General features: G+C 38.8%; 3 protein-coding genes across 5 annotated transcripts; 1 reads left to right on the forward strand and 2 right to left on the reverse strand.

Annotated features, from left to right (window-relative positions):
• The first annotated feature begins 10,635 nt into the window (after positions 1-10,635).
• On the forward strand, positions 10,636-77,111 carry METAP1 (methionyl aminopeptidase 1). Its single transcript, XM_080797830.1, has 11 exons — positions 10,636-10,855; positions 43,760-43,811; positions 51,581-51,693; positions 52,846-52,906; positions 57,482-57,573; positions 58,710-58,793; positions 61,587-61,725; positions 63,440-63,571; positions 66,909-67,052; positions 70,965-71,030; positions 75,423-77,111. Exons 1-11 carry the CDS (start codon positions 10,742-10,744, stop codon positions 75,584-75,586), a joined length of 1,161 nt encoding a protein of 386 aa, XP_080653956.1. The 5' UTR covers positions 10,636-10,741; the 3' UTR covers positions 75,587-77,111.
• An 8,809-nt stretch (positions 77,112-85,920) lies between these two features.
• ADH5 (alcohol dehydrogenase 5 (class III), chi polypeptide) lies at positions 85,921-100,477 on the reverse strand. 3 transcript variants are annotated; one of them, XM_080796256.1, is made up of 9 exons: positions 100,425-100,477; positions 96,947-97,048; positions 94,980-95,121; positions 94,367-94,454; positions 90,459-90,678; positions 90,047-90,307; positions 89,012-89,147; positions 86,399-86,537; positions 85,921-86,262 (listed from the first exon to the last, which is right to left on the reverse strand). In XM_080796256.1, the coding sequence occupies exons 1-9, from the start codon at positions 100,434-100,436 to the stop codon at positions 86,238-86,240; spliced, it is 1,125 nt and encodes a 374-aa protein (XP_080652382.1). In that variant the 5' UTR covers positions 100,437-100,477; the 3' UTR covers positions 85,921-86,237. The 3 variants fall into 3 exon arrangements, with proteins under 3 accessions (XP_080652382.1, XP_080652384.1, XP_080652383.1); XM_080796258.1 differs by having other exon boundaries at positions 100,286-100,437; XM_080796257.1 differs by having other exon boundaries at positions 100,218-100,431.
• Positions 100,478-117,517: 17,040 nt separating this feature from the next.
• Positions 117,518-136,061, reverse strand: ADH4 (alcohol dehydrogenase 4 (class II), pi polypeptide). Its single transcript, XM_080797778.1, has 9 exons — positions 135,939-136,061; positions 134,976-135,077; positions 133,764-133,905; positions 132,290-132,377; positions 129,665-129,896; positions 125,405-125,665; positions 121,365-121,500; positions 120,793-120,931; positions 117,518-118,255 (listed from the first exon to the last, which is right to left on the reverse strand). Exons 1-9 carry the CDS (start codon positions 135,954-135,956, stop codon positions 118,231-118,233), a joined length of 1,143 nt encoding a protein of 380 aa, XP_080653904.1. The 5' UTR covers positions 135,957-136,061; the 3' UTR covers positions 117,518-118,230.
• Positions 136,062-144,179: the final 8,118 nt, after the last annotated feature.

The following is a 144,179-nucleotide window of genomic DNA, read 5'->3' on the forward strand; positions in this document are numbered from 1 at the left end:
TACCGATTGAGACCTGATTTATGACCCAGGATGTGGTCTATTCTGGAGAATGTTCCATGTGCACTAGAGAAGAATGTATATTCTGTTGCTTTGGGATGGAATGTTCTGAAGATATCTGTGATGTCCATCTGGTCCAGTGTGTCATTTAAGGCCTTTATTTCCTTGTTGATCTTTTGCTTAGATGATCTGTCCATTTCAGTGAGGGGAGTGTTAAAGTCCCCTGCTATTATTGTATTACTGTTGATGTATTTCTTTGATTTTGTTATTAATTGGTTTATATAATTGGCTGCTCCCATGTTAGGGGCATAGATATTTAAGATTGTTAGATCTTCTTGTTGGACAGACCCTTTGAGTATGATATAGTGTCCTTCCTCATCTCTTATTATAGTCTTTGGCTTAAAATCTAATTGATCTGATATAAGGATTGCCACCCCAGCTTTCTTCTGATGTCCATTAGCATGGTACATTGTTTTCCACCCCCTCACTTTAAATCTGGAGGTGTCTACGGGTCTAAAATGAGTTTCTTGTAGGAAGCATATGGATGGGTTTTGTTTTTTTATCCATTCTGATACCCTGTGTCTTTTGATTGGGGCATTTCGCCCATTAACATTCAGGGTAACTATTGAGAGATATGAATTTAGTGCCATTGTATTGCCTGTAAGGTGACTGTTACTGTATATTGTCTCTGTTCCTTTCTGATCTACTACTTTTAGGGTCTCTCTTTGCTTAGAGGACCCCTTTCAATATTTCCTGTAGAGCTGGTTTGGTGTTTGCAAATTCTTTCAGTTTTTGTTTATCCTGGAAGCTCTTTATCTCTCCTTCTATTTTCAATGATAGCCTAGCTGGATATAGTATTCTTGGCTGCATGTTTTTCTCGTTCAGTGCTCTGAATATATCATGCCAGTTCTTTCTGGCCTGCCAGGTCTCTGTGGATAGGTCCACTGCCAATCTAATGTTTTTACCCTTGTATGTTACAGACTTCTTTTCCCGGGCTGCTTTCAGGATTTTCTCTTTGTCACTCAGACTTGTAAATTTTACTATCAGGTGACGAGGTGTGGACCTATTTTTATTGATTTTGAGGGGCGTTCTTAGCATCTCCTGGATTTTGATGTTTGTTCCCTTTGCCATATTAGGGAAATTCTCTCCAGTAATTGTCTCCAATATACCTTCTGCTCCCCTCTCTCTTTCTTCTTCTTCTGGAATCCCAATTATTCTAATGTTGTGTCGTCTTATGGTGTCGTTTATCTCTCAAATTCTCTCCTCGTGGTCCAGTATTTGTTTGTCTCTCTTTTGCTCAGCTTCTTTATTCTCTGTCATTTGGTCTTCTATGTCACTAATTCTTTCTTCTGCCTCATTTATCCTAGCAGTGAGAGCTTCCATTTTTGATTGCACCTCATTAATAGCATTTTTTATTTCAACTTGGTTAGATTTTGGTTCTTTTATTTCTCCAGAAAGGGCTTTTATCTCTCCGGAGAGGGTTTCTCTAATATCTTCTATGCCTTTTTCGAGCCTGGCTAGAACCTTGAGAATTGTCATTCTGAACTCTAGATCTGTCATGTTACCAGTGTCCGTATTGATTAGGTTTCCAGCCTTGTGTACGGCCTCTTGTTCTTTTTTTTGAGGTGAGTTTTCCCGCCTTGTCATTTTGTCCAGATAAGACTTGCTTTCTCCTGCTATGGAATTCCTCTGTTCTTGGTGAGTGAAGTTGGTTTTGGATGAGTTTCTTGTTGATCTTCTGGGGGAGGGGCCTGTTGTAGTGATTCTCAAGTGTCTTTGCCGCAGGCGGAATTGCACCGCCCTTGCCAGGGGCCAGGCTAAGTAATCCTCTCGGGTTTGCTTTCGGGAGCTTTTGTTCCCTGAGCGCTTTCTGTAGAGTTCCGGAGGACGGGAATGAAGATGGCGGCCTCCCAATCTCTGGCCCGGAGGAGCCGAGAGCTCGGGGTTCCGCTCCTCAGTGCGCCCTTAGAGAAAAGCGCCCAACCACCCCGCCTCCCTGGCCTGCGGTCGCGCCTTGAGGAAAGCAGTCAATTGCTGGAACCTGGAGAAAAGCGCCCGGTCGCTTCCGTCTCCATGGCCTCCGGCTGCGCTCCCAGCCCACCCAGCCTGCGACTGGCACAAAGTAACCCCGGGCTGAGAGCTCACTCCTCGGCTTTGTCACTGTAGCCAGCTTCCCTGCTCTAATACCTGCGAGCTCTGCGGCCCTCAGACACCCCCGGTCCTTCTGTGACCCCACGGGACCTGGGGTTATGCTGACCCCGCCTGGGTTTCCCCCCGTTTAGCCTCTGGAGCGATGTCTCCCAGTGGAGCAGACTTTTAAAAGTCCCGATTTTGTGCTCCATTGCTCCGCCGTTTGCCGGGAACCCGCCCCTCCCCCTGGGGTCTATCTTCCCGTCGCTTTGGATTCACTTCTCCGCAGGTCCTACCTTTCAGAAAGTGATTGATTTTCTGTTTCTAGAATTGTTGCTCTTCTTCTCTTTGATTTCCCGTTGGATTTGTAGGTGTTCACAATGGTTAGATAAGCTATCTAGCCGATCTCCTGCTACCTGCTGTCGTCTCAGCCTGCTACTTCTCCGCCATCTTGACTCCTCCCCTTGTTTTTCTTACCATAATATTTCTAAGACCATTTATGTTGTTTCAAATGGCACAATCTCATTCTTTTTCATGGCTGAGTAATATTCCTTTTTATATACCTATACTATCTCTTCTTTATCCATTCATCTACCAAAGGACACTTGGGTTGCTTCTGTATTTTGTCTATTGTTAAGTAATGCTGCAATAAATATAGAGTGGATATATCTTTTCCAATTACTGTTTTGTTTTCTTTGTGTAAATACCCAGTTGTGGAATTCCTGGTGTTTGTGGTATTTTTATTTTTAATTTTTGCAGGAAGCTCCACACAGTTTTCCACAGTGGCTGTGCCAATCTGCACCCCCACCACCAGTGTATGAGGGTTCTTCTTCTCCATATCCATGCCAACACCTGTTTTTTCTTGTCTTTTTTATTTCAGCCATTCTGACGGGTGTTAGGTGATATCTCGTTGTGGTTTTGGTTTGCATTCCCTTCATTAGTGATGTTGAGCTTCTTTTCATATGTCTGTTGGCCATCTGTATGTCTTTTTGGGAAAATGTCTATTCAGATTCTCTGCCTATTTTTAAGTTCTTAAAGAAATTTTTATTTTATTTTATTTTTTAAAGATTTTATTTATTTGATAGAGATCACAAATAGGCAGAGAGAGGGGGGTGGGAAGCAGGCTCCCAGCCAAGCAGAGAGCCTGATGCAGGGCTCGATCCCAGGACCCTGGGATCATGACCTGAGCCAAAGGCAGAGGATTAACCTACTGAGCCACCCAGGCACCCCTAAAGAAATTTTTAAAAAAGATTTTATTTATTTATTTGAGAGAGAAAACGAGAGAGAGAGAGAGAGAGAGGAAACAAGCACATGAGGATGAGCAGGCAGAGAGGGAAGGAGAAGCAGGTTCTCTGCTGAGCAGGGACCCCAATGCAGGGCTCAATCTCAGGACCCTGAGATCATGACCTGAGCCAAAGGCAGCCACTCATCCAACTGAGCCATTCAGTGACCCCTGCCCATTTTTTTAATTGGATTTTTTTTTTTTTGGTGTTGAGTTGTATAAATTCTTTATATTTTATTTTATTTTTTTTTTAAGATTTTATTTATTTATTTGACAGACAGAGATCACAAGTAGGCAGAGAGGCAGGCAGAGAGAGAGAGGAGAAAGCAGGGTCTCCGTGGAGCAGAGAGCCCGCTGCGGGGCTCGATCCCAGGACCCTGGGATCATGACCTGAGCCGAAGGCAGAGGCTTTAACCCACTGAGCCACCCAGGCGCCCCAATTCTTTATATTTTAAGTATTTACCCCTTATCAGGTGTATCTCTTGCCAGTATCTTCTCTCATTCAGTAAGCTGCCTTTCTGTTTTGTTGATAATTCCTTTGGTGTGCAAAAGCTTTTTATTTTGGCTTTGTCCTAATAGTTTATTTTTGCTTTTGTTTCCCTTGCCTGAGGAGATATATCCATAAATATTTTGCAAAGGCTGATGTCCAAAAGATTGCTGCCTATGTTTTCTTTTATATTCCGGTCTCATATTTTTGTCTTCAGTCCATATTGTGTTTATTTTTGTGTATGGTGACAGAAAGTGGTCCAGGTTCATTCTTTTGCATGTGGTTGTCCAGTTTTCCCAACACCATTTGTTGAAGAGACTGTTTTATCCCCATTGTATATTCTTACCTCCTTTGTCATAGATTAATTAACCATATTGGTATGGATTTATTTCTGGACTTTCTATCATGTTCCCAATGATCTATTTTTGTGCCAGTACCATATATCAGTTTGATTACTATAGCTTTGTAATGTACCTTGAAATCCAGGATTGTGATATCTCCAGTTCTTTTTCAAGATTGCATTGACTATTCAAGGTCTTTTGTGGTTCTATACAAATTTTAAGATTATTTCAGTTCTGTGAAAAATGCTACTGGTATTTTGATAGGAATTGCCTTGAATTCATAGATTGCTTTGGGTAGTATGAACATTTCAATGATGTTAATTTTTCCAATTCATGAGCACAGAATATCTTTCATTTGTTTGTGTTGTCTTCAATTTCTTTCACCAATGTCTTACAGTTTTCAGAGTATAGGTCTTTCACCTTCCTGGTTAAGTTTATTCCTAGGTATCTTTTTCTTTTTGGTGCAATTGTTAATGAGATTGTTTTCTTAATTTCTCTTTCTGCTGCTTTGTTATTAGCGTATAGAAATGCTGCAGATTTCTGTAATTAATTTTGTAGCTTGCAATTTTATTGAATTAATCAGTACTAATAGTTTTTTGGTGGTCTTTGGGGTCTCCTGTATATAGTAACATGTCATCTGCAAATAGTGAAAGTTTTACTTCTTCCTTACCAATTTAGATGCCTTTTATGTCTTTTTCTTGTCTGATTGCTACAGCTAGGACTTATAGTACTATGTCAAATAAAAGTGGTAAGCATGGACATCCTTGTTTTGTTCCTGATCTTAGAATAAAGCTCTCAATTTTCTTTCAATTTCTTAGTTGACAATCTATTGTAAAGAAGGGCTTACTTTTGTCCCCCATTTGCTAGTTTATTTATGTATATTTATCAGTATGGCCTCGTGGAATACTATTTTTCTTCAGTGTGTTATCATCTGATACTATCATTATTTATTCTAGTGCTCAAATTGTATTCAGTTTGGCCAGTGGGAGATGCTTCAAACTGTCTACTGTGTCCTTTCTACAGTCTCCATAATTTTTGTGCTCTATCTCATGTGCTGGTACAATGAGACTTTCCAGACTTGTACTTTCTGTGCTCTGGTCCTGGAATGAGCCAGATTTCCAAGGAGATCTGATTCCTTTTAGTGGAGATTAGTATTTAGAAACCAAGATCTGAAAATTAAGTGTGCTCATTGCCTATGGGTCCCCTTAGTGGTCAGAATCTCATATACATAAATACACACACATCTATACTACCTATCTATTAATCAAAACCTTGAGTTCATATCAATATTTCTAATTCCAATACAACACCACATGATTCATCCTAGCTTTCATTGTTTTCCTATTTGTAACTCCCTCCTCAGACAGTGATAAACTTGGCTCTCATTATCCTTAATTTAGTTACTTATTTGCTATTTTCCCTTTTATGTTCCAAGCCCCTGATCTCCTTGACTGTCTCCTTACCTTTGGTCTTCATGGTCCATAGATCTCCTTAGTACTGTTTCCTTGCCACAAACTCTGCAGGTTCTGGCCACCTTTGACGCGCTGGCTCCAACTCTCCAAGCCCCAGATTAGTGAAGGATTTTAAGCAGGGAAAGGCACGATCAGATTTATATCTGAGAACAATCAGCCTGATGGCAGGGTAGATTCAACGCATTAAAGGCAGTTAAGAAGTCACTGTAATAGTCTGAGCAAAGGCTTAAAATGGCCTAAATTAAAGCTGCAGCCATAAGAATAGAGAGCACACATTAAAAAAATATTTAGAGGATAAAATCTACAGGACTGAGCAATTCATTTAATGGGGGGATAAGCAAGAGAAGGGGCCTAATTTTTAACTTGTGAGGCAAGTGGGTAGAGGATGTCACTAAGCAAGACAGGGGAGTAAGGAGAAAAAGCGGATGTAAAGGGCAAAAGAGGGTAAATAGAAGATAATTGTTTCTTTTTGGCCATGCTGGATTTGAGATGTCCATGGACACTAGAAATATAGTAGCTAGTTGGACGGATGGCTTTTGGGCATGTGCTTAGACATGATCTCAAAAGTGCTCTCTGCCCAGAAGTCCCAGGAAACAAGTGCCTTCCAAGGCCAAAGGACTCTTTATCATTTATCAATGCCAAATTCTGAGATTCTGAAGTCCACTCTTTGTGGGTTGGCTGAACTTTGCACACAGGAATTAAAACAAAAACAGGATGTCCAATGGGGACTTTGAGTTAACATCTCAGAAAGAAGAGGGGAATAAAACCGGGACTCTGACATAATTTTGTAAAAATCTCCCATTTTGTCACTTTTTTATGCTTAAACAAGAGGGGTCTGCATGATTATCTTAAGAATAGTCAGAAAGATGGTCTTAGGAAGTTTATCTCACTGAACAGCTGGTTTTGTGGAAGGTGAGGAGGACCATGGAAGGAGGAGTTAATGGCAAGGCTAAGTAAGTATCACTTATGGGTTCCTAAGCACTTCACAAAATCTGTTCAATGCAATTATCATGAAACTCTACAGGTAGTTACACTAGCCGGTATTTTTCAGATATGGAAAATAAAGTTAAACAAGTTTCTCATGGAAACGGGACTAAGGAGGGAGAGTTGGAGGTAGAGGTTTCAACCCAGGTCTGCCTATCTTAATGCAACATCTATGTTCTTAATTGCCCCATAGCATCGTTTTCCTGAAGGTGTGAGGACACAGCATCCTCCAGAACAGACAGCCAGCAAAATCAGAGACTTCCCATGCTCTCCCTGGTTGAGAAGAACCCTGAGGGCCTTTTGGACTAGAATTATCAATAATTCCTGTTCCTCTATTTGATTAGCTTAATCTGAACACAACCCATCAGGGGACAACAAACTGGAATTCCTCCAGATTTGATGGAGAAAGATTACAAGAGATCTAAACATACTACAAGATATTAGGGGATGCTGTAAGACTCGCAACCCATAATACATGATGGTCTCAAGATCTAAACATACTACAAGATATTAGGAGATGCTGTAAGACTCACAACCCATAATACATGATGGTCTCAAACACAGAAAGAGCTCTCATGTAGAAAAGGAATAGAAATTAGCGTTTTTCCTAAATCTAAGATTAATCCATGGCATAATACTATGTGAAAATGTAGAATAAAAATTTTTATCAATAACTGCAAATATGTAAACACTGAATATGCATGTGGATAAGGACCGAAGGTGATGTAGGAAAGACGGTGTCAGGGTTCGAAGCTGACGGCCAAGAAAGAATTCTCAAGACGTCTTTAGTGCAAAAAGCTGATTTTATTAAAATACGGGGACAGGACCCGTGGGTGGAAAGAGATACACCAGGGTCATGAGGAGTGGTGCATTATATACTTTCCAGTGGGGAGTGGGTTAGGGATAGAAAAAGTCTCTAAGGAATTTTGGAAGCAAGGTTTCCAGGACCTTGAGAGGGCTAGCTATTGTTGGGACAAGGTCATTTATTACTGTCTAATGAAACTTAAGTCATGAGACCTTTCAGATGTATATCAGTGGGCCATGTACTTACGGATGATTGCTAACACGTATCTTGGGGGGTTTAGCGATATAGGAAGTTTCCAAAGGAATTTTTATATGTTAAAGTAGAGTTATAGGATCCTGGTTGGGGGGGTTGTTCAGGCTCGGATTGCCTTTTGCCCTTAGCAAAGTATTAACATTGAGGCAGTTGAGTCCCTAGAAGAATGTCACTGCCTGTTTCAGGGACTTGTCAGTGAGCTCTGGGTAGTAAGGAGATTAGTAGTTTTTCTTCTGCCTTTGTTTCCCACATCAAAGGTAACAAGGACAAATGAAGCATTGATGTGTTTAGGCAATGGCAGTGTGGCCAATTTGTCTTGGCTTTTTTTTTTTTTTAAGTATTGTTCTGCAAAAAAGAAAATTTGACAAAAGCAAACACATACAGGAAAATATACAAATGCTGATAATCAGAGAAAAATGTTCAGCCTCATTATAATATAAAATAAAAAAATGATACAATTTCTCATTTATCAAAATGATAAACATTAAAATAAATAATAACCAGCACCAGTAAAGTCTCAGGAAATAATATGTCAGAATAGTTATGATAGATTGTAAAATTTATATACTTTTTTTAAAAAAAGATTTTATCTATTTATTTGAGAGAGAGTGAGAGAAAGTGTGCACAAGCAGGGTGAGTGGCAGGCAGAGGGAGAGGGAGAAGCTGGCTCCCGCTGAGCAGAGAGCCATGTGCGGCTCATCCCAGGACCCTGGGATCATGACCTAAGCCAAAGGTAGACGCTTAACCGACTGTGCCACCCAGGCATCTCTTATATACACTTTTTAAAGGAAAACTTGACAAATCATATTATAAAAAATAAATAGTGACAACCCTTTGATGTAGTAGTTCCACTTTTAAGAATATATCTTTCAGACACCTGGGTGGCTCACTCAGTTAAGCATCCCTCTCTTGGTCTCAGCTTGGGCTATGGTCTGGGGTTGTGAGTTTGAGCCCCATGTTGGGCTCCATGTAGGTGTAGAGCCTACTCAAAAAAAAAAAAAAAAAAAGCATATATCCTAAGTAAATAAGGATGTACACAAAGTTTTAGCTAAAAGGGTATTCACTGAGGGGTGCCTGGGTGGCTCAGTGGGTTAAGGCCTCTGCCTTCAGCTCAGGTCATGATCCCAAGGTCCTGGGATCGAGCCCCGAGTCGAGCCAGGCTCTCTGCTCTGAAAGGAGCCTGCTTCCTCCTCTCTCTGTGCCTGCCTCTCTGCCTACTTGTGATCTCTGTCAAATAAATAAATAAAATCTTAAAAAAAAAAGGTATTCACTGAAGCCTTGCTTATAATATATAATAATTAAAAATAACTTACATGCTTATTACTAGTGAACGTGGTTCAGTAAACTATCCATACAATAGAATATCATGCAGATGTTAAAATTATGTGGTAAATTTTATTTATTAAGTCAATAATTTAATGGTTTAATGATAATTAAGTCAATAATAAATCATACTATATTTAATGACAATAAAGGAAGTTCACAATGTAATAACTGAAGAAAGCAATTAACTAAAGATTCTGCATGGTTTTAAATTTCAAATTTTTTTAACAAAAAAAAATTTTGTTAAAAAATATCTTATATATACCTATACACATATGTAGCATATATATATATATATGCGTCTATACACACATATATTTAGTGGTTGATTTCTTTTTGCTCAGGTCTTACTTATTAAAGTGTATTTGGGGGCACCTGGGTGGCTCAGTCCATTAAGTGTCTGTCTTCCACTCAGGTCGTGATCCCAGGGTCCTGGGTTGAATCCTGCATCCAGCTCCCTGCTCCAGCAGAGAGCCTGCTTCTCTCCCTCTCCCTCTGCGCCCACCTCCCCACTCTCTCCTCTCAAATAAATAAAATCTTTTAAAAAATGTGTTTGATTTTATTATTATTTGTACTGTTTACACAGCAAAACTTATTAAAAATAAAAGTAACATGAGTTTTTCTCCTCTATTAAATATGTTAAATTAAAAAATATAGATTCGATAACACGAAGTTCACAATACTTAGTTGATGATCAATAAGTATTAGTCCCTCTTCCTTCCCTAATGACAGATATTCAAGCACAAGTTAGAAAAATGGCAGATCTGGGATGTAGTTGAAGAGATCTGGGCAACAAGTTGCATCAGAAGACTTCTAAAGCTCCTTTCAACCCTGATGATTCAAGATTAATACAATTCTTCCCTACTCACCTTTTAAATAATCGACTGGGATAACACGAAATTGCTTTATTGAATATCTAGTAGTTGTAGTGTTACTATTACTAGCACTGTACATTGTGAATGGGGGTGTGTGTGTGAAGAAAATCAGGCACGAAGGAGGGTTGATGCAAATCTCAGCCCATCTCCTCCTGACAGCTCTCTGGCTCCCTTTTTTGTGAATGACTGAATGGTGGTCCTTAGGCCTCAGAGCAGACACTATCCGTGAGAAACAGAACTTTAAAAAAGGAATTACTTTCCTCTTCCAGGAAGCTGCCGGGTGACCAACGCAGAGGAGCGGGGCGCCCTTTCCAACCTCCTGCGAGTGTGGGGGACATTCAAGACCCTGCGATCCAGTAAGGCAGGACCAGAGCGCTGTCTCTCTAGATACACACGGCGCAAGACATGAGGGCCCCTCCCCGCCGGCAGCACCTGGTCTTCTCTGACCAGGGCCAGGAGGTCGCTCTCGCCCGGGACAGACGTGAGACTACGCGGAGCCGGCGGAGGTCTCCGCCACGATCCCTCGCAGCCCCCACGTGCGCGCCTGGCGCCGGGAGGCGGGGGCCGCCGGCGGGGGCGGGGCGAACGCCGCGGGGCGGGGCGCCAGTTGCGCGCGCGGGGCAGGGGCGGGGCGCGCAGCGTGGTCTGGGCCGGCCCGGCGCTCCTCCTGCTTCCGCGCCCAGGCCCCGCGGGCCGAGCTCCTCCCCTGGCTCGGCCTCTGTCCCCTCCTCTGCCCTCTCTCCTCCTCCTCCTCCTCTTCCTCGGTGAGGCGCTCCTCGAGCAGCCAGGCAGCATGGCGGCCGTGGAGACGCGCGTGTGCGAGACGGACGGCTGCAGCAGCGAGGCCAAGCTCCAGTGTCCCACCTGCATCAAGCTGGGCATCCAGGGCTCGTACTTCTGCTCCCAGGTAGACGCCTGCTCCCCCGCGGCGCCTCTGTGGCCGGCGGACTTCCTCCGCTCTCCGTCTGCCCTCGCGGCGGGTCGGGACGGGCTCCTCCTCTTCCAACCCCCGGGCGCGCCGGCCGCGCTCCCTCCTCCCCCAGCCACTGTCGCCGCCGCCCCCTCCCGCCTCCGGGGATCCTGGGCCCCTCGGACGCTGGCGCGGTCTTCCAGCGGCCATGTGGGCTGGGGGCGGAAGCGGACTTGTCCCGGGCGGCCCGGCGGTTCTAGGGCGCCGCGTTGAGGGGCGGCTTCCCGCCGCGCATCCTTTGCCCTTGCTGGGACTGTCAGGTGTGCGGGCTACCCGAGACAGGTGGGGACGCCCCGAGGAGGGGGCAGCCTCAGCCGTGCGTATCCCCACAGCCGCAGCTCCCGGCAGCACTCTGGTCGTGGTCGCGGGGCGTCGCGGGGCGTCGCGGGGCCGGGTAGTCAGTCACTCTGGTCCCGGCGGGATTGGGGGTCGGAAGAGACCCGTTGGGGTTTTGAGGAGTGTGTTGCCCGGGGTCGCAGAAGAGGAGGAACGCTAGGTCCAGCCCCACCTCTCTCCTTGTGTTTTACTACTGCGCTTTGACACTTAAGCAACTTTGGGCTTGGGGATGGATGAGGGTCTGTAATTCATTCGTTTGCTTTGGCATCCAAAATTATTAATTTAGAAAACCGTAAGTTAGCGCTATGAGTCACCGTTCTCATTTACAGAATTTGCCACTGAGTGAAAAAGTCAGTTCCATTAAGGGTTATGCTTTAAGGCATGGTGTATTTTAATAAGTTTTGTGCAGTGGAGCAAACCCAGCACTGAATGGGGTCCTGACTGAAACGTGTGCTAGTGTTTATGTTTACTGAAAAGCACTCCTGTTCCGGTTGCGTTTGGACACTCAGAGTATCGGCAGGGCCGCAGTGGTATGGCTCTTAGTTCCTGTCCAGGTCTGTTGAAGAGGGAGACGCGTGAAAGTTCATGTATTAAATTAGTAGCGTCCTGTGGGAAGAAGAGCATGAACAAAGAGTCTGAAGGCCTGGTCAGGGCCCTGCCTTTGCCAAGTACTGTGCAATCTTGAACTAGCCAAGTTACCTAACCTTTCTGAGCTCCACTCCTACCACTGTGCAGAGGGGAAGATGATACTCTTACTTATATATTTCTCAAGGTTGTTCTGGAGCTCAAATTATCCAGTAAATGTGACATGCTGGTAAGACGTGAAGCATTATTTTCTTCTTTTAAAGGCTGTTTGAACACTGCCATATGAAAAATATGAATGACTGGAATGAAAACAAATTAAGAATGGTATATACAAGTAATATGAATATTTTAAATATAAAGTATGTAAATATAAAGACATGTAAAATACAAGTAAATCCTTCAGGCCACACGACTTGTACATAAGCCATTCTAAGAGATCCTGGCTATGTTGTATAGGTCTTGTTTTTAGATAGGATATGATCCTTGACCTTGTTAGTATCATTTGGAAAAAGTTGCACATGAGAAGTGTTGCTCTTTCTAAAAATAGCATTGGGACTACTCAGCATGCTAAATGTGGTATGAGTCTTTTTGTTTCTTTGAAATAATTTTCAAATTTTAATTTGTTGAAGGCTATGTGGGACCTGGATTTAAAACAAAAAACCCAGTAATTTGCTTTTGGAAATTGTGTACCATGAGTGGAATAATGTGGTTTACCTTGAGTTTAAAATTAGGTTGCATTTTGTAATGCTGAATGAGTTAATGCGTACAGACACCTACTTTTTGAGATTTTGACTGTGAAACCATATTCATCAGGCATAGGTGATACTCTCTTAGGTGTGGTATTATTCAGTAGAAAGAACATTTTCTCCTTAGGAATTGTGGAAAAATGCCAACATATTCGTGAAAACATGACATAAGGCTTCTCCTTGCCACTTCTTTGATCATCTTCAGTATTCTGTTTTCTGTCTGCCTGCTTCTCTGGTCCCCAGCCTGGCTGTCTGGCCAGCTTATGTGGGAACAATCTGAGAACATAACTGTAAGAGGCCATAACAGAGGTAAGCCTTTCCCAGTTACTTACTCACAACACCTTGATTTCCTTTAGGATATTTTATACAATCAGTAGTTATCTCATTTATTTTCTTATTTATCTGTTTTTTAATCACAAGGTGAGGTTTGTGAACAAGCTATCTTGTTCACTGCCTTCTCATTTCTCAACACAATGCTATCCATGCAGTAGGTGGGCATAGAATGTTTGCATCAATGATAAATGCATCACAAGGCTGAATAAAGAGGTATATGCTGCATTTGGATCATGACTCCATCATTTACTAGCTGTGTGATTTTGGGCAAATAACTTGACTTCTCTGTTTTATGTTACATCCAGTGGGCCCATGGATAGTACAGGATTTTGGTGTAAATACTAAGTGTATGTAAAACACTTCACACATTAGTAAATTTAATCAATGTTAGGTCTTCTTGTTTAAACATTTAAAAAAAACATTTATTAGAGAAAGTACACACTTGCAGGGGGAGGGGTGTTGGGGGACAGGGAGAGAATCTCAAGCAGACCCCTCCCCCCTCAACTGAGGGGGGAACCCATCACCCAGCCCAGTCTCAGGACCCTGAAATCATTACCAGAGCCAAAATCAAGAGTTGGATGCCCAACTGACTGAGCCACCCAGGCACCTGTCAGTGTTAAGGTCTTTGTAGTATTATGCTGTGTTTTAAGCTTAAGGTACAAAAATATTTTTATCTAAGATGCTTAATTTATTTTTTGAGGTTTTTTTTTGTTTGTTTGTTTGTTTGTTTTTGGTAATCTCTGCATCTAATGTGGGGCTCGAACTCACAACCCTGAGATCAGGAGTCGCATGCTTTTCTGACTTAGCCAGCTAGGGGGCCTTAAGATGTTTAATTTTAAGAAAAGTTTTGGCTCTTTATATGAATAAAATCCCTTTTACTTGAAAATTGAGCTTTTCTGATGTTTGATGGCATTTCCTTATAGAAGTGTTTATTCTTATTTAATAGTAGTTTACTAATTTTAATAGTAGTGTAATAGTTTATGCCTAGTTCCTAGGAGTCTGTAAAAATATTTAGAGGGTGGAGGCTGTGCTTTATGTATTTTCATTTTTTCTACCTTGTACACTGTAGGCATTCAGGGTTTTTTTTTTTTTAGGCATTCAGTTCTTAACGAAAAGAGGTCATTGGGCCTGACAAGGAAAGCAAAGAGCATTCAAGCCCTTAGAAAATAGCTCAGGGCAGATGCTACCTTGTCTGTAGTTAAAGGATCAGCTGAGGACCTGAGTGATTTGTAACCATTTATAAGATGTAAGAACTTTAAAGAGTATAGTATGAGTGGAAGGAGACTGGGTTTATAGTCTGACCTGGAGTTAAATCTTTACTACCAGGTCCTTGGCCAAGTTCTCTCTTAAATTTGTAGTAGAGAGCTAATGGTGTATCCTTTTCATGGAATTGAGGGGAAGGTGAATAAGAGAGCATGCAAAATACTTAGCACGGTATTCAGTGAGTGGTTTTATTATGCATGTAGTTTCATGTCTAATACTATTATACCTAGTTATAAGGAAGGTTTTTCGTTTTGTTTTGTTTTTTAAGATTTTTAAAAATTTATTTGCCAGAGAGGGGGAGAGAGTGTATGTGAGAGCGCACAAGCAGGGGGAGCAGCAGGCAGAGTGAGAAGCAGGCTCCCCTCAGAGCAAGGAGCTGGATGTAGGACTCAGTCCCAGGACCCTGGGATCGTGACCTTAGCTGAAGGCAGATGCTTAATCGACTGAGCCACCCAGGTGTCCCAATTATAAGGAAGGTTTAAAAATGTTCAAGGAGAAGTATCATTTGTTTATGAAAATTTTATTTTTTTAACTACAAAAACAATTTTTGTTTCTCCATAATAGCTTTTGAAAAATAAAATTATAAAAGATGTTATATTAGTAACACCCAAGGAAATCAAACAACTAGGAAAAATGTAATAAAAGCAATGAAAGATCTCTACACTAAAAACATACATATCATTGCTGAGAGAAATTAAAAGCTAGGAATGGAGGTACATATAGGTATACATATAGAGGTATATGCACACACACACATATATAGATACACCTATTTTATTTTTTTTTTAAAGATTTTTTATTTATTCATTTGACAGAGATCACAAGTAGGCAGAGAGGCAGGCAGAGAGGGAGAGGAGGAAGCAGGCTCCCTGCTGAGCAGAGAGCCTGAGAGAGAGCCAAAGGCAGAGGCTTTAACCCACTGAGCCACCCAGGCGCCCATATACACCTGTTTTATTGTGCTTACTTTATTGGGCTTTACACATACTGTGGTTTTTACAAATTGAAGGTTTGTGACAATCCTGTTGCAAGCAAGTCTCTTAGCCCCATTTTTCTTTCTTTCTTTCTTTTCCATTTTTCTAATTGTGTCTCTGTCACATTTTAGTAATTTTCACAGTATTTAGAACTTTTTCATTTTTTTTTTAAAAAGTTTTTTAGTTTGAGAATAGTTGACACACAATGTTACATTAGTTTCAGGTGTACAACATAGTGATTCAATATGTCTCTACCTCAGGCTGTGCTCGCCACAAGCGTGCTACCGTCTGTCACTATACAACACTATTATAATATCATTGACTGTATGTCCTATGCTGTGCCTTTTATTCCTGTGACTTACTTGTTCCAAAACTGGAAGCCTCTATCTCCCACTCCCCTTCACTCATTTTGCCTCTCCCCCCACACCCCCCCTACTCCTGCTTCCATCTGTTTATGAATGTTTTGAACACATTCTTAGAGTAGATTCTTTCAAACAAGCAGTAGCAAGGTAAGGTGCTTTGGGTCTCTAGGAGGAAAGTGCGTAGCTGGGCATCTTGGGAGTTGGATTTGGAAACTGAGGAAGGAATCGCCCTTCCAGCATGTAGCAACTTTGAAATGTCACTCTGAAACTCTTGTCCTTCCATAACAAAGTTCCTTCCTAATAATGCAGCATGTGTCTGGAACTCATCTTCATCACTGATGGAGATATTACCATATTATACTTTGTATTTTATAAGGATTATCTTTAATTTAATAATAATTTAAATCTTTAAATTATCATCATCTCATACCATCCCTAGGTACTGCTGTAAGTTAGATGGTTGGGTACAACTGTCATAGCTTCTTGTAAAGCTCATTGATCTTACAAAAGACCAATGTTTGAGGACATTGTGGTGGTCAGTGGAGATATCCTTTTAATGACATGCTTATATTATAAACAGTTATGCTGGGGTTTTGGCATGAGTTATATTTGTATTCCAGTAGAACTTTTAAAAAGCAAGCATCATTTGGTTGGTAGGTAATCAAAAGTTGAACAAGTCTTTATTTAACTCAGTTTTGGTTTTTTTTTTTTAAGAGATTGAAGGGCTGGCGGAAGTAGGTGTGATCTTATATTGTTCATACAGTTTGTAGATAGAAGTTTTAGTCATTTTTTGGGGGGTGAATCTTTTTCATAGAAAATTTTTATTTTCTCATTTTTGTTTTTTAAAAAGTTTTATTTATTTGTCAGAGAGGGAGAGAGAGAGAGAGAGAGAGCGAGCGAGCACAGGCAGGGGGAGTGGCAGGGAGAGGGAGAAGCAGGCTTCCTGCTTAGCAAGGAGGACCCTGGGATCATGACCTGAGCAGAAAGCGGATGCTTAACCGTGCCACCCTGGTATCCCAACATACAAAATTTTTAGTTTGGTATTAGTAAATTTGGTAGGGGTGATGTAATAGACACATATGCACATAGCTAGGCACATACTTAGTTCTAGATGTTAGAAGAGAGAAGCAATAGCATGATAACTCCTGTACTAATAAGGAATTGTCCTTGGTATTGATAGCAAACCCATTTAGTAGATGTACTGTAGGCAGGCATACTCCATAGAGCAACCATTATAAATCTCTGCATAGTAAAGTTTTAATGTAATGGAGTATAAATACAATTATTACCCTTCCTGGTTGATTGTGAGCCTCTCCCGATCTCCTGTTTTAACATGAGGCATTTGCTTATTCATGCTTGGGCAGGTAGTACTCCTAGCTCAACAGTTATGTGCTTTTATTTCGATTTCTTTGATTGGTATCAGTCTTGTGTCTGACTTTGAATAAAGAGCAATTCAACATACTCTGTAAGCTAGGTCTTTTTTGCTATGTGTTTGGCAGCTGTAGTTGAACCTGGTAGAAGGACCCTGTGATACTTCCCTCGAATTATACATTGCATATAAGTTCTCTTCTTGTAGCACTGTTCACAGTGGCTAAGTCGTGGAAACAACCAGAATGTCCATGGATGGGTGAATGGATAAACAATTTGTGGTATATACACACAGTGGCATACCACATAGCCTTAAAAAGAAGGAAATTCTGCAGTATGCCACATTGTGCTACCTAAAATAAGCCAGTTACAGAAAGACACTGGATGATTGCACTTACATGAGGTATCTAAAACACTTGAGTTCATGGAATCGAAGAATGTAATGGTGGCTGCCAGGGGCTGGGAGGAGGGAGAAATGGGGAGCACTCATCAGTGGGCTCAGAGTTTGAGTCACACAAGATGAATAGGCTCTAGACATCTGCTATTTGGCATTGTACCTACAACAAGGAAAATTATATTGACACTTAAATTTGTTAAGAGGGTAGATTTCATGTTAAAGTGTTCTTACATTAAAAAAAAGTTCTGTTTTATTGCAAGGTTCTGTAGGGACTTCTTCCTGATGACACTATTGCTGTGCCATGTCTGGTGGAAAGCATTCCTGAAATCCTGTCAGCTGGGGTCTGCTCGTGTGGCGTTATTTGGGTCATAGGCTCAGGCCTCTAGTGGTTAGGGTATAAAAGATAAATGAAATTGTGATGTTAGGACTTTCCTTAGGGTCATAAAGTAAGAGGAAACAGAGACTTCTCCATATTATGAACCTGTATTCAATGATTCTACCTTGATAAAAGGTCAAAAGGGCAAACTTTGTGTCAGATTCTGAAGGCTGCTTTGTCTTTTTCGTCAAGCTGTGAGCTTAAATCATTGAGTAAAATAGGTAACTGTAGGTGCCATTAGATAGGGCATGGCTTTTGTTTTTTTCCTCAAATGGGGCATGGCTTCTTGGGTTGGGGATTTATTTTATTCCTCATTATTTTCCTAATTGGCACTACTGATAGGTTTGACTATTTGAATACTGATAGCTTTGCATTGTTCACTACTAAATAAATGCAGAGAAATATAAGTGCAGTTATTATGTGAATAATTTAGTATTGTTTTTGAATTGAGGTTTTATGTACCTTACAGTCAGTTATTAATTTTTTTTTACTCAGTTATTATTAGATTTTGAGTAGAATAAAAAACTAATAGTGAATCATTAATAGAATCTAAAAAAAAAAAAGATACAGTAAATGCCTATATACTTAGCACCTAAGTTCTTAAAAAGAACATTAGTAGTAAAACCAGAAGGCTTCACTGTGTTCCTCACACAAGAGGAACTACTTATCTTGAATTTTGTGTTTATCATTCATTTGCTTTTCCACATGTTTGAGTCCTTAGATAATGCATTGTTTACTTTTGATGTTTTCGAAACTTTTATAAATGAAATCACTGCTAGTATTGTTATGCAACTTGTTTTCTTTAACATGTTTTTGAGATTCATTCATGTGTGTAGCTCTAGTTCATCCATTTTTCATTGTTCTGTGGTATTCCAGTGAATCCATATATCATAGTTCATTCATTTCTTTGTTAATGGAAATGTTGTTCCAGGTTTTTGTTCTTGTATAGTGCTGCTTTAAATATTCTTAAGCCTAACTCCTGGTGCCTGTGTGCAAGAGTTTCTCCTGGGTATACACCCATCAGAAACATTCTTGTATGTGTTCATGTTTGTTTTGGTGGTGCCAAATTGTTTTCCAACATGATTATACTTATACTTCTGTCATCAAAAGCTTTATATTGTTCCATATCCTAACTAAGACTTTAAATTAACAGACATTTTGATTTTTATCAAAGTGGTCTTTTATGTCACTTATGAATAACAACATCTGTTGGGCTATTTATATATTTGTAAACCTGTGAAAATTTAAGTGTCCTTGAGGGACTTAAGGTTACTTGTACAGACAGGAAGTACTTTAAAAAAAGATAAGTGATTGAATCAGGATGTTGTGCACCTGAAACTAATATTATATGTGAAGTTTGCTTTAATTAAGAAAAAAAATAAATCACGAGGTGGTACTAAGTGAAAGAGACAAGGAGTTATTTTTCCCCTTACTTATTTTACAACTTTATTAAGTTTCCCTAGCTTTCTATTGTGAAGAATTTCAAACATATAGAAAAGTTTAAAGAAGAATATTAATAACTAATTGCAGTATACTCATCACCTAAATTAACATTTTGCCCTGTTTGCTTTATTTGTTTCTGCTTGTGTGTGTATTGCATTTGTGTATTTGTTGAAACGTTTGAAAGTCACAGACAACATGACACCACACCTGTTAATTATTCAGCGTGCTTCTTTTAATGACAAGGACATTCTTCTTTCTTGTTTACAATGCCATGATTACATTTAAGAAAATGGACAGGAATTCCCTAACATCATCTAACAGTCAATTCTATTCAGATTTCCCAGTTATCCTCTAGGCATCTTTAATAGTTGTATTTTTTGCTTTTTATTATTTTTTGAAATTAAGATCTTAATCGGAGCTCACAAGTAGCATTTGCTTGTCATGTCTCTCAGTCTCTTTTAATTTAGAAGAGTCCTCTCATCTTTATTTCATGATGCTGACTTTTTAAAAGAGATTAGTCAGTTGTCTTGTAGTACGTCACATATTCTTGATTATCTCATTATTTCCTCAACGTCACATATTCTTGATTAACTCCTTATTTCCTCGTAGTGTCTTTAAGTTGTTCTTTTATCCCCTGTTTTCCTTCAGCCAAATATTAGGTCCAAAGGCCTAACTAGAATCTGTCGAGATTCACTTGAGAAGACTCCTAGGTGATCCTGCATGCCTTGTATTTTATCACATTAGGAGACACAGAATGCCTGGTTGTTCCACTCCAAAATTTGACATTTGGTTAGAGGTTGCTGCCAGATTGCCACTGTAAACATGTATTTTTCACTTTGCAGTGACTGTGTAATCTGTAGGGTGATACTCTGGCACGATGAGAATATGCTTTTCTTCATGATCTTTCTCCAGGTGGTTTTGGTATCCATGATGGTCGTTGCCTGATAACTATTTCGGTAAGGGTTTGCACATAGTGATTCCCCTTCCAACCCCATTCTGTCCTTTACTGTCTGATTTTTTTTCCCCCTCTAAGGAAGTTCTTCCTCATCAACTGGTTAATAAAAACTATGTTCTCCCTAAAAATGGTAAGATTCCTACTTAGAAGACATGTAATGGTAATATATTGGTTACTTCCAGGGATCACAAATGTTTGTTGTAGTTTCCCCATTTTTCAGTATAGGGACCTTTGGGTTTTTTCCCCCTTCATTTCCCTGCCCCGAGAGAGAGAGAGAGAGAGAGAGAGGCAGGCTTGCGAGTGCAGGGGGCAGGGGCAGAGAGAGAGGAAGAGAACCACAACCAGACTCCATGCTCAGTGGGAAGCTGGAAGTGGGGCTCAATCTCATGACCCTGAGATCACAACCCCAGCCAAAATCAAGAGTCAGGTACTTAACTGACTGAGCCACCCAAGTGCCCCTGCCTTCATTAAACATTAAAATAAGTTGTAATCCTTATTCTTTTGGATGTTCAGATTGTCTCAGTTTGTCAGTGATAACCACTTTTGGAGTGGTTTATATCCTTTTGACCCTCCTGCATTAGTCTCTGATTGCTTCCTGGCCTTCTGGCGCAAGACAAATCAGATTTACCTTGTAATTTCCCTATCCCAGATCTGGAATCAGTCCTATCTCTAAGGAGCTGCTGTTTCTGGTAGGAAAGTCTTTAAAACTCTAGATGTTGGTGCTAAGTATATTTTATGCCCCTGGAGTGCCCTTGCCTGTAGGAGAAGGAGTAGTAACATCTTCAAGGAACTTTGCTGATGGCTCTATGAGGGACACAAATAAAACCTCTGTAGGGCAGTTTTTTTCAAAGCAGCATACTAAATTGGTGAAAAATGGTATAGGTAAGGACCGGAAGGCCTCCTGAAGGAGGTGAGTTAAGAACTGGATTTTGATAAGTTACAAAAATAACTAAAGTGGAAGGGTAAATCAGAAAGTGGGCATTAGAGTGTAGGAGAGGATATTCCAGGGGAAGGATAGCTTATGGAAGTAGAGAAGCCAGCTGAAAAAGTATGTTATAGTAAATAGAGTAGCTTTACTGTAGTGGAGGGTCTGAGTCCAGAGATACATAAGTAAATAAAGTCATTGATAGTAGGTATAGAGACCTTGCTGTTACATTAAGTATACTTTTTGAAAATGTCAATATCTCCTTTTGCTTTTCATTTTAAAAAGCAGTACATAATCTTTTCATAAATTTAATAGAAGTGTATGAAATGAAAAGTCCATCATGATCAGAAAGAATCTAAGAGAATATTAATAATTTGGTTCATTATCTTCCCAGACTTTTCTGTAGGTATTGCATAGAGGTTAAGAGCATGAATAGTGTCTCAAGAGGGTCTGTATTTAGAACTTGGCTTTGTAGGGTGCTTGGGTGGCCCACTTGGTTAAGTGGCCATCTCTGAATTTTGGCTCAGGTCGTGATCCCAGGATCCTGGGATCGAGTCCCACATTGGGCTTTGCGCTCAATGGGGCGTCTGCTTGAGGATTCTCTTTCTCTCCCTCTTTCGCTGTCCACACCTTCCCCCCACCCCCGGCACGTGTGCATGTGCATGTGCACATGCTCCCTGTCTCTCAAATAAATAAATCTTTAGGGGCACCTGGGAGGGTCAGACAGTTAAGTGTTTGCCTTCTGTTCAGGTCATGAGCTGGGGATCCTGGGATTGAGCCCCACATTGGGCTCCCTGGAGTCTGCTCCCTCTCCCCCTGCTCTCTCCCTCCTCCAATTTGTGCTCTCTCTCTCAAATAAATAAATGAATAACTTAAAAAAAAAAAAAAACCCTGCAAACCAAAACAAAAAAACCCTGACTTTGTGTTTTTTGGACATGCTGAGTAACTTGTCTATGTCTCAGTTTTCTCATCTGTAAAATGGGATGGTAATAGCATTGACCTCTTATAGTTGTAGGATTAACAGCATTAATACATAGTAACTGCTTAAATCAGAGCTTGGCATATAGTATGCACTCAAATGTTAGCTGTTTTTATTTTTTCAAAACAAAAATTGGATCATTGCTCTTACATATATCTATACAGTTTTATAACTTAACTTTTTAAAAAAGTGTGTCTTTTTTATTGTGGTAAAAAAAGACTTTAGGACCTTAACCATTTTTAAGTGTACAGTTTCAGTATTAAGTATATTTACATTGTTGTGGAAGAGATCTCCTGAAATTTTTCATTTTGCACAATTGAAACCCATTAAACAAGAATTCTCTTTTGCTCCTTTCTCCCAGCCTGATAACCACCATTCTACTTTCTGTATCTATGAATTTGACTACTTTAGATACCTTATACTAGTGGAATCATATAATATTTGTCTTTTTGTGACTGGCTTCTTTCCTTTTCTTTCCTAAGATTTTATTTATTTATTTGACAGAGAGAGATAGAGAGCGCCCACTCAGGCTCACAAGCAGGGATGGGGAGTGGAACAGGGAGAAGAAGCAGGCTCCCAGCTGAGCAGAGAGGCCCAACTCTGGCTTGATTCCCAGGAGCCGGGGATCATGACCTGAGCCGAAGGCTCAACCGATTAACTGCAGGTACCCCTGCGACTGGCTTATTTCACTTATTTCACTTCACTATAATGTCCTCAAGGTTCATCTATGGTGTAGCATGTGACAGGATTTCCTTCCATTTTAAGGCTGCAGAGTATTCCATTGTATGTAGGTACCACATTTTGTTTATCTGTTCATCCTTTGATGGGCATTTGCGTTGCTTCCACCTCTTGGCTTTTGTGAACAGTGCTGCTTAGGAACATGGTGCAGTTGTCTCTTTGGCCCTGCTTTCTGTTCTTTTGGCTATATAACCTGAAGATGGATTGCTGGATCATTAACTAGTTTTATTTTAATTTTTTGAGGAACCATCATACTGTTCTCCATAGTATCTGTGTTATTCCACTATGGTTTTACACAGTAGTTTATGGTCCCACCAATAGTGCGCAAGGGTTCCAGCTTCTCTAGATCCCTGCCAATGCTTGTTTTTTCATTTTTATTTTTTTTAATAGCTATCCTTGTGGATATGAGGTGATCTCATTGGGTTTTGATTTATATTTCTCTGATGACTGGTGATATTTAGTATCTTTCAGATGCTTGTGGCTTTTTTTTTTTTTTAATCATTCTTGGTGAAATGTCTATTGACATTTCTTAATCTGGTTATTTGATTTTTTTCTAGTTGGGTTGTAGGATTCTTTGTATATTTTGGATATTAACTGACTAATATATTCTGGATATTAACCATAATATTATCAGATACATGATTTGCAGATCTCTTCTTCCATTCCATAGGTTACCTCTTCACTGTCAGTTGTGTCCTTTGATGAGCGAAAGTCCTAATGTTTGGGGTGCCTGGGTGATTAAGTGTCTGCCTTTGGCTTATGTCATGATCCCAGGGTGTTGGGATCAAGCCCCACGTTGGGCTCCCTGCTCAGTGAGGAGTCTGCTTCTTCCTCTCCCTCTGCCCCTCCTCCTGCTCATGCTCTGTCTCTCTCTCAAATAAATAAAAATCTTAAAAGTCTTTTTTTTTTTAAAGATTTTATTTATTTATTTGACAGATGGAGATCACAAGGAGGCAGAGAAGCAGGCAGACAGAGAGGAGGAAGCAGGCTCCCTGCTGAGCAGAGAGCCCGATGTGGGGCTCGATCCCAGGACCCTGGGATCACGACCCGAGCTGAGGCAGAGGCTTAACCCACTGAGCCATCCAGGCGTCCCAAAAATCTTAAAAGTCTTAATGGTTTGATGTACTCCCACTTTATTTTTGCTTTTGTTACCTGTTCTTTTTAGTGTCACACCCAAGAAATCATTGTATCTAATGTCATGAAATTTTCCCCCTGTGTCTTATGGTTTTGGGCCTTATATTTAGGTCTTTTAACTCATTTTGAATTTATTTTTGTATATAGTATAAGATAAATGTCTAACTTCAGTCTTGCTTGTGGATATCTAGTTTTCTTAACACCATTTATTGAAGGCACTGTACTCATTGAGTGGTCTTCGCACTCTACTAAGGTCATTTGACTATGTATATAAGGGTTTATTTCTGGACTTCACTCTATTCCAGTAGTATGTATATTTATCTTTATGGCAGTACCATAATGTTTTGCTTAGTGTGGCTTTGTAGTATGAGATCAAGTAGTTTGAGATCATAAGGTCTCAGTCTTCTAAGTGTGGTCATTTTAAAAGTAATTGTTTTGGCTATTTGGGGCCTTTTAGATTACATGTGGGTTTTAGGATGATTTGTTGAATTTCTGCAAAATAAGTCTTTGGGATTTTGAGAGCAATTATGTTGAATCTGTATGTTGCTTTGGGTAGTACTAACATTTTAACAATATTGTCTTTCAGTCCATACACATGGCACTGCTTTCCACTTGGAGGTGATTTTAATTTCCTTTGGCAATATTTTGTAGTTTTGGGGGTATAAGTTCCTCACCTTCCTCACTTAGAAACACTTGTTTCTAAATGTTCTTTTTGATGCTATTATAGGTGGAATTGTTTTCTTAATTTCCTTTTCAGATTGTTCATTGTTAGTGTATAGAAACACAGTTGTTGCATGTTGATTTTGTATCCTTCAACTGTACTGATTTTGTTTATTCTAATGGTTTTTCACTTTAGAATCTTTAAGACCTTTTCTACATATAAGGTCATGGCATTTGTGAACTAAGATAATTTTGCTTTTCCTTCCTAGTTGGATGCCTTTTATTATTCTTCTTAATTGCTCTGGCTAAGAATTCCAATACTTTGTTGAATAGAAATTGTGAGAGTGGGCATCCTTGTATTGTTCCTGGTCTTAGAGGAAAAGTTTTCACTCTTTCACTATTGAGTGATGTTAGCTTTTCAGCTTTTATTATGTTGAGGTAGTTTCTTCTGTTCCTAACAAGTGTTTTAATCTTGAAAAAGTGTAGAGTCTTGTCAGATGTTTCTCCTGCATTGATTGAGATGACTGTGATTTTTGTCCTTTGTTCTGTTCACGTAGTGGTGATTTTTAAATGCTGATTAAATTTTTTTGTATGTTGAACTATCCTTGAATTCTAGGAACCCATGTCATCATGGTGTATAATTTTTTTTTTTTTTGGTGTATAATTTTTTAAATGTGTTGTTGAATGTGGTTTGCTACTATTTTGTTGAAGATTTTGCATCAGCATTTATCAGGGATATTGGTCTGTAGTTTTGTTGTGGTGTCTTTTATCTGGCTTTGGTATCAGGGTAGCACTGTCTTCGTAGAATGAATGCAGTGGGAATTTACCCTCTTTTTTTGGTGAATTGAGTCCTCTCTTTTTTTCTTAGTTAATTTAGCTAAGGGTTCATCAATTTTGTTGATGTTTAAAAAAAATTAAACTCTTAGTTGGATTGATTTCCCCTCACTGCTCACCATCGTCCCCCCACCGTCATTGTTTTTCTGTATTATTAATCTCTTGTACTCTTTATCATTTCCTTTCTTCTGCTAGCTTTAGATTTAGTTTATTCTTTTATTTCCCTGAGGTATAAAGTTAGTGTTATTAATTTGAGATCTTTCTTCCTTTTTAATTTTTTATTTTTAAATTTATTTAATGTTTTTAAAATATTTATTTTATCATTTTTGAAGGGGAGGGGGGCAGAGGGAGAGGGAGAGCGAGAATCTCAAGCAGACTCTGCACTGAGCACAGAGTCCAATGCAGGGCTCAATCTCCTGACCCTGAGATCATGACCCTAGCCAAAACCAAGAGTCTGTAGCTTAACGACTGAGCCATCCAGATGCCCCCTTTCTTCCTTTTTAATATATGAATTTATAGCTATAAACTTCACTTTAACTGCATCCCATAAGCTTTTTTTTTAAAAAAAGATTCACTTCTGGGGCGCCTGGGTGGCTCAGCGGGTTAAAGCCTCTGCCTTCGGCTCAGGTCATGATCCCAGGGTCTTGGGATCGAGCCCCATGTCGGGCTCTCTGCTCAGCAGGGAGCCTGCTTCCTCCTCTCTCTCTCTCTGCCTGCTTCTCTGCCTACTTGTGATTTCTGACTGTCAAATAAATAAATAAAATCTTAAAAAAAAAAAAAAAAGATTCATTTCTTTCTTTCTTTCTTTCTTTCTTTCTTTCTTTCTTTCTTTCTTTCCCTTTCTTTCTTAACGTCTTATTTATTTACTTTACTTGTCAGAGAGCACAAGCAGGGGGAGCAGCAGGGAGAGGGAGAGGGAAAAGCAGGCTCCCTGTGGAGCAGGGGGCCTAATGTGGGACTTGATCCCAGGACCCTGGGATCATGACCTGAGCTGAAGGCAGATGCTCAATTGACTGAGCCACCCAAGCACCCTACTTCTTTATTTTAAAGAGAGAGCACAAGTGGGAAGGGCAGGGGGTAAGAGGAGAGAATCTGAAGCAGACTCTGAGCTGACCGAGGTGCCCAACATGAGGCTTGATCTCACTATCCTGAGATCATGATCTGAGCTGAAACCAAGAGATGGTCCAGGTAGGGAAACCAGTAGGAAGCTGTTTTGATAGTTTGTCAAATTAGTAGAGCCTAAAATAGGATGGGAGATGTTGGGATTAACTAGATAAGAAGAATAAAATAGGAAATGACTTATTCTAGCAGTGAAATGAAAACACAAGTATCTTACCCCTGTTGATACTTGTTTGCTGTCCGGTGATTCACAATCCTGGAAATAAGTAAGAATCACCAACATAGGGGCATCTGGGTGACTCGGACATTAGGTGTTTGCCTTCGGCTCGGGTCGTGGTCCCGGGGTCCTTGGATCGAGCCCCCCATCGGGCTCCTTGCTTGGCGGGGAGCCTGCTTCTTCCTCTCCCACTCCCCCTGCTTCTGTTTCCTCTCTTGCTGTGTCCCTCTCTGTCAAATAATAAAATCTTAAAAAAAAAAAAAAAAGAATCACCAACATAACCTGTCCTCAGAGATTCTGATTAAATTTGAGGTAGGAAACAGCATGAATATTTTTAAAGAAAATCTTTACAGATGATTCTAATATGTAGCTAGGACTGAGAACCACACTATCTCCTATCAGCTCCTAAACCTGGTAGACCTTTTCCTTGGTGCTAAAGAAAAATACCTTCTCTTGGGGTGAAAACTCAAGGTTCACAGCTAGTTATAATAGGTAATCAATAGACAGTGCTTTGGTGCTGTTCAGCAGGTAGAGAGTAAAGCGGTGGGACAAAGTGCTCTCACATAAGGACCAAATAAGCACATGTGACCTGTTAGGTTTGGGGGTGGGTTGGGGTGTGATGTGGGCACTATATGGAGAGGGTAGCATTTGAAATAGACCTGAAAGGGTAGATAAAGCTTCTGAGAACTGAGATGTAAAGGGGAGTATCAATAGCAGATAGACCAGGTTGTGGCAAGGAAAAGAAAGTGTGTTTGGGGAACTCTAAGTCCAATTTAGTTGGGTCATTGGTACATTTTGCAGAGATGAGGAGAGAAAGATTGCCCAGTTAAGCATTCACAAGTCTGAATGGGTAGTCAGTCACTCGTGGTTTTGGGCGGTCCTAGTCTGGTAATGAATGGGAGAAGAAAATTAGTGGGATTGTGGGTTAGGAAAAGAACGCTGTTCAGCCATCAAAAGTTGTTAGGAGATGTAGGGATATTCTTGACACCCTCTGTGATTTTGAAGACTATGACCAGGTTGTTTCATGGCCTCAGCAAGTAAGAGGAAGGTAGGTGTCCTTATACAGGTGAGAGGTGTTTTTTACGAATACTTTAGTTCCTTCATTTACTTGAACCCTCGTATATGTTGAAATACAAGTCTTTAGCTACTTAAGCTGTTCTGTGAGATAGCTCCCCGTTTATTTAATGAGAATAATCCTATTAGTCCTCTTACTAAAAAGTTGGAATTTGATGTAAGTTTTGTGAACCAAATGTAAAGCACTCTGAGGAATGTAGAAACCTAGTTGGATAGCTAATTTTCAATAAATGTGTGAAATTTCAAAATGTTAGTCAATGATGGCTATATTCAAAATACAGTTGGGAGAAAAATTAAGTGGGGGTAGAGTTGATCCCCAGTGCGTTGTAAGCTTCTTTATAATACCAAGTAGTCTGGGGCACCTGGGTGTCTTAGTCAGTGAAGCATCTGCCTTTGGCTCGGATCATGATCTCAGGGTCCTGGGATTGAGCTCAGCATTGGGCTCCCTGCTTAGCGGTGAGTCTGCTTCTCCCTCTCCCTCCGTGATTTCTCTCACTCTTGTTCCCTCTCAAATGAATAAATAAAATCTTAAAAAAAAAAAAAGAATAGCAAGTAGTCTGAAATATGTAAAGTGTGTTGTGTTTTTCCAGGGGTATGTTCATAATCTTGTTGAAAGTGTTCTTTGCTAAGTAGAATCAAGCATGATTATTTTTAAATCTTGGTAATTACTACATAGCTTATTACTTCTCAGAATAGATACGAAAAAATAATTTTCTATGAATACTTAAGAGGTATTTAAATGTTGGTCTTTATATATTATCTTGGGTTTATTCTGCCCACCATGAAGTGAGGATGGAGTAGAAGGGTTTTGAACTGTGGTTCCTTTAAAAATTTTTTACTGCTTTTAGTTTGTCCAAAGTTTACCTGAGAAGCAAAACAACAGCAGATATCACAATGGAATAGGTTAAGTGAATTGTAGAGGTAGTTATTGCTAAAGGGTTTAGAAGTGTCAGTTTCCACTGAGGGACAGATGGTATTTAAAATCAGTTATTATTATATTCTGTACTCTTGAAGAAAGGTGAGGTTCGAATGGAGGATAGGAGGGCATCTGATTATTTAAGCTTAATTGCTTTGAAAGATACCTATAGAGTTGGGCACAAGTGGGAATGGCACCAGCTCCCTGCTCCTGTCTCAGTCAGAGCCATTCTTTTTTCTGTTTTAAATACTGAAGACTACTCTAGATTTCTTTCTAACAAGAGTTCCTTGATCAAGAGGGGTAAAAAGAAAAACCTTTGGAACTTAACTGAACACTCCAGATGGCAAGTATTTGCGATTGGAAGCAAGAAGTCTTTGTTTATTTAAAATTCAGGAAAATTTGATGATTGGGTTCTGGATGTTGTCCTGTTGTAAATAACATGGCCTTCTGAGTATAATCTTGGAACAATCAAATGATGGTAAGTGTGTAGACATACCCCTGTAAGGGGGTAAGTCACTGAATACAACAGGTGTTAGGATGGAAGTAAGATCAATGTGAAAGAAAGGGGCAGTCAGTCTAGTTGTTTTAGTTCTTGATGCCAGTATGTCAGGCCTAGTTCATCAGAGGAGTGATGTCCCCCAAGGAAGAGGCTAAAAAAGGTGGGCTGTGTGTTTTGCCCCATGGGATATTCACTCGCAGGGTGGAGAGTAACTTGTTCGGTCACACTATTAGCAGAAAGTATAAATACATTGTCCTAATTCTGTATTAATTGGTATAATGTTTTAACTCAGGAAAAGAAAGCAACTAGTCTTTTAGATGGATTCTTCATGGAGCTAGAAAATGGCATTCAATTTAAAATACTGACTGTAGGAGATGAGCCTTAGTATATATGCACTGTGCATTATAGGGAATATGATTTTGATTCTTGGAAAGACATGCTTCGAGTTAAATATTCTGTATCCTTATACCATGTAATTTCTTTCAACATTTTTTTCCAGTTTTACTGAGAAGTAATTGACTTAACTTTGTATAAGTTTAAGGCATATCAAGTTAAATGATTTGATATATGTATATATTACAACATGATTACCACAGTAAATTTAGTTAATATCCATTACCTCACTAGTTACAAATATTTATTTCCTTATGATGAGAACTTTTGGATTTATGCTCCTAGCAACTTTCAGATACACAGTACAGTATCATCATGTTGTACATTACATCCTCAGAACTTACTTATCTTTATTTCAACGTTTTAAACAGATTATTTTGTCATTTAATTCCATATCTCTAAGTAATGTGATTATATTGCTATGTCCTGATGATTTGGCTTAGGCTTTCTCTCTAGGTTTCCTGGAGATGCAAGAAGAGTATTTAGTTGTTTTACCCCTTGCCTGCCATATGCTTATCTTCTGATTTATAAGTAGTAGACAGGTGACCTTGGGCAATTCCTTTATCATCTGTGTGTTTCAGTTTCTCACCTGTAAAATGAGTATATAAATAGTACCTACCTCATAGGGTTGTTAAGAGTTAACATCTGTAAAGTAATTAGAATAGTGACCCATAGTAGGCATTACATGTGTTACCCATTATTACTATATTGTGATTACTTTTCCTTTCCCATGCAGATCCTTTACTTAGCTCTTTGTGTACTTATTTTTAATTTACCCCAACCCTTTCTTTGGGTTTGTAAATCTCTTTTTAGTATATTTAAACATATTTGGTATTCTGTCAGTTTTCATGTTTCTGTAAGAAGTCTCTTTTGGGTCTTCTGATCTTTTAAACTTGGATTAGTATGTCTCTATCTCTGTTGTATAGTTTTTTTGGAGGGAAGGGGTTGGTGGGTATTTATTTCATATCATTCTGGGGTTTGCTTTTACTTTCTCTTGTGTAGTATTCCCTGTTTCCTGCATTTTGCTAAAATATTTGTAGGAGATTTCTTGAAAAACAGTTATTTTGAGAAAATAGTTTCTCTTCTAAGGTTATAAAACATTTGTTTCTAATTTAAAACCACATCTGGGTGACAATTTTTAAATGCCCCCTTTAGTTAGAAGTAATTTTGATATTACTTTATAGTTACAGAAATCAGTAATGGTGAAAGCTGTTGAATAGCAATTTTACATGGGATACCATAGTTTGGACCCAAAATAGTTATTTTCAAATGCAGTAGACTGTCACTCAGGAATGTTTTTTATATGTTGAACACTCACTTAATAGTAACTGATTGATTTTTGACAACTCTTAATCCTTCTATTTGACCAAAGTTTTATAGTAGAAACAGCCAGGTCTTACAGCTACAAAACCACAATATGATAATATAGTTGCTGGCTACAGTATTTCTGGAACTTACAAAACAGGCCTGTATCTTACAAGACAGGCCTGTATCTTCTTGAAGGGACATTTTCCTGAACTTTCTAATGTTACTGTGTTCCTTTGTTTTCCTTGAGTCTAGTAGGTCTTCTAGAGTAAGCATGCAGTTTTTTCGTTTTTTGTCCTCTTCATTTGAAAATGAAGAAGAAAGCACTTGCTTATAGCCTAACAGGAGGGTTTAAGAAACCATATTGTATAACATGCTGGCTATGTTTGCTCATTTTTATTATTTAGAAGTAGCGTTTTACCAACATGAAGGATTAATAATCTAGTGGAGTGACTTATTAGCATTTAGTAACTTTTCACTGGTACAACTTAGAAGTTCTTGAGTTCATTCTGTTCATGTGAAGTTCTTTCTGGGAGCTGCTGATTCATCAGGATGGTTAACTTCTATTCAGTGTTGTTTGGATGCTGAGTATTTTTCTGTGTGTATTTTTTTTTTTTTAAAGATTTTATTTATTTATTTGACAGACAGAGATCACAGGTAGGCAGAGAGGCAGCCAGAGAGAGAGGAAGGGAAGCAGGCTCCCTGCTGAGCAGAGAGCCCGATGCGGGCTCCATCCCAGGACCCCGGGATCATGACCTGAGCTGAAGGCAGAGGCTTTTTAACCCACTGAGCCACCCAGGCGCCCCTCTGTGTGTATGTTTTAATTCCATGAAAATCTCTGAGATATTTTATTACCATATCCTTTGTTGTTGTTGTTGTTAAAATAAAGGTAATATGTGTTAGTTGTAGAGAATTTGAAGTGAGGGCTGCCTTCCCCCAAATTTGTCTCTTACTCCTTTGGAGTAATCACTGTTATTCCAAGAAGTTCTCAAGGTATGTAATCCATCTCTTAATGAACATCTTTATTCAACAGAATTCAATAAGAAACACTCTGTTTTCCTGTCTGTACTTGATAACATGGGTTACTATAGTTTCTAATAAAGAAATAATTTTGGCAAGAGAATTAGCATACTTATAACAATATAAGCTCTGTGGATAAAAACATCTAACATTGTAAAATGTTTGTAAAATGGTAATGTGCTTCTGCTTGGGACCAGTCTCATATTTTTTCCTTTGATTTTGTCCTTTTGCCAATTCTTAGTATATACTGAGAAATTCTTCATATTCTTCATATTTATATTTTTAAAAATCTTAAGCTAAAATTTTTTATTTAGCCTTTTCTCTGAAATCTGTCCCCCTTTACCTTGATCTCATCTGCTTCTTCCTCTTTCTCCTCTAGATGGTTTTTGTTTCTCTTCACATTTACTGATTTACTATACAGAATACAACTCAGGGACAGCCAAATGGAAAATATGCACAGGGCACAGTGTTGCAGTTGGATGGCAGTGGTGCAGACCGATATCTTACCCCTTTTATCTCCTTTACCAAGCTGTTGCTTCCTCCTTGCCCTGCCCTGTGAGCCCTGTAGCTGTGCAGAGAGTGGACTTTGGAACCAGAAAACCCTATATTTATAGTCCAGCTTTACCACTCAATAGCTGTTTGAACTGGCTCAAATTATTTTGACTTTAGTTTGTAGGAAAGGTTTAACTTCCGTAAAATGGGAATATTAATACCTAGTTCCTAGGATTCACGTGACATGTGAATGAGATGATGCATCCAAGATGCCTGACACAAGAAAGGCTCTCAACACATGGTGGTTCCCATTAATTAATGTTGGACGGAGGCTCTGCGGGCTTTTATTCTTAATGGAAGGTGATGTCCTGCTAACCCACCTCGATGGGAACCTTCCTCTAAGATATTTGCCACCTGGTCCTTTTTGTTCATTAAGAAGATGGCAGGAGTATTTATATTTTTGAGACAAATTATCTGTAGGCCAGTGCTGATAAGGGTTGGCAGTAATAGTGAAATGGCATGTAGACAGGAATGGGAAGAAAGGACAGTAAGGAAAACCTGAATTAAAATATCCAGCAATACACAGTGAGAGATATAAAATGACTACAACTTTGCAAAACAAATATTACCAAGTTGTATTGCATGGTATAAAAAAGAATAACCCACCATAGTCAACTAGTTTGTTTCAGGGAGGTAGAAATCATGAAATAATAGGAAAAGCTATTAATATGATAATACATTAAGCCATTATATCAAATACAAAAAAATTTCCTTCTATAGATGCTAAAGATGCATTTGGTGATATTCACCATCAGTCCCTAATTAATTTTAGAGTAGAAATAGGAAAAATTATTTCCTTAACATAAGAAAAAGTGTAAGATTCCTCCAATTCTATTCTTCTTTTTCAAAATTGAGCAGTTCTAGTTTGTTTGCCTTTTTATATAAATTTTAGAATCATACTTTCTTGTATCTAAAAAAAAAAATCCCAGTTGAGATTGCTTAAAACTTATAAATGAATTTGGGGAGAACTGATATCTTTCTGACGTTTAGTTTTCCACTCCAGGCACACAAGATGTCTCTGTATTTATTTAGATCTTCTTTGATTTATCATTGTTTCTTAGTTTTCAGCATATAGTTGCTGTACATGTTTTGTTACATTTATGCTCTTTATTTAATTTGGGGAGGAGTAATTGTAAATGGTATTGCTTTTGTGTTATGTTCCAATTATATATTGTCGGTATATAGAAAAACAGTTGACTTTTGTGTGTTGACCTTGTATTTGTGACTCTGCTAACCTGATATTTTAGTTCTGGGAGTTTTTTCTTTTGTATTTTTATATATATACTTATGTCATCTTTGAATGGGGACAGTTTTCTTTCTTTTCTTTTTCTGTCTCTATGGCTTTTATATTTTTTTTCTTGCCTTGTTGAATTGTAAGACTTCCAGTGTAATGTTGTATTAGGAATGTTGAGAGTGGACATCCTTGTCTGGTTCCTGATCTTAGGGAGAAAGCGTTTTGTCTTTCACAATTAAATATGGCATCTGTAGACTTCTGGTAGATGATTTTTTTTTTTTTTTAAGATTTTTCATTTATTTGGAAGAGAGCAGAAAGAGTGAGAACATGAGTGCGAGGGGTGGAGAGGCAGAGGGAGAGGGAGAAGCAGGCTCCCCGCTGAGCAGGGAGCCCAATTTGGGGCTGGATCCCAAGCCCCTGGGATCATGACCTGAGCCGAAGGCAGATGCTTTACTGGCTGAGCCACCCAGGTGCTCCTGATAGATGACCTTTATCAAATTGAAATGCTCTCCTAATTTACTGGGAGTTTTTATTTAGAATGGATGTTAATTTTTCTTCCAACTGTATTGTGGATTTTTCTCTTTCACGTTCATCACTTTTGCTTCATGTACTTAGCTCTGTTGTTAGACATGTATGATTTAGACTGTGATATATCATCTTAGTTGACCGGTTTTTTTTTTTTATCATTATGTAATTTCCCTGTTTGCTGTCAGTAATTCGTTATTGTCACATTTGTCCTTGAGGCTCTGTTCGTTAAAAATAAACCTTTTCCATGTCCAAATGGGATAATTTCTTTAGATCTTTTAGTTCACTGACTCTTCCTCTGTCATCTCCATCATGTTCTTGGATCCACCCAGTTAGTTTTTTTATTTTGGCTGCTATATTTTTCACTTCTAAAATTTCAGTGTGGTTTTTCTTTATGTCAGTTTTTCATTGCAAAGATTTTCTCTTTTTCCACTGGTATTAAGAATGCCCTCATTGGTTGTTGGAGCATTTTAATAATACCTGCTTCTAGGTCTTTGTCAGTTAATGGCAACGTTCATGTCATCTTGGTATTGGTGTCTGTTAACTCACTTCCCTTGTGAGTTGAAATTTTTACGGTTCTTTATATGTCAAATTTTAGATTGTATCCTGGAGATTTTGAATATTATGAGATCTTGAGTTTTGTTTAAATCCTGTGGAGAATGTTGATATTTTTGTTTTAGCAGGCTCCTGATCTGGGTTAGATTCTGGCAGCTAGTTCTAACCTTTCTGACCCAGTGCTTGGTCTGAGACTTGGATGATAGACTTGTGATTAGTTCTGTTCTCACAAGCATCAGTGTATTGTATTATGAAGAACTCTGTGGGGTTCCTTTCTAGAACTCCTTCGCAGTACTTTCTGGTTTCTTGGGAATTCTCTTTGTTTGTTCTGTGGCCGGAAATCTTTGGTTTAGTTACCTGCTTTGCTGCACAGTTTATGACTGTGCTTGTGTCTGGGGCCAAATGGCAAGAAGGCAGAGAGCAGAAAGTGGGGTTTGGTCCACCCTCTGTGGACTACAGCTTCACTGATTAGAGAAGGAAAATGCCTCTTCCTCAGAATTTTGGCTCCTACAGGCTCATAGGTGGCTACCTTGGGATCACTTGGGGTCTGGGATGTGAGAGGATAAAGAGAGAGGAGAAGGTGGTATTTGTGTTCTTTGAGCACTGTTAATTCCTTGTTCTGGTTTTTGAGCCGGAATTAGAGCATTTTCTCTGGGAGCACTGTGTGTTTGTGCCAGGTGGTCACTTCTCTGGTGCCGCTGAAGATACGCGGGGTCGGCTGGGATGCTGAACTCATCACCAGCTCAGTGGGACTTCAAATTTTGGTCTTCCCTAATCTGCCTGCTACTGTTTGCTTTTCAGAGTTCTTAAATAACTGTTCCATGCATTCTGTTCAGGTTTTATGGTTGGACTAAATCTTCTGACTTTTGCCTCTGTACTGTGGCTACTGGTGTCACTGATCAATGTTTTATTTTTTTATATGTATTTTTAAAAAAGACCTGACTTTTTAAGGGTTGCTATTATGTCTGCGTAGCTTAGAATTCTGCCAGAGATTGGTTCCTGGTTGTACTCGGATGCCATGAGCCAGGAGGCTTGGTTCACTCTGATGGTCTGTGTGGTGGGAGCAGGTTCGAACTTCGGGTTATGTGCCCTGCCCAACAGTTCAGCTTCTGTGGGCAGTCATGATGCTCGAAAGATACAGAGCTCACAGTAATGACTAGTTGCTTCATTGCCCATCGGATTTCATAAGCCGAGACTTTGGGCCAGGATTGACACACATTAAAGATATTTAGGTGCTTCATCTTTTCAAGTTTAAAATTTAAATTGCTTCAAAAATTAACAAAATTGATGATCATTAGAATTGAGCACTGCACAGTTGTTTTCCCTACATAATAGTTGAGGAAACCAGAACTTGAGAGATACTAAGTGTTGTACAGCTAATAAGTGACCAAGCTAGGATACAAGTCTGTCTGACTTCAGAGTCCATGATTTTTAGCCACTAGCTATTTTTGAAAAGGAGTGTTTTAGGAAATCTTGTGGGTTTTGAGTTGTCCCTACTTATAAACCCTTTAGGAATTAATGAAGTATTCTTAGTAATAAGTAGTTAATGTTAAAGTATTTTTTTTTTGATTTTTGAAATTTATTTATTTGACAGAGAGAGATCACAAGTAGGCAGACAGGTAGGCAGAGAGAGGAGGAGGCAGGCTCCCTGCTGAGCAGAGAGCCCGATGCAGGACTCGATCCCAGGACCCTGAGATCATGACCTGAGCCGAAGGCAGAGGCTTAATCCACTGAGCCACCCAGGCTCCCCTAAAGTATTTTTTTTGTTTTGTTTTTTAGTATTAAAAAATTAGGTGAATATGCTAAATTTTTGGTAACATTTTAAATGCTTCTTTAAAGAAATGATGTCTTCCCCCTCCCTTTCTTGTTTAAATTAGTATGTATCCCCTGCCCCCCCATTTAAATTGGTATGTAAACTTCTGTATTCTCTAAATGAATCAGTTGGGATAGAGATTTTTTTTAACTTAAGGAAATGTGTGTCAGTTTCTGTGAGGGTAAAAAAAGATCCTGGGTGATACAGAAGTGTTTTGTTCATATAACCTATTTAGAAAAGTTTTATAAATAGGTTGTATCAGAGTGCCAACTATATAAAGGCAGATTTTTTTTTTTTTTTTAAAGTAAGCTCTACACCCAACTTGGGGCTTGAACTCATGACCCGAGATCAAGAGTTGCATGCTCTGCTGACTGAGCTAGATAGGTACCCACTAAAGGCAGATCTTATTTTGCAGTTTTGATATGCATGAATTTAGTGAGCATAGTTTAGTTAAGTGAAACCAATCTCCCAGCAACATGAAGTAATTAAATGAAGTACATACTTTACAGGGAGCTCTTTAGTCCTAGGATCATTGTGTAAATCACAGGTGTGCACCTTGATCAGTGACCAATCCCTCCTTTCTTTCAGAACCTATCAGTGACTGGCCATTGTGCAACTCTCACTTGTTTCTCTTCCAGACGGCCAAGTCTGTGGTTGTGTTGCTTTGTTTGCCAGTGAGGACTTCTGTGATATTTTACAAAAATGGATAATCGAAAGAGGGAATTTGCCAACAAAGATAGAAAGTGCAGCAAAGAAATGGTAAATGATCATGCCGGAAGTGAAATCTAAATCCAGAAAGGGGTTTGTAGAAGAAATAGCTGACCACAGGAATGTTGGCATTTCTCACCATTCTAGAAACTCTAGACGTGCAGCCAGAGCAACTCTGTGGGGCCAACTTGTTGGAATAAATGAAGAAAATGGTTGTGATGAAAAGAATAGCAGTGTTGCAGGGGAAATAATACCAACAAAAACTTTAATGGAACACTCAGAGGTATTGACAGTACAAATGATAAAATTTGGAAGCTGTTCCATACCTAGAAAGGAGTAGGACAATTTGCCAATCATAAAAAAGATGCTCACTCCGTTTCATAAGTTATACAATGGGAAGAAAGCAAACATTCAAACTGGTCTTGGTAAGTTTTTAAATAAAGAAAGAAAATGCTCTAATTCTCAGTGGTACTGTGTACTAATAAACAAACATAAGTTTTACTTTCTCCCCCAATACTCTGTGTATTTATAACTGACAGAGTTTTGGATGTTGTATCAAAAAATTTTAAAGGTCATGGAACGATTGTAATTTCCCATTGATTATGAAGATTACTTTGTACAGTTACAGCTTGTATGGCCGTTTTTATGGTTCTGTACTACTGTGCAAAGTAAGGACTGACTGCCTGTGTTAAAAACCAGTTGTTGGGGCATCTGGGTGGGTTGGTGGGTTAAGTGTCCAGCTCTTGGTTTCGGTTCAGGTTGTGATCTTGGGGACCTGGGATTGAGCCCTCCCCCCTTTCTCTGGAAGCCTATTGGATTTTCTCTTATCGCACTATTACAAAATTTCATATTGCATTCCTTGGGCAAGTTGAGTTTTATCTTTTGGGGGTCTTTTCAGTCTGGAAACTCCTGTCTTTCAGTTATGGGAAACTTTGAATTTATTTCTTTGATCTCCCCTCTCCCTTTTTTTTTTTTTTTAAGACTTTATTTATTTATTTGACAGACAGAGATCACAAGTAGGCAGAGAGGCAGGCAGAGAGAGAGGAGGAGGCAGGCTCTCCATGGAGCGCAGAGCCGGATGCGGGGCTCGATCCCAGGACCCTGGGATCATGACCTGAGCTGAAGGCAGAGGCTTTAACCCACTGAGCCACCCAGGCGTCCCTCCCCTCTCCCTTTTCTTTCTGAAACTTTTATTATTCAGGTATTAGACTTGTTGGTTTCTTCTTTTTTTTTTCCTATATATATATTTTTTTTTTTAAAAAAAAAGATTTAATTTACTTATTTATTTGACAGAGAAAGCAAGAGAGTACAAGCAGGCAGAGCAGCAGAGGGGCAGGGAGAAGCAGGCTCCCCACCCCGGGCAGGGAACCCGATGCGGGGCTCAATCCCAGGACCCTGGGATCATGACCCGAGCTGAAGGCAGATGCCTAATGACTGAGCCACCCAGGCACCCCCCCCTTTTTAATAAGTAATCTCTACACCCATTGTGGGGCTCGAACTTATAACCCTGAGATCAAGATTTCCATGCTCTACTGACTGACCCAGCCAGGTGCCCCAGACTTCATTGGTTTCAAATCCTTTTTTTCAAAAACACCATCTCTTTGTTTTCAACTTTTTGTCGTTTTGCTTTACTTTGGGGGGGAAGATTAACTTTGAGATAATCATTTCTACTGTCACAAGTTTTTAGGAACTTGTAGTCTCTTCCATAATTACTTAAAAGATGGAATCCTAGGCTAATGGAGCTGAAGAGTATCTGAAAGTCATCTTTTGATAACTCTGCTCTGTTCAGAAGTCTCTTCTCTATTCTTGACATATTTTCTTTTCATTTTTTGATGGTCTCCTGCCTTTTTTATATCCTGACTTTAGTGATAGCAGGAAAAGGGTTAGCCAGGTTGAGGATACAAACTGTGCTGGTGCTTACCTAACAAGTGGAGTACCTTCGGATTTTGGAAAGGAGGGTGTATGTGACAGGGCAAAAAATCTGACGTTGATTTTTCTCAGGGAAGACTGTTTCTTGCAGTGCTGCAGGGTTGGCTGTATCAGTACTTAGGAGACGTGTAAGCCACTTCAGCCATACATCGTTCTCATTGATAGACATTCAGTTGATTTATTGTAAGCTGTCCTACTGAACATGAATTCAGAATTGTACCCAGCGCACTTAGTATGCTGATGGTTTGCCTGGTATTAAGGGGACACTGGAGTCAAGGCCTGGAACTGAAGAACAGCACTGGTACACCAGGCATGCAGCCCTGGTGGCATTTTGCCTCTGGAACTGGCTGACTCTTAGACTGGAGTTCCAGGACGCACCCTGAATGCCTCTCTCCACTCTTTTCTTCCCCATCCCTGAACTTTTCCTTGTTGACAGCCTTACTGCCATGAATATCTCTGCTATCAGGTAGGCTGGACGAAGGAAAAACAAGTGAAACTCCAGTCTGTCTCATCACCTTTGCCAGTCTTACCCATGATGATGAGTAGTTTGGAAAGGGGAGGAAGAGTAGGGGTTGAAATGGCTGACTGAAGTTTCTTAAAATAAGTCATGTGCCTTTGTTGATCCCATTTAAAAATCACTGTGCGTAATTGGGAGTTGACCTCATGAATAAGTACATGTAAGCAGAAAAAGCTTCAAGAAAACTGTAATTAGTCCTTCACCTTCAGTGCCCTAATTGGAGTCATTCTTTAGGTGTATGCCCTGGTGTCTTGTTATTTACTGCCTTAGTTTCCTGTGGCTGCTGCAACAAACTGCCACTGACAGAGTGCCTGAAACAACAGCAATGTATTCTTTCACAGTTGGAGAGGTAGGAAGTCCAAAGTCAGTTTCACTGGACCAAAATCAAGGCGGTGGCAGGACGGTGCTCCCTCCAGAGGCTCTACCACATCACTCCAATCTCTACCCTTCTGGCCATATTACTACTTCCTTTTCTGTGTGTGTGAGCCTCCCGCTGCCTCCCTCTTCTAAGGACACTCATGATGATGGCATTTAGGGCCTACCAGGATAATCTCCCTATCACAAGACCCTTAATTGTCACATATGCAAAAATACCCTTTTTCAAAATAAGGTGACATTTACAGTTTCCAGGGATTAGAACCTGGTGTCTTTGGGTGGCCATTATTCAACCTGCTGTAGTTGTTACAGCCACCTTCATCCAGGACCCCTTTCCCCTACCCCCACCCCATCCCCTGCCTTTTAGTCTTATGAAATAGGTGAGTGATTGATTTGTTTATGTCACTGTTCTTCGAGCTTTTGTTCTCATAATCTAATGCAGTTTCTAACCAATACATCTTCCAAAACTAAAGGTGTGGAGTTTTTTTTTTTTTTAAATGATGAGGAGTCTGGAGGTGTGGATATTTTGAGACTGGAACAGCAGTTCCAGGGACCCTGGCTTCTTGGGGTGCACTCATTACTTTGTGGTTAGAAGACTGCTGCTTTACCTCAGCCAGCGTCGCTGGGTTTGAAGCAGGGAAAGGGCAAAGAGAAAATAGATGCCTGTTTTCTAAAAAGCTTGCCAGAGGCCTCACCTGGCAACTGGGCTCACATGTTGGCCAGACTAGGTCACGAGGCCACTTGTATCATCCAGGAGGCTGGGAATGTTTTTCCCAAGGTCCATTACAGTTATGCTGTTGCAGCGTTCTTTGGTGTACAGGAGAGGGGAGAAAGGCTGTGGAATAGGCAGCTTGTGGTCAGTCCTGGAAGGTGATGGAAGGTTTACATTTCCATCTACAACCAGAAGAAGGCTTTGTGTATATGATCATATTAATTTTTGTTCATTCTTTAACAAAAACCAAGAAAACCTGTTCAATGCCAGGCATAGTGATAAGCACTGGGATGTCAGGGGCTCCCATATTTTGATACTTGCTATGTGCTAGAAACTTTGTTAACTACTTTCCCATGAGTTATTTACAGGATCTCCTTTAATCTGCTATATTATCTTCCCTAGATGTATCAGCCCCACTTTATAGGTATGGCAGTTGAGGATCCATGAAAATGGTTAGTAGTTATCATTTCCTAGATTTAAAAATAAAATTTTGTTTTTTCAGATTTACTTATTTATTTTGAGAGGGAGCAAGAGAGTGAGCACAAGTGGGGAGAGAGGGAGAGAGAGAATCTTAAGCCAGCTCCACGCCCAGTGTGGAGTCTCTGATGCAGGGCTCAATCCCATGACCCTGAGATCATGACCAGAGCTGAAACGGGGAGTTAGAGGCTCAACTGACTGAGCCACCCAGGCGCCCCCTTAAAGATAAAATTCTAGAGCTTATAATGGTAGAGCTTAATTGTATACATGTTTTCTAGTTCTGAGTTTGGTACTAAATAGATGCTTTGAATTGAATATAAACTCTCCACACACACCCACACCTACTCATCCACACACAGAAGCAGTGAGAAAGCATGATCTTAGGTAATCCTGGGTTTGTGTTCTCATTCTGCCTGGTGTGATTCTATTATGTGACAGACAAGTTATTTAGCTGTTTGTGCTTCAGTTTTGTCATGTGTAAAATGGGGATAATGCTGTCTGCCTTGCAAGGTTTTTCTGAGGATGAAATGAGATACAGGTATATAGTGCACATAGTAAATGGTAACTTATTTATGATGGTTGTCTTCATATGATAGTTTAATACTGACTTTACCTTTCTTTTCTTAGTCTGAATAGATGTAGTACTGAAGAAGTCACTTATTCCTGTTTCAGTTCTTGGGACTTTTCAGTTAATTACAATACCTCTTTTGGCAGAATCATAGATAAATGTGTGTGTGTGTGTGTGTGTGTGTGTGTGTGTGTGTGTTTCAACCAGTTGCCTGTAACTCCAGGGTGGAGAAAAACTGACCTTTTTGCCGGTTGTGAGGGTTTTTGCAGTTTGACAGCAGATAGGGATAACTATTTTCCCTCCTGTATTAGTTTTCTATAGCTGCCATCCCAAATTACCACAAACTTGGTAGCTTAAGACAACACAAACTTATTTTCTCACAGTTCAGTAGGTCACAAGTCTGCATAGGTCTCAGGGCTAAAGTCAGGTGTTGGCAGGTTGGCAGCCTTTCTGGAGGCTTTGGGAACTGTTACTTGCACATTGTAGTTTCTGGAGGCTAGTGTCTTGGCTCATGGCCCCTTCCTCCATCTTCAATCCCAGCAATGTAACTTCTCTCCAACCCTGCCTCCATCATTCCTTCTCTGATGACTCATGCCTCCCCCTTCCTTAAGGTCAGTTTATTAGCAACTTTAATTCTCCTTTACCTTGTTGTAACCCAACACATTCACAGGTTCAGTGAATTAGGACATGGCCATTTCTGGGGGTGCCGTTATTCTGCCAACCACATCCCCCATCCTCCCCAAAAGACTGAGCTTAGTTTTAGCTTCAAAATTGAAAAAAATCCTTGAATGTTGTGGATACTTTTTTATACATTTGAAGTCTTGGGATTTAACGTGGCAATAGGAGGTAATAAGTATGACCTGGGTTTTCTTAACCTAACAGTTGGCCTGCTGTGGAGGATACAGGGAAAGAAAAGGGGAAGTCGTGAAGATTCTGGCCCTGGTGGAGGAAACTAACCCCTCAGCCTTTGGATGAACCTCGGGGGAGAGTAGCTTTAGCATCACTTGTGTAATGTGGTTTGATTACTATATAGTCCTAGGGGTGCTTTCTGTTTTTTTCTTAGCTTTTTAAAAAATCCATTACTTACTCTTTTATATTGCAAAGTCAAAACATTTATAGGATTTTGTGAATTTTCTTCATATTGATAATGATTTGTTTGAATAATTTTAAATCCTTTGAAGGAAATACCATAAAAATGAAGGCATGCTTAAGATCTGTGTCTGGTTGAATTCATTTTTTTCCTAATTTATTACTTGAGTTGATTATTTGAATTCAATTTATTACTTGAGTTCATTTTCCCAATACAGTACTTCCTACTAGCATCTGAAATATGTCACATGAACTTCTTTTCTTAAGTGAAACGTTGAGTCTTCCTGGTGATTGATCCATTCTGCTCAGAGTACTCACTGAAACTCCACTGTGTGCTAACTACTGTGATTGGCTGTGGGGATGTGGAGGTAATCTTGACATAGTTCTTTCCCTCACTGAGCTTACCATGTAGGGTTGTCAGCATGGAGAAAAGAAAGAGGAGGGTATAGCTAGCCAGGACTCAAACTGCTATAAATAATGGAAAAATCTGCAAAATTTTCCTTTTCCCTCCCCTAGTATACAATTGATTAATTGGGTTATGGTTCTTTTCAAATACTTCAAAATAATTTGATGACATAAAATTGAAATATAACTGTGACTGCTATTTATAATATAGGCTAATGTTTCTACTTATTTGAAGTACTGTAAGTTTAGGTTCCTTTTTGAAGTGAATTTTTAAATAGGTGTCATCATTTCTTAAGCCTTCCCAAATACTGGATGTAGTAAAGTCACAGATTTTGACTTGTGCAAACGAAGTGTCCGGTGTCTATTTTTTACATACAGTATTCCTTAAAATGTCTCTGAAGGCCTGACATTAATTTTCATGTTTGCTCTTTCAGGAATGTTTTAAAGGAAGTTGGGCAACTCACAAGTTACTGCATAAGAAAGCAAGTAAGTAAAATCTTATATCTCTGTACCATTTGTCTTAGAAATGACTTTTATGTAGACGACTAGAAATATTCCAGTTCTGAAAGTGTATATTTGTATTTTTATAATTTAAAAAATTTTTTAAATTAAATTTTATTTTTTTAAGTGTTCAAGATTCATTGTTTATGTACCTCACCCAGTGCTCCATGCAATTTGTGCTCTCCTTAATACCCACCACCAGGTTCAACCATCCCCCCACCCACCTCTCCTCCAAAACCCTCAGTTTGTTTCTAAGAGTCTACAGTCTCTCATGGTTTGTCTCCCTCTGATTTCCCCCAACTCACTTCTCCTCTCCATCTCCAGTGTCTTCCGTGTTTTTCCTTATGCTCCACAAATAAGCAAAACCATATGATAATTGACTTTCTCTGCTTGATTTGTTTCACTCAGCATAATCTCTTCCGGTCCCATCCATGTTGATAAAAAAGTTGGGTATTCATCCTTTCTGATGGAGGTGTAATATTCCATTGTATATGTGGACCATATCTTCTTTATCCATTTGTCTGTTGAAGGACGTCTTGGCTCTTTCCACACTTTGGGGATTGTGGCCATTGCTGCTATGAACATTGGGGTTACAGGTGGCCCTTCTTTCTACTACATCTTTATCTTTGGGGTAAATACCCAGTAGTGCAATTGCAGGGTCATAGGGTACCTCCTTTTTAATTTTTTGAGACATCTCCACACTGTTTTCCAAAGTGGCTACACCAACTTGCATTCCCACCAGTAGTGTAAAAGAGTTCCCCTTTCTCCACATCCTCTCCAACATTTGTCGTTTCCTGTCCTGTTAATCTTTGCCATTCTAACTGTTTTGATTTGAATCTCCCTGATGGCTAATGATGATGAACATTTTTTTCATGTGTCTGTTAGCCATTTGTATGTCTTCTTTGGAGAAGTGTCTGTTCATGTCTTCTGCCCATTTTTATATCAGTTTTTTGAGTGTTGAGTTTGAGGAATTCTTTATATATCTTGGATATCAGCCCTTTGTCTGTAGTGTCATTTGCAAATATTTTCTCCCATTCTGTAGGTTGCCTCTTTGTTTTGTTGACTGTTTCCTTTGCTGTGCGAAGCTTTTTTTCTTGAGGAAGTCCCAAAAGTTCATTTTTGCTTTTGTTTCCTTTGCCTCCACATGTCTTGAAAGAAGTCTTCCAGTTCTGACAGTGTATATTTGAATTTCTGAAAGTGTAATCCTGAGAGCGAGAATTAGGACATGTTTTAAAATTTTTTATTCTTCGTGGTTTGTAATCATGGAAATAAAATGTGGCTGAGCAATCTTTTTGTTAATCTTGTATGTAACACAAAAACATGAGATGGTTGTTAGGATAGATGGATCTTTCTTGAGCAGTACCTGAGAATGTCCTAATTTTCTGGCACCCGCTTTCCTTTGCTAGAAGTGTTTGAGTGTTGTAGGCAGTGGTACTTGAGCTGTCTGGCTTTTAAATTTAGCCAGATCTCTTTTTTTGGTTTGATTTTCAAGATTTATTACTTTGTTTTTTTGGTGTTTTAATACTCTTATTTGCAGCTGAATATTCGATTTTTCTTTTTTAAAGTTACTTTCTGAGACACCACAAAGTGAAACTCTTAGCTGTTGCTTTCAGCCACATGGATCTATTACCAATTCACATGACTTTTCCTGCTTTGGCTACTCACTCATCCTGTAAATTCATTTCGTCAGTGGACTGCCTTAAGGGCTTAAGACAATTCGTTGCAGTTACCTGAAAATTGACCAGGGCTTTCTGGTCTTAAAACATTGCCATCTTGACGGATGAAGGCTTGGCAGATAACTCATGGTTCTTGGTATAAAGTTTCTGTTTCGACCTACTGATCTTGTTCTTTTTAATTCATCAAATTATGTATTTTTTTTAAGGAATTTGCTGGTTTAATAAACATAGAGAGATTATTTTATATGTATCTTAAAATCTCATTGAGGTCAGTTTAACCACCATTTGAAGGAAAGGGAAATAAAAATGTAAAGGCAATTTCTGTGGTTCTGTAAAGTGAAGTCTACATTGAATGGAAATGCTAGGTTATTGTGGGAGGAAATGTGGTTAGAGATAAGGAAGAAGGATTGCGAATAAATGAGAGTTTAATAAAGCATAAATAACAGGATTCGTTACTTCAGATCAAAGTATAGAGTTTGGTTTAAATGCCATTTAACTTTATTCAGTCATATACTAAGTACTGTATTTCTAATGTGTTATTTTTAGAGCTCTTTGACCAGTTATTAATATTTTATATCCAGGAAGTTAAAAAGTGTAGGGAAGTGAAGGCTTGAGGTGAAATAGCATGTTAGCAAAACAGCTTAGAATGGGTCTCTACCCCAGGCGGTTCCTAACATATTGAAGTGTGCATCTTTCTGTCTTTCTTTCTTTCTTTCTTTTTAAGATTTTATTTATTTGAGAGAGAGAGAGAGAGAACGAGAATGAGTGGGGGAAGGGGCAGAGGGTGAGGGAGAAACAGGTTCCTTGCTGGCAGGGAATCCTACATGGGGCAGGATCCCAGGATGCTGGGATCATGACCTGAACCGAAGACATACGCTTAACTGACTGAGCCACCCAGGTGCCCCAAGTGTGTGTGTTTCTTTAATACTGGATTCCTACAGGAAATGAAGAGCCATTACAACATATACTCCAAGAGAATTCAACAGCTAATGTACCCTAAGTAAAAAGATCATAATTATTATGCTTTAGACTGAAACTATTTGCATTTCACTCTTTGCTCTAGTGTTTACTATGGTGCCATCTTTTAGATGGTGCCCTCTTGGATCTTTGGGGATGGTTTTCTTAGTGGGTGAGCCCTGTGTTGATCCCTTTGGGCTGTGCTGGATAGAGACAGCCCTCAGCTGGCCAGCCCTGTATCTTTCATATCCTATTAAATTGACCTTGACTACACCCACTGGGGAGGACAGTCCTAAAGGAGGAAATGGTGTGGGGAGGGTTGGTATCCAGGGCTAAGAGGAGTATCTGGAAAGGGATCAGTAGAAAAGAATGTTGGGCTGGCAAGGAACCAGGCATATTAGAACTAGGCATATCTTATTTCAAGAAACAATAGTGAGAGAACATAATAGCATGCAGTTCATTTTGGGAAGATGTTATACCCAGCCTTTTTCTTTTTAAGATTTTGTTTCTTCATTTGAGAGAGACAGTTGTAGCGAGAGAGAGCAAGAGCGGGGAAGAGAAGGAGAAGCAGGCCTCTGGCTGAGCAGGGAGCCCGATGCCAGACTAGATCCTAGCCCCTGGGAACATGACTTGAGCTGAAGGCAGATGCTTAATTGACTGAGCCACCCAGGCATCCCTCTTTTTCTTAAAACTGATACGTAATTAAGATTGCCTGATTTATATTTATATTGGTGCAGGATATTAGTCTGTCATTTGCTTTTAATATTTTTGCCTAGTTTTGGCATGAGAGTAATCCTGGACTCATGAAATGGAAGATGTTCCCTCCTCTTTTCTTTTCTAGAAGAGATTGTGTTAGAATTGGTATTATTTTTTCTGTAAATATTTGGTAGAATTTACCAGTGAAGCCATCTGGACCTGGAGTTGTTTTGATTGCAGAAGCTAATCAGGCCTTAGGAAAATTTCAAGTGTGAGTTAAAGAAATGACTCAAGGGCAGAATTTACTTTCCATGTGTCCTAGGGAAGAAGACCGGTTAGATTGCAGCCCTTAAAGGCACACAGTGTTGACGGTTGCTGGGCACATACTACCAACACGTATCTCCTGTCAGAGTGCACACAGTAGCATTGGCTTTTAGTCTGACCTGTAAAAGTTGTAAATAATACAGTAGGTTTTAGTTATCACTTTTTTTAGTTTATCACTGATAAAATCAGTATGTTTCTTTGTCACCTTTGCTTCCAATAAAAGGTAGGATGAGCATTTTAGAAGTACCTTTTGAATTGCCAGAAGTATGATATGAAAACTTTATTTAAAAAAAACTCAGGGGGGTGCCTGGGTGGCTCAGTGGGTTAAAGCCTCTGCTTTCGGCTCAGGTCATGATCCTGAGGTCCTGGGATGGAGCCCCGCATCGGTCTCTCTGCTCAGCAGGGAGCCTGCTTCCCCCCCCCCCCCCCCCGCCCCCTCTGCCTGTCTCTGCCTGCTTGTGATCTCTGTCTGTCAAATAAATAAATAAATAAAATCTTAAAAAAAAAACCCCAGGGGCACCTGGGTGGCTCAGTGGGTTAAGCCTCTGCTTTCGGCTCAGGTCATGATCCCAGAGTCCTGGGATTGAGCCCCCGCATCGGGCTCTCTGCTCAGCAGGGAGCCTGCTTCCCCTTCTCTCTCTGCCTGCCTCTCTGCCTACTTGTGATCTCTGTCTGTCTGTCAAATAAATGAATAAAATCTTTTAAAAAACAAACAAACAAACCCCAAACCTTTAAGTAATTCTTTTTATTCTACTTCTCTACTGCTCTGAACCTAGTATGCTTGATTTTTGGATTACAGACAGAAGTTGTTACGTAATCATTCAAAACTGGTTCCACCAAGCTTTGTGAGCCTGGATTATGTTAAGCCTTACCTCCAAAGTGCTGAAATTACAGGTTTGTTACGAGGATTAAATAAAGAAATCCACATCAAGTGCTTAGCATGTGTACAATGCCTAGTAAGTGCTCAACAATTGTTTAATAATTATCTCTGCAAGAAGTGAGTCAGGATTGTGAGCAGAAAATCCTGTCCCAGGCAAAGCTGAGATGTGTGCAGTTCTGTATCCGCTGACTAGGAGGGGGCCGCCTGTACAGGACCTTTTCAAGAGTGAGGCCTGGGTGTGCTGTGCTTTGGGTCACACCTTGTGCATACCGGTTACTCTTTGCCGCTACCTGTGGTGTACCTGGCTAGTCTTTTTGCATTGAAATGTTTGAAAGACAGCTACAGAGGTTTAATTACACTGTCCTCTGTGTTTTCAGTCTTTTGACAAAGACCAGTTAGTAAATAGTTTTGTTCCTAACCCCCCAGTACAATTCATGCTTACTAGGTAGAAACTGTTAATGTGTCAAGCATTGAGGGTTAGAGCAAATTGATCCTAAAATGTAAACTAACTTACTTTTGAAGTGTCAATTTCCCTAAGTAAATTATACCTGGAGATTAGAAAAGAGGTTGCCATAATTGAGTCTTAATTTATTTAGGTAGCTTTGAGTTATATTATCTGTTGGAGGTCTGCTTTTTTTTTTTTTTTTAAAGATTTTATTTATTTATTTGAGAGAAACAGAGAGAGAGAATGCACACAAGCAGGGGGGAGGGCAGAGGGAGAGGCAGGCTCCCTACTGATCAGGGAGCCCGATGTGGGACTCAATCCCAGGACGCTGAGATCATGACCTGAGCTGAAGGCAGACGCTTAATGACTGAGTCACCCAGGCATCCCTTGGAGGTCTGCTTTTAATTCTCTTTTGAAAATAGACTGTGGAAGGGCCTGAACACAGATCATCAGGAAGCTTTGAAAGATCGCACATCTCTTCTGCTCCTTCCACACTCCCTGGAGTATGTCAGACCAAAAAGCCTACATCTTGTTTGCTGTTCTGTCCTAGGTTTCAGGTGAAAATTAATCTTGAAGTTTATATTTCAGACAAAGCACTTGATGTAATTGATAGATGAAGCAGGCATCCATTTGCCTGCATTTTGAACTGTTTTCTGAAATGTTTGACCCTGGGGGTAATGAATGGAGTCTGTTTTTGTCCTGGGATGTGTGACAGTTTTCCTATTGACATTCATGTCCTCCGTGGCTTTCTTGAACTCCAGAGGGGAGAAAGATCTCAAATTCAGGAGCATGATAGAGCTTTTCTTTTTTTTTTGCTGTTCTTATTCTTATTTTCTAGTCTTACTCTTTTCCATTCCTTTACTTTGTATATAATATTATAATTGCCTTCCAAAGTAATGCAACTACTTTGCATTACTGACCTGTAAAAGTTGTAAATAATACCGTAGGTTTTAGATTGTCACAATTTTTAGTGACAGTTGCAATTACTTTGCGTTTCCAAAGTAATGTGACTGGACTGGCTGTATTTTTGCAGTCTTGTCCATTGTGCTTCAACCACCTTTTAATCCCAGGTTGACCATGGGCTCCGTGGAGAGGACATTGCCCTGGGAGCCAGCATTGCTACGTGTCTCTGCTCTTGTGAGCCATACTGCCTCAGTTTCTTCCTCTGTAAAATGAGGAGTCAGTTAGTGTCGATGGTCTTTTTGTTGTTGTTAACTTTAGTCACCATGCTGTACTTGACATGCCTGGAACTTACTGATCTTATAACTGGAAGTTTATACTTTTGGACCCCCTTTACTCATTTCACCATTCCTCTTTAGCCTAACACTGTGTGAGTCTCTCTATTCTCCCCAATTTTGGATATTTAGATTGTTTAAAGGGGGGAGTTTTATTTTCCTTGAAGACCTCAGAAATTTTTGTTTGAAATCTGACTTTGACTTGTTTTTTAAATTTTTTTAAAAATCTGACTTTCAAAAGCTATGATAGCTTAACAGTAAACAGGAGAAGACCAGTGTGCATTGGGAGGTGTTCAGGTTGATTTGGTGTAGGAGGGATTTGAATTCCTGCTATATAAAAGTCTTAGGTTACTTTTTTTTTTTTTTTTAAAGATTTTATTTATTTACTTGACAGACAGATAGGCAGAGAGGCAGGCAGAGAGAGAGGAAGGGGAGCAGGCTCCCGGCCAAGCAGAGAGCCCGATGCGGGGCTTGATCCCAGGATGCTGGGATCAAGACCTGAGCCGAAGGCAGAGGCTTTAACCCACTGAGCCACCCAGGCGCCCCTTAGGTTACTCTTATTTTACTTGGTGGGTGAGAGGTGCAGTCAGGGTGCTGGCATCAAACAACATTGAGGGTCTCTTCCATATGCAAAGACGTCAGGTGCATTAACATTATGTATTAATAGCTAACCTGGCAAGAGTGAGTGTGTGTGATTCTTAATTTTTCTACTGAGTTTTCAGTAATTGTCCTCTCTTCTTATCTTGGACTTTCCTACTTCCTTCTATTACTCCCTTTCTGAAAAAAGGCATATGATGACTATAAAATTTTCAAAACATTCTGAAGTACTAGTCTGAAAGCTATTTGTCAAATAAGTGGGAAATTTTTGTTTTTTACTTTAAATTTGGTGTGGAACTATTTAGAATCTGTTCTTTCAGTAGGAGCACAGAATCCATTTATAACATCTGCTCTCAGTTGGGAGGTTTTGCCTGGGCTTAAGATTTTATATTTTCAAAAAACGGGCTTCCGGGGGCACCTGGGTGGCTCAGTGGGTTAAAGCCTCTGCCTTCGGCTCAGGTCATGATCCCAGGGTCCTGGGATCGAGGCTCGCATCGGGCTCTCTGCTCAGCAGGGAGCCTGCTTCCCCCTCTCTTTCTCTGCCTGCATCTCTGCCTACTTGTGATCTCAGTCTGTCAAATAAATAAATAAAATCTTTAAAAAAAAATGGGCTTCCTATAAATTGACATTGTGGAGAGAATACGTTTAGCATTTTCTTGGAAAAGCAGTTCTCTGAGCTATTCCTGTTTGATATTGTATAAAATCTTGTAATATGTTTAGTTTGGGTCTTTTCTCCCAAGACACTGAGATCTTTGAGGAGTCATAGGGTTGTGAACATAGCAAGAAAGCAGAAGCTTTGATGATTTAGGTTAGGATGGAAGTTTGTTAGATTTTTATGCCTGGGCTCTGTGGCTTGGTTTCCAAACAAGTGATAAAGTATTCTTGTCCTCAGTAGCTTGACAGCTGAAGTATTTCTCTTTTGTTCTTGTCTGCCTACCTCCTAGAAGATGAAAAGGCCAAGCGAGAAGTGTCTTCCTGGACTGTAGAAGGTGATATTAACACTGATCCATGGGCAGGCTATCGATATACTGGGAAACTCAGACCACATTACCCACTGGTGAGTAAATAAGGTAATAAAAATTTTACATTCTTTTTTTTTTTTTAAAGATTTAATTTATTTATTTGAATGAGAGAGAGGGAGAGGGAGAGGATAAGCAGGAGGAGAGGGAGAAGCAGACTTCCCACTGAGCAGGGAGCCTGCTGTTGCTATCAGCTTCGATCCCAAGATCCTGAGATCATGAACTGAGCCAAAGTCAGACACTCAACTGACTGAGCCACCCAGGTGCCCAAAATTTTACTTTCTTTTAAAACAATTTTCAGAATTTTCAGTTTCCTAAAAATGATACATGTGTTTTATATTGCAGTTATTAATCACACAATCAGGATCAAATTTGCATTCTAGCTCTTTAGCTTTTATGGTGTAGTTACTTGGAATTCAGGATAATTGACAGTCATGGACAAAGCAGAAAGAATTCTAGGTGAAAGGCTTAAAAACGTTTTAATCTTAAAAAAATGAGGTAGAATAGGTATTTTCTGCCCCGCACAGTGATAGTGTATATTACTATTTTCCTAGTTTTTTTAAAGCAGGATATATATCCACCTTAATTTAGATACAGCCTTTCTGCCACTCCCAGCCCTTCCTATGGTTCTTGGCAGATGGACCTCAAGAATCTTAACATAGGAATTGACTTAAGTTGACATCTGTTTGCCATCCTTAAGTATTTAAAAACTCTTTACTGATGGTTTTCTTTTTATCAAAGGAGTGTATCTTTTATTTTTAAAATTTGGAGAAATACAAAAAATATGAGAAAGTCTCTTTAATTCTATCTCCAGAGGTAATGGGAGCATATTGATGTAGATGTACTTTGAGATATTATTTTATTACTATTTTTGGTTTGCCAATTTGTTTGGAGCAACATGGGTACATTGCTGTCCATGTCATCTTAAATCCTAACTTGTCTGCTCTCCTCCTTTTTAAAATATCCTCAGAAAGGGAGTGGCGTTAGACACTAGGAAAGGAAAGCTTAGTCTTCATGAAATAGATACGATTTTTAAGATGTCATTTAAAACTTGTTTTCCGTTTATATTTATGAATGAACTTTTATCTTTAGTGTTTTTTCCCCTACTTTTTTTCTTTGTTAGTAAATTTTAATAATGAAGTTACTTCCAGATTTGAGTTGGTTTTAACTAACCTCTTTGATGTTTTTAGATGCCAACAAGGCCAGTGCCAAGTTATATTCAAAGACCAGATTATGCTGATCACCCTTTAGGTAAATTCTGTGCTGATTCTTCATTTTTTAATTTGTGGGCTTGGTGACTACTGCAAAGGAAAGCAGGTGTTTTGTTTTGTTTTTTGTTTTGTTTTGGGTTTTTTTGGGTAGAAATTTTTCAGTGCTGGATTTCCAGTAAATGTAAACATGTTTTTCTGAGACACACTAGAACATTTGCAACAATTAAAGTTTCTTTCCTCCCTTTAGAAATCCACCCAATTCTGAAAACATTGTTTATGTAGCTGCTAACGCGGGTGCATTTAACATAATGTATTTTGTGTTGTTCTGTCAAATTCTAGATTAAAAAATTGTTTTGATTTTAACATGTCCTCCTATCTTAATATCTATTTAGATAAAAAACAGCTTGTGGAGGCCTTGATTGAATGCGTAACTAAAGACTCTGGGCTGTAGCAGTAGTAGAAATAGTAGTCAGAATGATTGATTCTATAACCAGTACTTATTTTTTCATGACTGTGTGTCAGGCACCGTGCTAAGTTCTTTATGTGTATTCCTTTCTCCATTTAATACTTCGACCACCCCTGAGTTGGGTTCCATGGTCTTCTCCATTTTGTAGATATTGATAGTGAGGCACCCAGAGAAGGTAATGTAATTTGCAACACAGGTTAGTGGAGCAGTCTGATTGTAGAGCCTACGTACATAGCTTCAGCTGGACTATGTGACTTTACTGATTTTCCATGTCTAAAATGTTGAGTATCATCCTTCTGTGGTTTAATCTACTAAGCTAAGCTACCTTTGCTTTGCTTTGTTCTTTAAGAAGTGGGAGGTGTATTAACTTCTTATGAATATAATTTTATTTTTTTTAAAGATTTATTTATTGATTTATCTTAGAGATAGAAAGAGAGAGAGTGCGTACAGGCAGTGGGAGGGGTAGAGGGAGAGGGAGAGAGAATCCACAAGCAGATTCCCCGGCTGAGCACGGAGCCCGTTGTGGTGCTCAGGGTCAAGATCCTGAGATCTTGACCTGAGCCAAAAGCAAGAGTTGGCCGCTTAACAGACTGAGCCACCCAGGCCGGGCGTCCCATGAATATAATTTTAAAATTTAAATTCCACAATTTCAGATGAATTGAAGGACAGGACAGTCTGAATGAAAGAACATTATTAAGGATGTATAATTTCATTATTCTGTACTTAATATACTTGAGTATAGTTTTAATTTGTGTTTAAAAAAAAAAAGACAAAGTAAATTCTAATAGGATAAAATGTTACACAGCGAAAAGTAAGTCCTATTCCCCATAGGTAACCAGTGTTAACAGTTTCTTGGGACACTTTCTAGGGATATTTTATGTGTATACGCAAATAAATACCCCACCCCCAGTTACACACAAAAGGGACAAACCGTATACACCTTTTCACTTTTCGCCTTGTGATATTCTCAATACTTCTTGGAAACATTCTGTATAAACCCATATAAACCCACCTCTTTTTTTTTAATGACTGAGGTATATTCCATTATGTGGATGTGTCATAGTTGGGTAAGTCAGGCCTCTTCTAATACATGGCTAGTTTATTTTCAGGTTTTTACTTCTTAAAATTTGACTGCAGTAACTGTTCTTATAATTACATCTTTGTGAACATGTGAGAGTATTTCTGTAGCTTAATTGGCTAACGTGAGTGAGTAGATCAAAGGATGCATGCATTTTTTAATTTTGAGAGTTACTACAAGTTTCAGAGCTTTTTGCCATTTGTTACTCTCATTAAAAACATATGGGGGTTTCTTTTCCTATATCCTCCCTTATATTGACTGTTGCCAAGTTTTATGATTTGTGCTAATTGATACTGTAATTTATGTTTTTAAATTGTAAGGTTGAGCATCTTTTTATATGTTAAAGGTCATTTTTATTTTTTTCCCTCTCAATCTGTCTGTTCATATTCCTAGGCTTCCCCACCTTAGATTTGTAGTTTTTTCTATTCTGAGTTGTAAGTGCTCTTTGTATATTAAGAAAAATAATCCCTTGATGTATGTGCTACAAATGTTTTTTCCCAACTGAATATTTACATTTTTGTCTTTGTAACATTACATTTATGACAGACTTGAAACATTTTTCCGTAATAAAATTTATCAGTGTTTTCTTTCAAGGTGTCTATGGCTTGATGAACCAGAAAGAGCTTTCTGGTTCAGATATTATAAAAAGTATTTTTCTTGTCTTGTCTTCCACTGTTTTGTGGTTTCACTCTTTTTATGTATGATAAGATTTTTGATGCTTTTATCATTTATTATTAGGTGTTAAACAGGGATGCAACTTAATTTTTCTGTCAGAAGAATATCTGGTTGTCATATCACCAGTGTTTAAGCAAATCAGTTGTCTTTTAATTGATTGTAAAATGCAATCTGTATCTTTATAGTTAATTCTTACATGTCTGGGTTTGTTTTTGGTTTCTGATCTGTTTCATTGACTGTCTAATCACGTGCCATTGCCAAACTCTTTTTTATTTTTTAAAGATTTTATTTATTTATTAGAGAGAGGGAGAGCACAGAGGGAGCATGAGAGGGAGAAGCAGGCTCCTGCTGAACAGAGAGCCTGATGTGGGGCTTGATCCTAGGACTCTGAGATCATGACCTGAGCCGAAGGCATTAACTCAACCCACCGAGCCACCCAGGCGCCCCACCAAACTCTTTTAATTCCCCACCAAACTCTTTTAATTATTATTGCTATATAATGTTTTAATACTTGGTAGCCTTGTTGTGCCGCTTTTCCTCTTTTTTCAGAATTTTCCTGAGATTCTTGCATGTTTGTTTTTCCATGTGAAATTTATTTTATATTATTACGTTTTTTCATGTGAAATTTAGAATCTGTTTGTCTGGTTCCCAAAAATATCCTGTTGCCATTTTTCTTGGGATAGCATTAAATTTATAGATTAATATTGGAAGAATTCACACCTTTACAATATTGAGTATTCCTACCCAAGAGTAGGGTGTTTTTCTCCTTTGTCTCCTTCTATGTCTTTTAGTGGTGTTTTCAATTTTTTCATTAGGTTTTTTTTTTTTTTTTTGGTTGTTGTTGTTATTTATTCCTAGATACTTTATCTTGTTATTCTTATGAATAGTATCTTCTGATTTTGTAGTAATGGTTTGTATGTGGGAAAGTTAATTGACTTTGATACATTTATCTGATATTCTGCCAACTTGCTGCATTCTTATTTGTAGTCATTTATCAGATATTCCCTTGTTCTAGGGTCACATAATCATATCTAAAAGTGGTGAGGATTTTGTTCTTTTCTTTCTAGTTTTATACTTTTTTTTTTTGGCAAGAGTTTCTTTTTTTTTTTTTTTCAAAGATTTTATTTATTCATTTGACAGACAGAGATCACAAGTAGGCAGAGAGGCAGGCAGAGAGAGAGGAAGGGAAGCAAGCTCCCCGCCGAGCAGAGAGCCCGATGCGGGGCTCGATCCCAGGACCCCGAGATCATGATCTGAGCTGAAGGCAGAGGCCTCAACCCACTGGGCCACCCAGGCGCCCCTATACTTCTTATTTTTTCTCCTGTTTAATTACATTTGTTTGTACTGTCAGAACATTGTTAAATAATATTCCTGACAAGTGGGCATTCCATGACGATGGTTCTTAGCTTGAGATTTGTATTTGTCATGTTAAGGTGTTAGTTGGTCATGTTATCAGAATTATCTTTGAAGATGATCGTTTATCTTTCCTCTCTTAATCTGTGGCCCTGATGAATTATATTAATAGATTTGTTACTATCGAACTATCCTTGCCTTTCCACTGTGAATCTCATTTAAATCATGCTGTATTTTATGTTTTTTGGATTCTGTTTGATAAGACTTTATTTGGGATTTTTAAAATCATTTATAAAAAAGCTTAGTTTATGGTTTATTATATTCTCTTTTGTCAAGTTTTGAAATAATTATTATACTGACTGTGACACTTTTCAAATGTATGAATAATTTGAATTAAGCTAGTTTTATTAGTTAAGATTCTTAGGGTGGTATTTTTCAAACTTTTTTGACTATGACCTAGGATGAGAAATGGATTTTATAACATGATTGTGTGTGTGTGTGTGTAAATTAACAAACATTCCACAATAGCTCTTACTCCTGTTCTATATGATTTAGTCTAATATTTTCTGTTCCATGTATTTACTTTAAAAAAATGTTAGTTGCTACAGTTTGAAAAACACCAACTTAGGTTCTTGTTTAAAAAAATCAATGAGTATAATGATTCATCAGTTGTTGGTGTATAATTGCTTCATTAGTTGATGATCATGACAGCAATTTGTAAATTATAGAGTACTATTTAAGTGTGAATCATTTACTGACCTTACCAGCATATTGCTTGTCATGTGATAAGTATCCCACATTGACTGATTTCTGATCTGGGAGTTTGTTCTTTAGAATTCTTTCTCCCGTTTGTTTAACAAATTTTCTTTTCATGTTGGAAATATTTTTAAAAAATACCTGACCTGGACCCTCTAAAATGATGAGATACCATTGTGCGAAGTAATGAGACTTAACGATTATTGTGTTGTCAGGAAGACAACTGTGCTAATAAATACTACATCTTTCCATTTATTTTGGCTTTTCTTACTGATTCTCTTTTTTAGGAATGTCTGAATCTGAACAGGCTCTTAAAGGTACTTCTCAAATTAAATTACTCTCATCTGAAGATATAGAAGGGATGCGACTTGTATGTAGGGTAAGAGTTAACTTTTTTCCCCATGGGGTAAGCTATGTTTAAGTGGACATGGAGTAATTAGACATGAAGTCAATGATTTGTTGATGTATAAAGGTAGCAGTTGTTATATTGTTAGACTTTGGCTAGCCATACTTACTTTTCCTTAAACTAGTGTTAGCATACATTTTTATGCAACTATTGTTTTCTACATTGATAGCTTGGATAGCCTATTTGAAAAATAATATGGCAGGTAATCTAGCTTAGTTGGCAGTCAATTTTTTGACACTTTTTTTTTTTAAAGAACCAAGTATTCGTGATATTTTGTCATTTTATTTTCATGAGTCATCATAACAATAAGGCAAAGTTTAAGGCTTTATATAACTTTAAGTTAAGGCCTCTGTTAAAGCCATGAAATATAGTAGCCCACCCTTATCCGTGGTTTCGCTTTCCCTGGTTTCAGTTATCCGTGGTTAACCACGGTCTGGAGGCAGTTGATCTTTTTTCTGATGTATTGTCAGAAGGTCATTAGTACCCTAGTGCTACATCACAGTGCCTGTGTCATTCACTTCATTTTATCTCATCATGACAGCATTTTATCATTTCACATCATCCCCAGAAGGGTGAGTAATGTATAGCAAGCTATTTTGAGAGAAGGAAATCACATTCATATAACTTTAGAGTATATTGCTATAATTATTCTATTATTGTTATTAATCTCTCACTGTCATTTATTTATAAGTTAAATTTTATCATAGGTTTATATGTGTAGGAAGACATAGCATATGTTGGTTTCCGTACAGTCTGGTTTCAGGTGTCACTAGAGATAATGGGAAGCTGCTCTAACTAGGAAGTATAAAAATGTGAGAAGACTTAACTTCCACTGGTTGATTATTGTTTAGATTCCTAGGATATGCATTTTCACATAGAAATCAGTCATGCTTGCTTATTAAGCTAGTTAGCCCAATTTTATCTGTATATTTATACATACACATCTGTTGATTGATGGACATTAGAAATGCAAATGGTTTTAAAAATGAAAATGCAAGATTATAATATTTAGGGTACGATTCTCTCACAAAATCTAAGATAATACAATGTACAGATTCCTCTTTCTGTTTCATTTCTTCTTGAATGTATGAAATATTTCTTTTTTACAGCTTGCTAGAGAAGTGTTGGACATTGCTGCTGGCATGATTAAGCCCGGTGTGACTACTGAAGAAATAGATCATGCTGTACACTTAGTAAGAACTCTACTTTTGAAAATGTTTTTCACATTATTAGATGTTTTAGGCTTCTAAAAATTAAGTAAACAAGTTCGAAATGTCAAAAGTAATGTCTAAATTAACATAGCTAATTTGAAAGCAGATTCTTGGTTTACTTCAATGTAGAAAATATTTAAGTCTTTATTCCCATTTTTAAGTATCTGTGTGTGATATTGATGTCTGAGGTGAGCTTGAAATATCTTGTTTCTGAAATCTCACATTTTATAATGTTTAGTTTAGTTTTTATAAAATGGTAATTTTACAGATTTATAGTGCTTTATTTTTTAATGCTAGTGCTTTAAATAAACCATGCCACTACATACATTAAGTATTCTGAAATAAAGAAGAATACAACTTCTGAAACTAGATTAGTAGAAAAATGTTCCCTTTCATATCTATAATAACAAAGCAGTAAATAGATCAGTGTTTGTAGTAAATACGATACAGGGTATCTTTTTTTTTTTTTTAAGATTTTATTTATTTATTTGTAAGAGAGATAGAGAGAGCGCATGCACACAAGTAGACATAGAGGCAGGCAGAGGCAGAGAGAGAAGCAGGCTCCCTGCCGAGCAAGGAGCCCGATGGGGGACTCAATCCCAGGACCCTGGGATCATGACCTGAGCCGAAGGCAGTGGCTTAACCCACTGAGCCACCCAGGTGCCCGGGTATCTTTTTTATGAAGATTGCCTATCCATCATGGAGAGACCTTAGTACATGAGTAGTAATGAATGCATGCATTATATGAGCAGATTGTTCACAAGAGAAGAACAATAATTAGTTAATAAATCACAGGGAAAACTAATTAAACCTGCTATGGTAATCAGACAAAAGCAAATCATGAAGACTTACTGAATTAGTTCAGTATTTTAAAGATGTTTATTTCCACTGCCTTTTTGGAGAAGATGAAGCTGGTACTTCTTTACATGGTGGTGCTGCTGTAAATTGGGACAACCTTCTTGAAAGGAAATTTGACGGTGTGTCTTGAGCCATAAAAATGTTCATAAAATTATTTATTAAGAGAGAGAAAGTGCATGCCCATGTGTGCAAATGGGGGAGGGACAGAGGGAGAGAGAATCCCAAGCAGCCTCCTCGCCCAGCATGGAGCCCAGCAGCGAGGCTCCATCTAGCTGAGATGCTGAGATCAGGACATGAGTCGAAATCAAGAGTCAGATGTTTAACTGTCTGAGCCACCAGGCGCCCCAGCTTGTAAAATTTTTTATTAAAAAAAACTACAAATTCTGATTTGGGGGAAATTGTTCCATATATTATAAAATATGTAATATGCAGTAATAGCATTTTGTGCACTTGTCATAGCTCAGGTGCTCTTTATATGTGTGTGTGTGTGTGTGTGTGTGTGTGTGTATGTATTACAGATTGAGCATGTGTACAAGCTGGGGGGAGGGGCAGAGGAAGAGGGAGAAAGCCGGCTCCCTGCTGAGCAATGAGCCTGATTTGGGGCTTGATCCCAGGACCTTGGGATCAGGACCTGAGCAGAAGGCAGGCGCCCAGCTGACTGAGCCACCCAGGTGCTCCCAGGTGCTCTTTTACATGCTGCTTTTACTAATTTATTTAATCTCTGCAACAGCTCCATGAAGTAGGTATCACTGTTGTCTCCCTTGTATAGGAAAGGAAACTGAGGAAGGGGTTAATTAACTTGTCCAATGTTAGACACAACTTGTAAGTGATGGAGTTGGCATTTTTTGTCAAGACAGTTTGCTGTGTAAACTATTATTTATGCTGGCTGTGAGAAGTATAAGTGTATATCATTAAGTAAGGGAAGAGTGATAAGAATGTAGTTATTGGTTGTAACATTTTATGTAATTGAGGAAACTTAATTTAAATTTTCCAATAATAGTGGAATTGGCAGTAAAATTTTGGTGTATTTCACAAATCATATTATATGCAACTACTTAAAAATTACAGTCTGAAGACTGTGTGGCAGTGTGGAAAGAGAAAGCATGTATGCTATAACTCCCACTGTGGAAAAATATCCAAGTAACATAAGATTCGTTAAGGAAAACCTAACCGTTTTCTTAGAGCTTCCTTTGTTGTCCCATATGAATGTAGTGATTAACATGTATCTGAAAGTACCTTATCATCTCTTAATTATGTTGGTATTCCTTTTTTGGTCACAGGGATATAGGGTTGTTGTATAAGATATTATAATTACATTAAAAGTGCATGTTAATATTTACTTTAGAAATTATCTTTTCATTTTAAATAATATATTTTTAATAAAAAGTAGTTAATTCTAAACTAGAATCTTCAGATACATAACATTTGTATTTGTAAGTATTTGTAATATGAGGATTTGCTTTTCTTTTGCAATTATTAGTAAACTGGATTGCATAAAGCCTGGTATATATTGTTTAAGATGACATTTACTACTATTTCTAAAATAAAATACTAAGTCCATTAGAAAATTAGCATTAGCATCTGTGCAACATATTTTTTCACATTTTTCAAATTTTAAAACCTGGCTAATTGCAGTGCCTGGATGGCTCAGTCTGTTGAACGTCTGACTCTTGATTTTGGCTCAGGTCATGATCTCAGGGTCATGAACTCGAGCCCTACATTGGGCTCTGTGCTTGTGGAGCCTGCTTGAGATTCTCCTCTTCTCCCTCTGCCCCTTCCCCCACTTGGCACACTCTTACTCTCTTTCTCTCTAAATAAATAAACACAATCTTAAAAAAACTGGTTAATTACATATTGATTAATTTTTTTTCTTTTGCTTATTCCAAATTATTTTCTCTGTATTTTAATTTATTGTAGGCATGTATTGCAAGAAACTGTTATCCTTCTCCCCTGAATTATTATAATTTCCCAAAGTCTTGTTGTACTTCAGTGAATGAAGTGATCTGCCATGGGATTCCAGATAGACGGCCCTTGCAAGAAGGTGATATTGTTAATGGTAAGAAATATGTAAGTGTGACTTTCATCCCCGTCAGTGAAACAACAACAAGGTTTTGGACATCTGATAGTGACTTCATTTTGTTTACTTTGTTCCTGTCTTGACTTACCTTTTTTTTGTATTTAAAATGTAAAAGAAAGAAAAAAAAATAAAATGTAAAAGAAATCTTAAATATATGGAAACTTTTTTATGATTTTAAGATACTGCTTTTAAGATACTTCTAGTATATGTTTGGTACAACATGAATTTCTTCAATGCCAGTTATTGTATGTGATTGATAAATAGGTGAAAGATGAGTGAAATGTGGAAGTAATGTTCATTCAACTGGGATATTTTTCCCCTATTCCTTTTAGTCCACTGATGATTTTGAAGAGGTCAGGGCAGGTTTTCTTACAGATAGAAGTTTTTAGTAACATCTGAAGACCCTAAGAAAATAGCTAAAATCCTACAGAAGTACAGAAGCCTTCCTCGATGTAAAAAGTTCAGAACATGGCTCTGAGGACCACTGTGTTAAGCTATCTTGCAAGTGCAGAGGAAGGAGCTGCCAAGACATTTCCCTCTGGGATTAAAAGACATAGTGACAAAGAAGGCATCCCTAGATGGTATTTTTAATATTGATGAACTTGGTCTCTTTAGTAATCAGATATCTTCAAAGGCTTATGTATCAGATCGGGAAGCATGAGCCCAAGTGGTGAAGGCTGCTGGGAATGCAGTGCCCACGATGCTGGCTGGGTGCAGTGCTAGAGACAACGGACACCTCTTATTTTGGTTATAACAGTCAGGGGGGCTGTTTATGAAATTTCATAGGTGTTGAGGGGTCTGCCCGAACTCTTTTTTTTTTTTTAAAGATTTTATTTATTTGACAGACAGAGATCACTGTAGGCAGAGAGATAGGAGGAAGCAGGCTCCCCGCTGAGCGGAGAGCCCGATGCGGAGCTCGATTCCAGGACTCTGGGATCATGACCTGAGCTGAAGGCAGAGGCTTTAACCCACTGAGCCACCCAGGTGCCCCGAACTCTTTTTTTTGTACAAACCCTGTTACTTTAATTACATGCATAATGTGTGTGGTTTTTCAGGAATATATGTGTCATGCTAGCCAACACTATTGTGATCTTGTAGGTTGGTTGAAAATTCATGGTTTAAAAATACTAATTTAATGTATACATTTAGTGTTTTATATACTAGTAGTCTGTCCTCTTAAATATGGGGACAACGGGAGGGATGAATATTCACAAATAAGGAGAAGGCAGATGAGTTTTTGAAAAAACAAATATAGAATAGCGTAAGCTTTTCTATTTATGGATGTGCTTAGAGGAGGAAAAATTCATTGAAGATGGTAAGTGAAAGTATTATCTGTTTAATGTAAAAATGTAGCATAACTCTCCGTTTAATGCTATTAATGTGGCTTATTGATCTTGCACGGATGTGTCCTCAGTAGGTTTTTTCTGCTACCCATGATCTGATTACTGTCGTATGTATGTATAGAAGCCCACCATCTGGCTTGGTGCTGCGTGACCACTCCGTTTTCTCCACAGTGAGAAAACAGGCAAGGGGTGTCTTTCAGGAAGTCACTGTATATATCCCTTAGTGTCTGCTTGGAGAATGCAGGAATTGTCTTGCTCCTGAAACTGCTTGATGCTGCCATGTTGGAGAAGTGACTTCTATTTTGAAATAAAAACAAATGTGGCCTTTTTATTTGTCTGTTGTTTTGCAGTGGACATCACTCTTTATCGCAATGGTTATCATGGGGACTTGAATGAGACGTTTTTTGTTGGAGATGTGGATGAGGGAGCGCGGAAGCTGGTGCAGACCACTTATGAGTGCCTGATGCAAGCCATAGATGCAGGTCAGTGTCCGTGCTGGGTACCCGCTGGAGCTGCTCTGGGTTGATGGGCCTCACCTGGTTCTTTATTGCATTCCATGTCCCTACCAGTTCTGCCTCTACCCTAACTTGAGTTTCTTAGGATTTTAGCAGTGATGGATTTACTGGTGATTTGGGAATCCCTTGATGAGGTGGACCAGGACCAGATGATTGCTTATCATCCTTTATCTCTTCTGTGACTTATTGGCCTTTTCTTTGGCTAATAAATGTGGAGGAATGTATAGTTCTTGAGTGCAGTTTTTTTTCCTTATTAATTCTTTTATAAGTATTATGTTCTCATAAAAAAAACAAGATGCTAGATTATGAGAGAAAAATGAATGATCTTCCTTTATACTTATCTCTTTCCTTTTTATGTCTTTTTAAATCTACTTTTAACATTTAGGTTTTTTCCTACTCCTAACATTTAATCTTTTTCTCCCCTGTGTATTAACAGACAGACAGACCACATATACCTGTATATATGTTTTGTTAAGTTAAATGGAGTTATAGTATTGGTAGTAGTATGTTATTTAATATTTTCTCAATAGGATCTTTATGAATTTTCCAAATTAGCATATGTATCTGCATTCATAAATCTATTCCCTTCTTTTAATGGCTATATATTATATTCCATAGTGTAAACATTTCTACAGCTGTTCCCCTGCTGGAATTTGGTGTTTTCCAGGTATCTTGCTACTGTAGTGAATAATAACTTTTTTCTTTTCTTTTCTTTTCTTTTTTTTTTTTTGTGAATGTATTTCTCTAGGCTTTTGCTCAGGCTGTCTTTTTCCATACAAACAGCTCATACAGATATTTTTGTTGTTGTTGTTGTTTATACTTTCTTAGGAGGAGAGAGAAGGAATGGCTTTTTGGAATACTAGCAGACTATTACTAAAAGGACAGTTGGTGTGCAAACAACATTTTCAGTTGAAACCCACAACATTTTAGCTATATTGTTTAGTATATTATCTGTACCATCCCTCACCCCCCTCCACCCCCTGCACAATAAACCTGATACATCATCAACAAAGTATTGGACATGACCAGGTTTTTTGGCAAACACATAGTTATCTCTAATGACATAGATTTGTTATTGTTTTGAATCTATTTTAACATGCATGGGAGATGATGAGATTTTTACTAATAAATTTGGAGGAATGAGAAATGAAAACATGATATTCTCAGGTGTCTGTGTATGAGAGTGTGTGAGATTTCTTTTTACTTACTATTCATTGTGGATTATTTAAAAACTAATATTCTTTAGTGTTTAGTTTCTCATTTGTGGAAGTTAGAGTTTAAAATAACTTTTAAGGTTTCTGCCAGATTATGTCTTCAATGTTTATGTCCTTTTTGCTTTTCTGTGAGTTGATTTAAGTAACTGGACAGTAAAAGTGTTGTTTTATGAAAACTTGGGAATGAAACTTGCCAAGAAACTATCAGAAACCGAGGTCTTCATAACAGTAGCCAGGAAGGAACAAAAGTTGCCTGATCTCTGGAAAGTGCTATTAATACCATGTGTATCATTCTTGCCCCCTATTTTCTGTTAACTTGGCAGCTGAGTGTGGTGCAGCACAGTAGAGAGCTTCACTCCTGTTGACATTCTCCTTCTAGGATAGGGCTTCTCAGCTTCTCCGTTACTGGTATTTGGGGTCTGAGAATTCTTTGTTGTGGGGCCTGTCCTGTGCATCATAGGATGCTTGACCACGTTTCTGGTCTTTACCCGCCGGATGCCAGTTGCACGGCCTCTCCTACTTGTGACAGCCAGAAACGTCTCCGGATGTTAATGAGGTGCATCCTTGGTGTGAGAACTGCCTTTGGTTTGAGAACTAGGGAGGAATCTCTTCTCTTCTACTTGCTCATTATTTTTGAACAGGGATTTTCTTTGTTGTATGTTGTGCAAAATGAGTTAAAATTTTGCTTTCCCTCCCCCACGACTGGGACTGATAGGAAGTCTCAGATGGGAATGCAAGCAAATCGTTATGAAAGTCAGCATGGTTCCTCAAAATTATTAACATACCACCCTCCCCACCCCCCAAAAAAGTCCAGCTGGAACATAGAGTTAAAGGCAAGTATATATTAACTGAAATGATTACTAGAGCTATTTTCCCAGAGATTTGCTTGGCTGGAGGAGATACATTGTACCTGAACCTCAGCTTGCAAATCAGGTAGGCAGAGTAGGAGACTGTACGTAGTCTGAGGACCCCCAGAACCATGGCTAGGTTCCCCAGGAGTCTGACAGGGCCCAGCTCCTGGGGTCTCAGTGCTAGAGGAGCCAGAACAGCAATGAGAACCACTTCGTTTGTTTTAATTTTGATTGAAACAGTGGTAAAAGTCATAAAAATTAAGCAGAGCAGGAATATGTAGTAGGAAGTATCTTTTTTTTAAAAGATTATATTTGAGAGTGGGGGGCGGGCAGAGGCAGAGGGAGAAGCAGCCTCCCCGCTGAGCAAGGAGCCTGATGTGGGGCTCTGTCCCAGCACCCTGGGATCATGGCCTGAACCAGAGGCAGGGATTTTACTGATTGAGCCACGCAGGTGCCCAAGAAGTATCTTTCTATACCATACCTGTCGGATTGTGTTCAGAGTTCAGAGGCAGCTCTGAATAATTTTAGGGTCACTTTTATGGGGATAAAGAAGCCCAGGGAAAGTAATTCTTTGAGAAATTGATCAGACTGAAACTGAGGACAAGTCAAGTTACTTTCTGGACATTCCTTTTTCTCCCAGTGCTCTCTCCTTTCTTACCTCTTTTGCTTACTTTAAAAGACTAGCACACTTGGGGCACCTGGGTGGCTCAGTCAGTTAAACATCCAACTCTCGAATTCATCCTGGGTCATGATCTCAGGGTCATGGGATCAAGCCCTGTGTTAGGCTTTGCCCTGGGTGTGGAGCCTGCTTGAAGATTCTCTCTCCTGTGCCACCTCCTCTGCTGCACCCCCATCTCTCTCTCTCAAAAGAGTAGCACACTTGACCTTAGAGAAGGAGAGGAAGACATGCATGTTTTCCCTTCTTTTGTTTATTAAGAAAACAAAAGGTACGTCTCCCCAAGCCCTTCGTACTGCACCCATGTCCTTTTCTACACCGAAGGATGGAGTATAGACAGGTGCTACGGGTTTGAATCTCAATTATTCACCATTTGCTGGCGGTACAGAGTCTCTGTCCCTTTGTTTCCTCATCTGAAAGTTTTGTACATAATTTGTTTACGTGGAGGCATATAATGGAGGCATGTAAAGCATTTAGAAAGGTTGCTGGCACATAGATAGTAGTTGCTCAGTAAATATTAGTTATTATTACTCTTCGTCATGACTTTTTTTTTTTCCTTTCAGTGAAACCTGGTGTTCGATACAGAGAATTGGGAAACATTATTCAGAAGCATGCCCAAGCAAATGGGTTTTCAGTTGTTCGAAGCTATTGTGGGCATGGAATCCACAAGCTTTTTCATACAGCCCCCAATGTACCCCATTATGCCAGTAAGTAATCTCCAAACACTTGGTCTTTGCTAGCCATTTATTCAACTCATATTTATTTAGACATTCAACAGGACCTACTCTTTTGTACTGACTTACCTATAAGCTGTTACACATGGACCGCCAAAATGTATACTTGCTCATACGTAGCACACGTTTGTATCTTGCTCAAGTAACAGTCCAGTTTGCTAACTGTTGGGGGTGGTGGCAGGGCAGTTACTCTGTGATCCAGGTCCTGTTATCGTCTATCTGTCACTTCAGGTTACTCTTCTAATCTGTAGATACTGGGGAGGACAGGGAGTATGTTTGGAAGAAGGGGTATGTTTGGAAGTTTTTGATGAACCAGCCTGGAATTGGCATAAATCTCTTACATTGACTTCTCATTGGCAGGAATGCAGTCACAAGGCTGCGCTAACTGCAGAGGAGGCTGGGAAATGGAATCTAGCTGAGTACGCAGAAGAAAGTACACTAGTTTTGGTGAACAGCTAATAGCCCCTGCCATGGGTCTAGCTATCATTATTCTGATTCCTTAAATGAAACTGGTTTGGTTTGGTTTGATTTCATAGTGTACGTCAGATACTACTATTTGTTGGTATAAATATAGGGGAATAAACAGAGTACCTTTCCTCAAGTTGAGTGGTGTTGGATAGACTAACAAAGGAAGTGTGGGACAATTGATGTCTTCCAGAAACCTTTTCTCTTGGAGAGCCAGGGTATGCAGGAATAAGTCTGCTATTTAGTGCTAAAAAGGAAAATTGTCCACACTATGTGACCTGAGAAGGAATTTTATTTATTTATTTATTTTGAGAAGGAATTTTAATATGTATGTATGAGTCATTGCTATGTAGACACTTGCACATAGCTTCTTGTGCTTCAGTTTTCTCGTCTTGAACAGTAGGGAATGGTACCTCCCCAAGAAGGGTTCCTAGGGGTGAGACAGAGAATACGTGGGGAGCACTTAATGTTAACTTTTAGAATGATCATGATGAGGATGATGATATACATTATTTCATTTGATCTAACCACTCTGAATAATTTCTTTGCCTTATTTATTTATTTATTTATTTATAAAGTTCCACTGGGTGTGGAGCCTACCATGGGCTTAAACTCACGACCCTGAAATCAAGACCTGAGCTGAAATCAAGAGTCAAATGCTTAACTGACTGAGCCATCCAGGCGCACCATTAGCCCTTTTTTTTTTTTTTAAAGATTTTATTTATTTATTTATTTCACAGACAGAGATTACAAGTAGGCAGAGAGGCAGGCAGAGAGAGGAGGAAGCAGGCTCCCTGCTGAGCAGAGAGCCCGATGCGGGGCTCAATCCCAGGACCCTGGGATCATGACCTGAGCCGAAGGCAGAGGCTTTAACCCACTGAGCCACCCAGAGACTAGACTAGAGGCAGTGTTTATTTCTGTACTTTGTGCTGCCTGGTGAGAACTGAAGTAGGGAGGCAGGTCCTGTGAGAGAAATACGGAACCATTGAAATTTTGGTTCAGTGGAGAAGATGAGGAAGAACATTCCAGGTAGAGGGTATCATGAGCGGATGCTTGAGGTTGAGACTGAATAGAGACAAGATAAGCTGGGGCTGAGTATTGTGTTAAAAGCTAGCAGTAGGCAGTTCCAGACTGAGGATATTTGACTTCATTTGCAGGGATTTGCAGAAACATTTTTGAGCAGAATGACAAGGTGAAGTGCTATTTCAGGAGGACAGGTTTGGCAGTGGTATCTAGAACGTATTGCAGGTGTGAGCGACTCAGGCTAGCCAGCCCGATGCACAGTTGCTGCAGTTGAGGTGTGAAGCTGGAAAATCCTAGGTGTCAGTAGTTGTGAAGAAAAGGGAAATGAGTGAGAAGCCTCTCAGCAGGAGAAGGTGGGGAAGTAGTTTAGAGCATGGCATTTGATATATATCAACAAACATTTACTAGCAGACCACAGAGTTCTTATTTAAGCTGTGAATTGTGCTTGAAATAAAAATTAGCAACAGAAAATAAGTTACTAACTTAATTCCTTCCTGGGAGGCCCTGTAGTGGTCTGATGTGCATTCTGTTAACAGAATGGAAATAGCTGGTGCGATTACAGTGATACAGGCATATGTTTGTGTATGTGTGTGTAAAAAGAGCGTGTGCAGGGGAGGGGGTGGAAAAAGTCCCTTTACTTACTGAATTGACAAACTCAGGTTTAGATATGGATTATATAAAGAGAGACTGAAGAAGATAGGATTTATGGGAGAAGGGGATATGGGTCAGTGATGATGGTGTCCATAAAGCACATAAAACCATTTAATTAGGAGTAAAAAATGATTTTGGAAAAAGAAGCAAGGACCAGGCATGTACTTGTTTCATAAATTTGAGACATTTATGAAAAGTCCAGTGTAAATTGGGTTTATGTAAATTAGAATAGGTTGTGATCACTTTAGGGAAATGTAAAAGAAAACTGTCTTTGTAAAGAGGAGACCTTTTGAAATGTAAATGATCCCTGCTTTGGCTTTTCGCTCCATATTCCTAACCCACTGAAGGTGAAACTAGGAAATTTTGTGTAACTTCCTTCCACTCCCTCTATGTAAGAGAAGTCCTTGTTAGCTTAGAGTGATGTCCTTTAAGTCATCATGGTTGGGAAGTGATGATGATAATACCCTACATTTAGAATGTATTTTACAGTAATTCTTTGAGGTATATGGTAGAGCAGGTGCAGATTTTTTAAAAAGTACTTAGTATAGTATCTGCAGTCCTATAGTCAATCAGATAAGGTACATTTGCTGAATGAGGTATGTTGAGAAACTGAAACCATGAGTCAAGTTGAGTGGGAGTTGTAACTTTTCTAGAATAATGAGTCAGTGGCAGAAACAGGAGTGGTACTAGATTTCTCTGTATCAGCACTGTCTGCTCATAATGTATTATGAGGCACATATGTAATTTGAAACTTTCTTGTGGTCATATTAAAAAAGTAAAAAGAAATAGGTGAAACTAATGGTCTATTTTATTTAATACATTGCATTCACAGTGGCAGTATTTCAACATTGGGTCAATGTAAAAATGATTGAGATTTGTTACATACTTTGTCTTTGAGATTGACTCGTTTTTTAATACTCAGAGCTGATACCATTCTTACTGGCCTCTTTGCAAACACTCCTTGGCTTGGTGCACCGGCTGCAGTGGGACAGCTCGGCCCCAGAGCCCTTTATCCTTTTCCTTTCTGTGACACCACACTGACACTCCTGACATTAAAAAATATATATATATCTCCAGGGATTATGACCAGTTCTTTATATGTAGTAAGTTGCAGTCACTGGGAAAGAAGGTTCATGGGATTAGAAATAGAAAGTCAAAATTACGTTTTGCCTCTCACATTTTATGACCATTTACAAACTCCTGATTTTAAAATCTGCAGTAAGTGTATTTTGGCAATACCTAAGATAGTGGGGAGCAGCATGTTAGCTGTTCACAAGGAAGATGTGCAGGTAAAAACATGTGGGTGAGATGAGACCATACCCAGGAAGAATGGTGTTTAGTAGATGCAACCTTCAGATTGCATCTCCAGAAGTGTCTTTTCCTGAAGTACCCGTGGTGAGAGCCGCCTGAAAGCCAGTGCCTTTGCCATCTGGTGGTCAGGCAGAGCAAGTGCAGTCTCTCGTTTGCTGATGTTCACATCTGTTCTTGTTTCTGAATTTGAACTTTAACCTGGTTCTCCATTTTTGTCTGACATTGTCTCCAAAGGTCTGTCCCTATTATTACCTTTTAGCCTTTTTTGGAGGATGGCAGGTCTGGATACTGGAGTTCATAGTTGTGTTTCTCATGATGGTCCTGAAGAACACTCTCATATTCACGCACAATGTGTACTCTTACCAATGAGCTGTTCAGGAGCACACTGTTGATTTTTTTGCTGTGTTTTGAGAATTTTATTTTCTTTAATTTCAGAAAATAAAGCAGTTGGAGTGATGAAAGCGGGCCACGTATTTACAATTGAGCCAATGATTTGTGAAGGTGAGAAAAAGGGATGCTGTAATGTCTTTTAATTGTATTTTTGTTTACTTTTGGTTATTCATGATCAGATTAGTAGTCTGCTCTGTTTATTTTCTCTTTGGTTTATTTCTACTTCCTGTTCCATCTCAAACTCAATTCAATATCATGTAGAGAACCGAGACTCGTGAGGGTTGTCAAGAAAGCAGTCCTTTCTGCCTGCTAATTCTACTCTCAGTAGATGCTCAAGTACTTGAATCCTAGTCCCTTTCAGTGAAAGACTCTATCAAGGGGGGTGTTGTTGACAGTCCTGAGTCTCCACCGTGCAGAGCTTGCTTGGTGAGGGTCCAGGTGGAGGAAAGAAGTAGAGTCATTCACGTTGAGGCAGACATGGGTATATGTTTAGTTCTCCACAACGTGTGAGGTAGGTGCTGTCCCCATTATGTAGAAGAGCAGACTGATCCTTGTCTAAAATCACTGAGCTAGTTATGTGACAGAGTTTGTCTGACGCTAACCTCAGGAGCTGTTCTGCCCCTTCAGGTTCTGTGCTCAGGCCGTCTGAGGAAAGCACAACCCAGACAAGCTTAGTGCTGGCAGATTGGTGCCCTCACTGTCACTGGTCCCCATGGCAGGCTTGTGGTCATGATGAAGAACCAGTGTCATGATTAGGACTTCTCACCCAGAGGCTCATGTGTTCCCTTCATCTTTCTTCTCAGCCAGTTCTCTGCTGGGATTAGGGGTTGCAGTGAGGCAGTGGTAGTGGGGCCCGTGTGTCCTGGGGCCTCACTGAAGGATACCTCCTTTCTGGATCCTTCCAGTCTTTTTTTATAACCTGATCTTGGGAGTGACATCCCATTATTTCTGCCAGATTGCAGTGACTTAGGAGTGAGTCACTGAGTCCAGCTCACAGGCTGCTTTATAACATGGTACTTTGTTGCCTTTTCTGTAAAGTGGAAATGACATTCTTGAACCTGCCAACTCCCCAGGGCTGCTCTAAGAATTGAGGCAATTTATGGTAGCACAAAATACCTTGGGTATCTTAGAGAGGTATACAGATATAAGGTATTGTTTTTGTCATCCTCGTGGAATAACAATGAAGTTCTGATCACATGGAACCAATTGCAAGGGCAGTAAGTATGTTAGACAAAGGCAAGGAGCTCAGAGGAAAGTGTTTTGATCATACACCTGTTTTCGTTAACTGGCACGTTAACTGGTTGGTGAGACATAATGTGGTATTTCCAGGTATAAGCAAATAACTTTCCAAGGAGTCTGGTCAGATAGTCATCAAATTATAATGCATATACTTCAGTGTAGCTCAGTGAGGTTAAATCCTACCTCTGGAGTGGAAAGTTTCAAATCCAAAGAGGAATTTGTATTTTCTCAGCATAATATCCAGGCATGTTTTACTTGACATTAGTGTAAAGAACCTGTTTTAAGCAAATCACAATAAAGTCAGAGAAGTATTGTATCTTAAATCAGAAGGTGAAAACATTACTCATTACATCAGAAAATACCCAGTCACTTGTCTTTAGATGTTTGACAAAGCATGAGTTAACTTTCTTCAAGCTGCCTCATATTTTTTCTTTTTAGGCTGGGATTTAATATTGTAAAAGTAGGTTACTTCACTGCAGAATTTATGTTCTGGGATTTTACTGAGTCAGTGAGACCTAATCTTTGATAAAGATTACTCAGAATGAGGGATGTATTGATTTTTTTACCTCTAATTTGGAGACAAGAAAGTAAGTCTCTGTAAACACAGTTTCATAGCAATATCCAGAATTGTAGAACTTTCTCATTTTACTTCCGCCTCTCTTCCCCCACTCTCCTTTTCTCTCTCCCCCCCCCCCCATTCTTTCATTGTCTTAGGGCTGTTTTCACTGTCCCTTGGTTTCCTTTCTCTAGTCTTAGCCCCTCCTTAACCTCTTTTGCCTTACTGTAATTTCTTAACTTCCCTCACCAGTCTCTTAGCCCTGTCGTCTGGTTAACAGGGGTGTGTGGTCCACAGAAACTGCACAGTATAATCTCTTCTCACCATCTGTGTGCCTGCCATTTAAAAGTAATATCAGGAATTAAGTGCTATAATAGAAGTATAAAAAGATTATATTCTTTACAGTATGCATTGGCTGTAGTTTAGTCAGATGCCAAAGTTAAACCAGGAAGGAGCTAAGTTCATTAATTCAATTTTTAACTCATAGTTCTATAATGTGTGGTATCAATATGTTTTCTAAAATGAAACCCAGTGCCTTTATTTTGGAAATACCATCTTGATTTGATATTTGGGAGGTATAAAAACCCCCAAATTATAACATATCCAAGGAAATTTAAAATACCATCATTACTTCATTGGACTAAGGACCAAAATCAAGTTGGAAGGACTACAACAGTTATAAGTATAAATAGGAATTTTCATTATTATTACTGAAGTCTAGTTGACATACAATGTTATGGTAGTTTCAGGCGTCCGGTAAACATACTGATTGGACAGTACTGTATCAGTGCCCATCATGGTAAGTAAGTATAGTCACCATCTATCACCATATAGCATTACAATATTATTGACTGTATATCTCATGCAGTACTTTTCATCTCTGTAATTTGCTTATTTTATAACTGGAAGCTTGTACCCCTTAATTCCCATTATCTATTTCCTGCTCCCCCCTTTCTCCCACCACATACCGCCCCTCTGGCAACACCAGTTTGTTCTTTGTATTTAAGAGTCTGTTTGATTGAAAGTTCATTTCTTTTGTTTTTTAGGTTCCACATATAAGTGAAATCATAGGGTTTTTTCCTTTGTCTGACTTATTTCACATAGCATAATACCCTCTAGGTCTACCCATGTTGCAGCAAATGGCACAATCTCATCCTTTTTTATGGCTGTGTATCAATCATGTATGTATACTATATCTTATCCATTCATCTATCAACAGACGCTTGAATTGCTTCCATATCTTGGGTATTGTAAATAATGCTACAATAAATGTAAGGGTGTATATATCTTTTCGAATTACTGTTTTTGTCTCTTTGGGTAAATACCTAGTAGTAAAATTACTGGATCGTATGTAATTCTAAATTTTTGAGGAAACTCTACACAAGTTTTCACAGAGGCTGCAGCAGTTTGCATTCCTACCAACAGTCCATAAGATTCCCTTTTCTCTCTTTCCTCACCAGCACATGTTATTACCTTCTTGATTTTAGCCATTCTCACAGGTGTGAGGTGTTATCTCATTGTGGTTTTGATTTACATTTCCCTGATGCCAAGTGATGAGAGGGAGGGAGAGCTCGAGAGTGGGGGAGTTTCAGAGGGAGAAACAGATTCTCCACTGAGCAGGGAGCCTGATGCGGGGCTTGTCTGGGGACTCCAGAATCATGACCTGAGCTGAAAGCAGATGCTCAACTGACTGAGTCACCCAGGTGCCCTTCTTCTGCCCATTTTTAATTGGATTATTTGTGTGGGGTTTTTGTTGTTTTAGTGTATAAGTTCTTTTCTTTTTCTTTTTCTTTTTTTTTTTTTTTTAAAGATTTTATTTATTTGACACAGAGAGAGAGAGAGAGAGAGAGAGAGGGAACACAAGCAGGGGGATTGGAAGAGGGAGAAGCGGGCTTCCCACCAAGCAGGGAGCCCAGTGTGGGGCTTGATGCCAGGACCCTGGGATCATGACTTGAGGCAAAAGGAGGCACTGAACGACTGAGCCACCCCTGGTGTATAAAATCTTTATGTATTTTGGATATTAACCCCTTACTGGATATATCATTTGTGGATACCTTGTCCCATTCAGTAGGTTGCTTTTCTGTTTTGTTGATGTTGTTGTTTGCTGTGTAAAAGCTTTTTATTTTGGTGTAGCCCCAATAGTTTGTTGTTGTTTTTTTTTTTTTTTAAGATTTATCTGTTTATTTGAAGGGGACGCAAGGAGAGAAGCAGAGGGAGAAAGAATCTCAAGCAGACTCCATGCTCAGCGCAGAGCCCAGGCCAGGACCCAGTCTCATGACCCTGAGATCATGACCTGAGCCAAAACCAAGAGTCGATACTTATCCCACTGAGCCACGTGGGTCCCCCACATAGTTTATTTTTGCTTTTGTTTCCCTTGTCTGAGGATACAATTCATAAATATATTGATGAGGCTGATGTCTAAGAGATTACTGCCTATGTATTCTTGAAGAAGTTCCATGGTTTCAGGTCTAACATTCAAGTTTTATTCATTTTGACTTTATTTTTGTGTGTGGTGTTAAGAACACGGTCCATTTGCATTCTTTTGCATGTAGCTGTCCACCATTTGTAAGTAGGAGTCCTATAGTGAATTTTCTAATTGTTTCTGTGATATCTCAGCATAGGGAAGTACATGCAAATACATTTACCTCAAGAGTGTTGAGAAAACTGAGTGATAGAATTAAGAAACTGTTCTTGTTTGTGTGTTTAAGGCGGATGGCAGGATGAAACCTGGCCAGATGGCTGGACCGCGGTGACAAGAGACGGGAAGCGGTCTGCTCAGTTCGAGCACACCCTGCTGGTCACAGACACCGGCTGTGAAATCCTGACGCGGCGACTCGACAGCACGCGGCCTCACTTCATGTCCCAGTTTTAATTCCTCCCGAGATGGCGCATCTCGATAATACCTTCTAGCTGTACTATGCATTTTATATAGAGTACAGAATGGAAGAGGAAAATTTTTATTACTTGTTTTGTTTTGACTATAGATAAGGAAGGACTCCACCTTTGGATGAGTGTCCTCCAGAACTTGTCTCGGGTCTGGAAAAGCTGAGAAGAATAAAGGAGACATTCTCAACTCTTTTCAGTGCTCCCCTGTCCCTCCAGAAATCTCTGCACCCCTGTTTTCTCACTTGGCCTTTGAGCACTTTTTACTTAAACCTGCTTCTAGTTGCTTTTTATCACTGCCACAACTGGGCCAGCAAGAGCCAGCTGCTCTCCAGGTGAACGTGGAAGATGAGAATCCTTGAAACTTTAGCAACATATGTTGTTCCAGATTTTTTTTATTATAAATGTATGGAAATATATATGTATACATTTTAAATTCCATGTATGTAATTACCGAACACTATATGACCTGGGTTTGTGTTGATTCTGCTCTGACAGGGTTATATGCTGTCATAAGTGGACCCATAGTTTGCAGTGATTTATTTCCCAGTTGGGAATTGGCCTCCCTCCTTCCCCATGCTGATTATTTACCCTTGTAATTGTGTATAAGGAAGCACTCAGTCAGTGAGACTCTCTCTCCAATGTGGACTCTGTCAGTGAATGGATGTGGCAAAATTCACTTTGGAAAAGGGTTGTCAGCTTTTTAAAAATCTAGTTTATGGCACAAATAGCCATGCTTCAAATGGTAACCGACTGTTGCAGAGCATGAGAATTTTGTAAATGTTGCTATTTCAGACCTCTGTTTGGTCGAAATGGGAGGGAGAAAGCTCCCTTTCTTCCCCTCTGTTTTATTTCAAGGGCACACCTTGGAGATATTCAGAGAAGGGTGAAGGTTGCACTGTGGAGGTTGATGGGAAGAGACAGTTCTGAAATCTCTTTAGCAGCAAGGAGAGTTAAGTCTGGTGGACTATTAGCTTCTGACACTCAGTAAACCTGGTACTGATGAAAAAGGAACTTCTTTCGAGACTGGACTGTTCCCTTGCAGTAGAGGTGCAGCTGTCCTTGGTGTGTTGAAAACACACTTTACCTTTACGTAGTTGGGGACCTCCTTAGAAATGACCTCAGCTGCCCAATATCTGTGTTCCTTTCAGTAGTTCAGTCCAAATGGGAGTGTATCCAGTGAACACATATCAGGTCGAAGTTACTGTCATTGGAGCATACTTGATTACTGGGTATCTGGTAACTTTCTTTAAGATAATTTGATACCACTGACATGTTAATACGAGAACATCTTTCCCAGAGTGCCTCAGACCTTTATTGCTTTAAAAGAATTATGATAATGTTTTCATTACTTTTATTATTTTAATGATTTAGTGAAGTGACTGAATCTGGTATAGACTTTTGGGGGTATGTGTGTGAAGTTTTTTATCAAACTGTAATATTTGTGAATGGAATGCCTTGCAATATGAATGTTAATATAATGTGTAAAGGGAGATTAAAAGTTTGAGTGATTATCCCGCTGTGTAGTCATTAACTTTGCTGCATTTGTTGGGGATTTTGGAGGGCAGCGGTGGGAATAGGGTGGCTGATTTCATAATCTCAAATAAACTCCATGACCATTTGAGTAAAGATTCCAGTACTGTGTTTGTTTCAGCAGAGTCTATCAGCAGCATTTGAGATGCAACCATATTTTTGAGAGCTAATTTTAAGATCGAGTGCTGAATATTTAGGGGAGCATCTTATGTACTGATTGTGGAATTGACAGTGAGGGCTTCTTTAATGTCTATCCTTAGAAAATAAGCTCAAGGGGAAAAAGTCTTGTTGGGATAGTTTTGGAAAAGATAAACCAACACATTGGTGATGATGCTTTTTTCGGTTTAGGAGATTTCAAAACAATATGGACTCTAGTCTAAATGTAAATATCTAATATCAGGTGTTTCTTAGATGAAAACATCAAGTTATATCATTCTGCCAACTTTTCACCAAAATAAGTCAGTAAATTTAAGTTTCCATTTTTTGGTGTTAACTTTTAAAATAATACATATATTTTTTCCTGCTATTCCTCCATCTTTCTTGGGATTATAATTTAGAAGCAGGGAAACATGTTTGCCTTTTATCTTCATTTTATGTCTTTTGCTGATGAAATGGATTAAGGTACATTAGAACCCACACACTGACACTTCTATACCACTTGCCACAGGTCAAAATTAATAGGAAGAGGGTTAGGAATTGTTTGCTATCTTAGCTTGATTCCTTTGTCCTGTAACCACATTTGGCTTTTCTTTCTGTTAGGTGAAAATAGAAGGCCTGGTGCTTCACTTGGCTAAGGCCCCCCAAATCACCCTCCTGGTATCTGATGGCTGTTACTTCTTTAAAAAAAAACAATTTTTTTTTTACTTCCAGCTTTTTATTTTGAAAATTTTCAAATTTACATAAAAGTTCAAAGTATAGTACAACGAAATAATCCTAAATCCTTTTCCTGTGTTCAGTGCCCGTTACTTGGCTGCATCTCTCTCTTGAGGCACTTCTTTTGAAAGAAGTGGCTCCATACTTCTCTCATTACTATTGCAGCCTGTCTGTTACAATGTAAGCACATTTCCTATCTGATCATAATACAATTATGGCACCCAAGGAATTTAACATTGATACAGAATTCTCTTAGAGTACACATTCAAACACGAGTCTCAGTTTTTCGCTAGTGTTCTTTAAAGCTTTTCTTCTTTTGTAAAAATCCAGGATCCAAACCCATGGCATTTGGTTGTCCCGTATCTGTAGTCTTCTTTATTCTAGAACAAGCCTAACTTTTTGGTGTTTTATGAAACTGACACTTAAGCAAGCCAGTTAGCTTGTAGAATTATGTATTTCTCTTTCTCATGAGTAGGTTCAGGATAAATATTTTGGCAGAAGAGTCAGCTGATGATATGCAGCATGTCTTTTTCATGGTATCACATCAGGAGACACAATGTTATTGTCACATTGCCAATATAAGTTCGGTCATTTGCCTTGTCAGAGCTTTCCATTTTAAGGATATCTTTTCTTAAGCAAATAATCTGGGAGGAGATATTTGGAGATCATTTTGGTATCTTGTTCACTCCATGGTTCTAACATTCATTGATAATCCTTGCTGGGGTACATTATTTTATTACACCGGGGACTGCAAGTTGAGATTTTCTAAGTCTAGCATTCCATCTACATTATTAGCTGGCACTCTTTTACAAGGAAGCATTTTTTTTTTTTACCCTCCTACCTACTGTTTTTGAGTATCCATATGAGCTCATCAATTCATAAAAATTCTGTAAACATCAATTCTTATAAATCAATTACTGTAATTGGTCCAAATTTGGCCAGCAGAAGCAACTTTCAGCTTATTCATGTGTCATTTTGATCTGTGCCTACCGGTCGTTGCACACTTTCTTGCTTTTTTCCATAGCAAGATGTACGTTTATCATACAGTTTTCCTTTCCCTCAGTGGGACAGGCTGTTTCTCCAAGGAGCCCTACTTCCTTTTCATGGGAACTGCTATTTGGAAATCAAGATCTGGGTACTACTGGTTATCATTGTTTCCAGTCACTTTCAGGGAACTAAACAAGGAAATGCATTTAAAAAAAAAAAAAATCACGAGTTCATTCTGATACTTTTAAATCTACCACTAATCTTCCTCACCTTTCCCTGTTTCATATTTGTATCTGCTTTATCCCATGGTGGGAACTTTGGTTCTCAATAACATTAATATTTACTTACTTGCTTGAGTCTATAAGACATGTAAAATTTAGAATTACTCTATCAAAATCACTACCAACAATGAACCTGAGTACAAAATTTGTGATTTTTACTAACTTGGAACATGACTGTGAGAGTACAGAGTATTGGTTTAAAAATTACATGAAGTGGGGCGCCTGGGTGGCTCAGTGGTTAAAGTCGCTGCCTTCGGCTCAGGTCATGATCCCAGCGTCCTGGGATCGAGCCCCGCATCGGGCTCTCTGCTCAGCAGGGAGCCTGCTTCCTCCCTTCTCTCTCTGCCTGCCTCTCTGCCTACTTGTGATCTGTCTGTCAAATAAATAAATAAAATCTTTAAAAAAAAAAAATTACATGAAGTAATTTTGTTCCTACTATATTCAAAATTTCCTAAACTGAGCTACTTTTTATAAAAAAAAAAGTTTTTAATTAACATATAATGTATTATTTGTTTCAGGGGTAGAGGTATGTGAATCATCAGTCTTACACAATTCACAGCACTCACCATAGCACATACTCTCCCCAGTGTCCATGACCCAGCCACCCTATCCCTCCCATGCCCCTCCCCTCCAGCAACCCTGTTTATTTTCTGAGATTAAGAGTCTCTTACAGTTTTCCTCCCTTGGTGAGCTACTTTTTAACAATGAATACAGTGAGTGTTGGGGGGAAAACACAGTTCAGTGGTCTGGGAGTTAGAAATATTGGAACTGTTTGAGGTAGTGTGATAACGATTCTGTCTACATTTGGTGTTTGACTTCTACCAAACTCTAGCTATAAGAGGAGCAAATTATACCACTTTGTAATGTGGATGTATGGCCCATTTTGCAGTAGAGAAGAAAATCTGGACATTGATGCCTTAGAAACAAATTGTTTCACACTGTAGGCTACATTATGCTAATATCCTAAAGGTTTTTAATGTGTTGTTTCATTTTTAAAATGAACATGCAAGGAAAGGTTAGCTTAGCACAGACTCTGGGGAGAGATTCCCTGGCTCTCCATGTTTGAACTCTGAGCAGCAAGCAGCCTTTGGTGGCATCCTTCCCCCTTTCCTCTTCTTCCTTTTGGTGCTAAGTATGACAAAGAAGAATGGTGGTGTGTTATTTGGTTATTTTGAGAAAAAGGAAGCAGGAATAAGGTGGCCTTGGCTCCCTGTTACCATTTGCTTTTGGGGGACTGTGGATGAGCAAAAATAGAACTGTCAGTCTATGGCGATTCTGTGTAAATGTATCAGCACTGGTATATCTTATTCAGATGTGCCAAAAAGTCAGTCAGTGGAACACTTGAGGAAGGGCTTCCTGGAAAGTTACCAGTAATGTTTGTTATAGCTCAAACTATTTCATTAACTTTTAAAAAAATGGATGTTTAATCTTTTTACCATTGTAAAGTTCTCATCTCCTGAGTGCTTAGCCCTTTTACTGTTACCCCAAGAACAAACAGGCTAACACTTTCCAAAACCTGTCGATACATCTGTACTTTGGTGTCATGAGAAGAGCACAAGTCCAACAATCAGGACCCTGGGGCTCTGATTCTCTAATTTTTTACTTGGTTGCCTGACTAGGACCAATCATCGTGCTTCTCTGTGGAGACCTCCAATTTGTGGAATGGTAATCATAACTTAGGAACTGTTTTATTCTATGGATAATGTGTCTATAAAATTCACATTATTTCAATACCTGGGTCAGGGGTCAACAGAAAACAGGGTAGATTTTTTTAAATTAAATTTTTTAATTTTAATTTTTTAATTAATTTTTTAATTTAATTTTTAATTTTTTTAAAATTTTTAATTTAATTTTTAAAATTTTTTTAATTAAAATTTTTAATTTTTTTAATGGATAATGTGACTATAAAATTCACATTATTTCTATACCTGGGTCAGGGGTCAACAGAAAACAGGGTAGATTTTTTTTTAATTAATTTTGATAATTTTTTTAAATTTTTTAAACAGGGTAGATTTTTTTTTAATTTTAATTTTTTTAATTAATTTCTTTAATTTAATTTTTTAATTTTTTATTTTTTTTTAAATTATTTTTTAGAGAGAGAGAGGGGAGCTCAAGTGGGGGGAAAGATAGAGGGAGCCTGATGCGGGGCTTTACCCCAGGGACCAAGACCTGAGCTGAAGGCAGATGCTTAACTGACTGGGTCACCCAGGTGTCCCTCAGGGTAGAAGAAAACTTTATTAGTAAATCTGAGCCCTGAGTGATTCAGAGGAAACAAAATAGCTGAGGATAAGAACATTTAGTATGAAGATGTGTAATTTAGAGAAAGAGCAGTAGATATTTTAGAGCCCATTTTCACTGTTTATCTTGCTTCATATAGCCTGGTTTTGGTAGTCAAGGACATTTGAGTCCATTCTGAACTGGGGGTGGTTCTATGGTACATTAGCACTCCTTTCTTGAAAAGAACATGTACAAAATTTATCTCATAAGGAATTCTGGTGTGATGTCCACCTTGATAAAAACCAGTCTGCTTAAAAGTCATCCCACCTGCTTTGTCTCAGAAAGAAAAGTTCTACCAAAGCAATTTGTATAATGAACTTTGTATGTCCCTATTCACTTTGTAATTATTTCTTTAAAGACACAATTCCCTTAGATCTATGCATTTATTATCTAAATATCTCTTTAAATATAATTTATAAAATGTTTTCCAAATGTGTTTGTGGTATACTTTTTCTAAAGGGTATTTGCTGACAAAGAATCTGATCTTGTGTATTAACTGAAATAAAATTGGCTGAATCCAGAGTTGGTCTTTTTCCCAGGTCACAAAGTGACTCTAGGCCCAAAGGGACTGTCAGTTACTTTAGGACTTTGATCATCAGCTTAACTGGCAGCTTAACTGACTGAAGAATTCTGTTCATGGAAAATATGTTCCCTCTATTCCCAAATCAACAAACATTTTCAGAATTACCAGCTATGTATACTTTTGCATTCAAGTGGGATAAATGGAAATAGCATTATGTATATTTTTTGGAGCATTTTTTGTTTGGTTTAAGTCGTCCACACATTATCTGGTTCCCTGTGACTTGTTCTGGATATAATGCAGTTTTTTCCTGCCTCCATCCCCTAAAACCTCATCATTCTATATGTTCCGGCTTTACAGGTTAGTTCTCTGCATGTAATAAAGAACTTATTCTAAGTCAGACATGTCTGTCTTTGGACTATCTTACTCTAGTGAACATTAGTAGGGTTAAATAAAAAGAATAGCACAGCATGCTGAAAATGGATATGCAAATAAGATATGAAAAATATTAGCTAGGTATAGTAAAAATTTTCAGTAAAAAAGATGCTATTTTTATTTTATTTTTTTTTTGAGAGAAAGAGTGAGTGTGAGTGGGGGGGAGGGGCAGAGAGAGAGAATCTCAGGCAGACTCCCTGCTGAACATAGAGCCTGATGCGGGGGCCAATCCCACGAGCCAGGAGATCACAACAGAAACCAAGAGTTGGATGTTTAATCGACTGAGTGACCCAGGAACCCCTAAAATTAGTTCTTAATACTGTAAAATTTTAGGTACTTAAATTAAAAATACATTTTACTAGCTTTCATGAAATATAAGATGGGTTAGCCATTTGTGTTAAAATTATATATCTAAGAAAGCAGTTTAAGATACTTATAAAAAAAATTCTCAACAATACTTCTAAAATGGTAGACTCCTAATTTTGGGCAACTAGGGTAGATTTGCTGACATGCACACAGTGAATGGATTTTAGCCGTGTTTTATCTATACCTTCTTCCAAAGCCAATAACATCCTAGATGCCATCCAAGAGGATGTATTAAAAGGATCTTGAAAAAGTTTTATAGTCCCATGATCCAAGAATCTTAATAATAAGGATCTTATAAACTTGATTGTTTCTACTAGTTCCTTGAATAGACAATTGTGCTCTCAGCCAGGAAATGCTCCTACTTCTTAAACTGAATTAGCTGGCTCGGGAGTATGTACTTAACTGTGACAGAAATAAAAAGTAAACTCTCTAATTGGCCAGCTACAAGACTTGGAGTTAATTATTTTATATTTAAAAATGGCTTTACTTTCTCACACTGGTGAACACAAAAATGCCATCTCATTTGTGTATACCTCATGTATAAGAAAAGCAATGGGGAAAAAAACTTTTTAAAGAATTATTAGCTCTCCATTATTACCCTACATGTCCATTTTCTTAGTGCAATTGCTCAAGGTAATAATATACTTGGCTCCTGGAAGTCTAGGCTAAATCAAACCTGATTAAAAGCCTATTTCTGAAGCTTTGGTAGAAGCTAGTTTTAATTTCTTCTTTTGGTTTTCTCAGGGCAATAATTTGGGGCTCTTGGGCCCCTAGTGCACTCTAGCCCTCTAGCTAAAATGAAAAGCTAGGTTGCACTGCCTACAAATGCATCAAAGATCCAAAAAGGAGAGGGCCTGACCATAATTGCCACTTTTCTACTTTTCAGTCAACTAGATGGTGCTCAGAAACACAACCTTTTTTTTTTTTTTTTTTTTTTTTTTAAGGTTTTCTTTATTTTTTTTTTTTATTTATTTGTCAGAGAGAGAGAGGAGCGAGAGTGAGCACAAGTAGACAGAGTGGCAGGCAGAGGCAGAGGGAGAAGCAGGCTCCCTGCCGAGCAAGGAGCCCGATGTGGGACTCGATCCCAGGACGCCGGGATCATGACCTGAGCCGAAGGCAGCTGCTTAACCAACTGAGCCACCCAGGCGTCCCAGAAACACAACCTTTTTATAGGAGCAATTAAGCCACATTGATCAAAAGTGTTAAAACAATAAAAAAAAGCACATGGGTTCAATCCAACCAGAAGAGATTTATGTGCATGGCATATCCAATGTGTTGATACAAAGACAGTCTGCAATATGCTTTGTGTAGTCTGAAAGGATATGTATCAATGCTCTTGAATGTACTGAAACTTCTGAGAAGATATATAAACTTAACAGCAGTCAACTACGTTTATTGTGGGAGGGGAGTGTTGCTCTTCTTATATAGTTTTCCCTATTTGAATTTTCTAACTCTTGGATATGTTGCTTTTATGTTTTATTTTTTCTATGTCAATGGATTACCTGGATGGGAAGATTATGAATCATTTTTGCTTCTTTATATTGCTTAGGATAAAAAAACATAAATGTTACCTAAGAGCACCACAAAAAGACTGATACATTTGACTCTATTAAAAATAAATATAAGATATATTGAAATAAGATATAAGACAGATGAAGGGTTGGCATCTATAGTAACTCCTAAAAATTACTTGGAAAAAGATAACTAATTCAACAGAAAAATGAGCAAAGTATGTGAATGAATACTTCACAAAAAAGAAAATACAAATATATAATAGTACTTTAGTAACTGACGGGAAAGCCAGCTAAAGCAACAAAATATCATTTCATGCCCATCTCACTTGCTAAAGTTTTCAGCCATTTTGAGGAACAATCTGGCAATTTCTAGTCAAGTTAAGATGCACTAATCCAAGGATATATATAGCTGACTCTTGAACAACGCAGGGGTTAGGGCTGCTGACCCTCCACGCGTTTGAAAATCCACTTATTACTTCTGACTCCCCCAAAACTCAACTAACAGCTTACTTTCAACTGGAAGCCTTAAGAAACAGCTGATTAACATTTCTTATATATGTCTTATAAATGGTATTCTTACAACGAAATAAGCTAGAGAAAAATGTTAAAGAGAAAATACATTAACAGTACCATAATGTAAAAAATCCATGTGTAAGTGATCTGTGCAGTTCAAACCCATGTTGTTCAAGGGTCAGCTATATGGCCTAAGTAACTAACACAATCAGCAAGATGTACAGTGTTTGTCACCCGTGTTAGCAAAACAGAAAGAGCTCTGGAAGCTGCTTTATGCCATCATTTGGACAGCAGGTAAATTACGTTATTTCGTATAACTGAAATACTATATAGCACAGTATTAAAAACAGCATGACATGGATTCATCATACAATAATGAGTAAAAAATGAAAGCTGCAGAATGAGACAGTATCAGGTTTTCAATACCAAAGACTAGAAGGTTAATGGATATGTATAAAGTATAACAACATGCATGAAGAGTGAAAAACACCAAATTCTGGGTGGTGAGGAAAGGATGTGGGCAGGTATTTCACAAGAAACCTCTGGAGAGGAAAGGCAATGTGATCTAGAATTGGAAAAATGAAAAAGTATCTGGAAACTTTGAAATTCAGTATATATTCTTAATATGCTTGAAAGTTCATAGAGCTACCACCAATACACACACACCTTCTGCCCAGAGGGTAGTTTAATGAAGTTTAGTGCCCACTGTGGGCCAGATGCCATACTAGGAACTGGGAGAGTAAGTCTGAACAAGGCATGGTTATCTGTTCTCAAGAATGTACTCTCACAGAGGCTGACCTGGGTTCTGATTAACTTTGCCCCTGATGGTGAGGGAAATCTGTTCTTTAGTAAATGGGCCAGAGACTTAAAAGTTAAGCAAAAATTACTGAGGATGGAAGAAGGCAAGGTTCAGATACTCACCACTGCCCTGTTTCCTCTAGCTTTCCTTTAAAGAATGAAGATAATGGGGACAGGAACCATGAGAATGAATTCAGCATAAAAGAGAGATGAAAACATCTACACATATGCAGAACTTATTTTTATTATGTTGGGATATTCCTTAATGAGCTGGCAATTACTCATGTGAAGGAGAGTTGAGAAATCAGATTTATGACTCTAATATTAGTCTTGTCCTTGATTAGAGATTTATGAATTATACAAAAAATACTGCCTAAAGTAGGTTGCTCTAGAAGTAGCAGTAGAGAAGGCCTAGAAGGTCTAGAATGTCTAAGAGGCTGTGAACTTGGAAGATCTTCTCCCTGCTTGTCTGGCTGTTCCAGCTGGACCACAAGACTTAAGCACAAGGATGAACTGTTGAATTTAAAGCTTTCTCTGTTGAATTTAAAGCTTTACAACAGTTCGAATGCTGTAAGAGAAGGAAACAATAAATAGGTTTTAAATAGTATCTTTGAAGACCACTAAAACTATTTTTTTTAACCCTCCCTCCATAAACCCTAAATCATTACTACATTTTATAATATATACCCAAAAAGGAAGCTTACCTCTTTCCTGCATGCATCAGTTCAAAGGCTTCATTAATTTGGTCAAAAGACAGATTATGAGTCACAAATTCATCAACTTTTATCTTTTTGGACATATATTCAGACACCAACTTTGGGACACTTTCCACACTCTTCCATCCTAAAAGAAATCATACATCTATTAATTCTCCCAACAAATCTTTAGAGTATGCTTATTACTTAGTGGGTGACAGACATTTAAGAGAATAAGTTTTATCATGAATTAAAAGGGAATGAAGACCTTCAAAATCAGCAGAGAGGAGGAAGAATTTAATGTTTGTCTTTAGTTAAGAAAATAGTAAATGCCTTCTGAGTATTTTCCTTTTTCTGTATTAAGATTTACTAAAATCTCATTAAGTTTTTAGCAAATTGAGACAAAATTTTAAACTGCCTAGGACAGAACTCTGGAAATTTTACAACAAACTTATTTAGGTCCACAAAAGAAAGATTTCTATAATCGTGAAATTCAAGGAAGAATAAAACTGATGTGATACATGACTTTATTCCTTTGGTTTTAAATTTAGCAATGAAATTAGGGATAGCATCTCACCCTAGAAAACTGTGAAACTGAAAACAAAAGTGGGAAATTTTTAGCTATTTAAGATTTTAAACAAAATCAGGGGCTTCAGTCTTTCACTTACGCTGAAAGATGCAATAAAACGACAAAGAAGCCTCTCCACCTTTTAAACTAGGGACACTTTGTAGCTTGTTTCAAACCACTTTTGAGCCTTTTCCAAATCTCCCTCTTTATATCTTCTACCAATTACTCTTCTCCTAAGAATTATGGGGCTTTTTCTTGGTCCTTTAAGAACAAAAAATTGTGTGTGTGTGTGTGTGTGTGTGTGTGTGTGTATAATATTGATTGTAGGCTCCATGCCCAACATGGGGCTTGAACTCATGACCCCGAGATCAAGAGTCACATGTTCTTCCCACTGAGCCAGCCAGGCACCCCCTTCTTTCACCTTTAAGTCTCCTGGTAACTGAGACAAGTACAGCCACCACTACTCTAGACCAAAACTTCTATTTTCATCTGTGGGTCATATTTTAACAACACCCATTGGGCCCCAGTGCTCCAGTTTATTTCCCAACCAGCATGTGCTGGGAGGATGAGGCTTCAGTGAGGGGTTAGGATCAAACCCCAGGCTCAGTCTCCCAGGCTTAGAATGTCCTTTCAAATGCAAATAAGAACCTGGGAGGATGTGTGACCTCAAAAGTCTATTCTAAGACACTCAAGTGAGGCATATATCTAGTTGGAAAGGCAAGTTTAGTCAGCTTTATATTTTTTTCTTAATAGAAATCCTTTATTTATTTTAAGATTTTTTATTTCTTTCAGAGAGAGCAAGACAGAGAAAGAGAGGGAGCTCACCTGAGCAGAGGGAGAAAGATAATCTGCAAGCAGAACTGAGCTGAGCCCAATGTGGGGCTTGATCTCACAACCCTGAGATCATGACCTGAGCTGAAACCAAGAGTCAGACACTTAACTGACTGTACCACCCAGGCGCCCCTTGACATCTTTTTATGGTGAATTCTACAGTACAAAGACAGAAAACTTTGGCCAGACTCATCATACTTTCTGATCTTTTCCTTGGGCTTCAAACAAGTGGACATAATACGGACAATGGGGATCTTAAGAGACACTTCGTTAAATACAGATTAAAAACTCATGCTATGTGATTTTTCACCCCTAAAAGAATGGTAAGAATGTGTGTGTGTGTGTGTATTTAAAAACCTGTAAAAACTTAAGATTTCATTCATTCATAATTGTTGGGATATAAAAGCATGATTTGTGCTTCTTAGCTGAGCAACCACGAAAAAGATGGAAATGACTTTTCAGCATTCTACCAGTAGTTAGGCAACCCCAACCAATCATGTACTTTTTAGGATCACAAAAGGGAAAAATGATCAGTCTGGCAACTTTTCAATTCTATTATAAAGTTTGGTCTAAAATAGTATTTTCAGGGGCGCTCAGTCATTGAGCGTCTGCCTTCATCTCAGGTCAAGATCCCAGGGTCCTGGGATCGAGCCCTGCATTGGGCTCCCTGCTCGGCAAGAAGCCTGCTTCTCCCTCTCCCACCCCCCCTGCTTGTGTTCCCGCTCTCGCTGTCTTTCTCTGTCAAATAAATAAATTTTTAAAAACCCCAGTATTTTCACGTTAAGACTTTGTATTGGTTACCGCTGCTGAAGTCAGTACTATGTAGACAGAGGTATGATCACATCCAGTGACAGCTGCACTCGGGAAAGAGTAGAAATGCCAACAATTAAGTCCAGAGCATAACAGTGTGGCTGACACTGTTGTTTGTGTATCCTGGAACCAACTCCTCACTCCTGCCTGACCCCAACTATTTCCTTATCAACAGGATACTGACTATGTGTGCAGAATGTGATCTTGTGCTTCACAGGAAGGTGAGCATCTCCCCAGCCCCAGGGTGAGTACTGAATGAATGTGAAACCCTCCCATTACAGTAACTATGCAACAACTTGTGATGAGAAGGTAGTCTATGAAAATTCTTGTTAAAACAAATAAAAATTAGGTTGGGATTAAAATTCTGCCAATGGAAACAACAATAGAGAAAATGTGCTCATCCACTGAATTACCTCCAAAAGCAGTGCCTTTCCACGTGCGGCCTGTTACCAGCTGAAATGGGCGAGTGGAGATTTCTTCACCAGATGCAGCTACTCCAACTACAACGCTGACACCCCAGCCTTTGTGGCAGGCCTCCAGCGCTGCTCTCTGCAGGCAGAGGTAGGACCAAATCACAGAGGTCAGTGCATCTGGCTGAGAATATCAGCAAAATAGCTTTGGGGGGAGAGAGTGGTAGCTCAGAGCTTTTTAAGAAAATCACAACAAAATGATCATATTGAATATTTAGTAAATGTAATTTCATTCAACAGTATTTTTTAAAAAATTATTAACCTGGATAAATATTAACACAAAATGAAAGAATTTAAAGCTTTTATTTGCTGTCTAGTTTTTTTTTTTTTTTAAAGATTTGATTTATTTGACAGAGAGTGAGCAAGCAAGCACACACAAACAGGGAGAGCAGCAGGCAGAGGGAGGAGCAGGCTCTCTGTTGAGCAGGGAGCCTGACATGGGGCTCCTTCCCAGGACTGTGGGAACATGACCGGAGCCAAAGGCAGATGCTCAACAGACTGAGCCACCCAGGCGCCCCCTGCTGTCTAGTTTTTAAAATAAATCCTAGTTCAAAATTCTAAAGACTTTAATAAAGGAAGCCGGTGGAGAATAGTGATACTCCTGCTAAGTATCAACTTTGTGTGAAGGAGGTGTCATTACTGGCTGCATTTTACACAAGAGGAAACTGAGTTTTAGAGAAGCTGTTGCTTGAGGTTAGTAAAGTGGATGTATAGCTAACCCCTGAACAACACACAGGGATTGGGGCACCCACCCCTCCGTGCAGTCGAAAATGCACACATAACTCCCCCCAAATTTAACTAATAGGCTACTGTTGACTGGAAGCCTTACTTATAATAATAATTCATAATATTTATAAAATATAAAATAATAATTTATAATAATATAAACAGTCAATTAGCAAATATTTTGTGTATTATATGCTCTATTCTTACAATAAAGCTAGAGAAAAAAAAAGGAATGAAGTGAAACATACCTACCATGACTTTTACATTACCAATGCACTCGAAGGAATAGTCCACACCCCCATCAGTCATTTCAATGAGCACTTCCTGGATGGGTTTACTGAAGTCCTGGGGGTTAATGCATTCAGAAGCTCCAAATTCCTTGGCCCTTGCAAATTTATCTTTATTGATGTCCACACCAATGATCCGGGATGCACCAGCCACCTTACAGCCCATGATGGCTGCCAATCCAACTCCTCCTAGGCCAAAGATGGCACAAGTAGAGCCAGGTTCCACCTAACAGTAAAGACAGTCTATTAGGTACTCATTGCACAAGTATCAAGGAAATCACTAGGTTTCTTACATACCAGGCCAAGTTCACTATTCTAACAAAGCTCTGTTTTATCAAATAAGAAGGCAGAAGCTAAAATCCAGGCCAATGTCTTACCTTGGCAGTGTTCACAGCAGCGCCATAACCAGTTGAAATGCCACAACCCAGAAGGCAGACTTTATCCAAAGGTGCTAAAGGATCAATTTTAGCAACAGAGATATCAGCCACAACTGTATATTCAGAAAACGTGCTGGTTCCCATGTAATGTAAAATTGTCTTTCCTTTGCAAGTAAATCTGCTAGTACCATCTGGCATTAATCCTTTCCCCTGAGTAACTCTAAAGAAAAATAAAAAAGGAAAAGGGCAGGGTAAAATCAGGTTTCCCAAAATGCACAGGAAAATCGATTTTAAATATGACAGAAATGTGTGCTATGACCCCAAGTCTAATTTAAAAAAAAAAAATATTTCAGAGAGAAAAAGAAGACAGCACACACGTGCCAGAGAGAGCACTTGCACACGTAACCAGAAGGGGCAGAGAGAAAGGGAGAACTCAAGCAGACTCTGTGCTTAGCACGGGAACGTGATGTGGGGCTCATTGCACGACCCTGAAATCATTACCTGAGCTGAAAACAAAAATCAGACACTTAATCAACTGTGTCACCCAGGTGGTCCCTAAAGTCTAATTTCTAATGCATTTGTTAATAATTTAGCACCTTACAGCAATGCCTTTTTAAGGAAACTTAAGAAAGACCATTTGCCAACATTCAATATCCTTCTGGATCTTACTGTTGGTATTGAAATAAATTTAACAGATACAACTTACGGCAGATGAAATAATTTTAAAATTCCATCATAAAACTGTGAGCAAATATAACTTCTGAAAGCACAGAGCCAAAGCCAGAATCTATACAAGGAGAGATTATGAGCAATTATGCAGATCAGGTGATGAAAATAGATAGCCACATTGGCTAATTTAGATCTTTCAGGAGGCTTGTTTTTTCAAAACGGTCCGCAAGGATTCAAGTTATCTTTCTTTCTCTGGTTTTTTTTTTTGTTTGTTTTTGTTTTTGTTTTTTTGGCCTTTGTAGTTGGTAACACTAATGAAGGATTAAAAAAAAAAACCTCACAAAGGCCACCAGTATGATAAATGGTATCAAAAGTTATTTTTGACATTCTAAATAGCTAGGTAATGTAATGGCCTGCTTAGGAGTACAGGCCCTAAGTCAAACACAGTTGGGTTCAAACCCTGTGTGATCTTGGGCCAGTTAATTAACCTTTGCGCCTTAGTTTCCTCACTAGAAAATGGAGAGAAACAATCGTTATTTTCCTTACAGATTGTTATAAAAATCAAATGAGCATTCGTAAAGCATTAGTATTGTGCTTGGCACAGGGACAATACTAATAAATATTTAATAAATTAATAAATTATTTAATAAATATTTGTTGTTTTTAGTAAAAACAATGTACTGTAATTTGATATACATTCTTAAGCTAATCTTTTGGAATACACAGAATAAACAAGTACACAGATGAAGAGAAAAAGGATTGCCTCTAGACATAAGAGCAAATACATTCCCTTGGAGAGAAAAATAAGACCAGAAACAAAAAACCATGTGACAAAACTCTACCACAAATAACTTCTATCTTTAAGAGAACAACTTAAGTTTGTTTAGCCTTCCTTAATGTAAGAAATCACTCCCAGAGGAGTTTCTTTAACAAAAGGTGACATGGGATACATTTTATGCTTTGAAAGGACTTGTCCCTCTAAAAAGTTACAGACAGCCACAAAAAGTCCATTACCATTATTATACTTGATAGGTCCCAAGCTTTTAGACAGTGTTTGAAATTATCTTTCAAAACAAGATTTGTTTTGGTTCTAGCTTTGCCAAAACTAATTGGACGTATGTTATAAAGTAAATGGAATCTTGTTTCCCAAAAATATAAGCTAATTTTAGCAATGGCACTAGAAAACAAATATGAGAACACATGGATTTTCCATATATGACTCAATCTTCTAGGTCATGGACACAATTCCAATGTGTGTGTGGGGGTGTGTTCCCTCACACACAACACTGAACAATTCTTGGACACAGCAGGGTCCAAGAATTCAACTCAATTCTGACACCGGCTACCTGGATTCTCAGGGTCTGAGAATTCAACTCAATTCTGACACCAGCTACCTGGAGAGCCATTAGGTTCCACAGATTAAGGACTCAGTCCTGTAAGACTGCCCCTACCCTTTGCTTCAAAAGCCAGTTGCAAGCTCCAGGCTGTTACAAGGGCCTTTTTTTTTTTTTTTTAAAGATTTTATTTGAGAGAGAAAAGAGTATGTGCAGGTGCTTGTGTGCACATGACTCAGGGGAGGGGCAGAGGGAGAGGCAGAGAATCTCAGACTTGGTGCCAAGTGCAGATCCTGACATGGGACTCGACCCCACAACCTTGAGATCACGACCTGAGCTAAAACCAAGTGTAGGAAGCTCAACTGACTGAGCCACCCAGGTGCCCCATGGAACCTATGCTTCTGATCCAGAGGCTACAGATTGGAGGTTCCAAAGACTTCCTCCTTAGGTTCTTTTAATTTTCCAGAGCAGCTCACAGAACTCATGGAAACACTTCTGTTATTAAAGGATATGATAAAGAATATGAATCAACAGCCAGATGAAGAGATGCACAGGAGGTATGGGAAAAAAATGAGGAGCTCCCACATGCTTTCCAGGTATGTCACTCTCCCCAGTCTCCATGTGTTCACTAGCCCCAAAGCTCTCTGAACCATCCTTTTGGGGTTTATGGAAGCTTAATTATAGTCATGGTTGACACTGGCTGTTGGCTGATTCAACCTCAGTAGCCCCTTTTCCTCTACCAATGGCCAGGCTGTCCATAGGTTTCCTGACGGTTTTCCAAAGGTCACTTTTACTAATAAGATAAAGTCACCTTCATAGCCCACATCACAAGAAATTTAGTTTTAGTAGCTATGAGCCAGAAACCATGGCAGAACACCAAATACGTATGAGAAATATAAATTTGGTCATCTAAATGAAATCACGGTATTACACTCAGCAATTCCAATCTTAGGAAAATACCCAAGAGAAAGTAGTGCATGTATTCACTAAAAGATATGCACAAGAATGTTTACAGTGGCATGAGCCATGACAGCCCCAAACACTGAAGAAGCAACTTAAATGTCCATCAACGGGGGAATGGCTAGAGATAAATGAATGAAATATGGCAGAGCAACAAAAAGAACTGATGCACAGAGCAACCTGGATACATCTCATTGACATTCTGAATGAAAGAAACCAGAAAAAGAGCACACAGTATGGGATTCTACTTATATGAAGTCCTGTAGCAAACGAAATGAGAACAGTGGTTCCCTTTGAGGGAGGCAGGTACTGACGTGGAAGGGATACGAATGACTCCATAGGGTGCTGGAAGGGTTCTCGATCTTAATCTAGGTGGATATAGGTGTGTATACACATAACAATTCATGGAGCTGTACACTTAAGATTTATAGACTAAGTATTTTATTATATATGTTCTACCTCAAGAAGAAGGAAAAAAAAGGGTGAATACACGGAGATCTTAAATTGCCTCAAAATAGAGTTAAGTGCTGCTACCTTACTACAATAAAATAACCACCTTTTTCTGTGTAGTAAGGGGTTATGTTATCTCTCCTAGTCTTCCTAGTAACCTATGAGTTTTATTACTTGGATCTCATGGACAATAAAATGGCTCTTTAAATGGTTTCATTTAATTTCATAAGCATGTCCCTCCTTAATGTATATTCTGGCAAATTTAGCCTAGTGTTACGGAAGGAGAATGGGTTCAGAAAATTCTGTTTTATCTAATAGTTATGATATTGGGTAAACCACTTAATTTCTGAGTCTTAATTTTCTCATCCATGAAAGTGGGGATATGAGTGGTAAGATTGCCATAAGGCTGAAATGAAATAATGCAGGTAGAATATTCTGTATATACTGCCACACGATTACTTATTATTTTAAGAAAAAAATCACAAAGATACTAACCTTATCTTCTGGCAAAGGTTTGTTTTAGGGTTTAGACAAAATTTGCATTCTCCACACTGTGGGATGTAAAGTGGGATGACAGTATCACCTGGGAAACAAATGCAAAGACATTCTCCTGAATAGGGAGCCTCTGTTTCTAAATGGATACATCAGCCCCTGTAAATTCCCACTCCTGTCAACTCGCGTGGCTTTCCAAATTAACAACTTCCACTTAGAACATAACCTACACAGCATCATTCAGACACCACTGACTATACAAGAAGTGCAAGTTTTCAAAATTTTGATTGAAATGAAGCTCTTAAAATTGTAACTGGAAAACACGGTCGTGGGCTTTGAAATACCAATTCACTGCTGAATCTTCAAAAATTCTTGTATAATTGGTCAAAACTGGCTTTGGGAATAAACAGTTTCAGAAGAACAGTAGTCTGCAAAATCCAAAAGAAAAAACTCTCCAGTATCTGTACTTCCCAGATAAGGAATGAAATCGTTCTTGACAAATGACTCAGGTGATAATCTGTTCATGAAGAAACAATGTATAGCTTATTGGAAATATAATTTCCTTGCAGAAATTAGTTGAAATTATGAAATCAAGTGGTTCAAATATCTTCCTTACCTGCCCTCAGCTTAGTAACTCCTTCACCAACACTTTCCACAATTCCAGCACCTTCATGTCCCAGGATCACTGGAAAACTCCCTTCAGGATCAGCCCCACTCAGGGTATAGGCATCGGTGTGGCAGACTGCAGTGGCAATAATCTAACAGGATATTAAAGAGCATTTATGTGTGTTTGCATGCAATTCAGAGTGAGATACAGGTCAAAGGCAAGGCATTTTTAATACCGTATTTCACTGATTCTAAGACACATTTCTTTGATATTTTAATCTCTTTAAAAATCAGCATGTGCTTATAATCTATGGCCTCTTAACAATTAGAACTGACAGCATTTTTTAGTGATCCATAAAAGTAATGGTGTGTTTATACGCAAAGGAAATGGTTTTTCTGTCTCCTTTCCAGTGCAGGCTAGCAAGAGCAGGTAAACATGGTGACTTTATGGGACCTGTGCCTTCAGATACAGAGAGGAACATGACCCGTGTGCAAAGCAGGTGGAGCCCACTTCACTGATGGGATCCTCCTGACTGTTGACAATTGTGATTTCTAAGGAGGTATTTCTGAAATATGACAGGCTACTTATTCTGAGCCCAAACTCAGAGCTTTTAGTGAAACTGACTCCCTTTTCAGCAACCACACACAATTTCTACTTAAATAATCCTTTATTCCTATCTCTCTGGTTTTTAAAAAGTAGCTTATCTTTCAAAGCACTAAAAGCACAAGAAAGAAATCTGGGAGGGGTGCCTGGGTGCTTCAGCTGGAAGAACGTTTGCCTTCGACTCAGGTCATGATCCCAGGGTCTTGGGATCGAGTCCTGAGCCAGACTCCATCCAGCCCCATATTGGGCTCCCTGCTCAGCGGGGAGTCTGCTTCTCTCTCTCCCTCTGCCACTCCTTCTGCTTGTGCACACACACTCTCTCTCAAATAAATAAAATCTAAAAAAAAAAAAAAAAAAAAGAAAGTGTGGAATGTTTGTATTTATGTTTCTCTGTTTCTCACCTATATACCTGCTATTTGTTAGTAGCTTCCTATCGCTCTACAGCTCATCTTAGTACATCCCAGGACACATTTTCTTTTTCAGTAGCAAAATCACAATCAGGTTAATTTCTGAACTTAAGGAAAAACGTCTAAGCCCTGTAAGATTTCAGATTCCTGGGTCCAAGTTGAATGGGATCTTGAAAAGTTACTTGGCCCTGGGCTCCTCCACTTGGTATTTGATCCCTGGGAGCATGAGCGTTTGGAGGTGACATGGGGAAGGTATACTCCAGTTCACAGCAAAAAAAACCAAAAAAAAACAAAACTTACTTTTCTAGAATGTTAGTTTTACTCAGTGGTCACTACTTTGGAGTATTAATTTTGCATCAAAACAACGGAGTAGCATGCTAAAAATATCCAGGTGACTGCCTTGTGCAACAGCCTTCTCTCCATGGGGATCTTCCTTTCTCTGCCACAGCAGAGGCTGAGTAGGACTAGACTGAACCCCTGAACCCCAGCCTTGCCTGCAAGGGTCAGTACATTTTAAAGCTCTCTAAGCAAGCGGATTTCACTTGGCTGTTGCTCCAGTTAAATCAGGAGCCTCTTCCCAAATCTTATTTAAAATCTTGTCTAACAACTGAAGACCATTTCTACCTCTGTTTCTAAAGGTCTTCATAAATTTTAAGTTATGGGATCAGGAGAAAGGGGAGCATCTTACAAATTCATCTTAAACACAGGCTACAGAAGGTAAGTTGCAATAATCCAGTGATCCGTGGGGAAGGCTGCTGAGTTCAGCTCAACATCAAAGCAAAAAAGACGGAGAGGAGTGTTGCAAAAGCGAACTGGGTAAAATAAGAGGAAGATGTGATTCTAAGGTTGGATGACTTTCGATACCTTCTCCTTGATACTGGCCTTTGGGATTTATCCTCAGAGGATTCACCTACCCAGAGACCTAATTTTAAGTCTTCTCTTTCAGGGCCTTAGATGTATCATTACCTTAATTCGAACTTCATGAGCCTTTGGGGGTGCCACCTCTACCTCCTCTATGGAAAGAGGCTTTCCTGCCTCCCAGGCAACTGCAGCCTTGCACTTGATAACCTGAAATGGGGAAAAAAGAGAGCACACTGTTTATCCTCCTGCACTAATAATGAACTACGTATTAGTTAATTTAGGTCCTGAGGAATGCTAATCTTATAAAGTATATCACACACAAAAACTCTACACCCTGAAGTGATAGGGAGAACTATTTTGCATGTTTTTAGATTTCATATAAATAATGTTCATGGAAAAAATTTAATTGAGATGACCACATGGTCAGATATAAAAGCCTCTTTTGGTTAAGAATTTTTGTTAATCAAATACTTAATGGCCTTCTACAATGCATAGGGGCGCCTGGGTGGCTCAGTGGATTAAGTGTTTGTCTTTGGCGCAGGTCAAGATCTCAGGGTACTGGGACTGAGGTCCATGTCGGGCTCCTGGCTCAGCAGGGAGTCTGCTTGCTCTTCTCCTTTTGCCCTTCACCCCCACTTGTGCTCTCTCCCTCACTCTGCTAATAAATAAATAAAATCTTAAAAAAAAAAAAAAGAATACACATTCCAAGACAATCTGATTCAGTAGGTCTGGCATAGGATCCAAGGACTCTGAATGCTTAACATATACCCTAGAGGATTCCTCTAAGGCTGGTTTAAGCTGACACTGGTTTAGTGCAAAACTGCAAAGTGGGAAGAAGCATAAGGAATAACAGAAGGCAGGAACTTTAAAATACTACATCTACTCCTTTTAGCTGTTCTATACAAATACAGTAGCCACTTGCCATGTGTGTTACTGAGGAGCTGGAAAATGGCCAGTCTGAACTGATACAAACTGTAAGTGTAAGAGTTACCCAGATTATGAAGACTCAGTACAAATAAAGTAGAAATATTTTAATATTTAAAAAATATTAATTATATATCATGATAGTAACTTGAATACAGTAGCTCTTCCTTATCTGTGGAGGATACATTCTCAGACTCTCAGTGGATATCTGAAATTATTATGTTTTTCCTATACAAATATACCTGTGATAAAGTTTAATTTATTAATCAGGCACAGTAAGAGATTAACAATGATAATAAAGTAGAACAATTATAATAAGTTATGTGAATATGGTCTCTCAGAATATCTTATTGTACTGTTATGTAGTCACCCTTCTTGTGATGGTGTGATGCCTACATGATGCCTACATGATGTGACATGGAGTGATGTAGGCACTGTGATGTAGTGTTAGGCTACTAGTGACCTTCTGACAATAGGTCAGAAAGAAGATCACCTGCTTCTGGACTGTAGGTGACTTTGGGTAACTGAAACAGTGGATAAGGCAGGGCAGGGGGTGGTGTGGATTACTGTATAATGGATTAAATTTTTAACCAATTTTAATGTGGCAACTAGAAAAATAAAAATTACATATGGGACTTGTATTGTATTTCTATAGCATAGCATTGCCTTAGAAATTCTAGTCAGTACACTCCTCCTTTACCAGAGAATCAGGTGTAATGAGGAGAGTTTAAACATTTTTTTTAATTGAAGTATGGTTAACACTGAATATTATATTAGTTTCAGGTGTACAACACAGTGATTTGATGTTTATATACATAAGGAAATGATCACCACAGTAGGTCTAGTTATCATCTGTCACCATACAAAGTTATTGCAATATTTTCTTGACTTTATTCTAAATGGTGTACTTCACATTTCCATGACTTCTTTATTTTATAAGTGGAAGTTTGAACTTCTTAATCTTCCTCACCCATTTTGCCACCTCCCCAACCCTGCAGGAAAGTTTTGATTAGTTCACATAATGCTTATGAAATCTGTTGACAGAATAAAGGTTGCAAACTGCTGGGTTTATAGGAGACAGACTTGAAAGTCAACAATTCCAAGTGTAAGTTAAAGGGAGAGGCATAAAGTGCTACAGAATGCACAAAACGGAGAAAGAGTTAATTAACTTTGGTTGGTGGGTTTGAAAAAACTTCACTTTTAACTAGGATACCAAAGGATGAGAAAGAGTTACAAATAGTGATAAAACACCTATAATTACAAAAAGCTATTGTGAGAAGTAACTGAAAATGAAGTCCCTAAAACAGTCCTTGGCATTGTGTAGCTTCGCAATAATAAATCAATATTTATTAGTAGCAGTAGAACAAAGACTGGAGGAAAAGGAGAGTTGAACTACATGGAGAGATGAATGGCTTGTGTAAACTGGTGAGGCTGGAGATTACTGCTTTTAAAATTAAAGTGTAGATATTAAATCTGATGGTCAAAAAATTCAGACATTGTATTAGAATCTGTTTCCAACTCAATGGATCATTAAAGCTCAAAACAAAGTCCTAAAGGTCAAATTTGGAAAAGTCATGGATCCTAGAGAACTTAAGCAACATGAATAAATAATTCACCTATAATCTAAGTTTTTGTGCCCCTTCCCCTCATTTCAGGAATGTTTGAAAGATTAACCTTTTCCTTTCAATGACGATTCTAAGCAAAAAAGGCTCCACCGCAAATCCACAATTGCCCTACTTCAACAACTGAACTATCACAGGATCATAATTTCTCACCTTCTTCCAATAAAGGCACTTGGTAATAAGGATAAACAACTTGCCAACTTGTTAAGTCTAAAAGATTGTCTACAGCTTACCGTTTTGTCTCAACTTTAACATTTAAGGTCCTAAATCTTTCTAGAAAATTTCTAAAGTTTGCAAAACATTAAAACACCAAGTAACTTTTAATTATCCATGGTATTCGTATATTTCTGCCTTTCTTTATTGTCTAATGCATATTTCAGGAACCTAGAATAGTCCTTGCACAGGAGCATACCTGGACCGGAATCTTGGCTACCTTAAAGTGACCACTAAGCACGCCAAACCTCTAAGCCTCAATTTTTGGTCTGTAAAATGGAGACAATACCCCGCAGAAGTGTCACGGGAGGATTAAAAGGATATAAACTTCTGGTGCCTTAAATGCTCAAAAATGTTACTACTGAAAGGGCTCTAGCAGTCTTCCCCAAATACATTCTTTGGTGTCACCATCATTGTTCAATTATGAATTACAATCATGAAACACAGCTATCGTAAGGGTTAGACGCACAGGTTCTGCTACCTGCCAACTATGACTCCAGGCAAGCTAGTTATTGTAGCATTTGCAAAGCACAAATGCTCCTAAACCACTTCTAGCAGGAAACCGCGCCCTCCCCCCCCCCCCGCCCCCGTCTCCGCAGCCCTAGAAGCAGCAAGACCTTTTCAAGAAAGGAGCCAAACAAAGATTCTTTCCCTTCCTTCCCGCAGAGCAGCTCGCCCCAGGCACCGTTTCGGATCCGGCAGCGCAAGCCCGTCTACGGGCCGAGACCCGCGCTCCCCTCGCAGTCAGCGGCCGGGTTCCATCTTACGCTTTCCCTCTGTCCCTTCCTTCCTTGGAGTCGGTCGCGCGACACGGGAAGGCCTACCTGGCTCGCCATTACCTCGGGCTCAGTCAGCGAGGGGCGGACATCCGGGGTGGGACCCACGGTACCGGGCACGTGGGCGGGGCGTGCGCCGGGCGCTGGGGGCGCGGCGTGGGCGGGCCGTGCTCCTGGCGTGGTCCCGCCTTCGCCTGCACCGGGGGCGGAGCGTGAATGCGGGGCTTGCTAGGTCTTCTTTGGTTGCGAGGGGCGGGGCCTGAGCTGGGCGGGGCCTGAGCTGGACGCGGCAGACGGTGTAGGACGCGCCCACGTGGTTTCAGCTCTGAAGTTGGAGGGGTTTCGCGAGGCAGTCAGGCTGGATGTGGAATATCTGTGCCTGGAAGGGGTTTTCCCTCTGTAACTTTTAGCCCAGGCAGCGTAGATAAGGCTTATGAAGGACAGAGATGGAATGTGAGGAACCAGGAATTTAACTGGAAGCACGTGAGAAACAGGACTGCCCCATTTTGTGCTCCTTCTACACACTACTTGTGCGCTGCGTCTTGAGATGACAACATGAGTAAGATCCAGCCCTTCAAAGGACTCTTCAATGGAGCGGGGAAACTGAGCTTTGAGGACAATGGTAAAGGGGACACAAAGGACGTACCCATTCGGGAAGCTTCCCAGGCTCTATTCCAGCTGTTCGTGAAGGGCGAATAGAAGTTTTGGCGGTTAGTAGGATGCGGGGAGAGAATTTTGTGAGGAGGGGCACGAGTGAGTGTAAAGCCTCCGGAACGTGGATGTATTTGATGTGGTGTGGTTTAGGAGTGGCCAGAGTGGAGAAAGAAGGAAGGTGGAGTATTTGCCAGTTTCTCTTAAACTCTGTTGTGAATGCTGATTTTTTTTTTTTTTTAAATAGCTCTACCAGACCACTCTCTTCCTTTGCTTCATGGTCTTTTTCGTGGCTCTTTTTGCTCAGTATGTATCTTCAGTGCTGCCGATCTAAAAAAAAAAGTTTCTGTCAAACGACTTTCCCTTCACTCCACTCTCACTTACACCATGGCTTTTAACTTATTTTTATGTAAGGACAGCTTCTAGGTTATGAATAAGGATGGCTGTGGTGAACTCCAGGTGTGGGCATAGAACTGACTACTAGACATCTGTCTGTCTCCATTAGGGTATCTCCTAATTATCTCAAAGTCGACTTCTTCGAAACTCATTTTGTCATCTTTTCTTCTTAATCTTCCTTCTGTGTGTGTGTGGCACCACCATCCTCCTCTCCCCTCCCCTCCCCATCTCCCTTCCCCACTCCTCTCCTCTTTAAAAGATTTTATTAATTTATTTTTGGGAGAGAGAAGTAGAGAGAAAGAGAGAGCACCAGTGGGGGGGAGGGGCAAAGGGAGAAGCAGACTACCCACTGAGCAGGGAGCATGATGCGGACTCAATCCCAGGACCCTGGGATCACGACCTGAGCCACAGGCAGATGCTTGACGTACTGAGCCACCCAGGCACCCCCACCTTCTTGCTCCAAGCCAGAAATCTGGAAACTGCAACTTCTCCCAGACACTCATTGCCTGCATTCAAAATGTCACCAAACGCTAAATACCTCTTACATCTTGTGCCTCCTCCTTCTCTCTCTCTCCATCCCCCCCAATCTGTCTCTTTCCATCCCCCACCCCCCACTGCTGCTGCCTTAGTTTGTGCTGTCATCATGTCTTACAGGGTTTCTGAAAAAGCCTCCCATCTGATGTCTTTGTTGTCAGGCCCCTGAGTCTAATGCATTTCTGACTAATGACCCCTTAGCGATCTTTCTGAAACATACACCAATTCATGCCATTTTCTTTCACCTTTAATAGCTTTTGAATCCTAGTTATCTCTATATGCTTATTTTCTGCTCTTAAACCACACAAGTCTCATTCCAATCTTATGGAACATTTGCATTTTCTTAAAAGGACTGTTCTCTTTCTTGATTCCAAGCCTTTGTATATAATAGAACTTTTGCCTGGAATGCAGTGAAAGAATGCTTTTAGCAAAGACTTAATGTTCTTTTCCCTATAGTTATATTGTCTATCTTCTGGGAAGAGGCATTTGCATTTTTGTGATACCTTCCTAGTTTGCTAGTTTCTGGTCTGACATATAAGGGGATTGAAAGTTGTCAGTTCATCCTAACGAGTAAAAAACTGAACTGAGAAATCAAAAACTCTTCTTAGATCTGTCAGAGAATTGAGAACTCAGGGTAAACCAATGACCCCAGAATTGGAGTTGGACAAATACAGAAGATGACAACTTGTTGGAGCAAAAACCCACCTCTGGGGGAACCAGTACTGGTATTGGAAAATATGAAGTGTAGTTGATGAATTGCTGGAGGCTTAGTGTGGATAAGTCTGAGAATTAACTCCAGAGAGATCTAGTCATTTGTGGAGGTGGGGGCGTTCCCTCACACTTTTGTGACTTCAGGGAGTGTGTGGGGCTAGGCCTATCAGTGGGCTATCAGAATTGAAATAGGGTCTTGGGCAAGCTGCTCAGTGGGAAGGAAGGGAAGAAAGTTTTGTTTTGGCTCCTTCCTTGAACCTAATGGAAATGAAAGCACAATAAATTTGTGGCAGGTAGTGAAAGCAGTGCTTATAGGAAAATTTATAGCTTTGAATGTATATGTTGGAAAAGAAGAAAGATAAAAATCAATTTGCTAACATTCTCCATTAGGAAAGTAGAAAAGAACATATTAAGTCCAAAGTAAGCAGAAGAAAAGAAATAATAAAATTTAGAGTAGAAATCAGTGAAACTGGAAACTGGAATCAGTTGAGAAACTCAACAAAAGCAAAAGCTGGTTCTTTAAATAGACTAATGAAATTGATAAGCCTTTAGCCAGACTAATTAAGAACAAAGAGAGAAACACAAATTACTAATATCAGAAATGAAAAAGGGACATTGCTACAGATATCATGGACACCCAGAGGATAATAAAGTAATATGTGAACAACTGTATAATTACAAAGTTGTTAACCTAGATCAAATGGACAGTTCCTTGAAAGACACAATCTGTTTAAAACTCACACAAGAAAAAATTGGTTATTAGAAAAAACATATCTATTAAAGAAATTGAATCAGTAATTAATAGCCTTTCAAAACAGAAAACTCCAGGTTCAGACGGGATCACTGGTGAATTCTACCAACTGTTCAAGGGAAAGATTATGCCAATTATCTATAATCTTTTTCAGAAGATAGAAGCAGAGGAAGATAAATATTTACTAATTAATTCTATGAGGCCAGCATTACTCTAATACCAAATTTAGACAAAGTCTTTACAAGAAAAGAAAACTACAGACCAATATCTCATAAACAGAGGTGCAAAAATTCTCAACAAAATATTATTAGATTGGTTACAACAACTTATAAAAAAAGTTATATGGCTTGACCAAGTGGGATTTATTTGAGGTGTGCAAGGCTCATTCAACATTTGAAGATCAATTAACATAATCTGTCATATCAACAGGCTAAAGGAAGAAAAATCATGATCATATCAATAGATGCAGAAAAAGCATCTGATAAAATCTAACACCCACTTATGATAAAAACTCTCAGGAAACTAGGCATAGAAGAGAATTTGCTCAGCTTGATAAAGAACATCTACAACAAAACTACAAGTAAAAATATAATTAATGAAGAGAAACTAAAGGATGTCTTGCTAAGATCAGGCACAAGGCAAGGATGTCTTCTCTCACCGCTCCTTTCCAATATCATGCTGGAAGTCCTAGCTAATGCAATAGGACAAAATAAAATACAAGGTATAGTGATCGACAAGGAAGAGATAAAACTATTCACAATTGACATGATTCCCTATGTAGAAAATCTGAAAGAATCTACATAAATCTCCTAGAACTGCTGATTATAGCAAGTTTGTGGGGTACAAGGTAATAACCAAAAGTCAATTACTTTCCTATATACCAGCAATGAACAAATGGAATTTGAAAATAACACAATGCCATTTATGTTTGCTTATGAAAAAATGAAATACTTAGGTATAAACCTAACAAAATATGTTCAATATCAATATGGGGAGAATTTGCAAAACTCTGTTGAAAGAGATCAGACAAGAACTAAATAAATGAAGAGATACTCTGTGTTCATGGAAAGACTCGATATTGTCAATATGTCAGTTCTTTCCTACTTGGTCTATAGATTCAACACAATTCCAGTCAAAATCCCAGCAAATTATTTTGTAGATATCAACAAACTTACTTTAAAGTTTATATGGAGAGGCAAAAGAGCCAGAGTAAGTCAACATAGTGTTGAAGGAGAAGAGCAAAGTTGGAGGATTGACACTATCCAACTTCAACACTTACTATAAAGCTATAATAATTGGGACAGTAGGTTTTAAGCAAAAAATAGACAAATGGATCAATAAAACAGAATATAGAGTCCACAAATAGACCCTGTGAATATAATGAATGATCCTTGACTATAGCAAAGAAAATATGCAATATACAATACAGGAAATACAGTATTTTATTTTTTTAAAGATTTTATTTATTTGTCAGATAGAGAGAGAGGGAGAGTGCACACAAGCAGGGGAAGGAGCAGGCAGAGGGAGAGGCAGGCTTCCCGCTGAGCAGGGAGCCTGATGCAGGACTCTATCCCAGGACCCTGGGATCATGACCTGAGCCAAAGGCAGGTGCCTAACCTGCTGAACCACTCAGGTGTCCCAAATACAGTCTTTTAAAAAATGGTGCAGAACAACTAGATATACACTGCAAAAAAATGAATCTAGGCACAGACCTTCATCCCTCTTAGAAATTAGCCCAAAATAGATCATAGACCTAAAAGTAAATGCAAAACTATAAAACTTCTAGAAGGTAACATAGGAGAAAATCTAGATCACCTTAGGTATAACAATGATTTTTAAATATAATACCAAAGGTATGATCTATAAAAGAATAATTGATAAGTTGGACTTCACTGAAATAAACTTATGCTCTGAAAGACAGTGTCAAGAGAATGGGACTAGCCGCAGACTGGGAGAAAACATTTTCAGGGCTGTTTGATAAAGGATGATCTTCCAAAATATACAAAGAACTCTTAAAACTCAACAATAAGAGAACTAATAAAGCAACTTAAAAATGGGCAAAAGATTTGAACAAATTCCTCATCAAAGAAGCCGTATATATGGCAGGCAAATACGAAAAGGTATTCGACATTATATGTCATTAGGGAATTGCAAATTAAGACAATAATATGCACTACTACACAACTGTTTGGCCAAAATCCAAAACAGAACACCAAACGTGACAGGAACTCTCATTCATTATTCGTGGGGATGGAAAATGGGATGGCCACTTTGGAAGACATTTTGACAGTTTCTTATAAAACTGATCATATTCTTACCATACAATCCAGCAGTCATATTCCTTGATATTTACCCAAATGATTTTGTTCATAATTTCCAAAACTGGTATATGAATATTTATAGCAGCTTTATTCATAATTGCCAAAACTTAGAAGCAACTGGATATCCTTTAGTAGGTGAATGGATAAATAAACTGTGGTTCATCTAGATAGTGTAATATTGTCAAGTGCTGAACAAGAATGAGCTATCAAGCTCTGAAAAGACTTGGAGGAATCTTCAGTGCATATTACTAAAAGAAAGAAGCCAGTCTGAAAAGTCTACATACTATATAATTCCAGCAATACAACTTTCTGAAACAGACAAAGCTATGGAGACAGTAAAAAAAAAAAAAAAAAAAAAAAAAAAAAAATCAGTGGTTGCTGGGGTTGGGGGGAGGGAGGGTTGAATAGGTGGAATAGAGAAGATTTTTAAGGCTTTGAAATTACTCTGTATGATGATACTGTAATGGTGGATACATCATTACACATTTGTCAAAACACATGGAATGTATAACACCAAAAGCGAACTGTAACCTAGAGTCTGGACTTTGGGTGATAATGATGTGTCAGTGTTCATCAGTTGTAGCAAATGTACCACTATTGTGGGACATGCTGATAGAGGGGCAGGTTGTGTCTGTGTGTGGAGGCAGCAGGTACATGGGAACTCTGTGAATCCTAAAGTTTCTAGAAATAAAGTATATTAAAAAATAGACAGGATTTACAAGTAGATGTGGAAGTCACCTTTACTTTCTATGAGAAGGAAAAATTGATTCAAGGTGAAATCAGAGGCCCTCAGTTTCATTAAGAAATTTGCTAGTGCGGACTAGATGAGAAATAACCTGACCAGGTAGGAGATACGGGTGATGTTTTCCAAATACAAATCGCAAAACAAGCATAGCAGCAAAAGATAGAAGTAATGGGGAACATCAACTTCCAGTCATCATTTAGTTAAATTCTTGATCTATGTATCTTGCCTTCTGTTTCGTCTAGTAGAAGAGAGTAAACAATGATTTACACTGCTAACTTGTACTTAATTCTCTCAGCAAAAAAGTTCAGTTTATGGGCACATGGGTGGTTCAGTGGGTTAAGCCTCTGCCTTCGGCTCAGGTCATGATCTTAGGGTCCTGGGATCGAGTCCTGCATCAGGCTCTCTACTCGGCAGGGAGCCGGCTTCCTCCTCTCTCTCTCTCTGCCTGCCTCTCTGCCTACTGGTGATCTCCCTCTGTCAAATAAATAAATAAATTCTTTAAAAAAAAAGTTCAGTTTATTTTGAACTGAAGGACTTGTTAGGTCACAATAACCCATCATTTTTGACTTTATAATAGCAAATAAGTGTACATAATCAAACATTTCAAAAAGTGGAAGTGTATTTCATAGAGCTCGCAAGAAAGATAAATACTGAACAAATTGAAAGGAGAGTTCACGAAGCCATAACTATTTTCTTCATTTTCAGGGGAACTCTTCCCCCCTTTGCCCCCCCCCATTCTAGTTGACATTGCTTGTGTACATGCTCCATCTGTGAGGCAGAGATAGACAGTGCTATAGACCCCATGAATTGGAACAGAAAATTGAGTTGAAGGAAGCCTCAGATGGGTTTACATGAGAGAACCAAAAGTGGCTGGTACTGATTCTGATAAATTGAAGGTTCCGGAGTTACCTAACAAACCCTTTCTCTTGGGAAACACATAGACATGTAGCATACAGAGAGGATGGATATTTAGTTTGCAGCTACAGATATAAATTGTGTTGTGCAATTTTTCCTGTTATTTTTCAAGACCAACATATATCATAGAATCAGGAGGTCAGTAAGTTCTCAGGGGGCTCTGTGATCCCACATAAGTAAACTTTCTTTGTATTTTTTTTAGGTAATGATACATTAGAAGTTATTCTTTATGGTGAATAACCTGAGCTTATCTTTTCCGGACAGGAACTCTGGAGACTCTGGAAAACCTGACAGGCTGGAGAAGTATAAGGTATAATTTCATATTGTTTCAGTTTTGACTAAGAACTTGAAGGCTGAACAATATAGGTGCCAAAATTACCCTTACATTCTAAGGCAAGGTACTAACCTACCTTATGTAGGACATACTAAGACACAGGCAATTTCTTCTGCCAGCATTAGCTCATCTCTTGTTTCTGAGCTCTGTAAGGGATGGCAAAGACTTCCTGAAGAAGGGCAGAAATAATTAGGAGGGAGGATTTCTTTGGAGAGAGTTGTCAGTGTGCTGTATACGTCCTTCCCACCTTCTGGTGAGGGTGATGGAAGCACTTCCTTCTCATCTGAAGCCAAGAGAAGAAAACCGCTCAAGAAACTTGAAATATATTCTCTGGAACTTGAATAACTCAAGGTCAGGTATCTGAAATAATAATAATAAAAAAAATGTCAGGCTAGAGGCTGGCTAGAGCAGTCTGTTTGGTGGCAGAATGAAGTAGAGGAGAATTTAGTGGAGTCAGACACACAGGTGTGTTTTCCCATGGACCAAATGTGGAGCCTGCAAAGGGATACAGTTGTAGATAATCTTAAAAGAAACTTCACCAAAGAAATCCACCTGGAGAGGGTAGGTGACCCTGGTGGAAGTCAGGGGCTGAAGGCAAAGTCTTAGTTGGCTGGTTGTGTAAAGAATCCAATCTGTAAAGGAATTGTAGGTAGGAGGTCCCTAGTGGGGTAGAGGGTTCTTTGTGAAACCCACAGAAATTCCCCACTCAAGAAGGAATCCAGTATCTCTCTGAAAGGTGCCACACCCAGAAAGTACCAATAACAAATTGCAACAGTAGTTACTGGTCATGTAGAATACAGTCTTTTCCTCCAAATTTCCCCTCCCTTCGAGTCTGAACAATGGAGGAGTTTGAGCAGTAGCTAGCAAGTGGTGGGAGCGATGGAGCTTGAACAGGAGAAGAAGAAAACCCCTTGTTCTTTCCCTACTGCAGATTTCATTTCCTGGGGTAGTTATGGCAGCCAAGCCCGTGGTGGTGGTCCTGTGCCCAGGGATGGTATTGTGGTTCAGTCTGTAGCGTCTGGAGCCTGATCAGATCAGTTCTGCATAGGCTTGTACATAAATTTCAAGCTGTATATCTCTGAAAGTGTTTTCTAGTCCTCTTGATAATACTGTGGCTTATCCAATATCTTTTTTTTTTTTTTAAGACTTTTATTTATTTGACAGAGAGAGGGAGACAGCAAGAGAGGGAATGGGGGAGTGGGCGAGGCAGAAGCAGGCTTCCTGCTGAGCAGGGAGCCTGATGCGGGGCTTGATTCCAGGACCCTGGGATCATGACCTGAGCCGAAGGCAGATGCTTAATGACTGAGCCACCCAGGCACCCTACTACCCAATATCTTTAAAACAAGTTCCTTATCATTTTAAATTAGCCAGAATTGATTTCTGTGACTTGCAAGGAAATCAGTCAAAAACAGTGCTAGGAATTTTGCAAGAAAACAGACCATCAGTGGGTTAATCTGGGTTTAATTATCTGACCTGGTTGAGGCTGAAAGCAGTGAAAATTCAGTTGCTTCTAAAGGAGTAGAGCGTCTCTAGGTATGCAGGGATGGATGAAACAGTTAATTAAAAAATCAACTCTGATTTTCTGGAATGAAGTGAGTAAGTATTGGAGACAATGCCTTGGGGACTACTTAGTTTTTGCTGTAGAAGAGTATTAAAGTGTGTGAGTCATTCAGAGCTAGAGCGGGTAGATGGTTGCTTCTAAAAGTGCTGGACAGTTTTTAGAGTAAGATCCCTTACTTCTTTGGTTAGGTTTATTCCTAGGTATTTTGTGGGTTTTGGTGCAATTGTAAATGGGATCAATTCTTTAATTTCTTTCTTCTTTCTCATCGTTAGTGTATAGAAATGCACCTGATTTCTGTGCATTGATTTTATATCCTGCCACTTTGCTGAATTCCTGAATGAGTTCTAGCAATTTTGGGGTGGAGTCTTCTGGATTTTCCACATAAAGTATCATGTCATCTGCAAAGAGAGAGAGTTTGACTTCTTATTTGTCCATTTGAATGTCTTTTGTTTCTATTTGTTGTCTGATTGCTGAGGCTAGGAATTCTGGTACTATCATATGGTTTCATTCATATTTGGAATATAAGAAACAGCACAGAGAATCAATCATAGGGGCAGGGAGGGGAAACGGAATGGGAAGAAATCAGAGAGGGAGAAAAACCATGAGAGACTCTTAACTATAGGAACCAAACTGAAGATTACTGGATGGGAGGAAGGTAAGGGGATGGGGTAATTGGGTGATGGGCATTAAGGAGGGCATGTACTGGGTGTTATATGCAACTGATGAATTACTCAACTCTACATCTGAAACTAATGATGTATTGTATGTCGGCTAATTGCATTTAAATAAAAAAAAAGAAAAAAGTGCTGGACAGTTTAATGAAAGAGAATGGTAAATCCTGGTTGCTCTGTGATGTCAGGGCTCTCGTTTAGCTGCTCTGCTGTTCTCTTGTTTTTCCTACCATGGTTGTAAGATGGCTGCTACAGTTCCAGCCTCTCATGTCCTTACACAACAGCATCCAAGGGTGGGAAGGAGAAGATCTTCTTTTTCCCCCTTCCTTTTTCTAAAATCAGGGAAGAAATCACTCCCCAAAGCCCTCTAACAGACTTTCCCTTATGTCTTAACAGAATAGAGTCATGTGTCTATCCCACATCAATCACTAGCAAAGGAGAATGGGATTAGACCATTCATAGTGTAACTCTTGGGGCTGAGGGAGACTCCTACTTTCCCTGAGTTCATTATTGCCTGTTTCCGGGATGAAATTGGGGTTCTTTTCATAAGGGAGAAGTGAGGAATGGCTAATGAGCCAGCAACCAGTATGGGCAACACCATCTTTGGGCAGCTCTTACCTATTTATAGTGTGACCTAAAATCTGCCAGCTTTGGTGGAATGTAGAGCAAGAGAAGTCCAGCTGGTCTAGACTACTGGGAGAACAACCTCGATGCTTTCCTTTTATGGACTCAATGTTTTTTTAAGTGTCTGTGTTCTTGTATGGAGTCTATACAAGCTCCAGTAGTAGATCTATGGTGGAAAACCTCGAGTTTTAGACCAAAATCATGCTCTCTTCAGTCCTGCTTATGATTGAAAATGTCTGACTATGACATACTAGGTAATCATGCTTTCTGAATTTCTTACCATGAACTGGGTATATTGAATTAACAGAATTATAAGCCGGGACCTGCCCCAGAAGGATAGCATTATCAAGTGGAATTGTGTGTACAGGGCTGAATCCAAGCAGATCCTGAAGGCCCAGTAAATTGCTGAGCAATTGATTCACACTCCTACTGCACTTCGACTTCCATAAGATCAGTTGTAGAGGTGGAAGAGAATTTCAGCTTTGTTTACAGTGCTCTGCACAATATTCTGGCAGTTGGTAGAGGTAGATTTGGAAAATCTTACAGGAATAGAGAACTTCAAGAGTTACATATATCTCTTTGTTTTTAAAAATTTTTTTAAAAAAAGGATTTTATTTATTTGAGAGAGAGAATACGCAAGAGAGCATGAGCAGAGGGAAGGGCAAAGGGGGATGGAGAGCAGCCACCCCACTGAGCAGGGAACCCCATGTGAGGGACTCTATCCCAGGACCCTGGGATCATGACCTGAGCCGAAGGCAGACGCTTAATCGACTGAGCCCCCCTGGTACCGTGTATATCTCTTTGAGTCTTCTTTGACAGGAGTGAAATGGCTTGAGGTATGGATCTACCTTGATTAATAGGCAGTAATTAGTGATTTGGTCAGATGGTCAGGGACTTTGAAGGAATGAGGTTATAAGATTGGTAATAAGGAAGTCTGGAGAAGAGATATGTGGTTGGACCTTTTGTACTGAGCACGTATGTGAGAAAATTTATGTTTCATGTGAATCTCACCTAAAGTTCTGGTTTTGAAAGAGATTGTCAATTATCAGGTGAACTAGGTGAGCCAGCCTGGGAATATTGTTCAGGTCCCCCAAGTGCTTGCTTAGCCGGCTGATACATGTGGTGCCCGTAGACGTGAGCGTGGGCTCAACAGCAGAAACATTCCTTTCCAGGCATGTTCTGGCTCTGCCACTGCTGAGTGTTCAGACTGATAGTGGTGTCTAACAATGCTGGATCCCTGATATGGTACAAAACCTAAGGGGGACTAGGCAGCCATTCTGTGACAGATTGGTTACATTGGATTCCTTCCACCGTGCAAGGGGCAGGAACTTGTTCTCACTGGGATCAACCCTTATTCCAAATCTAGAATTTTACCCCTATCTATTATTTTTCTGTTGTATCATCATCCATGGGTTTATTAATATAAATGAAACATAGATTCAGACTCCCAGATTAAAAAAAAGTAAATATAGCAAAGGCATATGCTTTTAGTTACTCCCATCATTTTGGAATAATTAATAATTCCACATTGTGCATGTGGAAGAAAAGGAAAGTGCTAAGGATTCTCTTTTAATTTGGCAGAAAAATTGGAAGACTGCTTAGAAATATAAAGATATTAATTACAGTATTATTACTAGGTTGAAATCTTGGCTATAAAATGAGCAGAATTACAGATTCCTCTGGGAGGTTATTTTTACAGGACAAGGGAACATTTTCTAAAGTCTTTGGAGTCATGAGACATTTTGGTTCAAATAACATTAAATTAACTGAGAATCTATTTCTTTTTAACAAAAAGCAGGAGACATTCTAGTAACAGTTGTGAATATTCACACATCTCCATATTGTTGAGGACAACCAGTAGATATATTTGGAAACCTTTTAATTTTATTATTTTTTTTCAGAGAAAATAGAGCTTAAGAAAGTTTTATTTTCAGTATAGTTAACATACAGGGTTATATTCATTTCAAGTGTACAACATAGTGATTCAGCAACTGCATTTATTACTCATTTCTCATCAAGGTAAGTGTACTCTTAATTCCCTTAACTTATTTCAGCATCCCCCTCCCCCCACCAACCTTCCCTCTGGTTGGTTTCCTATCTGTTTGTTTTCTATAGTTAAGAGTTGGTTTTTTGGTTTGTCTCTTTTGGAACCTTTTTTTTTTTTTTTTAAGATTTTTATTTATTTATTTGACACAGAGAGAGAGATCACATGTAGGCAGAGAGTCAGGCAGAGAGAGAAGGGGAAGTAGGCTCCCTGCTGAGCAGAGAGCCCGATGTGGGGCTCGATCTTAGGACCCTGAGATCAGGACCTGAGCCGAAGGCAGAGGCTTAGCCCTCTGAGCCACCCAGGTGCCCCTGGAAACCTTTTTAATTTAATACTTTATCAAACCAGGTTTTTAGAAGTAGCTTATGATATAGAATTTTGTTTTATTTTTTACATAATCTGCAAGAAGGGATATCTCTTTCATCTCTTTCTCAGACTCCTTCGATTAATTATAAACATTTTTATTTTTTAGGTCAGGTTCTGAAATTTTATTAGTTACATTGTAAGTAGGCCTACAAAACAAATTTATTGGCAGAAAGGATAAAGAATGTTTTTTTTTTAAATTTTTATTAACATATAATGTATTATTAGTCCCAGGGGTACAGGTCTGTGAATCGCCAGGTTTACACTTCACAGCACTCACCATAGCACATACCTTCCCTGATGTCCATAACCCAACCACCCTCTCCCTACCTCTCTCCCCCACCTTCCCCGCAATCCTCAGTTTGTTTTGTGAGATTAAGAGTCTCTTATGGTTTGTCTCCCTCCCGATCCCATCTTGTTTCATTTAAAGAATGTTATTTAATAGCAATAAAATAAAGAGGATATAATTTTTCTATATTATTAAATGCCTAATTACTCATAATTTCCTTCTAAAAAGATCTTGAAACTTTGGAGAAGACAAATGGTCTATCTTTGGGTTAAAGTGATAGAATAAGAACATTCTGGTTAGTAGCATTCCAGAGAGGAAATATTTAGGAATTTTATGCACCTCAATATTTGTCAGTGATGGAGCTGACTGACTAAAGAATATATAAATACAGCTCGCATTTGCTGGTCTGTTATTCACACTGCATGTGGAATGTTGACTCTAAGTATACTTAGAGATAATTTAATTAGGAATAGAGAGGACATGGTGGTATGGGAGACGGGATTATTCCAGCTGTCTTCAACTACTAGAGGGACTAAACTTTCTAATGCTCCAGAGAGCAGAACTTCTTTACAATTTTAACGGTAAGGAAAAAATTGTCCTGGAAGGATGCTAATCTAGGGCTGACTGAACACCTGTCAGTCATATTTTAAAATGTGACTTATTTATTTAATGTGGAAATGGGAAATATTCATCTTTCTTGACCCAACTTTTTATTTGGAAAAGTTTTACGATTTCAGAATTTGAAAAACAGGACAATGGATACCTCTATGCTTTTCACCTAGATGTACCAATTAATATTTTTTGGTCACATTTACTTTCTCTCTGTCTCTGTCTCTGTCTCTGTCTCTCTCTCTCTCTCTCTCTCTCACACACACACACACACACACACACACACACACACTTTTTGGTGAGCAATTTGGAAGGAAGTTGCAAATCTCATGAAATTTACCCCTAAATTCTTCAGCAGTTATCTCCTAATAGGGACATTCTCCTATATGTTACCATCCATTCTTAAGATCATGTTCAGCTTGAAGTTTCTGTGACCCTCCAAGATTTTCCCCACTTGCTTATGAGAGTTTTAATAAGCAAGTGAGAAAAATAGTGTCTCTTTTCCCTGTAACACAGGCTTTATTTGATGAGGTTAATAAATTAATAAATATCTCATAGAGCACATTGCTGGAGGGCCTGCTATTGGCAAAGCACTCAAAGAATATGAAAAATGGCCTTACCCTCAAGAATTTATGGTCTAGGGGTGCCTGGGTGGCTCAGTCAGTTGAGCGTCTCCCTTCAGCTCCAGTCATAGTTCCAGAAGCCTGCTTCTCCCTCTCCTCCCCACTTATGTTCTCTCTCTCACTATCTCTGTCTCTCTCTTTCAAATAAATCAATAAATAAAATCTTAAAAAAAAAGAATTTATGGTCCAGTCAGAATTCTGGAGAATCATATGGAATAATGCACATGAAAGTACTTTTTAAAATGTTAACTATGATATAAATGAAACTTGTTATTCTCTCCCTGAATTCTTTTTCTTCAAGAAAATAGAATCTGGTAGGTGGGAAAAGTGTTTTAAAGAACACCAGAGGGTGCTCTAGTAGCATTTAGAAAAACAATTATCGGCTAAGATGTTTGAAGAGACTGGGACTGTATCTTAAAACCTCATTTTTTTTCTTGTCAGAAGAGTATACCATGATTGTATTGCCTTTTAAATTCAAGTATTGCTCACCCTATTAACTGACATTCTTAAAGTTTTGTAATAATTTCAAGCTGAAAGAGCACACACACACAAAGATAGGCTTGAATATCTATATTAGAGAATTGAAAACTTTAAAATAATTTTCTTTTTCCCTTTGAAGGAATCAAGTTCCATTCCAGTTTTGTTTGTAACTTGGTACCCTAGAAATACTGTGATTTGTGTGTTGCCCCTAATATTTTAAAAAGTGACATTTAAAATTGAAGAGAGAATGTGAGAGCCCTTAGGAGAAACAGATAATTGTCAGTAGCTTGCAATTTATTTTTATGTCTTTAAAGTGTGGTTTTTAGGGGCTCAGTTAAGCGTCTTACTCTTGATTTCAGCTCAGGGCATGATCCTGAGGGTCCTGGGATAGAGCCCCACGACAGTCTCCCCCCCTCAGTGAGGCCTCTGCTTGTCTTCTTCTCCCTCTGCCCCCTTCCTGCCCTCAGTCTCTCTTTGTCTCTGTCTGTCAAATAAATAAGTCTTTTAAAGAAATAAAGTGCAATTTTTTTTTTTTTTTTTAAAGATTTTATTTATTTATTTGACAGACAGAGACCACAAGTAGGCAGAGAGGCAGGCAGAGAGAGAGAGAGGAGGAAGCAGGCTTCCTGCCGAGCAGAGAGCCCGATGCGGGGCTCGATCCCAGGACCCTGGGATCATGACCTGAGCCGAAGGCAGAGGCTTCAACCCACTGAGCCACCCAGGCGCCCCATAAAGTGCAATTTTTAAATGGAACTTTTCTGCACATTGCCAAATGTGTTACTGGTGTGTGATTTTGGTTTCTGGAGTATCATACAGATTGAGCATTCGTTTCTCATTTAAGCAAGAGATGTTTGGGGGACTTAGGCATGAGGTCCCCCAATTATGTTGTAGATTTCTTATCTACAGGAAACTATATTGTGGAATTATATTGTACTGTAGAATTATATTGTAATTTCATACACTAGGAGTTTCAGCTGGGTGCATGGATGAGAAAAAAGGCCTCTGCTGCCAAAGGAGTGATCAAAGTTCAGCTTTAAACCTCATACACATCACTCTGGATTTTCACTGATTATGTATGTAATTTTAACAGACTTGTGAAGAATAATGAAGTTGTTTTGTTTGTTTTTTTCCAAGTCACAGAACCAAAATTGGAAAATTAGAAGACGGATAGAGTCAGGGGCCACTGACTGTAGGAGTGATTGCAGAGATAGAGGGAGAGAGGATGGGAGAGGGAGAGGAAAACAACTTGGCATGAAAATTCTCATAGTGACCATTCTGAGTTATTAGGATTGGGTTTGTGAATCTCTGTTTAGTAAAAAAAGAAGCATGTAGAAAATGTTTTGGAAAAATATCACTCAGAAGAAATATCATTCTAACATAAACCAGATATTTGTGAGGATCAACTTTGTCAAGCACCATGTATTTATTGAGCGTGTCTAACAGAGGCAAGTATTCAGACTGTTCTGCCTTGAAGAAGTTTACAAACATGCACTTGAAAGGGTGTGTGTTAGGATTTCGATAAAGACTTTGAGAACTTAAGGAGATCAGGAAGGGAAAACAGCTCTGTGGCTGCCAACAGCTTGAAAAGGGGGTGGGACTCAAGGGAGGCTGGGGAAGGCTTGAGGAGAGGAGGTGAGGGGATGAGGGGACAGACATACCTGACACAGGGAATAGCCTGGGAAAGGACAGCCAGCCTCCTGTTGGGCACATCCTGCTCCCCAGGATGCCAACAAAGCAAGCATTTACACACAGATGAACTGGCTTCCATTTCTAAGCAAAGAGAGTCTGCAGTAAGCAGGAATACTAGTTTCTGCTTTGAGATATTATCACCCTCCTCTGCCAAAACTTCTGAGAAGTTTATTTTCCCTCAGAATTCAACATGTGGTAAACATTTAAAAATAAAACTAGTTGGTTTCAGGAGTTATTCTAAGCTGATAGCTAGTGTTTGTTACTGTGATCCAAATATCATGATATTATTATCTCTCTTATCCTTAAACTGTCCATTGTAGCATCTATGAAGATTGTTTAAAAATACTCATTTTACTTTTCATATAAATCTTTTTTATTTTTAATTTTTTCCCCTCCTTTCCCATTAAAGCCTATATAAATCTTATTGTCTGTTATATCTTGTAACTTTTTACTTACTGTTATATCTTGTAACTTTTTACTTACTGTGTTACTTTATTATAGGTACTTTTCTCTTTGTTTCTTTTAATTGACTGGAAAAATACTTAGTGCAAATTACAGATTGTTAAACTCCAAAGTTCTAAATGTTATATGCTGTCATGATTATCAAAGGTGAAAGGGGCAATTAATAAAGATAGAAATTGGAGAGTATAGATGTGTTTTTTCTTTTAAAAAATCTTCATTTTTTATACATCTATACTCATTTATATACCCTCTGATATCCCACTACTTGTAATTATAGTTCATAGCGGTAAAGTAGGGCTGAGAGGAAAGAAAATACCGGATGTTAAAAAGGAAATTACTTAGCAACTTATTAAAGATGAACTTGCAGCTTATTGAAACCCAGAAATTATGTAATAGCATTTTATATACATGACATATTTTAAAGATATATCTATCTTATGTACACATCTATAATAGTATTTTTTTCTAGTAAAAATTATTTTATTATGGAAAATTTAACATAAAAGGAGAGAGAACAGTGTAAGGAAACCCCGTATATTTATCACCCATCCTAAAAAATTATAAACATATAACCAATCTAGCTTTACTTATTACTCTTCATTCTTCACTCCCACCTCTGCAGAACTAGTTTTATTTATTTATATTTCTAAAGACTTTATTTATTTATTTGACAGAGAGAGACACAGCAAGAGAGGGAGCACAAGTAGCAGGAGAAACAGGCTTCCCGCCAAGCAGGAAACTGGATGTGGGGCTCAATCCCAGAACCCCGGGATCATGACCTGAGCCGAAGGCAGACGCTTAACGACTGAGCCACCCAGGCGCCCCTGCAGAACTAGTTTTAAACAATTCTCATAATTCTGTTCATAAACACATCAGTTATCATACTTACTAAACAGGAAATATTAACATGCTTTATGGATACAAATACTATGACGTTTATAACTATTTGATGTTAAATAGTTATATAGCTACAAATAGTTATTTAAATTCATGGCAATTTTTGTTTCCTTATTATAGGTTACAAATCAACCGGAGCCATTCAGAATCAGTCAGGTGGATTTCCAGATTGTTCCTGCTATCTTCAGAAGGTCAGGACTATTCGAATGCTGTGAAAAATAAGACAATAGTTGACATAATTTTTTATGGTAAATTTAACCAAATCCCACAAATAATTTTTGTATTTTTTTAAAGATTTTATTTGTTTATTTGACAGAGATTGAGAGAGAGAGAGAGCACAAGCAAGGAGAGTGACAGGCAGAGGGAGAGGGAGAAACAGGGAGCCCAATGCAGCCTCGATCCCAGGACCCTGGGATCATGACCCGAGCGGAAGGCAGCTGCCCAACTGACTGAGCCACCCAGGTGCCCCAATTTTTGTATTTTTCTTTCAACATTTGGTTCAATCTTTCTTTATAGACAATCTATAAAGAAAAGAAATTAATATGTTATCTCTAATTTCTTTTATCTTGCCATTCATGGAATTAATAATACTTTGTATATGGTGCTATTAAGCTGGGAAAAGTTGGGGACCCTCATGTGACCCTGGGTGAGGTCTGTGCTGCCCAGTGTTGCTACAGAGTAGAACATGCTCTGGTTGTAGTGGGGTTTTCATCTTGGAACAGTCACTGCTTGGTATGCTGGGATGATGCTTTCTGAGAACCTAAATATTCTTACTCCTGGATAATTCCTTCAACAAGAAGCAAAGAAGGGGGTAAGCCTCAAGGACAGAGACTTCTTATGTTCCACCTTACTGCTGGAGCTGTGGAATCCCTGGCTTTAGCAGGTTGCCATGCATGATGTTTTCTGCACCCAGAGACTGGAACTACATTCTGTCTACCTGTGGAGGGAGACCCCTCTGTCCTTGCCTCACCATGAGTCAGGGTCACTGCACCTTAAAAGACCAGCTGGGTGTTGCATTCCCTCTACTTCCTTGCTTCTGTACCCATATGCTAACTTCCATCCTCTGCCTTCTCCACTGTCACTTTTCCATCAGTGTGGGCAGTAATGTGGTCTTCCCAGTGAGCCAGAGGGGAGGTAGGAGGCCTCATTTAGGTATCTAGCCCTCAGTCTAGCATTCTTCCACTATCAGGCCTGCTTTAAGAGTATGGGAGACTTCCTAGCTATTAATAAAGTAATTCACCATTTTCCATTTGGCTCCCACTCAGCATTCCTTGTGTGTTATATTCCGTAACATAACTCTAGGGGAAAAAGGAATGGTGGTGGAGGAGATGAGAGTTTTATAGTCTGAGGCCCCAAACTCCAACCCAACTCCCAACATAAGGGCTGTTCCTTATGGGGTTATTGAGAATGTGCAAGATATTGCAGGATTTATACACTAAGTTATCTTGTATAGTTTAAACATCTTTTTCTTTTTATTGAACTTTTTTTTTTTTTTTAAATAAAGATTTTACTCATTCAAGAGGGAGAGAGAGCATAGAGGGAGAGTGAGGGGAGAGGAGCAGTTTCCCCTCTGAGCAGGGAAACCAATGTGGGACTTGATCCACTCTGGGACCATGACCTGAGCCAAAGGCAGGGGCTCAGCTGTTCATTCAAGAGGGAGAGAGAGCATAGAGGGAGAATGAGGAGGGAGGAGCAGTTTCCCCTCTGAGCAGGGAAACCAATGTGGGGCTTGATCCACTCTGGGACCATGACCTGAGCCAAAGGCAGGGGCTCAGCTGTCTGAGCCAATCTGGTGCCCCTATTGAGCTTCTTTTGGATACACTGTAGCAAATGTTTGCAAATTAGAGAATTCATGTCAGTAGAAATAATTTCTCAGGTTTCTTTCCCAAGAAAGAAACTGGATCCTCACGTCATGGACCTATTTTCTTCTTTTGCAACATTTATTTTCTGCTTTAAACTCATGTCATTTAACTTTAGGTTCCCCCAACTCCCATTTTGTGATATTTTCTCTTTTTGTTGCTTTTTTGGTCCTGCATCTCCTCTGTGAAACTGTTTCTGGTGTTTCCCCTTTGTTTCTAGTTACCAAACTGTGCTTGATCATTTTAACCAAAATCAGTCATCCTAAGGTCTCCTGCTCCCCAGTTGCTATAGGTCCCCCAGTTGGGACATTTCTATAAATTAGTTCTCAGGGTCTGTGCCAGAGGAGCACAATATAGCTAAAACTGTGGATCAGAATGTATCTTATAGGAGACCAGGGACAAAGCAAGAGGGAGTTAGAGTTGGGGCACCCTTTAAGTTTCTTTAAATGAGCCACTCACTGCTCACATGTCCATGGTTTTTACCTGGTTCTGAATATGAAGGGCCTGGGGTGGGCATTTTTTGCTAATTGCAGAACATACTTATGCGAAACCCAGGGCAATATTGCACCAGAGTAACCTGACCTTATACTGTGAAAATCTTTCTTTCTAGAGAGCAGCCCCAACTGAGTTAATAGTTGTTTGTGAGAAGGAATATATGTATCAGTTTATATCACCATTCTATGTTGGAATAGTGTATGACAGTGTATATTATGGAAATAGAGTTGGAAGCTTATCTTTTTTCCAGAGACCACTATTTAATCTTTTAAGCACATCTAGTATGTGTGATGATGTGGAAAATGTCAGAAAAGACAAACTGGTTAGTTCTTAACATAAAATAGTCATCATAATGTTTTTCAAACCACTTATTACTCTGTTTGTTAATTTACCTTTTGCCTTGGTTCATTATGTCAAATGCCTCATTGATTTTGTCAAATGGCAGGGTATGAGTCACCAATATATCCAGATCAATTTTCTTCTTCTTGTAGTCAGTAACCAGCTTTGGGATAGAATCGATGCTTTTCCAACCTGTAATTTGGCCACAATGCCAAGTAAAGACATGGTATTTGACAGGAGTTAATCAGTTTGTTGAATGAATGAAATTACTAGGTTGCTTCTTTAATTTTCTACACTTGTATTTTTTTTTAAGTTTTTCTTAATAAGAAATGTTAAAATTAGTTTCTATTTCTAGATAAGGAATTATCTCAGTTTGGTCAAAGTTTACCTTTTGTTCCCCTGTGTTGGTTCACTTTAATGCAAATTGAATTTCAGTGTGCAAATTGTAGTTACCCATATATACAAAATATTTACTTTCAAATAATTCCTAGAATAACTTTTATGCAGTCTCTAGATGTATTATTAGGCATTCAGAATTTAAACAAATTTCCTTTCCATTCAATAATCTTCATTATAAGAATTTGCGTGCCACTATGGAGAAAATTAAAAGAGGAAAGAAACTGACCACCAAAGCATGTTCCATTTACGGTACGGCCCATTATTAGCTCCACTGGAGATATCATCAGTCCTCTCATTTCAGAGTCTACTCCAATGAAAGTACATGACCCCCAACCTGCTGTTGTACTGTCCAGGGCTGCTCTCTGGAAGTCAAACAAAAAGGATTAGCTGAGCAAGTAGAAAAAGTAGAACATGAACTCCAGAGTAGGTATGTACAATACCTGAGGGAAAATTTATACAACTCTGCACATAAGACAAGATTATTCAAGCTGAGGAGGTTATGGTATTATTGATTGATACTTGAAGCTTCACTGTTCAGTTTCAGATAGAACATTCATTAAAAATTTGAACTTTATCAAAAAAGATATTAAAAAGAAACAGAGCCTAATAATTTCTTCTATTTAATACCATAGTTGGGCTGAACCTGGAATGTAGATCATTGCATATCAAGAAAAAAAACATATGTGAAGTTAGGAAAGAACTCTAGAAGATGTATATTATAAATTCTAATCAAGTTTTCTGTGATCTGTCATGGGTACATACTAAAACGTGCAATTTCAGAGACATAAAAACACAATCCTTGAAGTCCTGAGGAGGGGATGAGTAAGTATTTACTAGAACCTAGGAAGTGAGGTACACACTGTAAACTTAGTATATCTCAATAGAATAGATTAAAAAAATGCTATTTAAAGCAGAGAGCACAACAGTTAAACAGAATCTGACATTGGCTGCTGCTCATAAAACATTTCATCTGCTTCCCTACATTATTTAACTCTCATAGTTAGGTGGAGTTATATCACTAGCTCTGGGCCATGGGCTATGAGCAGAAGTGATGTGTTACCTCATAGACAAAACAGGAAAGCTAGTGTGCGACCTGCCAGCTGTCCATTCTCCTGCTGTAACAACCAAGATGACCTCATGTTGAGATTGTGAAGCCGAAAATGTGAGCTTGATTAAGCCTTGATTGCTGAGTCACTGCAAGGAAGACAGTGGTCCAGGGGAGTTGCACTGATCTTCCCATGACAGAGAAAACCATATTATGGTAACTTATTGGAAGTTTGGGGTTAATACAAAAATGCCAAGGATTGAAAATATAAAGAAATTTAAGAAACATATAAACTTGTTGATGGCCATTCCATAAGAAGCTATATGGTAAATAGATGAACATTTAAATCTTTTGAGACTAATCTTAAAGAAGAAAAGTGTGGACTTTGTTTTATGTCCTTTGCCATAGTCCGTGCTCAACTTAATTCTGACTTGTTGGGGCAATTCTTACTTTTACAAAAGTCTCAATAGGAAGTATAGCTTTTTTCATCACCGATCACTGTATAAAAGAAGCAATTAAAAAAAAGATTTTATATATTTATTTGAGAGAGAGCGAGAGTGAGAGAGCACAAGTGGGGGGAGTGGCAGAGGAGAGTGAGAAGCGGACTCCCTGCTGAGCAGGGAGCCCAATGGGGGCCTGGATGGGGGGCTCAGTCCTAGGAGCCTGGGATCATGACCTGAGCCAAAAACAGATGCTTAACTGACTGAGCCACCCAGGTACCCCTAAAAGAAGCAATTTGAAGTATAGTAAATTCTCCCCCTTTTCTTTGTCTGTCTGTCTTACTAGCAATGATAGATGCAGTGACCTAGAACTTTTAGAATGTGTTTTGAAATTTTTATTTGAGTAAATGTTTATTGTTTTGAGAATTCATAATATTTCTAAATAGCAAACTCTTCTACATATGCACTTTTTATATGGCAGAAGTATTTTTCTTTATGCTGTATAGAGAGATCCGTGGAGAGGGGAAAATTCGTAGACTTGTTACCTGAAGCTAGCTATTTACATTGACTCCTATTTTCTGTTTTAGTTTTAAAGTGTTTTTCCTGTTTGCCTTTTTTTTTTTTTTTTTTTTTTTTAAGATTTATCCATGTGAGCGAGAGAGCATGCAGGGGAGATGGTTAGAGGGAGAGAGAATCCTGAGTGGACTGCTTGTTGAGTACAGAGCTCAATGTGGGCTCAATCCCATGACCCCAAGATCATGACCCAAGCTGAAATCAAGAGTCTGATGCCTAACTAACTAAGCCACTCAGGTGCTCCCTCTGTTTGCCTTTTCTACATTTCTGGAGCTTTGCTCAAGTGAGGAATTCATCTCCTTAATGATAACTTAGTTAAAAATGGATATTATATGCAAGTACAAGGTTTTATTTTGAAGCTTCTGACAACTTTTGATGAGAATTACTTTTACTTCTCAAAACTATAACATTGTCAGTTATTGTAACTTTCTGATTGTTCTGTTGGATTCTTTAGCCTGCTTTAGAGAATTAGTGTCGTGAACTCAAGTTCACACACATTACTGGAATCTCCTCTACACCTGAGAAATTTAGCTTTCCTTAGTTATGGCAACTTGATGGATGGGTAGGTAGCTGATCTTTTTGTGATTAAATAAATCCATCTATTCTTATTTGGATTCTCTGGTATAATTCTGTTCCATAATTTAAATAATAATAGAACCTGCCAAGTTTTAGATCAAGTGGTTCTTGACTTGAGTAACTTGTAAAAAAATATTGGTACCTGGGCCCTAGGCTCATGAGAATATCCTGGGGTATGGTCCATGCATTGGTACTAAAAAATGTACCAAATATAACAACTCCCCAGATATTTCTAAAGTGTAGCCAGTATTGACAATCTCTGTACTGGAAAAATAAGGTCAACAGGCTGAATTTCAGTGTTTGAAAAAAATTTGAGCTGTGGAAAGTGGAGGAGTGGATGTAACATGTTGTAAGCTGCAGATGCCAAGGATAATTTAAAAAGCAGGGTCTGAAGCATTGAACAGAGTACAGGATAAGGAGCCCTTAATGCATGCATTTTCAGTAACAGCTAATATTTATTGAGTGCTTATTACCTGCCGGGTAATAATGTAACTTTAAGCAGTTACATTATTCCAGTGAAACCATCCTGAGAGGAGAGATGCAGGAAGGGAGCCTGATGCTTCCCGAAGCTCCTCCCCAACTCCATTCTCTTCTGGAGAACGTGTGAGTTGGATAAGAACCGAGGGGAAGAACTGCAGGGAAGCCTGCTACTGGGAGATTAAAGTACAGAATTCTATTTTCTATAACCTCCCCAGGGGAGGGTTTTAGGAGCCTTCATTGAGTGAAGTCGTAAATAAAAGGGCATAATGCCATCGCTACTCACAGAGCTCACTCATGAAATAAGAAGAATTCATGGGCAGATAATTAGTTGATAAACTGGTCATCTCAAAAAACAAAGCAAAACCCTACTTAGCGTCTTTGAGCAAATAAATAGGCATCAAGTGAACCTTCATTGGAGAGTGAGGCTGGGCAGTCTGGCAAGCTAACTTTTCCATGTGTTATCTCTGTGGTTGGCTCTTTGCCCCACTTTCTAGAGTAGAATAAACAGGGCTGGCTTTGTGGGTCTCCAGCTGGTGCAGTCACTTAGGGCCCTGTGCCTAGACAGGCCTACAAATTGTGTAGGTTGTCCAGAGAGAAGAAATCTGAATGATACCGAATTGTAGTGTTTAGGAAAAAAAAATCCACTTTTAAATTTTGCAGTGTGTGTGTGTTTGTGTGTGTGTATTAAATATATTGAATATATTTGAAAATTCCAGATTTATGATGTGGGCCTAATTTTGTAGATTGCTAACCTTTGACCTCTCTGCTTTTAGGTGGAAGTGGAATACCTCCAGCTGTTAGGGGTGATACTGTGTCAGCCTATCTTCTTCCCTTCTCTAAATCTGCCTTTTTTGTTTTTTTCTTTCTCATTTCTCATAGGCACAATTCTCTTAAGATTTTCATTTCTAAATTTTCTCTTTTTACTGAATTTCACGTGGAAAGATATACAGAAATATTAATAATTTACTAAGTAAATATTAATATTTATTAGTTAAATATTAGTAATAATACACACAATCTAATATTATTAATATTGTCTATATAAATATATAATATAAATATAAAATAACTATTCAGTATAAACATATTGCCAATGTTTATTAATGTTAATAAATATAAATTATTATATACTATTATAAAAAATATACATACCATGGTTTCAGGTCCACCTGCACAGTCAAGGGCAAAATCCACACCTCCACTGGTCATTTCAATGATGACCTCCTGGATGGGTTTATCTAGGTTTCTAGGATTGAGGCAATCAGTGGCTCCAAGGGCTTTGGCCTTCGTAAACTTCTCACTGTTGATGTCAATAGCTATGATTCTGGAAGCTCCTGCTACTTTACAACCCATTATAGCAGAAAGACCAACTCCTCCTAGGCCAAAGACAGCACAAGTAGAACCAGGGGTGACCTGCAAGCAGGAAAATAATAAAAAAACTTTTTAAAAAAAGGTTTTGCTTATTTGACAGAGAGAGACACAGTGAAAGAGGGAACACAAGCAGGAGGAGTGGGAGAGGGAGAAGCAGGCTTCCCACGCAGCAGGGAGCCCAATGAGGGGCCGATCTCAGGACTCTGGGATCATGACCTGAGCCAAAGGCAGATGCCTAAGACTGAGCCATCCAGCTGCCCCTATAAAAGAAAGTGGCCTCACTTTTTTTTTCTATTTTTTTTTTAAGTAAGAGAGTGAGCTGGGGGCAGGAACATAAAAATAAAAGACTGCCTGTCATAAAACAAGATGATAGAGCTAATGGGGGAAATCTGCCAATATGAAAATGGATGGGTCATTGGCTAAATATGGGCAATCATTTGAATGCCATTAGAATTATTAGCTCATGAGAAGCAAACCCAAGTGAAAATAAGCTGCTTGTTTCCTCTTTCCTTTAACTGTTATCAGAACAAAATTTTAAAACCCACATATTTTAAAGGGTTTATTGTTTTCCTTTTTCAATAGATCATAATTAATTTATATTTTTAATAAGTCTTATTTGGTTGTATTAGTGTTATAGTTGGTTTTGAATGAGCACAGATGTTTCTCTATATGTAAATTAGCTCACATCCCAAATCATCAGTTAATTTAAATGGAATGAAATCTAGATTTCTTTGCATCACACTGAAGGGTTTTTAGAGCTAACCTGCTGACTTCTAGCTTCCTCTCTGTGGTAGTTCCATTGCTACAACACAGCACACTGTTGCCAATCCCTTTCTCCCTCCTCAGATCATGCTGTTTCCTCTGCCTGATGCACTTCTCACCGTATTTCCTCTCATTAAAATGTGACCTATACTTCTAGGCCTAACTTAAATGACACTCTCCCTATGAAACTTCTCTTGATTCTTCAATCAGGAATTAGTGCCCACCTTATTGCTTTTTTTATGTTGTATTTATAATCTGCCTTGGTTGATTGATTTTGTATTTGTGTGTTTCTTCAAAAGACTAAGTTCTTTGAAGGCTTATTATCTTCCATATTGCTATTAAGGGTATTCTGTATGGTGTGTCTTTAATAAATGTTCGCTGCATTGAATTACATAAAAACAGAATATACAAGATGATAAGGAAAGTTGCTGTGACTGAGATGTGTTATTCTGTAGAATGGTATAACAGTAAAAAAAAATACTACAGGGGCGCCTGGGTGGCTCAGTGGCCACCCAGGTGGCCTCTGCCTTCGGCTCAGGTCATGATCCCAGGGTCCTGGGATCGAGCCCCGCATCGGGTTCTCTGCTTGGCAGGGGGCCTGCTTCCTCCCTCTCTCTCTGCCTGCCTCTCTGCCTACCTGTGATCTCTGTCTGTCAAATAAATAAATAAAATCTTTAAAAAAAAAACTACACAGGGACATGCTTAAGTAATATTTTCTAGTGATGATGGGAGACTGTTGGAATTAAATCATAAACAAAAGGGAAAGAGGAATCTGCCCACGGGGAGTACTGATACTTTCTAAATTGGAAACAAAATTGTTAATGAATGGAGAGAATGAGTGTCTCTTACTTTAATTTATGCATGATATTAGGCATGCATACACTGACTTTTGCTACTCAGGGTGAAATAAAACATGTTTTTACAAATACTCAGAATATTTTCTATGTATACAATGTACTATTTAATATTGTGGCATGTGTTCACTATAGTTCTAAATCTATTTCTCTAGAGACCGTGTTCAAAAGTTTGCCTGCGTCATTGAGAGTAGAAAGGCATTTTTCTCATTGGGGCAATATTGTACACAGTGGTTGTACACAGCTCACAACCGTATAATTAGAATAGACTGTATTAATTGTGTTAAACAACTGAATGGCTGTGTGTAAAAGTGCCTTTGATTGCAGTAGGGGAAAGGGTTACATAAAGTAGCCCTCTCCCCATTTGAGAATAGGACTATACATAGTGGATGATTATCTATTTGTAGACAACACTGTTACAGGACACTTTCATGCTTCCAAAGATCTCTGTGACATGTGGTTAATGTGGCAGTAAAGGATATGAGCAGATTAAAAAGAATTAGGAGTCCCGGTCATCCTGGATGCAGGCTATACAATAACCTGTTTCATTACTTTTTTCCCAGAAGTATATTAAACTTTATTAAAGCTCTTGCCTTTTGGCTAGAATCAGTGATATTTATTCTCTTAACTTGTTCCTATCAGATTCATTTCTCTTCTATTCCCTAAGCCTCCTATGAAGTGGTTTAAGTGTTCCTCAACAGTGAGAAGAGCAGGACGTGAAATTTACATCAACTTTGGTGGGTTTTTAAAGAAAACTGTAGCTGAATCTTTAGTGTTAATATCCCTGAAGAAATACTAGAGTAGTAGAAGGTGATAGTCTGCATGGACTCCAGGAAAGGGGGGCAGGTGGCCCTAAGAGCAATAATGCTTCCAGTGCTTTCTAGAGGAGAATATGCCTTGACTGCCATGGTTACATCTGCTTTTAACTCCACTCAATTCATGATACCCTTCCTCTAGGAGCCTTCAGATGGTAGTCTGACTTCTCATACAATTTTTTAGTTTTTAATATACTGATAGCCAAAAGTAGCATTCCTGTCTGCTTGAGTAATTCTCAGTGAGAAGTCTTATCTTGATATTCTGGCTATTAGATCAGCTTTTTATTTTGGTTAGGCTGAGTTTAATTCCTTGGTGCTTAAACAACTCCAGGTAGCCTGATAAAAAGGAATATTTGGATTTTAAAGCTGAGGATCAAGCCTTATCAAGGTGTTTAAAGGATCGCATAAGAGCCTGGCTTCATTCATTCATTGAAAAATTATCCAGTTCCTACTGTGTCCCAGGCGCAGGGCTAGGCTCTGGAGATATCACAATGAACAAGAGAGTTCTTGCCTTCAAGGATGAAATAGTCTGATAGGAAGGAGAAATAAATGGAAAATTTCTCCAGAGTGTGTTAAGAAGGAAGACAGGGATAAACACAAATACTTTGGGGGAACTTGGCAGGGACACCCAATGCATGCCTAAGAGGTTGGAGGATTTCTGATAGGAAGTTAAAAAAAAAAATGGAGTCAACCAGAAGAGGTGGGGGAGCTTTCCGTGCAGTGTTGGTGGGAACCAGGTATGGAAAGCCCAGGAGCCACAGTGAATGGAGCCCAGATACTGAGGGTCAGTCTTGGGGAATGGTGAGCCTGCGAAGGGAGAATTAGGGAGAAGCACTAGCTCCTTGACAGAAAAGTGGAGTAATGAAAGGGGAATGAAATCTTCACATTTGTTGTTTAGAAATACCACTCTGGTTGCATTTTGCAGTTTGAACTCAAGGGATGAAGACTGATGTGAAAGAGGCTTCAATAAGGGGGTTGTTTGAGGCATCCAAGTGATACTGACATCTGTCCAGTTTTCATTGAATGGTTTTGTGAAAGCTTCTAGATTCTAAGATGGGCTTCCAGGGATGCATCTTGCCACCCTCAGGGCTGCCTTCTAAGACACTCTGTTGGAGCCATAAAGGGACAGGATGAGAAGCAGAAATGAACTATAAATTGGAGGGAGAGAAATCTGCAAGATCAGGGAGAAAGCAGGGGTGACTGTATGGGTGGAGTTTCTATAGTTTCTGTTGCCTCTTGACTGGGTCTTCTATCCCAGGATGAGCATTTATGTTCAGGGGACATATTTAAGCAGGCAGTGTTTAAGGCAGGGATGGTCTGTAATCTAACGTATCAGTATAGGAAAAGAGATTAACATGAACCAGGTGCCAACTCTATGCCAGCTGCTGGGCCAGATGTCTTACATATGTAATATGATTTAGTTATCTCCAAAACCATTTGTAGTAGATTATATTGCAGAGAGTAGGAGTAGAGAGGTTAAATAACTTGCCTAACACCACAGAGGTGATAAATGACAGAGCTCCTTTAGAATAAAGAATAACTAGCTGCTTTATCACCCTGTCTCGTGGTAAAATCCTGTTTCATGCAACCTGGTGATGGAACACTTTTACCTTGGCAGTGTTGATTGCAGCTCCATAGCCGGTTGAAAACCCACATCCAAACAGACAAACTCTCTCTAAATTTGCATCATCATCGATTTTGGCAAGATTTATATCTGATACTACAGTGTACTGAGCAAAGGTACTGGTCCCCATGAAATGGTAAATCGGTTTTCCTCTGCAGGTGAACCTGCTGGTTTTGTCTTGCATTAGTTCTTGATCAACAAGGGGATTTTTGACAAGACTAGAAAATTAAAAAAAAAAAAAAAAGATATAAAAAAAGAAAGTAAATGGACCATTGACTACACTCCTGAAAAAAATGTTAGGTGTTATATTTTTGTTTTGACAATTTTAGAGATAGAAAAATTGAGAAAATGACTTGAGACTTTTCCTGTAAATATATAGTCAGAAGCAGTCCAAAGACAATAATGATAATAAACTTTTTACTGAATACTTTTTATGTGCCAGAAACTCTCTTAGGGGTTTGTATGCATTAATTCTTAAACAAATTTTATTATGGAAAACTCAACTGTATATAAAAGTAGAAAGACTGGTATGTTGAATGTCTGTGCAACTGTATCCCAGTTTCAGAATTTACCATCTCAGGGCTGATCTTCTGGTGTCTGTTACCACCCCCCCCTCCCCCAGCTCCAGCACTGACCCTTCCCCAGCACCTACCCTCCCCCATGGGATGGTTTTGAAGTAAGCATCACACATTACTATATTCATTTGTAAATATTTTAGTATGTATCTCAAAAGGATTCTTTTAGGTTTAGTATGTATCTCAAAAGGATTCTTTTAGGTTGACCTATTGCATTTCCTTGATATGGTTAAATCTCTTTTAATCGATAGGTTCTTACCTCCCTCCTTTTTTTTTCTTTTTTTTCCTTTGCATTTTGTTTACTAAAGAAATAGTCATTTGTCCTGTATAGTTTTCCTGTCCTGTACAGTTTTCTGAAATGTTCTGATTATATTCCTATTAATTCCTCTTAATTACATTCCTATTAATTAAAACCCAAATTAATTAAATTATTAAATAAATAAATTTATTAAATAAAATAAATAAAATTAAATAAAAAAATTAACTAAAACCCAATTGGGTTTAATACATTTTCCATCCCTGTATTTCCTCTAAACTAGTATTTTCAGTCTAATTGGCTGATTTAATTTAGGTTTTATATTTTGTAGGACTGTTTCAAAGGTGGTGTGTGTAACTTCATCCGAAGACAAATAATACCTTGTTATTTCTCTTTTTTGTGGTGTTAGAAAGAATTGATGGTCATTGCCAAAATCTGTTATTTCATTAAATTTTGCAAAAGGGTATATTAATTCTTTAAATATCTAAACAACCCTGCAAAGTAAAAATTATTATTATTCCCATTTTATAGATGAGGAAATTGAGGCACAGTATTAGATGTAAGAGTTGTACAGTTTAGCTTCTGAAATAACTAGCTTTATTTGGCATTAAGGACAAATAGATTTTTCTGCATGTAGTCTCTTTAAAGAATAAGGTAATAGGGGCACCTGGGTGGCTCAGTGGGTTAAAGCCTCTGCCTTCGGCTCAGGTCATGATCCCAGAGTCCTGGGATCGAGCCCCGCATTGGGCTCTCTGCTCCACGGGGAGCCTGCTTCCTTCTTTCTCTCTGCCTGCCTCTCTGCCTCCTTGTGATCTCTGTCTGTCAAGTAAATAAATAAAATTAAAAAAAAAAAAAGAATAAGGTGATAAAGGTTTTGAACTCTGGAGTCAGACCATGTTCAAAATCTAGCTCTAGGACTTTTATCTGTAGGCCTTGGAATAAATTATTTTACTGCACCTCATTTCATTCCTTTCTCATTTCCTATAGAAGTAAGTAGCTACTATTTTTTTAAATTTTTTAAAGATTTTATTTATTTATTTGACAGAGAGAGAGATCACAAGTAGGCAGAGAGGCAGGCAGAGAGAGAGAGGGAAGCAGGCTCCCTGCTGAGCAGAAGCCCAGACGTGGGGCCTGATCCCAGGACCCTGGGATCATGACCTGAGCCGAAGGCAGAGGCTTTAACCCACTGAGCCACCCAGGTACCCCTAGAAGTAGCTACTATTTTGAGTTTATTTATTTGAGAGAGAGAGAACAGTGCGAATGGGGAGAGGGAGAAGGAGAGAAGCAGACTCCCCACTGAGGGCAGAGTCTGATGTGGGGCTTGATCTCACCACCCTGAGATCTAGAGCTGAGCTGAAATCAGGAGTCAGAGGCTTAATGGACTGAGCCCCTGTATATTTTACTGTTTTGTGTATGATATCTTACTAAATATATTTGTCAGCAACTTGCTTTGTTCCGTTAACATTATGTATGTGAAATTATTCTATGTTGTCGTATGTGGCTCAAGTTTAACCCTTTCCGTTGTTGTATAGTTTTCCATTGTGTTACTACAGAGCAATTTGTTAATCCATTCTCCTATTAGTGGACATTGGGCTATTTTTAAGTGCTGTTATAAACAGTGTTGCAGTGAAAATTTTAGCATATGTTTCTTTGGGTAATTTTGCAACAATTTCTTATATACACCTAGAACTAGAATTGGTGGGTAGAAACTTCATTCAATATACTTCCCCAAAATATTTATACCAATTTATAGTTTTACTAACCAGAGTATAGAGCTTACCTGAGTTTTGTACAGAAATTTGTGAGTGGACTCAGACAGAACTTGCATTTTCTACATTGAGGCATGTAGAGTGGAATTACTTTGTCACCTGGAAAGAAAGACCGTATGCTGGATGGTGCCTAAGATACAGCTTGTAAAAAGTTTCTACCAGAAGAGTTAGTAGAAAACACCATTCTTTATGATACACATTTTATGTTCAGCAGGAAGTATAAATGGGGATAGTGTTTTGTTGCTTTATAAGATTGCTGATTCTTTCAAGCATTGCATAACTGTCTTTTTAACTTTTTCTTTTTTTTTTTTTTTTGTTACTGGGCATGTAAGCAATAAATCTGCATTGATACCGCTAGCTACAGTGTCCTGTCTGAGACTCTGCTGTCATTGCAACTCACTGCATCATGACTATTACTATTATTATTATTTTTTACATTTCTAAACATTCAGTAGGGAACAGAGTATCCTCATATAATAGGAGAGGTTGACAACAACAGCTGGATATGGAGATTAAACTTGATGTCACTGCCGTGTGTCACCGTTTAGTTCACTCTCACATTCTGTATCTTTCTGCCTTTTACTCTATTTCAATTTGATAATGGCTTCTGTCCCCTGATGACCATTTACCATGGGCTAGGCACCTTCTAACTGCTTCCCATACTATCTCATTTAATTCTCAGACAATCCTTTGAGATAGGTACTTTTTCTCTCCACTTCACCAAACAGAAATCTGCTGTGTCATAGAAAACTGACTTCACTGGTGGAGGTCACACATCCAGTAAATGGCCCAGTAAATGGCAGAGCTGGGACTACATTGGCCAGACTAATTGACAGATACAAAACTTACAGGAGCGGTTTATTTCTCTGATCTTATTTGGCATGGAATCTAAAACACTTCTAGGTTTGGAGCATTCTCATTAAAGGAGGAAAGAATGATATGGGTCCTCCTACATGACAAGTGAGTACTATATAGCCCATATTCCAGTATTTTGTGAATATGTTATAAAATGTGAAGTAAATGATCTCAGCCATTGCCATGCTTCATTTACATACTATTTTTATGTTACAAAGTTTCAAAAAGACACATAAGCTGACATGGGCATATATAATATTTCTCACTTAAGCTAACTGTAAATACTCATTCTTTAAATTCTTTATGATATTAAACTATTTTTGTTTTATTTAGAAGAGGTTGTCATAAATTTTCATTTGTGCCCCACTTTGTGGCTTTGCTTCATAGCATAGTTTCTTAATGCTATATGTAAATAAAGTGACCGTATTTTCCAGATTTTATTAGTTCTGATATCACATATTCTGTCTCCTTGTTAGACTGTGGTAGATTGCATGTCTTACTTAGTTTGTCTTTGGAACAGATGGTTCCCCTATAAAAATAGAGATCAATTATAACATGCAAACCCAGGACTTTTTCAGTTCTCAAGCTATCTGGACATTTCCATTGAATTGGAGTCGGGAAAGAACATACCTGGTTTGAAGTTGGTCACTCCTGGCCCCACACTTTCCACAATTCCTGCACCCTCATGGCCAAGGATCACTGGAAGAAGGGGCTCTTTAAATTTAGGATTGATAGGATGGGCATCAGTATGGCACAGGGCAGTGGCGATTATCTACAAGGCAACCACAGACTTGAGTCCTGTTTCTGTCATATCATTGGGGTTGTTAGGAGGGTAGTTTTAGGTCCAATGTCACCCTGAAACTTTACAACATCCCTGGAGCTCAGTAAAAGAATTACATTTCGGGGAAAAAAAAAAAGAACAATTAAAAATATCAGCATATAGTCTTTTCTTCTAAATCTTTGTTTTCTAACTTTCATGGCCACTGGAAAATTATGCAAAGAGATGGAACTGGCAGTTAGTGTGTCCAGGAGAGGAGAAATCGAAGGTAAAAGGGAAAAGTTGAACAGAATCTTTTAGGAAGAGGGAATGTAGGGAACACAGGTTCCTAGGGCTTGTGCAAATTTTGTTGAAATTTTATGAAGTGAAATAGAAATAATACAATTTTTATAATTCACAGTTATATCAGATAAAGGATTGTCTCAGTCACCAACATACCCCTTACTCTTCAAGATTCTCTTGGTGAGGCTATCCTATTCACTCTCATGTATAAACCTGTCTTGTAGTGGTCCTGAGGTAAAAATGGAAGCCGTGCCAGCTGTGGCGAAAATGGAGAAGTTCTGCCACCTTTTGATCTGTGATCTCTGCCTCCTTGGTATGGTCTCTTTTCACTGCTTACCCACACTTTCCCCCCTTTGCGCCCCCAGGACCCTTTTACTGCCCCGGGCAGCACTTCAGATCTTTCCTCTATTTTGTTTTGGAACCAGTTTTTGTTTTTTTTTTTAATTTTTCTTTTAATAACACTTTCCAATAACTGGCAACTGGAAACCAAAAGAAAATCTACCTGATTCTCATCTGAAGTGAATTCCTTGGTCTAATTCTTAGGGCTAATGATTAATATAAAGATAGTTCAAATGAATGTTAAACATGTTATCAGTAACAACTGGTAATTAGTAATATACCCCTCCTGGGATAATGCGTGTTTTTATCTGGACCTAACGACTGTAGTTCTGCCAAAGGTGAAACTCCAGGTACTCTCAGTCATGCCACGCAGGCTTGACCTGAAGAAGGCAAGTCTGCACTTAGTGCCTCGTCTGTACCGGCTATGAAAAGTCCCCACTTACTTGCACACGAACTTCATGAGCCTTGGGGGGAGCTACCTCAACCTCTTCTATGCAAAGGGGCTTGCCTGTTTCCCAGGCAACGGCTGCTTTGCATTTAATAACCTGAGAAAGAGGGAGGAAGGGGAGATTAATCACATAAATAATAGATAAGCATGTAAACTAGAGTTAATTAAAATTATATTTAAAAATTTAAGTGTGACATTGAAGGAAAGTGGAAAGAAACAAACCTATAATCCTCTATTGTAATGCTACTATTTTTGCTTTTGGTATGCTTTTCCCAGTCTTTGACACATGAATCCATAATTTTTGATAGTTATGCAATTTTAGAATTATATTTTTAAATATCATTAGTCTTATTGCAGATGCAATATATATTAATTATGGGAAGTTTCAAAATACAAATAAAAATAAAAGAAACAAAATCCACCTGGAATTTTATGACTCATTTTATGATTTTGATGTAAATTTTTTTAGTATCCCTATATGGGATCTTTTGTAATACTTTTGTATTATAAAATACTTTTGTAATACTTTTATATTAATATAACATACGAGAGACTAATACAAAATACTTTCATAATACTTTTGTAATAATATAAAAATGTAATACTTTATAATCTACGTTTTCTGCTTATTAATATACTATTTTCCATATTTTTCTCTTTTATTTCTAACAGATGCAAATTCTATTGTGTTATTGTAGCATAGGTACTCAAATTCCTCTTTTTTGACCTTTATAAGTAATATTTAATTGAACACTCTTGTATTAAGCATTTTGGCAAATCCACAGTAATTTCCTTAAATTCCTAGCACGAGTTCACTCATATCATTTTGATCAGCTTTAAATCGCTGCTTTCTGAGAGTAATCCTGAGGGAAGTTTGTTTTAGTAAATTTATAAAGAGACAAAAAAACCACACACACACAAACCAAGAATCAAATAAAGAAACAGTATATTTGCTTACTTTGCCCTTGGTGCCCATTTTCCTTTGGCAAACTAGGCTTGGAAGTTTCTTTCTGATTTAAGAAGCTCTTTCACGTCCGTTCAGCGTGTTCTGTGTCCTGTAATGACCTGTCTTTGAATAAATAACATTTCTGCCTTTTATTATCCAATCACTTTCTCGTTTATTGCTTTGACACATAGCTCTGCCCATTTCTCATGTGATTTGTGCTATCATATTTCAGCTGCCAATTGCCATTGCTCCCAGCCCTTATTTGAAGAGTTTACGTACGTTTCCCTCCCTCCCCCTTTCTTTCTTCCTTTCTCTTTCTTCCTTTCTCTTTCTTCCTTTCTCTCCCTCTTTCTTTCTTTCTCTCTCTCTTTCTTTCTCTCTTTCTTTCAAGATTTTATTTATTCATTTGACAGAGAAAGACAGTGAGAGAGGGAACACAAGCAGGGGGAGTGGCAGAGGGAGAAGCAGACTTTGTACTGAGCAAGGAGCCCTATACTCTCTTGGAATCATGACCTGAGCTGAAGGCAGATGCTTAACAACTGAGGCACCCAGGAGCCCCAGATGTTTAATTTTTTCCCTTTAATTGAAAAATAAAAGATAATAGAGAAAAGTTCATTAAACTTACACAGATGAGTTAACATATAAAGTAAAGGATGTTTCTATTGCCCCAGACCTTCTCCTTTACAAGCCTACTAATCATTTCCTTATAGTTTATGGTTCTCTATGCGATAAGTTTTACCCATTAAAACCTTAATATGAAGGAAACATAGTGTATGTGTTCTTTTGTCTTTTTTTTCTCTCAAGTCCAATTTGTGAGATACATCCACATTAGTCTGTTTTCATTATCACCTATTTTCCTTTTTGCTTTTTTTTCCTTAAGATTAATCAGTGGTTACATAAAAATCCTTTTTTTAAATGTTTATTTATTTACTTTTTTACATAAAAATCCTTTTAAAGTATTCTGTTGTACATGTGCATAAGTTTCCTTGGGGAAAATATATGATTAATGTGCAACCAGTACACAATATTATGGGATTATTAAGGTGATGCCAACTGTTAAAACATTGAAATTTTTGTTCCATTTGCTAAAAAAACCACTACCCCAAATTCTCAGATTTCCTTTTAACTCTGTGGTGGCCCTGAGGAACCCTGTTTAGTCACTGCTAAGGAGCTACTCTCTTGCTCCTCCAGATGTGTGAGCCCATCATGCAGCCCCCAGAGGTTCTGGGTCTCTGACGGTGTATAGCAGGGTAGTCTCTGGATCCCGGTAGGAAAATCCCTAGTGTCCTTCAGACATCCTGGGTCTGTGACCTATGGTGCTGTGGGCCGTAGATCCCTTGAATCATACTTTGGAAACTGAACATTGGTTGTTAAGTATTTTGACTAGGACTGGAATTGCTGAGTCTTCAACTTTGATAGATAAGATCAAAGAGTTTTACAAAGTGGCTGCACTTATCAGCATTGTTGCTGATAAGAGTTTCCATTGCTCCATATCCTTGTTTGGATATGCTTGGAATAGTGGACTTTAAAACTTTTGATAATCTGTGGTTGTGAATGGTATATGTGTTTTAAATTTGTTTTTAAATTTGTATTTCTCATTCTTTTTTTTTTTATTTATTCAAGATTTTATTTAAATTCAAGTTAGTTCACATATAGTGTATTATTATTTTCAAGGGTAGAATTTACTGATTCACCAGTTGCATATAACGCCCAGTGCTCATTACATCGAGTGCCCTTCTCAATGCCCATTACCCTGTTACTCCCCCACCTCCCCTCCAGCAACCCACAGTTTTTTCCCTGTATTTAAGAGTCTCTTACAGTTGGCCTCCTCTCTGTCTTTATCTTACTTTATTTTTCCTTCTGTTTCCCCATGTTCATATTTCTTGCTTTTTAAATTCCATATATGAGGGAGATCATATGGTATTTGTCTTTCTGACTTATTTTGCTTAGCATAATACACTGTGTAGTTCCATTCACATCATTGCAAATAGCAATTTCATTCTTTTTGATGGCTGAGTAATATTCCATTGTGTGTGTGTGTGTGTGTGTGTGTGTGTGTGTATAGAAGCATATTGTATGTATATGTGTGTGTGTTACACATACACACACATATAATGTGTACACACACACGCATATGCACACATATATCACATTTTTATCCATTCATCAGTTGATGGACATTTGGGCTCTTTCCATATTTTGGCTATTATTGATAATGCTGCTATAAACGTTGGGCTGCATGTGCCCCTTCAAATCACTATTTTTGTGTTCTTTGGGTAAATACCTAGTAGTGCAATTGCTGGGTCATAGGGTAGTTCTATTTTTACCTTTTTGAGGAGCCTCCATACTGTTTCCAGAGTGGCTGCACCAGCTTGCACTTCCACCAAAAGTGTAAGAGGGACCCCCTTTCTCTGCTTCCTCACCAACTTTTGTTGTTTCTGTAAGTTGTTAATTTAAGCCATTCTGGCTGGTGTAAGGTGGTATCTCGTTGTGTTTTTGATTTGTACTTCCTTGATGCTGAGTGACATTGAGCATTTTGTTCATGTGTCTGTTGGCCATTTGTATGTCTTCTTTGGAGAAATGTCTGTTCGTGTCTTCTGCCCATTTCTTGACTGGATTATTTGGTTTTTGGGTGTTGAGTTTGGTAAGTTCTTTATAGATTTGGATATTAGCCCTTTATCTGGTACATCATTTGCAAATATCTTTTCTCATTCCATAGATTGCCTTTTAGTTTTGTTGATTGTTTCCTTTGCTGTTCAGAAGTTTTGTCTTGATGATGTCTCAGTAGTTTGTTTTTGCTTTCATTTCCCTTGCCTCTGGAGACTTGTCTAGTAAGAAGTTGCTGTGGCCAAGGTCAGAGTGGTTGCTGCCTGTGTTTTCCTGTAGGATTTTGATGGGTTCCTACCTCACATTTAGGTCTTTCATCAATTTTGAATTTAGTTTTGTTTATGGTGTAGGAAAGTGGTCCAGTTTCATTCCTCTGCATGTCCAGTTTTCCCAACACCATTTGTTGAAGAGACTGTCCTTTTTCCATTGGATGTTCTTTCCTGCTTTGTTGAAGATTAGTTGACCATAGAATTGAGGGTCCATTTCTGGGTTCTCTGTTCTGTTCCATTGATATATGTGCCTATTCTTGTGCCAGTACCATATTGTCTTGATGATTAAAGCTTTGTAATATAGCTCAAAGTCTAGAATTGTGATGCCTCCAGCTTTGGTTTTCTTTTTCAACATTCCTTTAGCTTTTTGGGGTCTTTTCTGATTCTATACAAATTTTAAAATTATTTGTTCCAGGTCTGTGAAAAATGCTGGTGTTATTTCGATAGGGATTACATTGATTATTTAGATTGCTTTGGGTAGTATAGACATTTTAACAATATTTGTTTTTCTAACCCATAAGCATGGGATGTTTTTCCATTTCTTTGTGGCTTCTTCAGTTTGTTTCATAAGTATTCTATAGTTTTCAGAGTATAGATCTTTTAGCTCTCTGGTTAGATTTATTCCTAGGTATCTTTTGATTTTAGGTGTAATTGTAAATTGGATTGATTCCTTGATTTCTCTTTCTGCTGCTTCATTGTTAGTGTCAGAAATGCAGTAGACTGGGGCGCCTGGGTGGCTCAGTGGGTTAAAGCCTCTGCTTTCGGCTCAGGTCATGGTCCCAGGGTCCTGGGATCGAGCCCTGCATCGGGCTCTCTGCTCAGCGGGGAGCCTGCTTCCCTCTCTCTCTCTGCCTGCCTCTCTGCCTACTTGTGATCTCTGTCTGTCAAATAAATAAAATATTAAAAAAAAAAAAGAAATGCAGTAGACTTCTGTGTGTCAATTTTATATCCTGTGACTTTGCTGAATTCTTGTATCAGTTCTAGCAATTTTTTTGTGGTGTCTTTCTGGTTTTCTTTCTTTCTTTTTTAAAAAGATTTTATTTATTTATATGAGAGACAGAGATCACAAGTAGGCAGAGAGGCAGGCAGAGAGAGGGGCAGGGAAGCAGGCTCCCTGCTGAGCAGAGATCCCGATGTGGGGTTTGATCCCAGGATCCTGGGATCATAACGTGAGCCAAAGGCAGGGGCTCTAACCCACTGAGCCACCCAGGTGCCCCTCTTTCAGGTTTTCTACATAGAGTATCATGTGGTTTGTTAAGAATGAAAGTTTGACTTTTTCCTTGCTGATTTGGATGCCTTTTATTTCTTTTTCTTGTCTTATTACTGGGGCCAGGACTTCCAGTACTATATTGAACAACAGTGGTGAGAGTGGACATCCTTGTTGTGTTCTTGACCTTTGGGGAAAAGCTCTCACTTTTTACCCATTGAGGATAATAGTATTAGTGGATCTTTCATATATGACCTTTATAATATGAGGCATGTTCCTTCCATCCCTACTTTTTTGAGAATTTTTTTTTCAAGAAAGGATGCTGTATTTTGTCAAATGCTTTTAATTATTCTGCATCTATTGAGAGGATCATATGGTTCTTAACTTTTCTTTTATTAATGTGATGTGTTGATTTGTAGATTTTGAACCACCCCTGAATAAATCCCATTTCATCGTGGTGCATAATCTTTTAATGTACTGTTGGATCCTATTAGTTAGTATCTTGGTGAGAACTTTTGTATCCATGTTAATAAGGGATTTTGGTCTGTAATTCTCCTTTTCAGTGGGGTCTTTGTCTGGTTTTGGGAGTAAGGTAATGCTGGCCTCGTAGTATGAGTTTGGAAGTTTTCCTTCTATTTTGGTTTTTCGAAACAGCTTCAGAAGAATAGGTATTAATTTTCTTTAAGAGTTTGGTAGAATACTCCTGGGAAACCGTCCACCTCTGGACTCTCATTTGCTGGGAGATTTTTGATTACTGCTTCAATTTCTTTACTGGTTATGGATATGTTCAGCTTTTCTATTTCTTCCTGTTTCAGTTTTATAGTTTAACAGTTTTTTTTTTTTTAATATTTATTTACTTGACAGAGAGAGAGCAGGAACACAAGCAGAGGAGTGGGAGAGGGTGAGGGGGGCTTCCCGTTGAGCAGAGAGCCCGATGTGGGGCCTGATCCCAGGACCCTGGGATCATGACCTGAGCCGAAGGCAGACGCTTAATGACTGAGCCACCCAGGTGCCCCAGTTTTATTTTTTTTTAAAGATTTTATTTATTTATTCAACAGACAGAGATCACAAGCAGGCAGAGAAGCAGGCAGAGAGAGAGGAGGAAGCAGGCTCCCTGCTGAGCAGAGAGCCCGATGTGGGGCTCGATCCCAGGACCTGGGATCATGACCCGAGCTGAAGGCAGAGGCTTTAACCCACTGAGCCATCCAGGCGCCCCAGTTTTATAGTTTATATGTTTCTTGGAATGCTTTCATTTCTTCCAGATTGCCTAATTTGTTGGCGTATAATTGCTCGTATTATGTTCTTATAATTGTTTCTATTTCTTTGGTGTTAGTTGTGATCTCTCCTCTTTCATTCATGATTTTATTTATTTGGGTACTTTCTCTTTCCTTTTTGGTAAGTCTGGCGAGGGGTTTATCAATCTTATTAATTATTTCAAAGAAATAATTAGTTTCATTGATCTGTTCTACTGGTTTTTCTTTTTTTTTCTTTCTTTTTTTTTTTTTTTAATTCTATATCGTTGATTTCTGCTCTAATCTTTATTTTTCTTCTACTGCTGGCTTTAGGCTTTATTGGCTGTTCTCTTTCCAGCTCCATTAGGTGTAAGGTTAGGTTGTGTATTTGAGACTTTTCTTGGTTTTTGAGGAAGGCCTGTATTGCTATATACTTCCCTCTCAGGACCACCTTTGCTGTGTCCCAAAGGTTTTGAACTGTCGTGTTTTCATTTTCATTTGCTTCTATGTATTTCTTAATTTTGGACCCATTCATTCTTTAGTAAGATGTTCTTTTACCTCCATATATTTATGGTCTTTCCAATTTTTTTCTTGTAACCACAAGTTTCATAGTGTTTTAGTCAGAAAAAAGCATGGTATGATCTCAGTCTTTTTGCCCTGGTTGAGGTCTGATTTGTGACCCAGTATGTTGCTCTAATCTGGAGAATGTTCCAAGTACACTCAAGAAGAATGTGAATTCTACTTCTTTGGATGAAATGCTCTGAATATGTCTGTTATGTCCATCTGGTCCAGTAAGTCATTTAAAGCCATTGTTTCTGGGGGCACCTGGGTGGCTCAGTTGGTTAAGCGTGTGTCTTCAGCACAGATCATAATCCTAGGTTCCTGGGATGGAGCCCCACGTTGAGCTCCTTGCTCAGCGGAGAGCCTGCTTCTCCCTCTCGCCCTTGCTAGTGCTTTCTTTCTTTCTCCCCCTCTCTTGATATCTCTCTCTCTCTAAAATAAATAAATAAAATCTTAAAAATAATAAAGCCCCTGTTTCCTTGTTGATCCGCTTAGACGATTTGTCCATTTCTGTGAGTGGGATGTTAATTTTGCTACTATCATTGCATTATTATCAGTGAGTTTCTTTAATTTTATTATTGAGTGGTTTATAGATTTGGCTGTGCCAAAGTTAAGGATATATATATATATAATTGTTAGGTCTTCTAGTTGTATAGATGCCTTTATTATGATATAGTGTGTTTATCTCTGTTACAGTCTTTGGTTTAAAATCTAGTTTGTCTGATATAAGTATGGTTACTCTAGCTTTCTTAGTTTTTTTTTTTTTAACATTTTATTTATTTGAGAGAGAGTGAGAGCTTGAGCAGGGGGAGGGGCAGAGGGAGAAGCAGACTCCTTGCTAAGCAGGGAGCACAATGTGGGGCTTGATCCCAGGAAGTTGAGATCATGTCCTGAGCCAATCGCAAATGTTTAACTGACTGAGCCTCCCAGGCCCCCTTCCTCCAGCTTTCTTTTGATGTCCATTAGCATGATAAATGGTTCCCCACCCCCTTACTTTCAATCTGGAGGTGTCTTTGGGTCTAAAATGAGTCTCTTGTAAGCAGCATGTCAGTGGGTCTTTTTTTTTTTTTTTTTTTAATCCAATCTGATACCATGTGTCTTTTGGTTGGGGCATTTATCCATTTACATTCAGAATAATTATTAAAAGATATGAATTTGGTGCTATTGTATTACCTATAAAGTCACTGTTCTTGTAGATTGCCTCTTTTTCTTCCCAGTTTTTGTTACTTTTGGTGTCTCTTTTGTGCTCAAAGATTCCCCTTTAATATTTCTGGAAGAGCTGATTTAGTGTTCATGAATTCCTTTAGCTTTTGTATTGGAAACTGTCTCTCCTTTTATTCTCAATAACAGCCTTGCTGGATAAAGTATTCTTGGCTGCATATTTTTCCCATTTAATACCTTGAATATATCATACCAGACCTTTCTGGCCTGCCAGCTCCCTATGGACAGCTCTGTTGCTAACCTTATGGGTCTGCCCTTGTAGGTTAAGGATCTTTTGTCTATAGCTGCTTTCAGCTGCTTTCAGAATTCTCTCTTTATCTTTGTATTTTGCAGGTTTCACTATGACATGTTGTGTGTTGACCTGGATTTTGTTGATTTTGAGGGGGTTCTCTGTGCCTCTTGGACTTAAATGACACTATTTCCTTTCCTAGATTAGGGAAATTCTCAGCTATAATTTGTTCAAATAAACCTTCTGACCCTTTTTCCCACTCTTTTCTGGTACTTCTATGATATGGATATTATTTCTCTTTATGGAATCACTGAGTTCCCTATGTCTACCTTTGTGATCTAATAGTTTCCTTTCCCTCTTCAACTTCATTATTTTCCATAATTTTTTTTAAGATTTTATTTTTTTGACAGAGAGAGAGAGAGAGAGGGAACACAAGCAGGGTGAGTGGGAGAGGGAGAAGCAAGCTTCCCACTGAGCAGGGAGCCCGATGCAGGACTTGATTCCAGGACCCTGGGATATGACCTGGGCCAAAGGCAGATGCTTGATGACTGAGCCACCCAGTTGCCCTTCTGTAATTTTATCTTTAATATCACCTCTTCTGTCCTCTGCTTCTTCAGGCCTTGTGCTTATATCCATTTGGTTTTGTGTCTCAGTTATAGCATTTTTTAATTTCAGACTGACTAGTTTTTAGGTCTTTTATTTTTGCAGCCAGAGTTTCTCTGGTGTCTTCTACACTTTTTTTCAAGTCCATTTAGTAGTCTTAAGACTGTTGAACATGGAGTCTATTTGGGACTCTCTCTCCCTTTACCCCTCCCCTCTCCCCCTTCTCAAATAAATAAATAAATCTTAAAAAAAAAAAACCCTACTGCTGCATCTCTGCCAACTAAATTCTAATTTATTCTTTTTTAAAGGAATTAAAGAAAATTT

This window comes from Martes martes (assembly GCF_963455335.1).
Source record: "Martes martes genome assembly, chromosome: 2".
Taxonomy (NCBI): Eukaryota; Metazoa; Chordata; class Mammalia; order Carnivora; family Mustelidae; genus Martes; species Martes martes.

Coding starts and splice junctions, on each gene's coding strand:
- METAP1 (XM_080797830.1), top strand. CDS start 10,742: ATGGCGGCCGTGGAGACGCGCGTGTGCGAGACGGACGGCTGCAGCAGC. Junction 51,694..52,845: donor TCAGACCACATTACCCACTG/GTGAGTAAATAA, acceptor TGATGTTTTTAG/ATGCCAACAAGGCCAGTGCC. Junction 71,031..75,422: donor TGAGCCAATGATTTGTGAAG/GTGAGAAAAAGG, acceptor TGTGTGTTTAAG/GCGGATGGCAGGATGAAACC.
- ADH5 (XM_080796256.1), bottom strand. Junction 94,455..94,979: donor AGTTACTAAGCTGAGGGCAG/GTAAGGAAGATA, acceptor TTTGTTTCCCAG/GTGATACTGTCATCCCACTT. Junction 86,538..89,011: donor GAAAGGCACTGCTTTTGGAG/GTAATTCAGTGG, acceptor GATTTCTTTTAG/GATGGAAGAGTGTGGAAAGT.
- ADH4 (XM_080797778.1), bottom strand. Junction 129,897..132,289: donor AATTTCTGTACAAAACTCAG/GTAAGCTCTATA, acceptor TTAATTTTCTAG/TCTTGTCAAAAATCCCCTTG. Junction 121,501..125,404: donor CAGGTGGACCTGAAACCATG/GTATGTATATTT, acceptor TTTGACTTCCAG/AGAGCAGCCCTGGACAGTAC.